This window comes from Marmota flaviventris, chromosome 11 (genome assembly GCF_047511675.1).
Source record: "Marmota flaviventris isolate mMarFla1 chromosome 11, mMarFla1.hap1, whole genome shotgun sequence".
NCBI classification, from domain to species: Eukaryota; Metazoa; Chordata; class Mammalia; order Rodentia; family Sciuridae; genus Marmota; species Marmota flaviventris.
The window spans coordinates 83,164,695-83,308,873 of NC_092508.1; positions in this window are offsets into that span (position 1 = coordinate 83,164,695).

Genomic DNA, 144,179 nt, shown 5'->3' on the forward strand with positions numbered 1-144,179 from the left:
AGAAATTTCCCATGTTAAATGCTAATTCTGAGATATATAACTACAAGAATTTTTTTCCTGATAAGGTCTCCCTTATTTGTTGATTATTTATATTAGTCTCATTAAAAAAGGGCATGAGTTATGAAGATATATACACTAAATGGATCTACATAAATTACTTAAGTTAATCTTAACTTTAGTCTCACAGAATATCATGGTGTTGCACAGTCAACAATTGTTTATATCACATACAAAACTAAGATTACAATTAGTACCTACTAATAATTGGATTCACAATGTTTGAAAATAGATATTTTTTAGAGATGGAATTTATGGACTTTATGGCACATTTAATCCCGGAAGATGGAAGGAGACCCTCATCATTATACAGAATACATGTATGATGTTGTGAGGAGAAAAAAAAAAAGAAGTGTGTAACATTAGATTGGGTAGAGAGAAGTGATGGGAGGGGAGAGGAGGGGAAGGGGGGATAAGAAGGACAGCAGAATAAAATAGACATTATTATTGCTATATGTACATAGGTGACTGTATGACCAATGTGATTCTGCAACCTGTACAATCAGAAAAATGAGAAATTATACACCATTTTATTCAAATGTATGAAATGTCAAGATCATTGTACTGTCATATGTAACTAAGAAAAAAGAAAACAGAAAAAAAGAAAAGAAAAAAAAGTCATACATTGAAAAAAAAAAAATCTGCAAGAGATTACCAGTATGACTCAACTAAAAAACAAATATTTTGTTGGTAAAGCATGAAAGGCTATTAATTCAAATAAAAACCATGCTAAGTATTTTATATATTATATTATTTATAGATATTAGATAAATTATCAATTTGTTGAACAAGGTACAATAAAATATTTTGAAGAACTACTTTCCTCACTTTATTTCTCAATATGGAGAAATGGTTTAAGTTGACCAATTTTATAGTTAAAAATTGGTTCAAATTTGAAGTTTCCCATTTATTAGTCAACTTCTTTAATACCTGAAGCACAATTTTCAGACTTAAGATTGATTTTAATAATTTTATCTTATAAGATTGTTATAAAAATTAAATGGGTACACTGTGGAAAGAATCTGGGACAGGGATTGCCTAATAAATAAGTAATTGTAATGTTAGTTGGCTATGTATATTTTTCTTCTTTGTCAAGATCTGCAGCTACTAAAATATGATTTTTAATGCTAAAGAAAAGAAGAAAATGAAACATTGGGTTTATAAAAAATAAAAATATGAAGTGCAAACTGTTTCATAAATCTGAGTGTTTAAAGGAAGTATTAAATGATAAAATCCTAGTTTCTAGACTAAAAAAAATTTAAATTCTATTTTGAAAATATATAGATATGTTATCAATGCCCTACATAATATTGGATACTTTCTGTATCCATTTGGTCCATAAATTTCCCAGAAAAGGCAGTGATAACTAAAATGCTCTCATGTTCATGATATCCTTGGGTCATTTGACATAACTTAACACAAAACAAATAGAGAGACATAATTGCAAAATTTATAGTGTAACCCATGAGAAACAATCCAGACAAGGTGATTTTTCCTTCTGGCAAAATAAGCCATAGATTTTTCATAGTAATAGAACATGTAAAATATCATAAATTTGGTATTTTTAATGTGATAAAATCATGAAAAAATTATTTAAACCATGATAAAGAAATATAAAAAGAATAGACTTGAGCCAGGTGCAGTAGCACACTCCTGTAATTCCAGCAGCTCAGGAGGCTGAACCAGGAGGATTTCAATTACAAAGAGAGCCTCAGCAACTTAGCAAGACCCTGTCTCAAAATGAAAAAATAAAAAGGGCTGGAGAGGTGGCTCAATGGTTGAGATCCCCTGGGTTCAATTCCTGGTGCCAAAAAAAAAAAAGCAAAACAAAAAAAGAATAAGAGAACAACAACAACAACAATAGAATAGATTTGAAAAATTATCTATAGAGTGTAGAAATGAAAATTAGAGAAACAAGCATACAAATATGAAAATAATTCTAATGCAAAATAAAATATATAGGCAAAAAAATGAAGAAATTAAAATTCATGACAAGAACACTGCAAACATTCAGACTAGTTTTAATAGAATTCCATAAAGAAAGGATAGAAAGAATGAGAGAAAGAACATAATTAAGAAATTGCAAGTGAAAATTATTCATGTTTTTCCCCATACCCTTTTATTCTTTGAGCATATATTGGTATTTAAACCTGAAGTCTAAACTTTGGGGCCTTTTGGATATGTTTTATAACCTGTCTCCTCTAAGTCTAAGAGTTGTCTCTTTCATCCATAAATTTCAGGACATGTCTCATCAGGAAAAATGATCAATTTGGAAATAGGGTAAATGAATTGTCATATGTTTTTTCCATAAATAGGAAAAATCTTAAACCATAGGGGAAATAATCTTAACTTGTTTCATTAGCCAAAACCGTAATTCAATTCCTAAATTATTTTAAACATTAGTGTGTTTTTGTTCTTTTATCTGGCACATAGCTAAACATTTTCAGTGAAAGCTATCAAATCTGTTAAGGAGCTCTGTTTATTTGTCTTAAAAAATAAGCATTTATGTAAGTTAAATATTCCTCCAGCTTTCAGAAATATGAGGAAAAAATCTTTTTTCAAGTTTACATAATCTGAAATAATCTTTGGTAAATAAATCTAGTTTAAGTTTTTTTTTTTTAATTTAAAAAGGCATATCTTCAGAATTGCCAACAATAAATATAATGTAGATATACAACTCTTATTCTATCTAGGTATTTACTAGTCAAATAAATTTATTTACTTAAACTAGATGGTTAAGATTATTAAACTATAAATTCAACCCAAGGAGAAATGTCAAAATGCAGAACTAAGCACAGCAATAAAATGAAATGACCTATGAATTTAACTTTTTTAGGATTTTTGCTTTTTTGATGACTGCTCATCATGCATATTATAAAAATAGTTCAAAGGAAAATAATTTGAGATGCTGACTAGCTTTGTCAAATATCTCATGAAATTTTCATGAGTAATCCAGACATAATTGTTAAGAACAATTGAATAGATAAAAGAAGGGGGAAAGTTTATAAATAGACATTAAAACATAACAATGCTTCCCAAATTTCTTTGGCAATTTATACCCTTGGAGTTTTGCTAAATTAAGTTAACTGATGGATCTTCATTGAATATCTAGGTACTTTTTCAAATAAAAATGATGAGTTATTAATTACTTAGTAATAAGCTTTAGTTTATCTACTTTTGGCTTCTTATTACAAAAGAATTAAGGATATTTGGGTGTCTTAGCAAATATGACCTGTGCCTTACTGAAAAGTTCTGTGAAGATAGAGCTTCTAAAAATTGTTGGGCTGGGATATGGCTCAGTGGCAGAGCATTTACCTTATACTTATGAGGCACAGGGTTTGATTGTCACCACCACATAAAAATAAATAAATAAATAAAATAAAGGTGTTGTGTCCATCTACAACTAAAAAAAAAGAGATTCTAGAAATTATAAAATGTTACACTTATAGATTTTGCCAACTCACAGAATGTGACAGTTCACAATTGTGTATTTTCACATTTTCAAAAGAAGTTGCTGAAATTTAAGATTTCTAATTAATAAAGCTTAATTGAGGCCATGAAAGTAATTGGAGAAACAACTCTTTACACAAAGAGGGTAAGGGTAGGTTTTATGTAAAGAAAACTATAAGTTATGATGAAGTATTTATTTTTTTTGAAGGAAAAAACTCCAATGGTTTTTATCCTAAAGAAGAATGGCTAGTTTTTCCAAAATGAGGAAATTATAGGACAAACCTGAGTGGATACAAGACAGTTGTAGAAGGAAGTTGTTATGGGAGGGAATCTTGGAAAAGGAATTTTATGGGTGGTCAGGCTTGATAGGATTTAAAGGATTTATATTCTAGATTTTTAAAAAGGAACATGATTATAAATAACCTATTGATGCAAAACCAGAATTTAGTCTTCTCTGTTAAAAGTTACAAAGTTTTCTTAGCCTATTAGTTTGTTCTTGAAAGGAAACTGTGGAAATTCTTTCTTTACATTTTAAGTAATCTGCTTATGAAGCTGAGATTCTGTTTCTTATCAAAATATTTTTCTGTAATTCATGTCATCCTTATCAGTATTTAATTACTTAATAAAACTGAGTCTGCTTACAATTGAAAGTGCTAAGATTTTTTTCAATTATGTAAATTTCTTTGTGCTTGAAATTTAAATCCTTTAATTCTTACTTTGATATTGTTTCTCTGTGACCTGTGATCATTTCCAATCAAGTGTTTAAACCATTTGATATTTTTATGAACTTATTAAAATCAAATTCTAAATTAAGTCTTTCTTGACATTGAACTCACTTTGGGACTCATTTTGGACCCCTGAGGTATATCTCAAAAGATTTTGTTTTCTCTCCTTATTAAAAAAAACAGATGCTAATTAGGCTTTTTGATATAAGTTTATATGGGAAGCAGTGTCAAATAAGAAATGTTGTTTCACTTTATTTGGGTCATATTTGTATGGATGTTACTATAATAAACTTTAATAAGTTCTAGAAATTGTTTCAAATTCCTAGAACTCCAGTGTGTCTAGATAAAAAGTTATCAGTCACAATTCAAGTAAACTTAAACTGTTATATCACAGAAATAATGAGATTTCCTTTTTAAGTGTAGTGTAGTAAATGTTCATCAAATCTTCAATGGATCTGATAAAATCAGCTTTGGTCTTGTCATCTAGATGATGTTTTGCAAGCTATAATCCTAAAGTGCTGTGTTTTCAAGAGTATTCATGGTGGAGACTGACAAATACAAGGTTCTGATATTTTATGATCATACCATTGAACTATTCAAGAATTTCCACAACTGCAATAGAAAAAAAAAAACCCTGAATTTATGATATTAGTAACTTAAGATCAAGTAAAACAAAAATTGATTACATTGGTCAGACCCAGTGGTTCATGCCTATAATCACAGCGACTTGGGATACTAAGTCAGGAGAATTGTGACTGTGAATCCAGCATGGGCAACTTGTAAGAACGTGTCTCAAAATAAAAAATATTAAAAAAAAGATGGGAGGGGCAGGGATGGAGCTCCGTGGTAGAGCATCACTGGGTTCAATCCTCAGTACTGCAAAAAATACATAAATAAATAAATTCTGTTGGACTGATGATTATAATTTTTATGACTTTGAAACATTGCTGAATCTTTAATGTTTTGCTTTCCATATTTAGGGGAAAATTTTATATTTTCTATTAAACTAACTATAGTTTACAACTACTTGGTAAAGTATAATGTATTAAGCCAAGATTGAAATAATTATTTTTCACCCTATCTGATAAGTCCAAAATTCAGAAATTATTAATGAGTATTGTTATTTACACAGAAATATAGTTATATATTATAACTATAACTATATGTATTTATTTATAAATTCAATAAGAATCCATTCTCCTTGAGACAGTACACAATTGGAAACTTAGGTTATATAATTAAAGATTTGACTGGAATGCCATATTTGAGAATATTCATGGAATCAGATACAATCAAGCCATTTTAAGGGATTAATATTAAAGTCTGAACAACCTTGTGAATTTTGGAGTGTCCTTGAGAAGCAAGAGTTTTTCCCATATCTATAGGAATTATAGGTGATATATGATAGTAAGTCCTTGGCTTGGTTTCCTAGCTTCAAGAGAATTTTGAAAGTCTAATCTGAAATTCTTTGCTGAAAGTTCCTACAAGGCCAATCACTATTCCTCTTGCAAGAACTTAAGTTATAAAACCAAGTTTAATGGGATTAGAAGTATTTTGTTAACAAATTATTCTTACTATCATTATTTTTGTTAGAAATGGTGTTGACTGAAGAGAGAAAAATATTTTTCATAGAATTCTAGCCATATTCATTAATTTTTTTTTTTTTACCTCAGGGTTAAACTGGATTCTGAATTCTTCCAGTTTCCTATAATTCTAACTATGACTTTACTAACTGGCGTTTTACAATGTTTTCGCACCATTTTGATTAGTATTACTAATAACAAAAGTTCCCCATTTCCTGAGGTCAAAGCCTCACAAGTTTAAGCTGAATGTAGACTTTAGAAGACAACCATCATGCCTGCTGCTGTGAGAGTCCTTCAGGCAGTCACTGAGATGACTAGTGATCACTAGGGACATTTACAAGACAGAAACACTGTCAGATCACAACTGCCATTCTCATTCTACCATTAAATATGTTTCAAGCTTAAATCTAGAAATCTCTTGAGGCTGTCCTTTGAACTCAAGAGACTGCGTTAATAATTTGTTTTAGCCATTAAATTTTGTTTTTTCATTTTCCCCTCTATAGAAATCCTCTAGTTAATCATTAACTTATTTATTTTAGTACTTTGGATTTGTGGAGACCTTGTCTAAGGAGCATACTCTTCTCTTGGTATTATCCTTCTGATAGTTATCCTCGTAATCTTCCTGGTGTGCTATGCTCCCATAAGAGTTTTAATAGCTGTTTGCATCCATCAACAATATGCCAGATGGTCTCACTGCTATTAGGGCGACAAAATAAGAGCCTAATTTTATGACTTATGAGTTCAACACTGAGACAAAGTCAAGCCAGCAATTTGGTGACAGAGAGTGATAGGCTAGAGTTTTGATCAATGGCTCAAAATAGCGGGGCTTACTAGTACCTTATTAGTCCATTTTAAGTTTCTGTAACAAAATATCTGAGATGGTAACTTATGAGAGAAGAGGGTGGTTTGGCCCACAGTTTTAGAGATTCAAGAGCTTGGTACCAGCTTTCTGCTCAACTCTGGTAAGACCCTACTTGCTTGGGCCACAACATGGCAGATAAGTGGAAATGAAAATAACACTATGTAGAGAAGGCCAAGCACATGTCATGAATTTGCCTTGTTAACAGCACATTGTTAACCAATGTTAACCAGTACTAACCAGAATCTCATGAGAACCACATCAATCCCTCCTGAAGGCAATGCCCACATTTCTTACTTACCTTGCATGAGGCCCCATCTCTTCAATATCCCACTTCCTTCCTCCACTGCCACACTGAGAACCAGGGTTCCAGTATATAAATCTTTGGAGAACAAACCATATCACTGACACAAATGGTGGGGGTGAGGGGTTTGTGCAAATGTTTTTTTTTTTTTTTTTTTTTTTTTTTTTTTTAATTATGAGGCCACTAGACTGAGATGGCTTTAGTGCCCTAAGTTCCTGTTGAAGGACACTGACACAGAGCAATTCAGAGTAAGGAGCCATTTCCTAAGAAAATGAAACTTAAGCTTACTCTGTCAGAAATTGCCCACCATCCTCACTATCCTCGAACAGGAACCTTGTGGGTACTAGTCCACTTTCACCAAATGAATATTTTCTTTGCATTACTTAAGTATACCTCACAAAAGCATTTCCCTCATGCCCACTCGGAGCTGTCTGATTCATGACTTGCTATTTTTCAGATAAACTAAAATTGTACTCTGCCTAAATTTTTCTTTTAAAAAGTATATTATGTAGTTTCTGAAATCATTAATATATTAGGGTACATGCACAACAACAAAAGGTTTATATGTGAAGGAGGTGAACATGTAAACTGGACTTTATAGACAATTGCGCTTACCAAGGGAAGGGGAAATCACCACTCTACACTTTTAGTTTGATTTTAAGAAAAGCCTCAGTATTCTACAGTGTGGAGTATTATTTATAACTCAGTTAGTGACAATAGAGCTATAGTATGCTATAGTATGGAGAGTCTAGGTGTGGATAATACATTAAGACATCAATGTCACAGAGGTCACAGAGGTCATGAATTTTCCTATTCATTTCCATCTCCAGTATCTGCAAAGAATGATTTTTGATTGTCAAATGCATTTTCAGTGACTTCTAGTTAAGTTAGCTTTTCCCTCTTATTCTACTTAAGGAGAAAAATTTCTTTGACTTAACTCTTGCTTTAAATAATCCCTTCTATTTGTCTAGGTAGTGAGGATCAAATCTGAAAAGAAAAACTCAGCAATTCATTCCTTGGAGGTGAGGCAAAGTGATTATTGTTTACTCAAGTACTGTGTTAATAAAATCCACATAAAACCCCAAAGGTAAATGTCACACCATAGGTGCTGCGCTCTTCTACATATTGTACACAATTGTTGTTTTTATTTGTTGGTATTTTTTCTTAATAACCTGTTTATATCTATTACGTGGTATAGGAAAAAAAAAAAAAAACATTCTTTACAGAATGGAATTTGGAAGGAGACAGCTGTTTTTCCTAGATGCTTTAGATTTTACTTTTCTCTAATATATTCAAATTGCATGATAAACTTTAGGTTGCAGACATAAATACAAAATAAAGTTGTTTATTCGTACGGTCTAAAGCTACTTGTTTTGGCAATGTATCACATGTCGATAGATTGCAATGCATGAAGATTATAAACTGATGGTTAATGTTAATAATGGTAACACAAAACATTAAGGCAAGTGACATTTACATAAGTATCTTGATCTTAATACATGTAATTTACATATGAAAATTTAATCACCATAGAGATAAACAGCTGCAATGTTTAATTAAACTCTCCACACAAAATCAGCTTGCAAGAAGTAGTTTGTCATTGCTAATTCATCACAATTCTCTTAAGTATTCTTTAAAATAAAAATGCAAAATAAATGACTCTTATTGATAATTTAACTTCTGGTTACTTTGTATTTTAATTGTATCATCAAAGCCTGTTGAGAATACGATAAAGATTCTAGGTTCATTTTCACTCCATTTACAAGGCAAAACATAAATATATAGAAAACAAATGTATTTGTTTACAAACTAGTAAGGGTCACCAGGAAAACAGCACAAAGGATAATTTAAGGAATTTTAATGTCAAAATAAGTGTGGGTAATGAAGGGATGTAAGAGTCTTTCTCAATGGAGCTTTTACAGAAGGAATGCATTATACACAGAAATTAGCACCAACATTAGCAAGAAAAACAGGAAAAAAAAAAAAACCCTGCTAGCTTGGAATAGCTAAAATTTAAAAAAATCTTTTAAGGTTATAAAAACACTAACAGAAAATGGCGAATTCATAAAAGATGTAGGAAGTTATCTTTGGGCAATAGGACATGAACAAATGGCAGACTTCTGTGTATCTTATTTGGATGCATTTATTAATATATTCATTAGAAAATATAAGTACTTACTAAATGCAGGTCTTAATGGTATGTACTAGACTGAAGGATGACCTAGTTAAACAAGTTAGCTTTTACTATTGTATTGGTTTCAATCTTTTCTTTATAGACATGGCTTCAAAAGGTAGACACTAGAGACAATTACTTACATTCATGACAAAACAAAGGTTTTCTGGTATTTAGAACTATGCTTAAGTTTCTGATTTTTTTCATGTAAGTTCAGATGGTTAGGCAATAATGTAAATAAAATGCACATCACCCAATCAAGTGAAGATAAATCCAAATTGGAGCTTGGAAAGTGACATTGTGCATGAGTTGGTTGCTAGGATATGATTTTAGTGTTGAAGCATCCAAGTTCTTTCTCAAAATGTTTTTCCAAATTAGTAAGTCTAAAACAGTTGTCTAGACAAAATAAAAGCCATCATTTCCAAGTATATCAATAATGTACTATTAATTATATTATGAATTTCAGTGATTTTATTTTCTATTAAATGATCCTTTTTATAAGTTAAAAGCTCTCCAGATATTACTGTCTCATATATATTTAGAAATTGAGACAAGGGGGGAAAACTGTAAAAATATACTCTAACACAGAGTGAACCAGAAACTTAAACAACTAAACAACCCATTATAAGATAAAATCATTATGTGCTCTTGTATTTATTTCTGTTTTACGTAGCACAGTTCATCTTGGTGCTGGGTGCTGCTCACTTTCTCCTTTGCGAAATGAATGGCATGACTTAAGACAATCTAAAACTTTGTACACTGAGTCTCTAGAATTCTATGGTTTTATTTTGCATATATAAATATTTACAGCCAATTTGGAAAAAATAATAGACTGAAAGAAACACATGCTCTGCTGTCCTTCTAAATTATCTTGGCAAATAAATATATTTTATCATGAAGGCTTAAAAAGTAATGCTAGATTTAGCACTTTATATTTTCATGTGTGTGCATGTGTGTGCATATGTAGAGGGGGCCTATCTAATTATCTAACATCTATTTATTCATATACCTATATAAAATCCCTCTTATTCAAAGATATTAGAAGATGAAAGTCTTTGGGTTGCTGGAATATCAAAAAGCATAAAAAATAGACACTTAATACCTCAGACATTTCACATTGATTCAAACTATGCACTTGTATTCAGCAATGTTTTAAGGTCTTAGATTGGAAAATAAATCAGTAGTAGAGTGCTTGCCTAGGAAGTGTGAGGCCCTCGGACTGATCCCCAGCACTGCAAACACAAACAAACAAACAAAAAACATTATGCAAATAAACAAACCAAAACCTTAAATCTTTGCTGGAAGCATGAATTTGCTGATTTAGATTTGAAATGGACTTACACAAACAAATGCTAGGGTAAATATTCTCTGCTTTCAACTTTGCAATTTGGGGGGATACAAATTTAAATACCCTTTATTGTGAATGAAAAACTACCTTGATATTTTCCTACATATTTGTACTTGAGTGTCCCATGCTTAATCAGATATTTTCACATCCAAGTTCTATTTATTTCATACCTAATTAAATTTCCTCTGGTAGGACAGTCTTATCTGATAGAAGCCTATTGTGTAAGAACACAATGGATGGTTAGCACAAGGTTAAAATTATGGGAGTAGAAATGTAACTGTTCTAGGGCCTCATCAGAGATAGATCACTGGAAATTGCTATAACTTCTTTTATTTTATTTATTCTTCAAAACAATCTCAGTGAAATTAAATGATTCACATGAGAATATGAAATTGTTTTCAGACAAATATCAAGGTTAAGTTATTCTTAGGATGCCACAAAAATAGGCAAAGTCTGGACTCAACCTTGAAGAACATCATATCTACTTAATGAGGCTATATTTCCATGATAAAGTTAATAATGAGTTGAAGTAAAAATGAAAATTGAATGTTTTTTCACTGTTCTGCAACTATTCAGAAGGAATCCCTACCTAACAACAGGTGTTGCAAAAGGTGGAATCTAATTTTAAAGAAAACACATCAATATTTCTGTGATACTTCAGCAGCTCACCCTTTCCCAGATCATCGTAAAGAAATCTACACAATTATTCCTCCCATGCTCCTCCTCCCTATCTCACTATGAATCAGCCTCCTTATATTAGAAAAAACATTGAGCATTTGGTTTTTGGGGACTGAATAACTTCACTTAGAATTATTTTCTCTAACTTCATCCATTTAACTGCAAATGCCATGATTTTATTCTCTTTTATTGCTGAGTAATATTTCATTGTGTATATATGCCACATTTTTTTATCCATTCATCTATTGAAGGGCATCTAGGTTGGTTCAACAATTTAGCTATTGTGAATTGTGCTGCTATAAACATTGATGTGGCTGTGTCCCTGTAGTATGCTGTTTTTAAGTCCTTTGGATATAGACTCAGGAGAGGGATTGCTGGGTCAAATGGTGGTTCCATTCCCAGTTTTCTAGAAATCTCCATACTGCTTTCTTTATTGGCTGCACCAATTTATAGTCTCACCAGCAGTATATGAGTGTACCTTTTCCCCCACATCCTCGCCAACACTTATTGTTGTTTGTATGCATAATAGCTGCCATTCTGACTGGAGTGAGATGAAATTTTAGAGTGGTTTTGATTTGCATTTCTTTAATTGCTAGTGATGATGAACATGTTTTCATGTGTTTGTTGATTGATTGTATATCATCTTCTGAGAAGTGTCTCTTGGCCAATTTATTGATTGGGTTATTTGTTTAGATAGGGCAGAGAAGTGGGAGGGGAAAGGAGGAGGCATGGGTGATTAATGATGGTTGAATGTGGTGATCATTATTATCCAAAGTACATGTATGAGGACACAAATTGGTGTGAGTATACTATGTATACAAACAGATACATGAAAACTTGAGCTCTATATATGTAATAAGAGTTGTAATGCATTCTGCTGTTATATATAAATAAAAATAAATAAACCTATGTTATCATTCAAAAAAATAAAATATATCAAAAAGAAATTGACAAAATTAAAGATATTGAACATTCTGTTAATTTTAGTGTATTATGACAATGAGAGTCTCACACCTGAGGATGTAGCCTTAGGTGTACATGTTTCCATGTTGCATCTTAAGGGATTTTCCCCTTAATCTTAAATATGAGGTGCTAGTGTTTCCCATGAGAACATTGGTTTATACAACTCTTCTCCTTTATTGACTAGACTGATTGTTTTGTGTATCTTACTCTTCCTTCTCACTCTCACATAGTAATATTTTATTGCATAAAGCATGTGATTTATTTCAGATTCCTACTTCCTAATTCCTGTAATTTAATTCTCCTAAAGTATAAGGTTAAACTTTTAGTAGATTCTGCTATTCTCTTATTATTTGTAAGGAATACATTCCAAGAGCCTGGTTAATGTGTGTGTGTGTGTGTGTGTGTGTATACACAAGAATTTATTAATTTGTTATGCATGTGTACATACATGTAATCTGATTTAGTGTATGTATGTGTATATACATACAGATATATATGATTTACTACTATCCATAGTTTCTATGCATATTTATGTTAAAATTTAATTTATAATATTAAATCATTTTAATTTATAATAAGGTGTTAGCAATAATGAATAATAAAAGAGAACAATTGTAATGAGATCCTATAATTGAGTACTTGAATGTGGTCTCTCTTCCTACAGAGTCAATGCTTTCTGACATAATGTGTTACCATAAAAGAGAACACGTTTTCTGAGGGCTGGGGTGCAGCTCAGTGATATCATGCTTGCCTAGCATGGGCAAGGTCCTTGATTCAATCTTTATCACTGCCTCCCCCATTCTGTTTATATCTTCCCACCCACAAATTTAAAGATTTTTTTTCATCCTAAATAAGCATTATTACACACCTTTGCTATAACTCTGGCCTTTTGAATTGTAATAGCAAAATCCTCATGAATTTCTCTTCCTTACTTCATACTTTCATAGATAGAAGATACATTCTTAATATAGGTTTTAGCAGTCTCAACATATAATTTTTTTTCTTTCCTTACTAGCCACAAACTTTCTTTTCTTCACACAAAAGAACCCCTTTTTAGTTTCTCTTTAGCATATACAAATAGCCAGCATTGCTACACTTGCACTTTGGGGCCATTATGAAGTAAGATGAAGCTCACATTGACACGAATACTTTACCATGACAGTCAGTTTGATAACCAGAACATCTATTAAGTAGCTAATGGTTGGGTAGCCAACCATTACCTTTTTAAAAACATGGAGTGTCATTGCCTATTTACTTATTTATTTACATCATTGGGATTACTGGGGTCATTAATGGTCCATGCAATGTTTTGCCAAAAGAAACATCAGTCTTTATAGCAATGAAATTCACAATGGTCAAGTTATGGAACCAATCCAGGTGCCCATCAACAGACAAATGGATAATGAAAATGTGATATGTATACGTTACAAAATTTTACTCAGTCATGAGAAAAGAATGAAATTATGGCATTTGCTGATAAATGGATGAAATTGGAGAACATCATGCTAAGTGAAACAAGCCAGAAAGTCAAGGGTTGCATTTTTTCTCTCATAAGAGAAAGCTAGACCAAACTAATGGGGTTAAAAGTGGGTGGGGGAAAGCTCATGGAAATAGAAGGGAGATCAGAGGAATAGAGGAAGGGTTTTGAGGGGGAGGGAGGAGAGCTGGGAAAAATGGAAGGAATAAAATTGACCAGAATAATCTATGTACATATATCAATATACTACAGTGAATTTAACCTTTATGTATATCTATAAACACTGATGGAAAAAACTATAAATATGTAAAAGAAAGACTGATCAATTAAAGGAAGGGATACAGGGGAGGGAAGAGGAGAGGGAAAGGGGAAGTATCAGGGACTGAAATGGAAGAAATTATACTCCCTCCATGTATCATTATGAACCCTAATATCATATATAACTGTATTGAATTAGTGAAAACATAAAAAAGTAAAAAGAAATAAAAATCTAAAAAGTTTTCTGTAAGTAATGAAACATAAAATTGACATTGCAGATTTTTGCCTTTCTTCAGTAAGGTTTCAGCTCCCATTTGGATTTGGTTGAATTCATTTTAACATTCTATTATGTGTCTGAGATGACTGCTTCAGAAAAGACAAAATGTTGAACATTTTATTATATTAAAAACAGTAGCAATAATCTAAACAATTATGAATACTTTATTCGGTGTTTTTTCACATTGAGATGAATCTGATTCATGGAGAAAAATCCTCTATAAGAAATATAGCTTAACCTACCTTCTCGTTTCTGAATTTCTGAGCCAAACATTACAGCTGCCCATGTTGTCAAAATGCCATAGGAGAATTTAGTAGAAGAGAAGCCAATAATGTAGTCAGTTTCTGACATTTAAATAAATGTTTTTGCTGTTCTGTCAAAATTAATCATTAACTTTAGCATTAGAAGCATCTATTTCAAATGTAGAGGGAAATTTTCCCACCATCACTTCAGAGCAGAAGTAACCCTGTGGTGTTATAAATATATATCTCAGACTTAGAGAAAAGATGGATCCCACAGGACGTCTCTCTTCTCCATCCATTGATGATGTCAGTGAGTCTCTGATTAGCTGCTGACATTTGAAATTACTGTGGGTCAGCAAGGTTAATGAAAGACTTCTTTATATAGCCATGTCCCCATTGCCTCTGTGTCTTCCTGGGCTTTTGGCTTGTTTGCTGACCTCAAAAAGCAAGGCAAAAATAAGAATATACATTAAGAGAGGTATAGTTTGATCACTCATCTACTGATTATTTTTAATGCTGCTATTTAACAAGAAATAAAAAGGTTAATGAATAACAACTTAAATTATTTGGGAATGGTTGACTACAAAGGGTCCTAGTTAGTAACCTTAGTGAACTTGTTGAAGATAAGTTCTGTTTAGACGAAAAGATTTCAGTGGGATTGTCTGGACTACATTTTTTTCTTTCTTGAAACGACAGAGGTACATAAATTTCTCATTTTGTAATATTGAGTCATCCCTTTTTGAGGCAAAGAAGGTATAAAATTGAACCAGGTTCCCTGACTCATCAATCATAATGTCTTGGTGCTAGAGAGGGCCCTTGAGATCTAGTTCAGTGTTTCAAATTGTGTTCTGGCACCTTCGATTCCCAGAAGCGGCCTTACAAGCCTCTGTTGAAAGGGTAGGGGCCTTCGGGCCCTCATCCCTCCTAATTTCATCAATTCATGGAATAAAGGATTTTCCTGGGGGTTGGGGGAAGTTGGGAAACCACTCCTTTACAACTAACACTTTTATTCCATGGTTGAGTACATCGAAGGTAAAATTTAGTTGCCAAAATCTTCAGTTATTTAACAAACAGAAGTGTGTGTGTTGAGACTTTTAAATATAGTAGAGTTCTTTATATCAAAATATCTTTCCTTTATGTATTCTTTTTCTATCAGAGACAAAGGATTCCATAGCAAAAATAATGTTATGGATTAATCTTTCAAGTAGCCCAAATCCTAAAACAAGGTGGGGTGAGGGTGTCCGCTGAGCCCTCTACAGCCATGTCCTGACTCATTTTTTCTTTTTCTCAGGAAATGGAGAGCTGGTTTGCCGTGTAAGTCTGGGTAAGATGTTTAATTTTCTTTGTAATTTGAGAGGATGAAACTGATTCTAGAATTTCAGAAATCTCTCCTGTCTCCACAAAAGACCATCTGGTGGTAGATGTCTACCCAACAGACATTAGCAGCAGTTCCACCTCCAGTTAAAAGACAAAGAAAGGCACAGGGAGCTCTAACACTGCAGGGAACACAGTATGAAACACAAATGTTAATTATTCAAATATCTATGTTTATATGAATCTAAATGTAAGACAAAATAAGATTTCTTTTTCTTTCTTTTTTTTTCTTTTTCTTTTTTTTTTTTAAATTTTTTAATTTTGGCATCAGGGATTAAACCCAGGGGTGCTTAAGCACTGAGTGACACCCCCAGCCTTTTGTTATATTATTATTATTATTTATTTTGAAACAGTGTCTCACTAAGTTGCTTAGGGTCTTGCTAAGTTGCTGAGGCTGACTTTGAACTTACAATCCTCTTGCCTCAGCTTCCTGAGTCACTGGGATTACAACTTTGCACCATCATGCCCAGCAGAAATGAAGCATTTGTTATGGTCCAATGCAGCCTGTTTTTAGAGCCACAGAGGTGGAAGGAGGAAAAGTCTTGATGGGCTCTTTCCTTCTTGGGTTGTGAATATCTTATTGCCAGCAGTAATAGTCTTCATGTGCTGGGTATTGTGGTTTTGGATTATGTTTTGTGTAAAATCTTTACATTGCTATGTAAAAAGATTGAGAGTAACCTTGGAAATCTTTCCCCTGCACAAACACTCGTCCTTGTTTTGTGACCGAGTATATAAATGTGTTCTCAAAGCTAATGTTGAGCTTTTACATACAAAAAAATAAAGTTTCAAATTTGCTGTAATTTTCTGGAGTGACAAATGGCTCGCAGTTCTATGGTATATAACAAATATTTTATACACTTAAATACATCCACGGTCACTCTCTTAAACTCTAGTGTTCTTTCAATTTAAAATATAAGACTGAGAATGTAATAAATTTTCAAAGAAACTGATTACATGGAGAATTGTTAGAAGGTATTGGAAAAATGGTCTTTCACCTCTAAAATCCCTTACATGTGTGAAAGTTGTCACTACCAAAATGAAGTTACTAATGTCATACTGTAACAAAATGAAGCTGGGAAACCTTCATGCACACAAGTGAATGACAGAAACCATCCAAGGAATTCCTCAGAACTGCAGTATTCCAGATAAGCATTTTATACAGGGATATTTACCTACTAAAAGATGTTTATACCAGTGAGCTAAAGTCAACTCTCCCAAAGAGGCCCCACAACCAACGATTTTGTTGGTTATGTGGACTTCTTCCTATTAATTACTCAATAACCAATGATTTTGTTGGTTATGTGGACTTCTTGCTTTTAAAAACTTGTCCTTGTTGCAATATGTGTGGGTATGCCTATGGTCCACCTTATGGAATGTATCCTAATCCATTGCTGTTTCTCTAAAAATCTTTAGTTTGGAGAGTCAGTTTCTTTGTGGCTTAATTTATGTGGACACGTGGTTTGCTCGTGTATAAATCAAGGTGAGAAATATCACTTATTTTATTGAGTTGCTAAAGGAATAAATGAAGTTACAATACAAAAATTGAAGAGACTGCTTGGCATACAGGAAATTTTCAATTACTATGTGTTACAATGGCTCTAGCACTTATCTAGAAATTATTATTATTGAAAACCTGGACATTTATAACATCTTCAAACCTGCAAAGTGAAAAATTTTAAAGAGTATTAAGTTCTTTTTTTTATAAAATGCTACAAATTCCAATTAATTCATACAAAAATGAGTGTCATAATGGAGAATGGAAATGTACTAGATAAATTTAATAGCCTTTGCATAAATGGTGCGTAAGATTGAAAAATGGGTATAATTATTAAGAAAGTGAAAATATTGATGCATTGTTTTATTTCTAGTTGCATATTCTTGCAAGATATATTTTAAAGCTCTGACTTCCATTAAAACCAATGATTGGGAAAAAAACAAATCAAAATTTCTGTTATTAAAGTGCTAAAACATTCCAAAAATAATATGGTGAATTCAGTTCTATACTGTCACTAAAATAAGGTTAATCATATTTTGGGGGAGGGCCCAAATATATTGTGTATTGTTAACAGAAACTTAGAAATAATTTAAAATATTGTTTTCTCTGTCATCTCATTTTTAAAATGTCTGATATATTTTATATATATATCAGACATTATATACACACACACATACACATATATATATTTATAATGGGCAAATATATATATGTATATATATAATGGGCACATATGTATATATTTATTTATAATGGACAAATAATTGTTAACATCATACTTTATGAATAGCTAATCATTAATTAATAAATATTTACGTGTAGAGAAAGTTTTAAATATTTTAGAGAGCACCAGATGTGAATTAAAGCATGATAAAAATATACTGGAGACTGAGAGAAAAATGAAGCTGCTACTAAGAAATGAAGCAGTTAAGAAACACAGAGCCTTCAGTCTGAATTTTGGAGGACTGGTGAGCAGGCTCAGAGAATGTGGCCCAAGTATTCTCACTGGGCTTTGATGTGCTCTGAAGCCCAGGTGTTTTGGGTAAATCCAAGATTACTGCATAGGGAGGATGGAGTGGAGAAGCCCTCTGATAAGTATGGGACTTCCAGTCATTAAGAAGAACTAAGCAGATACTGATAGGTTTTTCAAATTCCAAACTCCCTGGATTACATAAACTGTCACTATCCCATACTTTTCAAGTATACTCTATTATAAATACTGATTAATATTATTAGAGCCAAATTAAAAGTTCATGGTTTTAACAACAAATAGCTCTGTTAATGTTCTATTGGTTTAGAGTTTTATGATATCTGTAGAAGAAGAACATGCTGTTCTCATGACTATGTTTCTCTCTCTCCATTCTTGGAACATGTAAATTCATATTCTATAAGGTCTCCGTCTGGTGAGTGTATGAGTACATTCGTAGCTGGGATCTCATAGCAGTTTGAAAATGAGTAGAGGATAAATCAATAAACCTAGTAGAAATAATAGATTTAAATATTTCAGAAATGGTGGGAGATAGTAAAAGTTATATTGAAGTAGAAATCTGGAATTAACCATCTACCTAATTGTTTGACATAGTCGAAAGCCTCAAGCTTCCTCATTTCTTAGACTCTTAAGTTTTAAAATGGGAGGCTTGATAAAATACATTGAAAATCTATTTCCATTTTTATAAATATTCAAGCAAGAAAAAATTACATATTTGAGCTTCCTGCCCAATTACTTATAATTGTTAGATTGTTCAGGAAAAAAAAATATTGTCCACCATGGTTTCCTTCTCAATACAAGGTGGTTAATGGGAGGTGGGAGAAAAGGAGATTGCAGATGGAATAAACATCTGAAGCTTTCATTAGTGTCACTGATATTCCTATAAACTCTGCCCCTGACTCTCCGTTTTTCATCAGCATTACTTTCAGCAAGGATGGGGAAATGTGTCCACTTCATGTGGGTAATAAAAACTTCTATGCTTTTAACATAGAGAATGCTCATTGCATTCCTGCAAGAGTTATCAACCTTAATTAAACAACTTCTCAGAACAATGCTCCATTCTACAAAATAAGATTACATAAAACCAACTGAACACCATATGGAAATATGATTCTTGGAAAGATGATAGCAGTCTGATGATATTAGGGCACAGGTTTATTTAAGATGAGGGTCATTCTCAAGGTTTTTTTTTTTCCACCATTCAAAGTATGTAGAATTTTCAACAATACTAATAGAACCATGAGATGTTTTTCTTTTGATTCCTACATGGAATACTTGTGTTTTTTCATGTTTCCAGATTTCTCTGTTTCATAAAACAGTGGGATTGAAAATATTTAAGATTTTTTATTCCACTGGAATCTTTGGAGTAAAAGCAAAGACCTCACTTTACTACAGTCATTGACAAGACACTTTTAAAGTTCATCTCCCGATTTTTTTTCTCCTTCTTTTACTGTACATCTCAAGAAAGCTGGCATAATTGTTCAGTGGCAATTGACAGATTTTTCTCCTATAAAGGAAAAAAAAAACCCAAAGAGAAGAAGACCTAAAAAACAAAAACAAGAAGGTTGGTTAACTGTTTAACATGATAGTAAATTCAAAATAAACCACTTATGTGAATGAGAAGCAGGACTATACTGAGCCCTCTGCCTAGCACAAAATGCTACATAGACAATTATAAAAGAGGATTTTAAAAACAAAAGTCACAGTGGAATAAAAATACATGGATCATTTTTTCTCTATCACTTATATAATAATGCCTTTGTAACTAACAGTTTCATTCATACAGTATTCTTTCTCAAGAAACTTATATATGATATAATTTTATTAAGTAATGATAGGAAAGATATTTCATCTTACAATTCAATCCTACATGTGTTTGCAAGGAAAGTTGTTAAAAAATATTTTAATACCTTGTAACAGGCTGATATGGAAGACCAACACATTTATCAGTGTTTGCCATTCATGTTTCTAAATAAGTGATGACATTCATTTTATACCACTCCATAGAGGACCATTTAATCATTCCCAACATTGGTTTATAACCTTATGTATGCTTGTATGTATGTGTTTTGGCAGAGGCATTTGTGAATTTTTTTTAAACATGGTGAAGTTCATTGAGGATTAGGACATAGAGATTATATATGGAACTTGACATATTTTTGTGACAGATTATTTCTTTACTTATCCCACCAAGATTTTTGTTATTTTATATGAATTGTTATCTCCAGATATAAAATACCTTTTTTGAAATAATGATTCCTAAAGATTTTCTTTAGATTTTAGTCACTTGTCAAGTGATAAATTGGGTGAGAGACCAAGCTGTTCACAAGGAAGTGTGAAAATAAGGTAGGAAAAATGATACAGAAAACTATAGTAAGTCATCCAAATGGAAGAATGTCCTCATGGGTAAAACTGTTTCCCTTGAACATGATTTTGAATTGAATAAGATTTGATAACAACTCATGTAATACTGGGTACCTTGTGAACTTGATATTATATGGTTTTCACTACTGGGAAGGGAGGAAGAAGAGAAAGAATACTATCTCTATCTCATCCATTATGAGTTCTGTGAATTGACTTCAGTTTTGTCATCAGTATACCAGGAATAATCAGAGGCTCTTTTTGAGGATAGAATGAATTAATGAAGTAAGCTATTTAGAATAATCTCATAAACATTTCAAGAATAGAATCTGTTTTAGTATTATTGCATTATGTTGTATTGTATAATTATTGCTTTATTATTACATTATAATGGGCATTCATCCTAATAAAAGAGAATCCAATACCTGAGATCACTGATTCTGGGACAAAGGAAAAGGCCATAAAGTGAATTATAAAGGAAAAAAGATCAGGGGAACTGGAGAAAATCACTGGTGACCATGATACTGCGGGATGATGTTGGTTGAACCTCAGAGAAGGTATCATGAAGTATAGTTATCATTACTTTTATCTGATTGGTTCTCCATGACTTTTGAGGTGTAAAAGAAAGGTATATGTAGACTGGTATATAATTAGAGTAACAAGAGGCTGATGGATTGCATAGGTCTTTCCCACCAAGCTCCTCTAGAATATCAGATCTAACAAAAACCTCTCATGCAATTACATTTGGAATCGGAATAAAATCTGAAATATACCTCACATGTTTATTTTAATTAAGTCCCATCCTATACAAATTTTCTGCAAAAGAGAAGATAATGTCACAACTTCTCAAGATTCACAGTTTCCTGATCATTTTGTGACTCTTCCAGAAACAACTCATGGGGCTTTTGTATGTCCTTAGCTTGCTTGCTCTGGTAGTTATGAGGAGGTGGGCATTTGCTCCCTAATGGTTAAGAATCTGTTCTCACCAGATGTGGTCTTTTGTAAAGGAGTTTTCAACTACTTGGCAGGTCAGTGAAGGGGAAGCGAGCGTTATCACTGCAAGTACCCTGCCTATTTTGTGAATAAATGGATGATTTTACTTTCCAAGGTTGTCAGTATCTTACAAGAACTTATATTTAAATCATAATAATGATGCCACTTAAACTCCAGTTCCTCCTGCCAGTGTTTGATTAGCAAGCTGGCTGAGCACAATGATAGAGAGGATGGCAGATCTTGATTTCATCCAGGGTATCATTATAGCTTAAACTGGCTCTAACATCACCATTATTATTGTTGTTAATTGTTATTTGTGGGGGCTGATAGAATTTCTACCATTATTCCCAATGGGGATGATGACTTTGTCCCTTTCCTGAGGCTTCCTGACCAAAGTTAAGTACACACAGATATTATCCCACCTCAGAAAGGGATGATAAAGCTTCTAATTCTAAAATTTTTATGTAGGAAGTGATAATTTAGAAATATTTGCCTGTGAAAATTAAACTCAAAAGAATTGATAGTGCCTATTTTATATAAATAATCTTGCACGTATATTTAAAAGTACATATATATTCTTGCATACAAGTATATCTAGTCTTCGTATTTGTTTATTTATGCATTTATGAGCAGTGTTTGGGGTTGAACTTAGGATACAAGCTGGCCAAGCACTGAACTATTATACTTTCAAAAATATGAGATCCAAATCAAACTCTCCTGCAATATGCAACCCTAAGTGGAGAGATTATATAAAATTTTGATTATATAAAATACAGAGCTAGAGAGGACATTTCCCGATCTCCCTCAGAAATCCTAGCAAAATACTCCTTCCTTATAATTGGGCCATATGTCCATCTCTGAACCACATTGTGTATTTGATCAATGTAGTGGAGAAAGCAGAAGTTTAGTGACTAAGAAGACATTTTCCCAACACTGTAACCAAATAGAGGGAAACAGATGAACAGATACTAAGGAGTCATAACAGTAACAAATATCTACTATCAACCCTCAGGAAAAAAAAAATTGCCAAATAGAAAATCTGTCTCAGGGCATTTTATAATCTTGGTATAGGGACTACATTCCTAAATATATACCTTCCCTCAATTTTAGTCCTTCATCCTTTCAGTCCAAACCCTGGTTGTGTTATAATTTACATTAATGTTTATACTCACTTTTAAAAATAAATGGTTTGTCTTCCACCCCCCAAAATACATTATTTTGATTATATAAAATAAATAACTTCTCTAAAATCTTATCCCCATCACTTTCTCACATTTTCTTGTCATAGAGGTGATGAGGGTTTGCATTTAATGAGGCTGTGTACGGTAGCTTAAGTTTTGTGTTGAACCATTATAGGTGAACAGATTAAGGGAAAAGCCTATGGCAGACTCAGAAAATCAAGGGTCAAAAAAAAGTTTTCTCCCATATGTGGAAGATGTGGAGAAAAAGGGAATTAACAAAGGGATCTCATGGAAACAGAAGAGAGAACAGTAGAATAGAGGAAGGGGGTCAGGGAAGAGAAGAAGGAATGGAAAGGGGCAGTATTGAGGAATGAATGGGATAAATTATGTTATGTGCTTTTATGACTATATCACACTAAAGCCCGTATTGTGTATAATTATAATGAACTAAAACCTTTACAAAAGAGCAAAGGCTTTGAGGATTCACTGGGTGAAGAAAGTAACTAGATTTCTCCATGTTTCTGAGTATTTATATTGATACTTTATGGGCTTGCTGAATCAAAGCCTAATAATCCTTTTACTAATTCTATAAAAAAGAAATTTCACAGAAATTGGAAATGACCTTGTGTTACATATTTTTCTGACTTTTTTTTAATTAATAAGGTTTTAAAAAATGGTTTGGGTTAAGAAAATATTGCATAGAAAATAGAGTTCTTCTATATTTCTTCACCCACCATACTATCTCCCAGCATCCCATTATTAACATAATGTGTCAATGTGTACATAATAAATCAATATTAATACATAATTAATTACTAGAGTTCATAGTTTGGGCTCACTCTCTGTGTTGCACATTTTATAGGTTTTGACAAATGTATTATGATACATAGCCACTATCACAGTATCACCTAAAATATTTTCACTGTTCTAAAAATCATTCCTCTCTCCCCCAATCCTCTAGAAAGCACTGATTCTTTTCTTCTTTTTTCATAGTTTTGCCTTTTTCAAAATTTCATGAAGTTGGAAATATAGCATATGTACCTTTTTCAGATTGACTTCTTTAATTTACCAATACCCATATACTTCATGTCCTTTGTGACTTGATAGATAATTTCTCTTTATTGCTAATTAATTACATTTTAGGGATGTATCAAAATTTATTTATCCATTCATTTATTGAAGGGCATTTTGAATGCTTCTAAGTTTTGGCAATTATGAATAAGGATGTTATAAACACTCATGTACAGATTTTTGTGTGGACTCAATTTTATCAGTGCCTTTAAGTAAACACAAAGAAGCAAAATTGCTGTATCATATGTTAGGAGTATGTCTAATTTTGTAAAAATCTGTCAAATGTTTTTCTAAAGTAGCTGGACTCTTCTGCATCCTCACTAGTACTTAATGAAAGTTCTCATTGCTCCATATCGTCACCAGTATTTGGTGGTTTAGTGTCCCAGGTTTTGGCCTTTCTAGTAGATGTGTAATATTGTCTTGTTGCTTTAATTTTCAATTTGATAATAAAATATGATGAAAATCTTTTCATATGTTTATTTGCCATTGGTTTGTCTTCTTTGTGAGGATTCTGACCAGATCTTTTGCCTATATTTTTAAATTTTTATTTATTTGTCTAAATAAATAAATCATTTATAATTAGCTGTAAATGACAGTAGAATGCATTTTGACATATCATATATACATGATGTAGAATACACTGGTCATGTAATCATATATGTACATAAGATAATAATGTCTGATTCATTCTATTAACCTCCTTACTCCTGTACCCTCTCCTTTCTTCACTCCCCTCTGACCAATCCAAAGTATCTTTCTTCTTCCCCAACCTACGTCCCCTCCTTATTATGAGCTATCATCCACATATCGGAGAAAACATTCAGCATTTGGTTTTGGGAGATTGACTTATTTCACTTAACATGGTATTCTGCAACTCCATCCATTTATCTGCAAATGCCATAATTTAATTCTTCTTTAAAGCTGAGTAACATTCCATTGTGTATATATGCCACATTTTCTTTATCTATAATCTATTGAAGGGCACCTAGGTTGGTTCTATAATTTAGCTATTGTGAGTTGAGCTGTTATATACATTGATGTGGCTGTGCCACTGTAGTATGCTGATTTTTAAGTTCTACTGCCTACCCTTTAATTGTTTATTTTCTTATTGGTGAGTTTTAAGAGTTCTTTGTATATTTTTGGATACCAGGACTTTATCAAAATGTGTTTTGCAAAGTTTTCTCACAGTGTGTAAAATTCCTTCTAATTCTCAAGACAGTATCTTTCCCAGAAGAATTTTTAATTTAAATGCAGTCCATCTATCATTTTTTTTTCTTTTAGAATATGAGCTTTTGGTGTTGTTATTAAAAAATATAAAACCAAAGTTCACCTAGATTTTTTAATATGTTGTTTTAGGAGAGTTTTATAGTTTTAAACTTAAAATTTAGTTATATGATTAATTATACATGGTTGCATTTTGATGTGCAAAAAATCACACTAATTGTGGCTTCAGTTTCTCATTCACAGGAAAGTATAAATTTGTCACAATAAAAATGTCTATTTTGTTTAAACTATTTGAGAGAATATATGTGAGACTAGAGGGAGTAGATTCTAATTCCAAGTGGGCAAACAAGGATCAATTCACTTTCTTAGCATCAGTTTTATTATATGCAAATAAGGATAATATGGTATATCCAACTTCCTCACATGTACTTTTAAGATCAAGAATTTTACAAAAATTTCATCAATGCTAAAAGTGCTTTACAAATGTTAAAGAAAATTAGAAAATTCAAAAGTGATCATTAATGGAAATCCCAGACTTCCTTTATTCAGTTAAATAGCTAACATTAAACTGATAGCCAGGTAACCAACATAGAAGAAACATGCTAGTGAAGCTCAAGTCACAACTGAAATGTATTGATGATTAATGTCACAAAGGCCTTAAATCTATGATTATCATTGAAAACAAAGATGAATTAGTAGAACATAATTATAATTGCACTATCTTTCTTAGGTTATCATCACATTGGGTTCCTACTGAATGACAAGGTTACATGGAGATAGTAACTAGAATAGAAGTGGATATAATTGGTGAAGCATACACAAATCAAATCACTTTAACAGAATAGTTTATGTATCTGATCACTTTGAGGAAAAGGAAGTTACAGCGTATGAGTTATGACACACTTTGTTGTCCCTCTTATGTAACAGATTTACATATTTCATGTAGATCCTAAGTGATTACATTGCCATTCAGATACATTACCCTCACTGAAAATTCCAGCTATTGGTCAGTAGTGGAAAATGGAAATTTTCAGCCTTATAACTGTTAAAATAAAGTAATTTAAAAACTCAAATGTAGACAAAATCACCAAGACTGAGAAAAGTTATAAAATAAACTACAGATATGATTGTGCACATTAAAAGATAACCCTTAACTTTTAGAGTAGATGAATTTTTAGGCATGACAGAATATATACAAATAATTCCATACTGAGAAAAAGTCAAAATTATGTTATTTTCCTTTCCCCTCCCTTTCTTTTTTCTCCTTTCATCCTGATTTTTCCTGTTCTTGTTTCTCTTCTCTTCTACATCTTTCTTTTTCTTTCCCCTCTTTTTCTTCGCAATAAAATAGTAATTTGTTCTCTGTCCCTCTCTCTCCATCTTCCTTCCTCCCCTCCCCTGTTTTTGCCCCACCTCTCCTTCTGTCCCTTTCTCTCTCTCACACACACCCTAAAATATGAGGCTTGGATTGAATAAGAGTATGAAAATATAATCAGAACTAATAAACTACAAATATTAGAGCACAATACAGCCCAAAGATGCAAAGGTCTATCTTTTACATTCCACCTGTTTATTAATTCTATGGGTTATTTTATTGGCAGAAAGAAAATAATAATGACCCTAACCACTCTTGTTATAGTAGTACTTTGAACATAACAAATCATCTTAGTCTTGCCTTTGAATTCCTTGAAGACCTTTTGGACTGGATTATATTTTTTGGTTTATAAATACCTAAGATGATAAATTTCCAAAATGTTCTAATAATTGTTTAAATATTATGGTTGGATTTGTATTCACCTTGGTAGTGACAAATTGTTTGACTAATTATACCAAGTGTGCGGGATTGCAAACTGCATCCATCACACTGAAAAGAGAGTTCATGACAAAATATCAATTCAGCACCAAGGTTGGTGATGAACCACCCAACTCTTAGCTATGAAGGTAGAATGTCAGTGTCATCATTAAATTAGATAGTGGTTAATCTTTGAAGGTCATGGCTGAGCTATATCTGCATACAAAACGCAGGTTGTTATAAAGTGTTGCTCCTCATCTGCTTTAAGTGGACCTGTGTTCACAGTAACCCTCACCTTCACTAGCAATGGCTCAGGCCTTGCAGCATTCACAAAGGAGAGTCCATACTGGGTAGAGGCTAATGAAAGAGCTGCAATTGTTCATTTGATCTAATATAATTTAAGCAAAGACAAGATGGGATTCTGAAGAAGAGTTGTTTTCCTTCTGTAAAGGTCCTATGCACAATCATATTTTAACAAGATTCCCAATTTGCATTATGAAAAGCTGGCCGACTTTCCTTCATAAGGCCATTTATGGCACTTGCCCTTTTGGTAACATTACTATGTGTTTGTATTGAAGCCCATTATTAAATGAATAAATAGCAGGAAAATACAATATTAGATTAAAGAAACTGTTGGACTTTTAAATGGCAAACAAATGTGTTAAAAAGTCTTGTTATTTAAATGTGACTCTTTGGACCTCTGGCAGACTAAATGATGTCAGAGAAAACCTGTGAATCCTAGATAGAAAATTTCATATGTGGCCACATGGGGACCACATAAAATTTATGGAAATACGATACAAGTTTTTCTGCCAGGTAGAGAATTACTTCCAGCATGTTGGTGTATTTCTATCTACAAGAGAAACTACTTATGGACCACTAAGACATTCTAGAAAACAATTCCAATCCATCTATTGTCCTTGTATCTCCCAATCAATCTAAGTCCCTCAGTCTTCACTCTCTTCCCCAAAAGACACATCTCTTTGGATGATACGTTTTATCCACAAACTGAAGTCTTTCCTATAAAAATAACAGTGGGCTACTCTGAGATTTAGCAAATGAACGAAGGAAGAATGCGAAAGACTTCCCTCTGAGTCTTGTTGGCTATTTGCCATTCTCTGAATGGTGGCTGATACAAAATCAGGGCTCAATTTTATGCCAATTTTGTGCCCCAGTTAGCAGTGCTAATTGGGGCACACAAGTAAATTGCACTCTGCCCTGTGGAAATTTTCAGTTAGTCAACTAAATCAGAAAATCATTGAGAGCATTAATCCATTGCGCAGTCACTACTTAATTAGGTGCAAAATCTATGGTCCCTCCAGGAAGGACAAAGTTCAGACATGGGATCTTAATGATCAGTTGTTTGGAATTCGATCTATTTGGCATTTTTACTTTTGTCATACACTGAGTTTGAAAGTAAGTATGTGTGCTTGTGCGGAGTAGGGTCACCAGGTTGTTTTAGTAGGAATTAACAATCTATGTATTATTAAAGTAGACAGGAGTAAAGGTCATTCAGTTTCTCTCACACTTGAAAGACATAGCTTCTCTGAGAGGAAAGAATAGACTGATTTTACACAAAAGAACATAAATACATTGATAAATTTAATAACAAATGTTCCATATTTCCTAGGATCAAGTTTTAGTTTAATTCAACCTCATCCTCTTGTTTTGCAACCATGGTTAATGAGGGAGTAGAGTTTCCATTTTGTTTTGTTCACAGCTACATCTAAGTACTCAAGAATATTATTGAGTGAATGAATAGGACAGGCACATACTACCTAGGCAAAAATAATTGAAAGTGTTTTTTTATTTAAATCATGTTTTGAGTTACTAAATGATATTTGTGGAGAATCTGCTATAACATTCATAGTATGCAGGGCTGGGGTTGTAGCTCAGTGGCAGAGTGCTTGCCTTGCACATGTGAGGTACTGGGTTTGATCTTCAGCACCACATAAAAATAAGCAAACAAAATAATAAAGAAAAAAAGAAAGAAAACTTTAAAAAACCTCAATAGTACTCAACGTAATTTGTCTTTAGGAAAATGTTTCATTAGATCTGACATAGGTCATGGCTTTTAAGGTATATTTATTTTCCTAGGATATAGAAAAGTGATCTGAAAATGTTACTGTTACCCCAAAACTATTGTTTTAGGTAAAAATTTAAGTTAAACTAAGTTTAAATACAGTTTCAGTTCTAAAATTGGAATTTCAGTTTGGAATCAATGACTTTAAAAACTGTACTTTATCCTTTAATACAGTGTAACGATTTGTTTTTATTGTGATGTGAAAATTTGCTTTTAGCTCTCCAACAGCTAAAATCTTAAGGAAACTAACTTTGGCAAAGATGACTGTGAGAATAAAGCCATATTTTCTTCAATTATTATGGTTTTTAAAAAATTAACTGACCTCTTTATTAGAATTCTTAATGAAGGATGTAACTGACAGTTGTAGAAAGAATTTTCAATTTTGAGCATGAGGATCCAGTTATGACACTGCCAAACGCAACGTCATTTTTCCCTGTCTTGAGTCAGAAGCTCCCCCCGCTGGTATGATTTTGTCTCTTTTCCTACCTTTCTGAATTTCTTATCTATTGCTTTGCTCTCCATTTTCTTCCTCATATTCTTTATCTGGACTTCTATGCTCTTTAACTTAAAGGAGTCACACACTGTAACCCACGATCTCTCTCCTGCATTCTAGTTTGCAAACTGCAAATTCCTATTTCCAAAGAAATGTTCAAACAGTATCTCACAATCAAAAAAAAAAAAAAAAAAAAAAAAAAAAAACATTATTCTAACACCCAGTATTTTCCCTCTAAACTTTGTTTTGACTCCTGAAATTCCTATATTTGTCTCTTTCACTTTCCTTTCTGAAGTTCATTCCTGGTTTAACTGCTTTTGCTGTCCTTCATTCCTCACTTTCTAGAAAATCTTTTAATCTTTAACAAGATTTTCTTCTTCTTTTTCTCCCCATGGATCTCTTATACATTGCTTTTACACCCAAATATTTCTCTTATTCTGAGTTATGAACTGCTTATACCAAGCTTGGACTGTGGATTCTAATGTGCTTCTCCACCACTGATATTTTCCTTCTGTAATGACTTCCTACAAAGTTGTTTTTTCTTGAATTTTGCCAAACTATATCTAAGATCACATCACACTTTGGTTCATTTACTGCCCATTGCCTAGGGGTGAGTTTTGGAAGTCCATCTAGCCCTCAATCCCACGTTCTGGCTACTCCCCATATTTCCTACCATATGACCCACACCTTTTCTATTAACAAGCAAAGGAAACAGCCTCAATATGACCAAAGGGCATTCTCCAAAACAGTGAGATCTGAAACTTGTCATTCTACTTTACCGTCTCTGACTTATCAATGCCTTGTTCTTTCTTTAGTTCATAGAAACATTTCTCTTGGTTCCTTCTTAGTTGGATTTTTTTCAATGATTGAAGGATGTGGTGATTTGAGGAGAGAAACCCTCCTCCTCTTTTGGGCCTGCACTATTAAAGCCCCTCTTCCTAGGAGACAGTACGAAAGCATTTTGGAGTGTCAAGAAATAGACACTGTTCAGAAAGGCTTAAAATTCCTAAATTTCTACTCAAGATGGTCTAAATTATAATCAGTTACTTCTTACACTATGGCATCATTGTTCTGGCAATTGGGTGTTTTTCTCTGAGCATTTTTAAATTCTGAGTCGACCACTGTCTCACAATATCTCCTACCTGTATCACATTTTATATCTGAGATTACTGACAACAACAGCATCTAATTGCACCTTTCCCTTGGTCAGCTGGGACCCAGAGTAGAAGGTTTCTTCTTGTTCCCTAGGTCTCTAGTCATCAGAAAGATTATCAAAGAGCAAAACTCTCCTAATACAGTGCAAGGTGTTAAAACCAGAGAGCACATTGTGTTGTTGTTCTACCTTCCATTTCTGTTAGAAAGATCACTAGAGGTTTCAGTTTTGTTCCCGCAGTGTGATGCACTCTTAATGACAGTGTAACTGGTGTGAATGTTCACAGGTGAAGGACATGTCAACTCCTGGGAAATGGTCAAGAGATCCCATGGATAGACTGCAGTAGAACCATATAAGGGCTTCCTGTACATTACCTCTGTGAAAGCCTCTCTCCTCCCTTACAATTAGCTAATACTCAGAGAGAATTTGTCGTATGCTACCTTATAGGTATTTGGGTGTGTGCCTTTTCCTAAAATTGTATTATAAGTTGGCAGAGAACAGAGACCTGGCCTTATATATCATAGCATTTAGAATAGTGATTGAACATGGAAATCACTCATTGCTTTCTGCAAGAATGAAGCTATCCCCTTATGACATTGAAATGTCCTAATGTCTTCGGTTTGTCCACTCAAATGACAGTTGTGTACAGCCAAATGCAACCAGGACTTCCAACGAGTGTAGCTGGGTTTGAATCTCAACCCTGTTCTTCCTAGCTTTGAGAACTTTGGTCAGCTTAGGAAACACTCAGAACTTGATTTATTCATGCATTTAACATATATTTAATTTTCCTTACCTGTAAAATAAGAATAATTTTACCTGTCTCACAGATGAATCAATAAAGTTCTACAGATGATATTTTTATTAAAGCCTATAACCTTCTACCCAAACTTCTCAGTAAGGCCCCTGTAGCACCAACAAAACCATGATATTTGTTCTGCCTAGCTTCTGTAGATTGCCAAAAATGGAATCCTGATGACCAAGTATCAACTTTGGCAAAGTTTTTGAATATTTCTTTTTTTTAATTTTTTATTGTTGATTGTTCAAAACATTACATAGTTCTTGATATATCATATTTCACACTTTGATTCAAGTGGGTTATGAACTCCCATTTTTACCCCGTATACAAATTGCAGAATCACATCAGTTACACATCCATTGATTTACATATTGCCATACTAGTGTCTGTTGTATTCTGCTGCCTTTCCTATCCTCTACTATCCCCCCTCCCCTCCCCTCCCCTCTTCTCTCTCTACCCCCTCTACTGTCATTCATTTCTCCCCCTTGTATTATTTTCCCCTTTCCCCTCACTTCCTCTTGTATGAAATTTTGTATAACCCTGAGGGTCTCCTTCCATTTCCATGCAATTTCCCTTCTCTCTCCCTTTCCCTCCCACCTCTCATCCCAGTTTAGTTTTTGAATATTTCAATACCAAAACTTTTAACTTTGAAATGAGGAAAATAATAATTAAATGATAGAATTACTTTATGTGTTGATAGTTTTATTTAAAATTTTATAAACAATGCCTAGCAGATGTTGGACAGTTAGTAAACAATAATTATTGTTATTTGTGCACAGATTTGTTTTAATGTACATCTTCTTGCTAGATAGACTCATAAGAGGAGGAAACATCTTTGGGTGTATGTGAGTTTATTTTATTTATGCCCCACCGCTAATTGAATGAATGGAAAGAGTATGGATTGAGCACTGTGTGATGTCCCCAATTTATTAGTGATAACAAGGGCAATGAATCCAATGGTGAAGAAAACCTTGACCCAGCTTTTCAACTTTGGAGTCAGATGTATTTAAGTAGTTGATCTTGTGTACCTGGTAATTGTGTCTATAATAAAGATTGCCACTGAGGTATCATCAGAATTGACAATATATGGTTATTGAATAGCTATTATATGTGTGTAGTATTCTACATATACACTGTGTTAGGAATACACAATCCTACCACCTGACACTTAATTTCTAAGAGATTTTAATGTAAATGGAGAAAAAGTCTAGAGAAAGAAAAAAGAGCCAACAGCATACATTGCTCATATCCATGATGAGCACTCCAGATCTCAAGTTCACTGTGAAGTAAAGCACAACAGTGATGTTGCTAAAGGAATTGGATCTTTAGGAAAAAATAAGACTTGGACTATAAATAGGAGAGAAAGGAGACATTCAATGAATGGGCATAGCGTGATCAAAGGCAGAGACAAGGAAATTAATCGATTGTATGGAAGAAAGTATATACTCTTCCTTGTTCAGGATGAAATAATTTTAAGGAAGCATTTTACCTGATTCTAAAAGAAGAGAAGTACATTTGATTCTAAATGGGAAAGCAGTGTTACAAATCATAGGAAATATAAATAATGTTGAAAAAAGAGATTTTGAGGTTGAATTATAGTTTTATACAAATTGACTTATAAATGATGGCATAGATGGGTCAATATTCGTGAACTGAAAGCAGAGAGAAAAAAGGTTGAATGTTGATGAGCATTCCAGACCAGTAAGTAGCTAGGTATCTGTGTATTGCTTGTATCGGGGTGATCACAGAAGCCTGGAAATTTAACCATCACAATAACCAGTCCTATTTATACTGAAAGATCAGAGGATGAAACTGGAGAAGACCAAAATTAAGAGATTCAGGAAAGCATATTTTTTTTGTAATAGAAAACAGAAAAGAAAGAAATCTTTAAAATTTAGCAATTTTCAAGTCTCAAATTCTTTTTAAAGAGTTATAATAATCAAATTGTAAAAGTGTACTGAATTTAGTATGCAGATGGCTATTGATAGTATAAGAAGAAATGACTTCAATAGAAAGAAGCATAGGTACTTAAGTAAATTATGGTAGAAATTGAAGTATCTTTTAAGATTTATATTAGATTATTGTCTATTCTTTCAGTTTAAAATGAAGATACTATTTATGTTAAGCCATGATTAAATGTAAAGGTGGTTATAACTGTGCCAGGGATTATATGTAATACATACAGACTGTGATTCCTCCAGTTTCCATCTAACCTTCAGCCCAGTTGGCTTTGAAAGAAAGACTGTATTTAAGTTCACTTTTACAATAGTAAACTTAAAAATTACACATTTTTATCACATACTCTTTAGGGTGGGGAGTATAGCTTAATGGTAGAGCCCTTGCCTACATAACAAGGTCACCAGAACTGCAAAATATAAAATGTAATATAAGTATGCTTTAGATTATTGTTTTAATAGCTAAAATCTTTTAATAGCCAAGTCTTCTTCTTTTGAAAGAAGGTAGTTTTATATTTTAAATATTTATTATGATTTTCATAACTGTATCTTTTTCTGTTGTACTGCTATATAGCTTTTGGTCATGATTATTTTTTTAAATGGAGTACTATCAATGTAGACTTTTGAAGATGACATTGGTGTTTTTCCATTTTCAGAACAATATTAATTGAGAAAGGTATTCGTGGGATCACTTCTCAATTTCTTTCTTCTTAAGATGAGATGCCAAATAAATATTTTACCCTTTAATTGGAGCACATAACCTGGTGTGTTTTTCAATTTGGGAACCTTCTTAGTGCGGGCTCTTTGACCCTACCCTCAAAAGAATATCTTGGAAAGTTTCAACACAGTACTCTCTGTCCTGCTAGTTTTAGTTTTCCTTGCTCTTACAAAACAAGACCACTAGATGGAGTTAAGACCACAAGCTTTGGACTTCAATTTTATTTTATTTTTTTAAAAAGTCTTCAAAGAAGAGTTCTCACAAGGTTTCAGAGGTTATAGCTTACCCACTTTTTATTAAATGGAGAGGAAGCAAGAAAAACAAAGCAGAATGGTATTTTCCATGAAACTTAACTGTAGTTACGAATTGCAATACCTTTTGGCCTTGAATTATTTTACAGTGAGCTGCTTACAAAATTAAGCTATTTTGTCAGGATAAATATCAAGGAAAATGATTATGAATCATCGTGGCAAGTTTTAATACAGATCAGAAAATAAATTAATCCAACTCTATCTGACTCATGATGTCTTTTTCTTCAGATACAAATGGAGAGTAAACAATGTTTTGGCAATTTTTAGGTTAATCATGTGGAACTGATTACTCAAGAAGAATGTTATTAACATTTAGTCAATTTATACCCTACAATATGACAAATTAAAATTAATGTTGCTGTTTTTTAAGATATCAAATGGGTCATGATTTTAAGAAAAATGAGAACTGCTACAGAAAAGTGTTAATGTTGTCTCTGGGCCCAGTGAATCTAGTGAGGTCTAAAATACTCACTAAAATCTCCCCAAGAAAACAGCACAAATAATTAAGTAAATACAACTCTGAATGAGGCAGTGCCTGTCTTTAGACTAAGTGGGTTATCTTTTGAAGTGTAAAAAAGAATAATAATCAATTGTCAATGATTCCCTATGGAATAGCTATGGTTAAATCTTGCCAATAGCTTAATAACAAAAGAAATATTTTCTTTTAGATTGAGTATATTCTTCAAATGAAGCTCTACTTGATAATTTTTTCAATGTTTATAATCAGTTGTTCCCTTTAGTATTCATTTAATTAGCTCATTTCAATACATTTCCTTGATGGCATGTGTATGTAACTATATTTTAAATCATTCCCTTTATTTCCGAAGTAATTGATGCAATGAAAATATGTAACTATTAACTTTTAAATCAGGTCTAGAACAATACAAACTGCACATTATGATATAAATTATAGGAGAAATATTTTTTTTTTTAATTTTGCACACTCAACATCTCCACAATTCTCCCCCTGCCTTCTTTTACATGTACATATACCAAGTACTCACAAACTCCTCCTGACCTTCTTACCTTTAAAATTACCTTTAAAATGCTTTTAATAGTAAATAGATGAGTATCATCTAAGGGTCATAGGGCAACAGCTACAGACCTTTGTACACTGTCAATAATGTCACAGATCCTGGCTGAGAGGTCAATTTGAAAAAATCATTTTTTCCCCATACTGTGCTACTCATGACATCTTTTTGAGTATACATATAATGCCATGTTCAGTGGTAAATTAATCCATCCTTGATGGGATTGTTGTTCCTCCATGACTTGATATGCTTAGGCAATTTTAAAGCCCTTTAGCTGTCTATATTTTCACTCTTGAAAGTTGGGAAATTACTTCCTGATTTAATTGGTGGTTAAAGCTACAGCAAAAGCCACAGACCTACCTTCCCTGGCCATTGCATTTCCAAAGGCTACTTCAGTCTGCTCAAGCTCTATTAGTTCTGAATAGGTTAGTGCTATCTAGGTCAAATGCTAGAAATTAGGTCAGTTTGGTTTCTCCTAGAGGGGTGCAAGCCATTTTTTGCTCGGCCTTGATCTTGGAAATGCAACAGTAATAGATTGTCATTGGCCAGATCAGATACATCCCACCCTTACATTTTAAAAAAAATATTTTCTTAAAACTCAAATTTTAAAACATACAATCTACCCTTTTAAAGTACATAACTCAGTGTGTTTTCATAGTGTATTCACAAAGTTGTGCAACCTTACCACTATTAATCTTAGGATATTTTCACCACTTCAAAAAAGAAATCTTGAATTGCACAGTGGTACACGCTTGTAATCCTAGTGACTCAGGAAGCTGAGGTAGGAGGATCACAAGTTCCAGGTCAGCCTGTACAACTTGGTGAGACCTGATCTCAAGTCAAAAAAATATAAAGGACTGGGAACATAGCTCAGTGGTGAGTATCCCTGAGTTGGATTGAATCCCTAATACAAAAGTAAAAAAAAAATGAAAGAAATCTGATACCTACTAGTAGTCATTCCCTCTTTCTCTTTAATGCCAAAGATTCAAGAAATCTCAAATCTACTTTTTCTTTCTATAGATTTGTCTATCTGGAAATTTCATAGAAAGGAGATTATACAATATATGATCCTTTGTGACTGATTTATTTCACTTAGTACAATGTTTTCAGGGCACATTGTATCAGAACTTCTTTCCTTTTTATTGCTGAATAATATTCCATTGTATGGAATAACTATTCACATTGTTCATCATGGTAAACAAATGGGAAGTTTATCATTTTAACTATTATTAATAATACTGCTAGGAACATTTGTGGAGAAGTACTTGTGTGGACATATATTTTCCTGTTTTCATTTTGGAGTATATAGAAAGGAGAGGAAGTGCTGAACTGTGTGGTGACTCCATGTTGAAGACTTTCAAGAGCCGCACACAGTTTCCTTGAAGCTGCAGCATTGTACATTCCCACCAGCAATGCACTGGGGTTCCGATTTCTGTGCGTCCTCACCAACACCTGTATGATCTGTCTTTCTGATGATAGCCACCCTAGTGTGTGTGAAGTGGTATCTCATTGTGGTTTTGATTTGCATTTCCCTAATGGCTAATTATATTCAGAATCTTTTTATGTATTTATAATCCATTTGCATATCTTCCTTGGAGAAACGTCTATTCAAATTACTTGCCCATTTTTTCATTGAGTTTTCTTTTTTTAGCATTGAGATTTAAGTGAGCTTTATATATTCCTAATCTAAGTCTATTATGACATATAGTACTTTCAAATATTTTCTCCCATTCTGTGGGTTGTCTTTTCACTTTTTTATGGTATTCTGTTAAGCACAAAAGTTAATAATTTTGAAGAAGATTAATTAATCTATATTTTTCTGTTGTTCTTTTGGCAACTTAGCTAAGAAAACACTGCCTAACCCTAGCTCACAAGGATTTATTTCTATGTTTTCTTTCAATAGTCGTATTTTTTTAGCTCTTAAATTAAGGTCTATGATCCATTTAAATTTTGTTTCCACTTTCATTTTCTAAATTATATCCTTTGGAAGATAAAGGGTTGCCCTTCCCTAAAAGACCATGTGTTTGCAGTAATTGGTCAGTGGAAAGAAGGATTTAAAGTCAGATAAAATCTGTATTCTTTCCTTCTCTTTTTAGTCAGTGACTTCACATTTGTCTAAAGTTATGAAATTTTTCATTGATGGGTTGATGCATCCAACATAAATCCTTTGTGTGTTGATTAGAGAGATATAATAGAATTTTACTGTATTTCTTTTTTGAGAGGGCACTGGGTATTTGTCATACTGGCTGGATTTAGCTTAAAGGCTTTTTAAGGGCTAAGTCTGGAAGTTATTGTAGGTGATCAGATGCAAGTTTCCACATAAAAACAAAAAAGTGATATAATAGATAGGTGTAAGATACGCAAGTCAACTCCAAATTGAAGGAATGGTTGTACTTGAGGACATGCTTCTCCCACAATTTCCCATAAGTTTCTGCTTGGAATGGGGTATTGTTTATTATAGCAATTGGTGGAAAGGCTAAAATGAAACACAATATTAAAATGTGGTAGAAAACATCAATTTTTCCAAGATACAGCTTTGAATGGAATTTGAAATGCAGCACTGTGAGCTCCCACGATGCTAGCACACATCATTAGTTCAGTATTGAAGACACTAAAGGAACTGGAATGGTCCTTGTTGTAGTCTATTTGGGTTTCTATAACCAAATACTACTGATAGGGTGACTCATAAGCAACAAAATTGATTTCTTACACTTCGGGAAAATGGGAAGTCTAAAATCAAGAGTTCAGCAAATTTGGAGTCTGATGAGGATTCACTTCCTAGTTCAAAGTACTCCTTCTGGCAAGTACTTCTTCACACATTCACATTGGGTGAGGGATGAAGGAGCTCCCAGGCACCTCTTATGCAAGGGCACCAACCCACTGGAGAGGGCCCCACCCTTATGACCTCACTGACTCCCCAAAGCCCCTTCTCCCAATTTCATCACACTGATATTTAGGTTTTCCATACATGAATTTTTGGTTATCTTATTAAATTCTCAATACATGACATAAACGTTCAGTCTATAGCATCCCTGTCATTTCCAGATTCAAGTATGGCAAAAAAGATCCTGGGCATGATTGTACAAAGCCACTCATTCTCATCTGCCGCTGCAACTCAGTTGCTGCTAACTTTGTTACAATGGACTCCTAGGTTCACTATAAAAGTCAAGCATTGTCTTTTCTCCAAAATTCATCTCAAATGTTGCTTTTTTGTTCTATGTGAGACATATTATTTATTTATGTTGTGCTGGGGATTGAATCCAGAACTTTGTGCATGCAAGGCAAGCACTCTCTACCAAATGAAATATGTCTCCAACTGGAGATGTATTATTTCTTGAATACACATTATATATAAGTCATTGTATCTAGATATTTTAAGTCATCTAGTAAAGATGCTGTCTGTTATCAAACATTTGTGTAGCAAAGTGGACAAAAGCAAACTTTACAGTGTCATGTAAAAAGTATAACTAATAAGTAATATGAGATTTTTTTTTTTGGTGGGGTGGGTTGGATATGATTCAAGGTCAGCTAAAAGGCAGTGAGAATTCCCTGTTTCCTCTTAACATGAAAGAAAAATAAACAGAAGCTATGGCATTGCTAGAAATATGGTTGAATAGGTCCTAGTTCAGAGTACTCCTTCTGGCAAGTACTCCTTCACACATTCACATTGGGTGAGGGATGAAGATAACAGGCAACAAAGACGGAGAATTCTAGTTGTATAGGAAATTTTCTCAGGATGCTGGTGGCTAATGGCTAATAGTGATCCTGAACTAGATCCGACTCATGCTTTTAGAGAAAAGAGATTCTTGTTCAAGACAGGTAACCTGAGCTATTGGGGTCTTTTTCTGGAAATTTCCACTTTTATCTCTATGTTTTATATTGTGCTGTGTGTTAGACAGCTTTTCATCACTGTGACAAAAATACCCATAAAAACAACTTAGAAGACAAAAGTGTGTCTGGGGCTCACAGTTCCAGAGGTCTGAGTACATTGTTGGCTGACTCCAATGCTATAAGACTGAAATGAGGCAGAACATCATGGTATGGGAGGGTGTGTATGTGTGTGTGTTGGGGGGACTGCTCAGCCCAGAAAGTGAGAAAGAGAGGAGCCAGGAACAGTGGCTTCTCCAGCCATGCCCACTTGTCTCTTGTTACCATCCAGTAGTCCATGCAAAATATTAATCCATCAAATGGATTAATTCACTGATGAGGTTATAGTCTCTATGATATAAACACTGTCCCAAAGTCCCACCTCTGAACATTGCCGCATTGGGCAACATGCTTTGAAAACATGAGCTTTAACCAGGTATGATGGCAAATGTCTGTCATTTCAGGAACACAAGATGTTGAGGAAGGAGTGTGGCAAGTTTGATGTCCACCTCAACCATTGTGAGACACTGCCTCAAAATAAAAAATAAAAAGGATTTGGGCTGTAGCTCAGTGATAAAATGCCTAGATTCAATCCCCAGTCAAAAACAAAACAAAACAAAAAATAGAGAATGAGAGAGATTTTGGGGGGACAATCCAACATGATAGTTTCATACCATAATATGCATCAATATAAAACTGTTTACCAAAAAACTAATTTATTAGACTTTTCTCACTGTATAAAATATGTAATATCCACATATTGAACAACCATTTTTCTTTCCATCCACCTAAATATAAGAAACTAGAACTCTCTTTATTTTTTCATGTTTCTTATGTAACTGGTCATTTGTTATACTACACATCACAATCACTTATTAGGTTTTATTATCTCTCATTCCCAAGTCTTGTTTAGAAGTTAAATAAATTGTCCAAGATACCTGCGTTGATTAGAGGAGCTGAAGGGTGAATCCAGGTATGTCTGATTCCATAGCTCATACTCATCAAGCAAATTTGGTTTCATCAAATCCCTACTATCAAATGAACACAGTTTTTCTCACATTTTTACCAAACCCATTCAAGATTGGAAGAGTGGCAGGAAGAGCTAGAAAATGAGAAGGAATGAAGATATTTCCTATTCAAAATCATATAGAATAAATTTTGAATTTGAATGAAGGTTAAGTAGGATATTCAGTACAGAAATTGTGAACTGCATCTCATAATTTTTGAAAAAAATCAGGAAACCTCACATGCAGGAATACGGGAGAAGAATTTGATGAGAAAGGGACTTGTAGGTATAGAAAGGAGAGATATTTCTCAGTTACTGTAACTTGACCTCCACATGGTGAAAGATGAGAGGGATTTACAGTCTGGTGGTTTGGGGACTGTTTGTCTAGCCAAGGATTTCTTGGTTCAAGCCAGTGATTACTTAGATAAATAATTAAACGACAAAGAAAACAGAACTGTCCTTATTTCCGTCCCTGTTATATTTTGGAAGTATACTCAGCATCCCAAGTTCTTAAAATTGATGATTTTGTATATACTCACTTAATATAGTTTAAGATTTTCAATTATATTTTTGAACTAAATTTTATGACCCTTGTAGTTGAAGGCTATGTTTTGACTTCTCCATGGCTTTTTTCAGTGTCTAACAGACAGCATTATGTATATAATATTAAACATTCACAATGTTGTCCAAAAGCTATTTGATTGACCATCTGCTAAGGGGAGAAGAGTGTATAATGACCTGCATGGCGTTATTTCTGGGTCTGATTTTAAAACTTCCCTCAGTAGGTAGTTGGCTTATTAAGTCCTGTATCTGCAGTACCTGCTTTGACACCTGAAACCCAGTGCACCTAGAATAAATGAGAATAAATGTGTTTTGGATGAAAGGAATGTTCAGCTTCCAGCTAGCTATAGCTTGGTTGCTTTTGGGGTTGTAACAGATTTTTATGGCATTTGGTGAAGTTTGGCAACATGCATGCAAAGTGCTTGATATTGAGCCTGGTAACAGTAAGCTCTCTCTGGAGCCAGGCTATCAGGATTGAAATTCCGGCATTGCCACCCACTATGTGCCTGTGGGAACATAACTTAAATTCTATGTGCCTCCATTTCTGTAATCTGGGTGCTAGAAAAAAATTCAAACCTATTTGATAACTTCCTTGTGAATATATAATAAGCTAAACAAAAATAAAGCATTTAATACAGTGTGACTTATAATAAACTCTCAATTTTATTTTCATTACATTCATAAAGACAGATTTTATTAATATCTAGAGAGACACTTCTGACAGATAATATGAAAATTAATCTTTTTAAAGTAAAGGTGTTTGAATCTTTTCAGAGAAATAAAGTACAATTAAAATGCAGTATTGCCTGGAAACAGAAAAAGAAGTGTTCAGTCATAGAAATGAAGGTTTACTTGAAATATTTACCAGCAAAAAGGAGCTTAGATAAGGATAGACACTTTTTTGTTTGTTTCTCCTAGATATCCAGGTGGTGCAATGTGCAATACAAGAATATGTGATCTCATTGGCTGGGGCTGATATTCTGTTAAGCAAGAAGAAATTCTGTTGTGGTCATAAGCTTGTCAATCATACCAGCTAGCTTTTATTTAACATTCACCATGCAGAAGGAAGGCCTTACTCAGATGGAGTCTATACACTTCATTTTCTCAACTTCATTATCATCACGACTCTATAAAGTATATATAGTTAATATCTCATTTTAGAATTGAGGAAACTGAGACATGATACATTGTGTGCAATGGCTGCATAGTAGTAAGGATCAGAATCTAGATTGTCTGGCTGTATAGTGTGCTCCCTAAATTAAAAAAAAAAGCCAGTATAAATGTCTTTAGGGCCTTTTATTTTAAAATTTTATGTTCACAGCAAAATAGAAAGGAAGAAACATGTTTCCCATGGACTTTCTGACCCCAAATGGGCACACCCCTCATCATAGTGGCATATTTGTTAGAAATGATGGGAACTGACATATCCTAATCACTCAGTCTGTAGTTTACTTTAGGATTAGCTCTTGGTCCTGTACATTCTATAGATCTGATCTGGATGAATTTGTAATGACATGTGTTCATAATATTATCATATAGAGTATTCTCACTGCCTTAAGAGTCTTCTGTGTTCTATCTGTTCATCCCTTGTCCCTCCCCAACCCCTGGAAACCACTGGTCTTTTACTGTCCTAATACTTTTGACTTTTCTAGGATAGTGTTTGCAGTTATGCACTGCAGTGCAATGTTTTGGTCAATGGTAGATTGCATATAGACAGAGGTCACACAAGATAATATCACCTCATGACATCATAGCCATCTTAATTTGTTTAAGGTCATTTTATGATATGTGTACAGTGACACAATCACCTGAAGACACTTTTCTCAGAATTTATCTTCATCATTAAGCAATACATCTCTGCTGTTAGAACCATACAGTGTGTGTGTGTGTGTGTGTGTGTGTGTGTGTTTTACTAGATATTAAACCCAGAGCTGCTCTATCACTGAGCTATGTCACCAGAACTTCTTAGTTCTGAATAGTTTTCTATGCTCTAGTAGTATCACAATTTATCCATTGACCTAGTGGGTGCCATCTTGGTTGCATCCCTGTTTGGGAAATTATGGGGAATTATTAATAATGCTGCTGTCAATGTTCATGTGCATGTTGCAGGTTTTTGTGTGGACCTAAGTTCTCATCTCCTTTGGGTTAATACCAAGAAACATGATTATTTGATCATAGGATGAGAGTGTCCTCAATTTTGTAAGAAAATTCCTTAGTGTCTCCCATTCTGGCTGCACTATTTTGCATTCTCACTAGGAAGAAATGAGAGTTCCTGTTATTCTACCTCCTCACTAGCATTTGAAACTGTTATTGTCACAGATTTTGGCTATTCTAATGGGTATGAAGTGCTATCCTGATACATTTTAATTATCAGATTCATTGATCCTTCAGAATATATTGTTTTCAACATCTTGAGAAAGAACAAACTTTATCCCATTTGGAAACCCACAATGTTTCTGACTTGGCTAAATATCTCAATGCAGGTATTTTGAGGTTTCCTAATGCCTCAAATATTGCTTCCTGGGTCTCTGAAAGTATACCTCACTTGAATTTTTTTCTTTTGCAATATTACTGGAGATTGAACCAAGGATGGACTACCACTGAGCTACATCCCCCTCCCTTTTATTTTATTTTTTTTTTTTTTGTTTTGAGACAGGGTCTCACTAAGTTTCCCATGCTATGCCTTGAAGTGAGATTCCTGCCTCAGGTTCCTGAGTCTCTGAGATTATAGTCATATACCATCATGCCAAGTTCTCATCTTGACTTTTAAAGAATGTATTTCCTGTTCCTACTTATATATCTGGAACATTTGACAAGTGAAGTATTTTTTTTTATTCTTGGATTATCCTTGAACATCTTACTTGTAGACTATCTGAATTTTCAGTGATTATCAATATTATATGTGACTATCATCTATCCATAAATCTGCCATCCATCCATCCATCCTTTCATATGTTGTAGAATAACCGCCACCTCACCCCTTTTGGGACTCTGCATTACCTGGTCATTTACAGGCCATTAGAACACACTGAGATGTTATGACATCTGCTATGTCATCATGGATTAGATATGTATATTTAAGACTGATTTCTTTTAGAGAATGCACATGGCACATGGAAGACTAAAACTCTTAAGTATTTACATTTCTGATAAGGTGAAATTATAATATATGTGCAAAAATACATGTTAAGACATTTTTTTGATGATTAAAATAGTATTTCATGTTGAATGGATTTTTCAGTTTAGAATTTCATAAACTTCTCAAATTTATTTCTGGCAACACCTTCTGCTAATAGTGTGATTATTGTCACCAGTAACTAGGAATCAGGGTGAGGTTTCTCTGAAAAATGTGAAATGAGGAAAATATTTTTTATACAAGTAATGAATTTTAAAATCAGCATTTATTAGATAAGAGATGAATACTCACCTACAGATTCAACTCAAAGTTGATAGATTATAGCATTATATTTAAGGAAATAGTGACAAAATGGGGATTGATCAGCCATGAATGTAGAGATAATTAAATCATAGAGGATAATGTTGAAACAAACAAAGTTGTTTTTTTTTTATTGTTGTTTGTTTTACAATGCCTTATTTATTTATTTATTTTTAATGTGGTGCTGTGGATGGAACCTAGGGCCTCGCACATGAGAGACGAATGTTCTACTGCTGAGCCACAACCCCAGCCCCTGATAATGTTAAAAATAGTATATCAAGCACTGTTAAGAAAAGAGAGATCTCAAAAACAAACTTGTACTATTTCAACCCCATTGGCAAGATTAAGTCTTGCCATTATGACATTGAAGCATAAGTCTACAGTATATCTGATACTATTAACCCTTTAATTTAGCTAACTCATTTTGTGCTGCTTTTGTATTCACCAAACAGGGTAATTATAATTCGACTTTCCTATTCTACTACAGAGGGATTTCCAATTTTTCCATCACCATTTGTTGAAGAGGCTCTTTTCACAATACTATTGTGTCACCTTTGTCTTTTATTTGGATTTATGTGGATTTGTCTCTGTGTCTTCTATTTTGTTCCATTGGTCTACATGTCTGTTTTTGTGCTAATACCATGCCATTTTTCTTACTATAGCTCTTTAGTATAATTTAAAGTCTGGTATTGTGATGCCTTCTGCTTCACTTTTCTCGCTAAGGAATTTTTTTGGTGGGGGTTGGAGGTGGCTATTATGGACCTCTTAGTTTCCAAATGAATTTCATGGCTGTTTTTTTCTATTTCAATGAAGAATGCCATTGGAATTTTAATAGGACTTGCATTAAATCTGTATAATAATTTTGGGAGTATGGCCATTTTGACAGTGTTAATTCTGCCTATTCTAATATTTGGGAAATCTTTTCATCTTCTAACATCTTCTTCAATTTCTTTCTTTATTTTTCTGTAGTTTTTATTTTAGAGTTCTTTCACCTCTTTTGTTAGAGTGGTTCCCAAATATTTCACTTTTCTTTTTTGAGGCTATTGTGAGTGGGTTAGTTTTCCTGATTTTTCTTTCAGCTGATTCATCATTAGTGTCTAGGAACAAAACTGAGTTATGGGTATTAATTTTATATCCCTTCACTTTGCTGAATTTGTTTATGAGTTTGAGAAGCTTTCTGGTGGAGTGTGTTGAGTCTTCTAAATATAGAATTGTGTCATCAGCAAATAGATACTCTCCTTTTCCTATTCATATCACTTTATTTCTTTCTTCTAATTCCTCTGACTAGGGTTTCAAAGATATGTTAAAATGAAGTGGTGAAAGAGGGCAGCCCTATCTTATTCCAGATTTTAGAGGGAATTCTTTCAATTTTTCTCCTTTCAGAATGATGTTGACCTTGGGTTTAGCATGTACAGCTTTTACAATATTGAGGTATGTTTTTACTATCCCTAGTTTTTCTAATGTCTTGAGCATAATAGGATGCCAAATTTTATCAAATGTCTTTTTTTGTATATATTGTGATAATCATGTGATTCTCATCTATAAGTCTAATGATGTGATGAATTATGTTTATCAATTTCAATATGTTGAACCAAGCTTGCATCCCTGTAATTAACCCCACTTGACCATGGTGCACAATATTTTTAATGTTTTTGTATGTGATTTGCCAGAATTGTATTAAGAATTTTTGCATGTATGTTCATCGGAGATTATTGGTCTGAAGTTTTCTTTCCTTGATGTGTCTTTGTCTGGTTTTGGCATCAGGGTGATGCTAGCTTCATAGAATGTTACATTCATTTTTTTCAGCACTGTTTTTCATAGTTTTCATCATATAAATCTTTTCATTTTCTTATTTAAGTTTTACATTTTTGATGGTATTTTAAGAAAATTATTTTTTAAGTTTGTTGATTAGTTTATAGAGATAAAACACATTTTTGCCTGTTGATTATGTGTCTTTCTGGAATTATTAGTTTCAAATCTTTTTATGGATTTCTAAATTTCTATATTTATGGTCTCCCAAGAACTTCTAGTACAAATTTCAGAAGCAGTGGACCAGGGAACATATTTTTTTTTTGTTGTTGTTCTTACTCTTATGAGGAAAACTTTCCCATTATATATATATATTGTCAGTAGTAGTGGTTTTTCATAAATGTCTTCTATAATGTTGAAGAAATTTCCTTCTACTTCTAGTTTTCTGAGGGTTTTGGTCTTAAAAGAGTATTGGTCTTTTTCAAATGCTTTTTCTACATTGTGATAATGATGTGGTTTTCTTTTGCTTCCTTTGTTCAATTTTTGTATTGTATTGTTTTGATTGATTTCCATATGATCAAACACTCTTCCATTCATCAGATAAATCCCACATGGTCATGGTGTATATGTCTTTCAATATATAATTGGATGTGTTTTGTTGAGAATCTTTTTCATCTATATTCATACATTGGTCTGTAATTTTCTTATGATTTTTTCATCTGACTTTGGTATCAAAGTAATGGTGATCTAATAGAATGAATTGAGAAGTCTTCCTTTTTGGGAGAATTTGAGAATAATTATCTGACTATTAAAGTCATTAGGACTTGAGCATTTCTTTGTAAGCAAGTATTTTTTTTTTTTGTTAATTACTGATACAATTTCTCCCTTGGTTATAGGCCTATATAGCTTTTCTGTTTCTTCTTGAGTCCATTTTGACATTCTTAGTATTTTTAGATATTTGTTTATATCTTCATTTACTTGTGGTATTCACAGTATTCTCTTATATCCATTTTTTGTTGTTGTTTTGTAAAATTAGTAGTAATGAGACTACTTTCATTACTGAATTTAATTTGTATCTTCTCATTTTTTTTACTCAATTTTATTATTTTTCAATTCTGGGCTGCACAGTGTTACTTAAGAAGAAACATTATTTTCACTAATTATTATTTTTCTAGTCTTTATTTTTCTAATCTTTATTATATGATTCCTCTGTTCATTTTAAATTTAGATTGCTCTACTTTTTCTAGTTTCTACAGGCTTAAAATTACAATATCAATTTCAGCATTTCTTTTTTGCAAACTAAATGTTTGGGTATGTTTTTCATTTTTTTTTTTTACTTTTTAGTTAATTTTGAATCAATACATCATAATTATATACAATGTTGAGATTCATTGTGATATGTTTGTATATGCATATAACATTATTTAGGCTCCACTGGAATTTCTTCTTTGACCCATTGTTTGTTTACATATATGTTGTTTAGGCTGTTCTAATGGCACTGCTTATAATCTCAGCAATTTGGGAGGCTTAGGCAGGAAGGTCAAAGTTTAAGGTCAGCCTCAGCAACTTAGTGAGGTCCTGTCTCAAAAAAAATAAAAAGGATTGGCTGGGAATGTAGCTCAGTGTAAAGCACCCCTGGTTTCAACCAAAATAATAATAAAAATGAATGTGTTGTTTAATTTCTACATATATGTGGATATTTCCATTTTCTTTCTCTTATTGATTTCTATTTTCATTTTACTGTGGTTGGAGGAGATACTTTTATGATTTCAATCTTTTTATATTAAGACTCATTTTGTGGCCTAACATCTGGTCTTTCCTGGAGAATGTTCCTTGTGCACTTGAGAAAAATATGTTGTCTACTGCTATTAGATACAGTGTTGTAATTCTGACTGTTCTATTGTTTTACATTTCTGCCAAGATGCTCTATCTCTCATTGAAAATGGGTTTCTGAAATGTTCAACAATTATTGGACAATTGTCAAGTGCCTACTTCTTTTAATTCTGTAAGTTTTTTAATTTTGTTGTATCAATTGTTGAGAGAGGTGTTTAAATTCCCAACTATAATTGTGTGTTTGTCTAATTCCCATTTTAGTTTTATCTATTTTTATATCCTGATTTTTGAAACTGTACTGATGGATGTTTTCATATTTAGTGTACTATTTCTTCTCAAATAATTGATTTATTTTTTATTATATTATGTCCCTCTTTCCTAGGGAATGTTCTTTTCCTGAATTCTACTTTGCCCAGTATTAATATAACTCTTTTCATCTGTGCAATAATTTGCTTGAAGAAGGTATCCAGTTGTGTATCAGATTTTAGCCAATATAATCTCTATATTTTAACTGATATGTCTAGACTATTTATATTTAATATAATTATTAATACAACTAGATTAAATCTACTATCTTAATTGTTTTCCTTTATTACCTCTGTACTTTGTTTCTTTTTTTCTGCCTTAATTTTATTAATTTTGTATTTTTATGAGTTATTTTTTTATCTACTCCTGCCTTAATATTCATTTTAATATTGAAAAGTTTGTATTAGAAGATTATATCTTTAAATACTAGTATTGTGCTTCATGTTTTGTGTAGAGAACTTAGAATACAATTTTATTTTCTTCACTTTATCATTTACATTGCTTTAGTCATACAATTTATAAATTTATTTATTTATAATACTAATTATAATACTATTGCTACTGTTTATGTTTCATATAGTTAGCTTTTCTAGAGCAACTGGGAACAAGAAAAATATTTATTTTTAATGTCATTTATTCCTTTTCTTGAAAATTCCACTGTTTTATGCAAATACAGATTTTTTTTTTTTTTGGTTGGTATACTTCTTTCTGAAGAGCTGCTTTTAACATTTCTTATAGTATGTGTCTGCTGACAATGGATTTTTTTCTATTTTCTTTTCACCTAACAAATTATTTTTGTATTTAATTTTTAGATATTTTTGCTGGGTATAGATATTTGAGTTTATTTATTCCATCACTTTGAAGAAAAATTGCGGCAGTCTGGCTGGGCACAAATCATGAGCCACTGAAGCAGGAACAAACCTTATTTCTGAACTCCACCAGCACACTCCACACACACTCCCAGGGAATTCTGCCGAATGCCACAGGGCTGTCCAGAAACCAGCAGCCGGAAATATCCCTCCTCAGGCACTTCCCCAACCAATGGGAACTCTCCGGGAATCCCTGCGAGAGCTCAACTGGAACTCTGTGAGAACTCCCTGGCGTCACCTCTCAACCACTACTTCTGGCAAAAATGCCATGCATCATCCCAATTTGGCTGTGGCCCTCAACAAAAAATGTCCTTTCTTGTCTTTGGCCTACATGGTTCATGCAATGAAAACTAAAGCAGTTTATATCTATTAATATTAACAAATTATGATAAAGATAAGCCATTATATACTCCTAACTCTATTTTAAGCACAATTGTAATAGCTTCAAAGGTTAATTATTTTTACATCTAAATTTTTGTATATGTCTTAATGGAATGTATATACACATACATGCATATGTACATATTTATACATAACAATGTTGGTTAAAGAAAGAGAGATAAATGAATAGTATTAAAAGTAATGAAAGATCTACTTTGTAAAGATTGAGCATTGTTGAAAGACCACTTAGTGAGGAAATACCAGAAGTTCATTTATTTTTGGAAAATAAGAAATCATTTATATTATTAATAAAATATTACTTGTAAAATATTTTGGGGATTAACATCAGATTATAGTTGGATGCAATTTGAAGGAAAATGAAGTGATAGAAAGTCTACTTTTTGAAAAAATATTTATGGGGATATAAAAAAGTATATAGAATTATAATGAAGATAATCATGAAATTTACAGTGATAAAGTTATTCACACAGATTTTCAATTTCAAACATTTGTTACTTGCTTTTCCTGCAGAGGATTTCACATACATTATATCAGTTGATTTTTTTCACATTTTATAGCAATATTATGAAATTATATTATCTCAATTTTACATAGGAACACTGCCATAAATATTTTCCCTATTTTGAGAACTTTCTTTTTTTTTACAAAAAAATGGAGTTTGTCTTTTGAGATCCAGCAAAACTGTAACAAATTGAGTACAAGTTTTAGTTATTTGTGTACATTTAAATAGATGGACAAGACATCTTTCATTTGTTTATTATTTAAGATTTAGAAGTAAAAATATGACTCAAATCTTATAACTGCCATTTGAACCCTATATTGTGAAGCAAAAGAGAAAATAATTTGGCAATATATAGTGAAATAATGAAAGAAATAAAAGTTGCTAATAACATTTTAATAAGTAGGATTGTCCAAAAGTGGGTGCCTCAATGTGTTGATGACATTCTTCCATCAAGAAGTATACACAATGGTACTGAGTAGAAGACACAGAGACAAACCCATGCAGTTGCAGTCATCTGATCCTTGACAGAGGTGTCAAAAACATTGAGGAAAAAATGGCATTTTAAACAAATGCTTCTGGAAAACTAGACCTAACTCTTGCTCTATACAAAAAATCAACTCAAAAATGGATCAAAGTTGTAGGAATTCTACTAGAAACTAACCAACTTTTATTGAAATATAGGGTCCACACTCCAGCATAGAGGCATAGGAAACAACTTTCTCAATAGAATCCCTAAAGCTCAGGAAATAATGCTGAGAGTTAATAAATGGGATGACATCAAGTTAAAAAGCTTATGCATAGTAAAAGAAACAATTAAGATCATGAATAGACAATCTACAGAATGGGATAACATTTTGCTAACTTCTCATCTGATGTGATTAATATCTAGAATATATAAAGAACTCAAAAAAGCATGTGCACACACACACACACACTCACAAATAACCCAATTAATAAATGGACAAATGAATTAAACAGATGCTTCTCAAAGGAAGAAATACAAATGGGCAACAATATATAAAATTTTCAATATTATTATCAATTAGGGAAATGCAACTCAAAACTACACTGAGATTTTATCTCACTCCAATGAGAATTGCAGTCCTCAAGAATATAAACACTAATAAATGCTGGAGAAGATGTGGGGAAAAAGGAACACTTTTACACAGTTGGTGGGATTATAAATTAGTACAAGTACTATGGAAATCTGTATTGCAATTCCTCAAAAGACTAGGAATGGAACCACCCGATGACAGCTATACCACTTCACTGTATTTATCCTAAAGAATTAAAGTCATCATACTATAGTGATAAATGAATACCCATGTTTATAGCAACACAATTTACAATAGCCAAACAATGGTACCAGCCTAAGTGTCCATCAACAGATGAATGGATAAAGAAAACATCAAACAGACACACACACACACACACACACACACACACACACACGAGTTTTATTCAGCCGTAAAGAAGAATGAAGTTAAGTCATTTGCAGGAAAGTTGATGGCACTTGAGAACATTGTTAAGTGAAATAAGCCAAACTCAGAAGGTGCAGGTCCTGGGCTTTCTTCCACTTGAAAGCTAGAGAGGAAAAAGCAAAAGAAAGGTAGATGGCATTTCATGAAAACTGAAGGGAGATCAGTAGACTAGACGAAAGAAATCAGAGGAAAGGAGGAGAGAAGAGAAAGGATAAATGCTTGGGAATGATATTGGCCAACTTACATTGTTATATTGTTTGTATGTACAAATCTACCAAAAAAATCACACAAGGACTGGGGATGTAGATCAGTGGTAGAGTTCTTGCCTGGCACATATGAGGCAGTGGATTTGATCCTCAGCTCCACATATAAATAAAATAAAGGTATAAAAAATCACAACATTATGTACAACTAAAGTACACCAATTCTAAAATGTAGGAGAAAAGGAAGTATGGGATGATCTGTTGTCTTTTTTCTTTCTCTTTCTGGAGATGGACCACATTCCCCCTTGAATGTGTATTCCTTACTTAACCAGAAAAGCTTCTCACTCTTAAGATGTCCAGCATTCTCCCTTAAATGTTCATCTGTTTTCCTAAATGAATCTCTGTGTCTCTGGGAAAGAGAAGGAGAAAAAAGAAGAAGGGAGAGGAGGGGGAGGAAGAGGAAGAGGGAGGAGGAGGAACAGGAGGAGGGACAGGAGGAGGAGGAGGAGGAAGAGGAGGAAAAGGAGGAGGAGGAAGACAAGGAGGAGGAGGCAGCTGCAGCAGTGGCAGTGGCTTTAGCTGGCAAGAGTGGCCCATATTGTAATCCTAGCTTCTCTAGAGATTGAGGCAGGAGGATTCCAAGTTTGAGGACAGCATTGTCAATGTAGCAAGACCTTGTCTCAAAAAAATGTTTAAAATAGGACTGGTGAAATAGATCATTGTTAAATTGCTCCTGGGTTCAATACCTAGTACCACAAAACAAAACAAAACTAAACTAAACTAAAAAAAAAAAAAAAAAAAAAAAAAAAGTATGGTTTATTTTTCCTTCCTTTGGTATTAGATTTTTGTGAATGCCTCAACCAAGACAATACTGGGGGAGATAAGTGGATGACTTTCAAGACTAGGTCCATGGCTTCCTTCTGACTTCTTTTCTCTCTTTAGGTGCTTTCTCTGGAAATTCAGCTTCCATATTGTGAAGAAGTATAGACCTCATTGAAGGACCATGGGTGAGCTTTCCATGGACAGCCCCAGCTAGTTACACAGAGGACCATTCACTCAACCATCAAATATGCTCGAGCTCCCATTGTTGTAACTCATACTTTGGACATAATTGGGCATAGACAAGACATCTGCATTGTTTCCTATCTGAATTCAAATCCAGAGAAAACATGAGAAATAATAGTTAATTATTGTATGTAGCCATAAGGTTTTGAAATAATTCATTACCAAAGATAAACACATACCTTGGTTCCAGAAATTCTGTTTGACAGGTACTCAAGAAAAAAAAATATATATATACAATAAAGTACATGTGAAATTATTGTTTGAAAAGGCAGGGAGTTTGAAATATCTAAAAGTCCATAAATTGAACATGACTAAAAAATTGATACTCATACAATGAAATACGATGCTGCAGTTAAAAAAATACAAAATATTTTCTACATGGAAAAGTTCTCTTTATTTATATGAATGAATAAAAATGGCAAGGTACATATATGAAGAAACTGAACTTTCTTTTTTTAAATTTTTTAAATTTGTTTTAATTAGTTGTACATGACAGTAGAATGTATTTATGCACTTTGATATACATAGATGAGATATAATTTCTCCTTTTTCTGAGTGAACATGTTGTAGAATCATATTGGTCATGCAGTCACGTATATACACTAAGTAATAATGTCTGTTTCGTCCTACTGTTTTTCCTATCCCTACATCCTCTTCTCTCCCTTCCCTTCACTTCCCTCTTCCTAATCTAAGGTAACTCTATTATTCTCTAGTGCCCCCCGCCTTATTGTGAATTAGCATCTATATATTAGAGAAAATATTCGGCCTTTGGTTTTTTGGGATTGGCTTATTTCACTTAGCATGATATTCTCCAACTCCATGCATTTACTGGCAAATGCCATACTTTCATTCTTCTTTAAAGCTGAGTAATATTATACTGAAAAAAACCATATATATATCTCACATTTTCTTTATCCATTCATCTATTGAAGGAGACTTAGGTTCGTTCCATAATTTATCTACTGTGAATTGAACTGCTATAAACTGGTCTAATGAAAGATGATATATAAACTCAGCCTGTCTCAACGAGATGATCATCCTTGGGTTCTAGGAAAAGTGGCTTTCCCATATATAGCATTTATAGTTTGGCTTACATTAGCTCCATTTACTAGAAGTCAATTTTTTCTAGAAGAACTAAGATCTATACTGGGTCTATGTTAGTAGAGCAAAGATCCAGGGAAGCCAGTTTGCTTTAAGTATAAGTTAGTAGAACAAAATTCCAGTGACTTGCTAGAGTATGAAGTGGTTCAAGCAACTGTGAGAAGTCAAACTGGTTATGAGTGTATTTTCACATGTGAATATTATGTGTGTTGCAAAAATAAAAAAATGTAAAGTGAAGGAATACAAATATTGAACAAGGGGATGCAAATATGAAGGGGAATGAGGAAGGAACTGGCAGCAAATGGGGAGGTGTTTTCTCAGGACAGCTTCCAGGTGATGCAGGCCTAAGGCATTACCTTTGTTATATTCAGATTCTTTGTAATGTGTTGGTTCTCCTTAATTCTCAAGTACACTTTCCTTAAACGGATATGATTTAAATTGCCATGAACACTCAGGTACTCCAGTTTATCACCTCTGCCAATGCTATCCATCTTGTGTGTGTCACACTATGCTTTGCCACTCGGCCATTATGCTCCCCATTAGTTTCCTTGAACATATTCTTTCTATAATAATAAGTCAGTGTCAAGACATCCTATGGTAACGTCTTGATACATTTTTAACTGGAGGACTCTGTTAAGAAAAAAAAATGAGTCAATGATGAGGGATTATCTTTTACTGAAGAAAAAATGTAGAAGTGTAATGAATCTGGACGATGACGTGCCATGTATCTTTTACAGGGACACCCAAGAATTGTTGGAGAGTGTTGGAGATAGGCCAGGAATCACTGTGGCAGGATGGTGGCCAGGTTGATGATGATGCATTGTCATTTGACTTTTGGAAAATCCTGTGAGGCTCACTATAGAGTCTGGCAATAGCAATTACAATTACTGTACTTCATTTTATTCACTTGGGCAAAATAATGTCATTCCACTTAAAACATACAAAATTACAAACTAATAATAAAGCTCTCTTAATGGCCCTTAGAGTGAGGAGTTAACCTTGATGATAAAGTGATATAAAGCTTAATAAAGCTTGTTTCTGGCCAAGTCCCAGGGAGAATGAATTCCATGTGACTCAGCTGTATGGAATCAATAATAATGGACTGCTGTTTAGTGTTGAATGTGAGGGAAGAATGCAGTATTGGCTCAGGTGTTGGGGGTTACCCAGGCTCACAATGTCCCCTTTTTGTTTTTCTCAACTTTTTGAGTGTGTGCTTGACTATTCTCTCCTAAAAAAGATCACCTCTTCTTATCACTGGGGAAGCTAGTTTGTCAGAAGATTATTTAAATAAGTCTAAAGTCAGCATAGGAATAAGTACTTACATGGCCCAAATGTATGAATGTAAATTAGGCACAGTAAAATGGTTTAGGTAGTTTTATGCTGAATAGCAATATATCTTGGCTACTTTATGTAAAAAGCCAATAGCAAGCTTTGCAGTAAACTGTCCACTGCAGTTGTATTCAAGATATTTTATGAAAGAATAATTGTTGAATGGCTTCACCTAGAGTTGTTACTTAAAAATACTTCCAAAGACTGAACATTGGTAGAACACTAGATAAATGGAAGATTCATATTATAGAATTTTAAAGAAAGAACACTGGAAAAAAATCCATTAAAAATTGCTTGCCTGAGCAATTTTACCATTTTTTTCCATCTTGTGGAAGTAAAAAAAAAATGTTCTTGTGAATGTCTGCACATAAACTAAAACTGAGGTGGCCCTGATGGCACTTGGCCTGTAATCCTAATGACAGGAGGCTGAGGCAAGTAGATCACAAGTTTGAGGCCAGACTAAGGAACTGAATGTCACACTAAGCAACTTAGTGAGACCTTGTCTCAAAATAAAAATAAAAAAAAATTAAAAGGGCTAGGGATGTTGCTCAGTGGTTAAGTGCCCCTGGGTTAAATTACCAGTATTAAATAAATAAATAAATAATATAAGCTGAAACTGAGGGTGTGGGCTTATGTAAATAAAACTCTTGTGGGGGGCATAAGATACCAAATTATGCTGATGTATTCATATTCAATAAAACATCTAGGGATCTATCAATATATTCTACTTATCATTAGGGAAGCAAGTTTGTCAGAAGGTTATTTTAGTAAGTCTAAAGTCAGCATAGGGATAAATTCTCACATGATCCAAATGTATAATGGGCTCATTCTATCTTTGAGGTTGATAAGATTGTTAGTTTGGTTTGATAGGTGTGCACTATCATGGACAGGGCTGGACAACATCTTCCTTTTGGGATCTTACCCACTGGCACCTGCATTGCCTATTGATTCTTTGGTTTGACCAATTTGATGCATTATTTCACTACATATGTTGGTGCTGTTTTACATAATTTATAACATATGTACATTTATTGCATAAATAATGATGATGGTTGGAATGAATGGAATCTAAGAACCAGCTTAATTTTTTAGAATTTATGAATATTTCTAGGCCTGGTGGGCATAGAGTGAAGATCTCTGGAGAGGGCCTCAGTGCTTAGTAGGATAGGCTGAACTCTAGGAATATGCTAAAAATCAGTACTTTTAAAGACTGTGATAATGGAAGAACTATGTAATCTACTTCCTATATGGAACATCAGAAGGCTGCAGGCAAGGCATTTTTTCTAATATTCATCAACTGGAGAAAACCACATTTGTAGAATTTGAGAAAGTTCATGAATGTGGTGGTCAGATTCCCAAAATGTATCATATTGGATCATGTAATTGGGGGACAGTGGCTATCTTCTAAATGTTTGTATCTCTCCTGAAATTCTGGTGTTAAAATCCTATCATCCCAGGTGATGGCCCTAAGAGGCAGGCCCTTCAGGAGGTGATAGGTTAATGAGGTAAGGATCTACATGAAGGGATTGGTTTCCTTATAAAGAGACCCAAGATAGGTCCTTGTCCCCTTTCACTATGTGAGGGGTGAGGGTATAGAGAAGGCGCCACCTCCCAAACAGGAAGCAGGATCATCATTCAGATGCCAAGGCTCTGGTGTTGGGCTTGTCAGCCTCCCAAATGGTAAAAAACAAGTACCTGTTGTTCATCAGCTACTCAGTCGATGGTATTTTGTAAGAACAATCAAATGGGACTAAGCCATTGGTGGAGATGAGGGTCAGGACAACAGTTGCTTGTGTGAGGAGTGAGGATGACAGCAGGAGGCAGATATGAGCTATCACTAAGTCAACCTCTGACAATTTACCTTAGAGGAGATGGTCAACTTGAGCCTGGACACCTAAGTTGTCCAACTCACAGAATAGAAAGAGAAAAATGAAACATTTTAATTGACTGGGTTTAAAGATGGAGTGGCAGAAAAATGCAAGAGTGATCCAGCTTAGCTGATGTTGATGTTAACTGCTTGTTCTGACCTTAATTAAAAGTCTCAAAGTAAAGGCAAGTTATTATTTAAAAAATCAAGTTAAGGGTACACTCAGACATTGTTGTGGGAACTGAAAATTTGTGCAACTACTCTAGAGAGCACTATGAAGGATTAAAAAAAAAAAAAAAAAAAAAAAAACTAGGAAAGGAACCGCTATATGATCCAGCTATCTCACATCTTGATATATATGCAAAAGATTTAAAATCAGCATACCACAGGAATGTAGTCTCATCAATATTCATAGCAGCACAATTCACAATAGCCAAGCTATGGAACCAACCTCGTGCCAATCAACAGATGAATGTATAAAGAAAATGTAGAATATATATGCAATGGGGAATTATTCTGGCATGATGAAGAAAAAAATTATGGATTTTTGTTTTTTGCCAATAAAAGGATGAATAAAAGAATGAACTGGAGACTATTGTGCTAAGTGAAACCAAAAAGTCAAAAGTTTTCTCTGGTATGTGGGGGAATAAAAGAAAAGAAAAGAAAAGAAAAACAGAGAAAGAGAAATGAAAAGGAGAAGGAATTTCATTAAAATAGAGGAAAGATCAGTTGAGTAGTTGAAGGGGATTGAGGAGGAGGAGGGAGAACAAGAAAATGGAAAAACAGTGGAATGAAATCTGACCAAAATTTTGTATGTACATACATGAATACAGCATTGTGAATCCCAGCATCAAGTGTATCCACAAGACACTAATTTTAAAAATCCATAAATAAATTACAGAAAGATTAATGAAGTAGAGGAAGGAGACTGGGGAAGAAAATGGGAGGGGGAGGAAAATGCTAGGAACTTAATTGGAACAAATTGTATTCCATGCTTTTGTGATTATGTCAAAATGTATCCTAATGTTATATATAACTAAAAAGAATAAAAAAATAGAGTTATATTTTTGCTGATCAGAATTTGGGACTTGTAAATCTACATCTGCTGTGGAGTTTAAACTGGGATTAAGGCATTTAGAACATTGTGAAAAGATGAGTTGTTGATGTTTGGGGGGAAATAAAGAAACTTAGGCAACTATAATTCAAATTTATAAAACAACTATCCCCAAATATTTCAATATCATTGGCTTAATGACAACTGACATGCATTTGATATAATTTTATATTGAGATTTATAATTGAGAATTAATTTCATCAACATTGTGATTAGCTTTCTTTAAAAAGTATGTTTATTAATTGTAGAATGTTTTAATGATACAACATGGAAAAGAGGAACTGGGACATTTCTGCCCAAATTTTGAGCTATAGTGGCCTCAAGATAGCTTTAACTTCTTTATTTTTCTTATATTGCAATCGATACTAATTACAGCAATTCATTTTAGCTAACACATGTGGAAACAAATAAAAATGTGGAACCATACATAATGAAATATAAACTGATCATAAAATCTTAAAATAAATTTTAACATGAGAGGTTCCATGCAGCTGAGTATTCAGAATTTCCTTTTTGTATCTTAGTGCTTCCAGGATTTGAGCAGTTTTTGTTCTTCTATGATGAATGTGACTGCCACAGCCCAAATAATTCTAAGCAATAAATAAGATAGGAAACATTCATTATTATACGAACTTTTTAGAAACAATATTGAGCTTCAAATAATTGGAAACAGTAATATACCAATTGGTGGTTATCAGACTTTACTAATACATGACGTATTAGTAAAAGGATGAATAAAATGATGAACTGCCTCAGTCTTCTCCTCAGAACTTGAGCACTTAGATGCTGCTGGCAACATAGATTTGATTAGAGGTTTTAGGCCCACTGCTTAATGAGCTCAGTTATGAATATTAGTTAACTATCTTTTAGATCTAAAAAAGGAATCAGATGACTACAAATGTTTTGTATGTATATTTGTTCCTTTTTTTAAAAAAATCTTGTTTGATTTTAAGAATCAGAAGTCACAGGATATTGGAAATAGAAATCCTAGCAGAACCAAACAATTTGGCTTAATCTAATAACTGAATGAAATATACTCGTACACAGTCCTTACCATTTGTCAGGTACAATTCTGGGCTATGAGAAAATGTGATTATCTATTTGTTCTCTCAATGAATTAATAGTCTATTTAGAAGACAAATATGAAAAAAACAAATAGAATGCAAGCTATAATTTAGTACAGTAGATGCCGTAAAGAAGGTGAAGTACAGTGAGCTGCGAGGCAGAGATCTAACTGAACACTGATACGGAGCTGTTGGTGAAATGACTTCCCACTGAAGGGCTGTATTTCTCTTTCTGCAAAGGGGAAGGTAGAGCCTCTGGAGAGAGGGAGTTTGCCTCATGAAATCATCACTAATCAGAAATATGTTCATGTTGACATATCAGTCCACTGAAGTTTCAGAATAATTTATTATAGCAGCAAATGTTCCTGTTACTCCCAGTTCTATCAGAAGGGAAAGTGAATGTTGATAACTGACTCAATCATATATATGAGCTTTTCTTTCAAGTGGAGCAGATCAGTGGTGTGGTGGATGCATCAAATGTGTGTGGTAGAATAGAGAGATTAAAAATGTTCATATACAGTGTTTCCTGTCTCTCATTATGTTCCTCATTCCAGATGTGGGGAGGAGAGATGACTTGGTCTCGAGAAGTAAATATTTAGGACCCATACTATGGAAATCCTTATCTTCCCAAGTATAAACTTCAAATTTCATCATTATGTTGATCATTTCTAATGTACATCTCACACAGCCATTGGATTATCATAACTATTATGACTGACATTTTCACAGGGAAGAAAAATAGGAAATTTGTGTTGATTATGGGTTTTGAAAGGAAGTCCCATGAAAAAAAATGGGAAAATATTTGACCAATGACCAGCACAAGTATTTAACTAAGATGGTGCATATAGAATTTTGGTATGGTGCTCATCTGTGGTTTTATTCATCTTGGTAAGCAGTCATGACATGGAAATAGAAGATCTGGAAAAAATCAGAGGTGGTAATCACAGGTGGCATGACATAGAATGAACAAATACAGCATAAGAAGAAGTAAAGAACAAAGCAATCCTGTGCTAAAATGTTGCCCTCAAATGTAAGCGTGTTGAAAGACACACATGCCTAATGCAGGTTGGAAGGTGTTATGGGTTAAGTTGTATCCCCCTAACATGCATATTGATGTCTTAATACCTGGTAACTCAAATTGTAAACTTATTAGAAATAGGTCCTTGTAGATACAGTCAAGATGAGATGATTGGGGTTGGCTCTAATCCAATACAAGTGGTGTCCTTATAAAAAAACTTGAAGAGTACCCACCTGCTCATTCTGTTCCTTTACTTTCCTCATCCATACATGAATTGATGTATATGATAAATAATAACTTGCTAGTAGTTAGTCCTCTTCCTTTTCCTTTTTGATCACTAAGGAAAAGAAACTTTAGAAATAAATTTGAATATGTATATAGAACACATAGGCAAACAATGATTTTGTCTGGGTAAAAAGCATTTTGATTTTTTTTTATATTTAAGTCTTCTTATAATGAACAAACATTTTCAGGATAAAGAAAATAGAGATTTTTTTATTCCATCGTTCTATGAATTACAAAGTGAAATTTTAGAAAGTTATGTTTCCAAATAACTTTGTACTTAAAGCAAAATCATTGCTTAATTATATATGATATTAAAAAGAAGAGGTCTGAAGGCTTTGTCTACTTACCTGGAAACATATTTTGCATTTCTATATATCTAATTTTTTTGTCTTGTACATGAAGCACTCTCCTGACCAGCACTTGGTCTCTTTTGACTCATTCTCAATAATCCTTGTCATACTAAAATTTACACATAACAATCTGAGTGGTGTAACTTATGCCCATGAAGCCAAATAAATAAGATGTTAATAAGTATGGGAATAACATGACAAAATAGATTCTACTTGCAAAGTGTTATAATCTGCAAAGAAATCAAAGAACAGGGGAAAAATATAGAAAATTCTAAGAGTATTGAGAAAATGTATTAAAAGTTAGTTAGAATTGCATGATGATTTCACAATAAAAATACAGTCACAATCGTGACTTGTTAGTATTATCGATAAAATATGTTTTTTTTTTTTAAATTGTGAAGGGAGTTAATTCTAGTCCCTATACTTTCTCTGAAAGTGAATAGGATGCAAATTTTTGCCACTTTAGAAAGTATGAATATCACAGAAAATAGTAAAGGAAAGGAAATGATTAAGGAGAAGACCCATTAAAGAATAAAGCAAATGAATATTTGATATTTCAGAGTGACTAATTAATACAACTTCAGAAAATCATTGACTCTACACCATACTATATATTTATCATGAGTGGGTAAAAGAAGAATAGGGGCAGGTATGACAAACTATGGCATGAATCACATGTGGACTGTTCATTTATCACATCTTGGCTATAGGAAGTCCCCTATTTGTGAGTCTCCAGTTGTCTTCTTCCATTGTAGGAAACAGCTTATACCTTGGCCCAAGTCCCACATCTCAGTGTGGACCGTTTAGAGCTCTCACCTTTCTATAAAAATATTTTATCTTGCTCACTCTTTAAAACTGGAATCGATTTTCCCTAACAGATCTTTATTTGAGGCTGACCAGATATAAATCAGACAGTTAAAACAGATAAGTGAGGACCAGGTTCACTCTGGAAAACTGTGCTTTGTAGGTGGCAGGATGAACCAACATGTAGTGATCTAAAGGCTGAAAAATCACTTGCCTTTGTTTTGTTTTGTTTGTTTTTGAAGACCAGGGATTTGACAAACATAATTTGAGAACTGCAACTTTTTGTTTTTCATTATTTTCACAATCATTTAGCAAGAATAAAACATTATTTTCAATCCAGCCTTCTTAAATTGAAAAATTTCTTTTTTTAATATTAACAATAATCATTACAGAACAACTGTCCACTTCCTTACAGGTCATTCTCCTGTCCCAGGCATTTTAAATTCTTCTAAAATATTCTCTAAATATTAATGAAAGAGCAATATTAGCTAGAATTTATTGAGTACTCGGCACTTACCTAAAGTAAACATTTTACATCTACTAAATGATCTCAGCAACCTTATGGGAATAGGTACTATTCTTCTTTCCATTTTACCAGTGTGACAACTCAGGGAGAAGAAAGGCATATAGGTTGCATATAGAATGCACTATATGCCAAGATGTCGATTCAGTCATGCTCTTCACGACCTTCTTTTGACTCACAGTGGGAACATCCCCTGACAAATTCATCCTGAACCCCTCATAATAATAATAAAATAAAGAGAGAAAACCTAATATAATCAGTACTCACCCAGAGACTTGTTAAAACACTTTCTTTAGCCGCCCCCCAATCAGACTCAGAGGGTTGGGCCTACAGATTTGCATTCAAAAAACCTCCAGGGTGTTGCTAGTCTACAGACTTCACTTCAAGTGTCACTGCACTAGATTATATGTAATTAAGTCATGATCTATCCCCGAATTACAATATACCCCAGCCTTAAGAATTTAAGAAAGTGACTGTTTTCTAACCAGAATCTAAGTGAATAATGCATAAAAGTAGAGCTCTTTATGAGAATCAAAAGTTTGACACTTAGACCCAGCAATGTCATTTCTAATCTTTTTATTAGTTATAGGAAAAATTATTCCTATTTCATATGGTCAAAAGAGAGACTTAGGTCAGAGATTAGCACAAATTTTCAAGAATATTTTCTCATGACATGGATACAAGTTATGAGAAAGATTAAGGCTAATACAGTTTTGGTCCCAAGATGTTCAACCTTCTACTTAGGTTGTTTGTACATTTTGTTGGATTAAGAGGACACTTTATCTTGAGTCAATTTTTGGTTCAATGTCAACTCTATTTTGTTTCAGATCTCTGTGGTTCACCTTAGTTTACCTGTCACCTGGGCTAGTAATGAAAGCATACACAAGAAGATAGGCAAAACTGATGAAGGAAGATAGGCAAAAGTAATACTACAGTAGAGTAGTACTTTCAGGGGAATTATTATTGCTTACTTTAACATTGTCATATTTGCCCATAACATTTTGGCCAATAACATTGGCTTTAGTAAAATATTCCCCTAAGGTATCAAGTTAGCAATGAACCAGTTAAAAGGAAAAAAAAAATTCTCTGTCTCTCTCCACTCAGGCCTAAATAATTTTCCCCCCTTTGGAAAGAGACATTTTAATATGTCACGTTTCAGTTCCAGCTCAATAAACAACCATTTATTTACAATTTTAAAGCAATCTTCAGCCTAGTCAGGTAAGAATTATTTCAGAAGAATAAAAACATTTTCATTTCCCATCACTGCCAAAAAAGAAAAGAACATGAGTTATGAGTCTTGCTATGTTGTCTTAAGTTGATTACTATGGAATGATTAAAAAACTAGCTGTGCTGTCAGTAGAGAGGAGTACATTATAAGTGTAATAACAGCTTAGGGATACAATCCATCAATGCCGCACTTGGAAGGAGAAAAAAAGTTGATCTATTTCTTTGGTCATCATTTTCAGCATATTAGATGACAAATAATTGTACATTCATCAATAACAATAGATTAAAGTTGAAATGATTTATTGCTATTACACTGCTGTTATGATGGAGCACCGGGTCAGTCAAGCATCAGCGGGGTCTGTATTTAATTTTCACGGGTCTCTTAGCAGAAATAATAGACAGAGAGTAAACCACCTGAAACAAGGTAGATCAAAGTTGTTGACAAGTGATTTGTAGGTTGGTTCTTCATGAATGGTGGAAGAGAGGCAATGGGACCTTTTTTGGCGGGCTTGTTGAACCACTAAATCAATCGGACCTTGCTGGAGATCGGGCTGACATCCAGCCAGGCAGCACATGAAAATATGAAAGCTATGCAAGTATAAAGTTTAATATTACCCGAAGGTAATAGAACATTGTACACATTCCTGGGACCAAATCAAGCAATTTAAATTGTCTGCATATCTCCTGTAGGCTAATGAGAATCTGCTTCTCAGCAAGTAGTTTAATTGTTCTTATATCTGCTGATATCTATAGATTGGTAAAATCCAGGGGCAAAAATATGCAGTATGTTCATCTTAATATATTTTGTTATGGCTTACTTATCAAGCAAGGTGAGAATTATTTATATTCAGATTGAACATGTCAATGTGAGTTCAACATGAATTTAAGTACCAAATTGACCAGCTTCTCTCAAAGTATGATCTGTGGACTCTGCAAAATTACTTGGGGTTCTTAAAGAATCCCATAGAATTCATGCTATAGGGACCCATCCAACTCAGTGAGAATTTCTGGGATTAAGGGTAGAAATTTGCATTTCTAAAAAGCTTGCTGGGTGATTCTGATGGAATCCAAATACCAAAAGCCAATATATTAAGCCCAGATGGAGTAGAAAACAAGAATACTATATCAGGGGGCTGTAGGAAAAGTCTGCACTTCTTGGGATTCAGGATCCCTGCGAATTTAACTACATGAAGAGCTTTATTATGCTTTATGTTGAGCTTATTTGGCATTTCCCTACATTTTAAAGAGCATATTTGGATTTCCCACATAAAACATGATGGTACAATTCCCTAAACATTTTTATAGTAGGTATGTATATTATTATAATCTTCTCTTACAGTATTCTGATTTGCCAGTCTATTAAAACAGTCTCTGCACTATGTCATTCAAAATGAATTGTGTTATTGATTTATTTTACATTTACTTCTCTCTTTGGGTTTTTGAATGTATTATTTGTGTTTTACTTTATTGTAATATCAAATATACAATTTATAATTGCTATGAAGATACTTTGCAAAAGCAGGCAAATAGCATAATTTATTAAGGGAAAATATTTGATGCTGTTAGATTTTGATCTAACTTTCCACATTTAAACAGAATTTTCTGTTATTAAAAATAGATGTCATTGTTAGAATTTAAGAAAAATATTTTTTCCCCATTAAAAGTACTGAAGGACCTGGGGTCGTGGCTCAGCGGCAGAGCGCTTGTCTTAGCAGGTGCAAAACACTGGGTTCGATCCTCAGCACCACATAAAATAAATAAATTTACAACTACAACTAAAAAGAAAAAAAAAGTAATGGAAAAATGAATCATTCTGAGAACTTACCCTCTGTGAAGTATTTTCAGTTGAGACTTACCCATAAAAAAGCATGTGAAGTACTTGTTTATAAGGTATCTTTGATCAGTACATAAGTATAATAACTTGAAGTAGGCCAAACCATAGTTAAAGTTTCAGAATGATTTGATCTACTTTTTAATTCTAGTAAAATTGCTGTAGACAGAGTGGAAGAAAATAAAATAGCAAAATAAAATCTAGTTTACTGCTATTGAAGTAGAATTCAGATTATAGTGTTGCTAGTACCCTCTGCTGGATTGGCAGATGGTACTGCTATGATTTGTAGTATCTGTCCAGAGTGCTGTTTGAGAAGGTGCCCAAAAGGAGACCCAGGAACAAGTGGGGTTTTCTGTTTTTTATTTATTTATTTTTTATTATTTTTTTTTCAGATGAAGTAAGAAAGGGAAAAGAAGAAAGATAGCAAAGGGGAAGCTCATGTTAGTTTAATGGTCTGGGCAATGGGGCTCAGTCCTGCTGGAGACCACTTAAAACATTGTGTAGAATATGTCTCAACCATGCTGCCATGAAGGTGAGGAATCTGAGTAGTAACACTAACCCTCATCACTTAGTGTGTGGGGGTTGTTCCTCTGACTTGTTCCTGAGATTTTTAATACCTTGGAGTTTTTCTACTACTCTATGCACTGGTCAATTCTTAACAACAGACACTTGAAGTGGAAACCACTAGTAAACACAATACTTTCCCCAGAATTGCAAACCGACCTCAGAGTTGAATCAGGTTATCTGGGAAGGGCAACATCTGCTCCCAAAATTCTTAGATCAATTCAGAACATAATGAATGAGAATGTGTTAACAGAGGTCCTACATGTGTTTGTAGGCATATGTCAGCCCTTAGTTTATTACAAATTTCATGATTGCAATTCGTGGAAACTAAACATCACTGGATTTTTCTGTTACATGTTCCCTCTGCATCGTTGACCAACACAGAAAGAAACATAGGAGAGACAGATATATGTCCATCATGTCTTTAATTAGCAGTATCATTGAAGGCATAGGCAAATGGTTGGAATCGTGGAGAATAAAGACCAAAGTGTTCCAATGATATAATGATGTCATTTAGAATAGTGAGGACTGAGTTCTCAGATTTATTAAACATAATATGGTCTGACATGGTTGTCACAGTATTATAAATATTTGAAATCCTGTCAGTGCATTTCCTAATGTATGGCTTTAAAAGAAGAGGCATTTACTAGTCTTAGCTATGAAGGCAACAATGTCTAACAAGGAATCTGACTAGTGATGTTTGTAATTTGTAACAGTATCCCTGTAAAGAACTGTGTTCTAGCAATTCCTGATAGTATTAATTACTCCTTCAGTTTAAGAGGGAAATTCAAAGTGCTTAATAATCAATCTCAAGTTTATTAGGGGCTAAATTCCATTGGAGGTGAGAGGCAGTTTCACAGTGAGAATGCTAAAGGAACACATGCAGTGGCCCAGAGCACCTCTGAAATTAAAATCATTAGAAAACAATTAACGTACGTGGATTTAGCAAACTAGATGACTAACTGGTTGAATTCAGCTTTTTAAAAAAAAATCTCATACCTGTCAATAGTTATCACCAACAAAGTAGTACATATAGTGAATAGAAAAGGCTTTAATTTTCTGTCCAGTCAAATCTAAGTGTATCACATTCAATTTTCCTTCCTTAGTAATCTAAATAATTTCCCACCTTGCTCATGATGAATGTCTTGCCAGTTCCTTCTCAGTTCCTCCACTTTACACGACCTAATTAAAGAAAACATTCCATGATTGCCTATTTTTTCTCATGCATGACAACCTATTATTTTTTCTACCACCTGATTAGGGCTTTATTATCCTTGGATTTAGATTGATTTGCTGAGCACTTTAATAAAACACTACTTAGTTTGATTTAAAGGGCTACAGGTTTCCTTCATTCATACAATTATTCTTATAATCATCTCACATTCTAACTACATCACAGTCCCTCCAGAAAGCAGTTTTAGATTGTCACTGAACAAGGTTATACGATAAGAATCACAGGTGACATTCCTGTTGAATATGGCAACTTGGGTTCCATTGTGGGCAGTCATGAGGATATTTTGCAATACCATTTGTCAAAAGTGATAAATCTATTTCATCTTATCTGTCAGGAATGGCTCCTGTATATTAAAATTACTATAAAGTTTTCTTAAGATAAACCAAAAGTTTCATATGATTAAATAATAATGTTTATGATGACAAATTACATTTACTATGTTATCTACAACTTGAGCCAAAATTACACAGAGTTCAAATAGAAGGATGATGCATCTTTATTTCATATCTAGTGATTTTTTAATTAAATAAATGAGATAGGCAGTATTTATATATTTTTTATTAAATAAATGAGATAGGCTGTATTTATATAACTGTCTTTTAGAAAGTTGTATTGTACTTGTAAAAAAATAAAGGGGAATTCAGATACACATTGAATTACTTATTAATTGAATAATTGCCAGTAAAAGTAGAGAAAGTTATTTAAATATTGACTGGAGAACAAACTGCTTTGTGGAGGCTGAGCAATCACAGATGGGAAGAAAATCCAGTCCTAAAAAAAAAAAAAGAAAGAAAGGAAAAGAAAAACATAAATCTCACTCTAAAGTGGTGGAAGCAAGTTTTGTTCAGTGGTAGACTAGAAAAGATAGCCCAGTGAGCCTCTCCAGAGTCTGGGGATTAAAGAAATATTGACAGAAGTTTCAGTTACACATAATCTAATAAAAGATTCAATCCATTGTTTATTTATTTATTAAGTGCATGCTATGTGCAAGGTTCAGAACAAATGTTTTCCAGGATTTTAAAGAACCTCAGGGGCTTGCAATCTCATTGGGGTAACTGAGTTTACCCGTCAAAGGGAATTTAAAGAGGCCAGGCTTGGAATATGCCCTATTGGTATTAAGGCACCTTATAAGTCCCAAAACTTCCATTTTAGAGTGAAGTTAAAGAATTCAGATATAAGTGACATTTGATCAAATGGGATTTTTATGAATTTTAACATGTCACACACAAACAGAAAACACATTTTAACTGGTACTAATCTTTGTTAAAGTCAGAATTGAGAGTTCCAACTTGGTGGCATTGTAAATCACATGAAGACATTTAAAAATTTACTTATTTTGATTAAAAAAAATTGTATATACAACTTGATGTTATGAAATATGTATAGATTGTGGAACGTCTATATTGAACCAATTAACTTATATGCCTTACCTCATATAGTTATTTTTCTGTAATGAGAATACTTGAAATTTACTTTCTTAGTGACTTTCCATAATAAAATAGGTTATTCTTAAATATGTCAATATGTCACCATGTTGTGAAATATATGAATATGATACTATGCTGAACAGTAGATACTTTGATTCCTACTTATTCCTCCTGTCTTCTTGAAATTTTATATCCTTTGACAAACATCTCCCCAGGCCATCACCTCCACTATCTGGCAAACACCATTCTACATTCTGCTTCTCTGAGCTCAACTTTTTCAAACCATATGTAAGTGTAAGTGCAGCTGTGGAATATAAGTCTTTCTGTGCTTGGTGTATTTAACTTGATTTGATGATTAATAGTTATAAATAGTTATAAATAACAATATTTCCTTTATTTAAGTTTTTAAGACTGAATAGTATTCCATTGTGTATGTAAGGCATATTTTTAAAAACTCATTCAAACACTGATGGACATTTAGATTGATTACACAACTTGGCTATTACAAATGATGTTACAATGAACATGAGAGTGAAGATTCTCTTTGACATAAAAAAATTCATTTCCTTTGAATCAGCAGTGGATCCTTTCAATCCAGCAATCAGTAGTGGATCCATAGTTTTCCACAATGATTGCATTAGTTGATATACCTACCAACAGTGTATAAGTGTTGCCCTCTCTCCACATCCTCCCCAACACTTTTTTCTCTTTTACAATAATTATTCTAGCAGGATTGAGAGTAAAATTTCACATTAGTAACAGTCATGTTGTGATAGCCATCAGGATGGCTCCAGGAAAGCAAATGTTGGGTGATCCTACATATGTACCCCCATGTTTTCATTAAGTTTGTCTCTTGATTCCTCCTCAAAGACAAAATGTAGAATAAAAGCAAAAACTTAATTCTCACTGATACTCATTACCTCTGTGATAGATGTTCTTTGTAGCCGCCATTTTTTTCCCTGTTAATTTCTTTCACTGAAACTTAGCTTTCGTGTTGATTCTTTCTTTTTACCCCTACTCTGCCATCCTTTTAAATAGCATGCTTATGGATTTCCCACTCAACTGCCTGGTCTCTCAGCTCTTGAATTTCCTTGTCTGTGAAGGTCTTTTCCTGTCTTTTCAACTATACCACTTCAGCCGTCCACTACCTTGTGTCTGCATCCCAGACTTTGTCAACACCAACAACTGTATTAGCACCAAAATCTTGGTTTCAAGAATTTCATGTCTGACCAGTGATCTTGCTTTTCTATTCCCTTAGTAATTCCACTTTAGTAAGTTTCTAGAAGTTCAAGCCCTTTGCTCACAGCAGTTTTTCACTGCCTATCTACAAATTTTAGAGTCCATGATCTATTATTATGACCATTTTACTTGAAGACATCCTCACAAACTTGTGCGACTTTCTCCACTCCTACTTCAACACAAATGAAATCATCTACCTTTTCCAAATCGACATGAGAGCAACTAAAATTTTCAGGGAGAAAATCAATCACTGCACAGAACAGTTGTTTACTGTTTCTCTCTCTGTCTCTCTCTCTCCCTCTCTCTCTCTTCCACCAGTAAAACATACACACCCCCAATCGTAGTGTGGTGTGGGCACCATAATTACCACTTATGTGTAACACTTAAATGAGTACCCTATCTTTAATCTCACTATATTCCTGATATATTTCTGAGGTAAGATCACTCCCCTCCTCCTTGGGAAAACTATCCTCATTATTGTATTATTTCCATCCGTTTGGCTCTACCCTGTTTCCCTCTATTTGTCATTATCAACCTCTTGATTTAAGATTTCTAAAGAGCTTTGTTCTTGTCTCTCTTCTTGGCATCAACACTTCCACTTCTACCATTAGTGAAACAATATATTTCTTTGGTTATAAATGCCAATCATGCGCAGTTTAAACATATATTTAACCACCTCAAAATTCTACTCTGAGCTCCAGAGTTTGATTCATGACTTCCTCTTTATTTGACATTGATTCCATTATGAATCCAGAACAAAAGATTTGATCTTAACCCTTCCACTAAATTCTGTTAGTCTTCTAGTCTTAATCCCTTTACATAGTTAAAATGAAAATCCAATCTGTGATTCAAGCAGAAAAGTTTATATTTATCCTTTATTCCTCCTATATCTTATTTCTCAGTTTGCATAATACAGGAAACTTGAAAATGAGATTTTAAATAACTTCCATTACTTTATATATTTTTTTACCACCACTTTAACCCAAACCATTAAGGAATATGTAATGTAGATCCATAACAACCCAGCTCTTCTGTCATTTATGTTTGCTTGTACTCTAAAATTTGTTGATGGGAAATTAGAAATGTTGAATTATTGGAAATATATACTATAAAGATAATCAAAAAATCAGGCACCTTACTTCTTCTCTGAGAATGGAACTGGAAAAATATCTAGACAAGTAAAATAGCTTTGCGGGGAAAAAAAATCTAAATTTAACAAGGAGTGTGGAAAAGTCATGAGCAATATAGCTCTGCATGCTACTACATTTCTTTTTAGGACTGTAATTTGTCATACCTCATAACACTGGACCATCTGTTCCAGACATATTCCTTCCTAGACATTGTGAAGTAGCCACTAGATTCCAATGGTAAGCAGGATTAATTAATTAATTACTCTGGCCAGTAAATAAACAGCTCCTTGGTTTGCTTGTCAACTGACATGAAGAGACTAAAATTCATTTATTGCTGCTTTCTGTTCAGATGAAAACTTTTCATATCCCTCAAGATAAATTTTTCAATTAGTTCTTTCCAACCTTTTGGAAACTAGAACTTCTAACTCAGTAGAGCTTAAGGTTGTAGTAAGAGTATAAATTCTACAAATCAGTCCCTGGAAATGATGATAATAAGAACTATTTCTATTTCCAGGCCTTTGTTCTGTGACCTATGGATTCTAGCTATTGATTCTTGGCCATTGGTTAACTGCATACTTATCATAGTGGACTGCCATTCAATCCTTCAAGTTGCTGTTTGTGAGCATCTTAGCTGAACTTTCAACATGCAATTGGTATGCATTGTATACACAGGAATCAGGGAAATATACAAAATGGAATATTATTTAGCTCTAAAAAATAAAGGAAATCTATCATTTACAATGACATGGATGAACCAGGGGACATTTTGTTTAATGCAATAAGCTAAGCACAGTTTAGAAATTACAAATGTTGAATTCTTGGAAATAGAAAATAGGATGATAGTTTCCAGAGGCCCAGACAAGGGGAAGTAGAGGGATAAGTGGGGAAATGTTGGTTGTAGGATTCAAAGTTTCACTAAAAAGGTACAAATTTTGGAAACCTATTGTACAACATAGTCATTATAAATATAAATATTGTATATTTGAAAATTGCTTAAAGACTAGATCCTAAATGTTCTCACCACAAGAAAATACTAGTATGTGAGAAAATGGATATATTAATTAGCTTGATTTAATAATTTTTATATGAAAACATCATTTTGTACCCTTATAATATGTGTAGTTTTTTTTTCCTTGTACAATTTATCTTAAAGGTCTAGAAATATAAAAGGACAGTTTTAACTAGCATACATTAAATATATACATAAATATATGGAATAAACTTTAATTTTGTATACATTTGAAGTTTTATTACTATCAAATTGGAACATTTTCTAAAACACAAAAAACGTAAGAACCCATTGACTTCAATTTATATGAAACAATACTTTTATGGTAGATAATATGGCATATAATCAAAAGGAATGTGTACACTCAGATTTTGTAAAAGAATCAAATAATATTCCGTGACATTAGGTCTTTTGTATGCTGGCCTGAGATAACAACAAATACATGTATTCCTTTTAAAAATAGTTACAGATTATATGTTCTTTTTGTTGAATTACTAATATATTTTTCTTAATAAAAATTTATCTTAAAAAGTATGCACAAGAATTGGGATGGGGAAGAGATTATAATTTAATAAAAATTATGAGGTGAGAATTCAAAAATCTTATTGTAGTTAAATGACTCTTACTGATTCATTTGAGAAGCAGAGGTTTATTACAGAAGTAAGTTAGGTTCTTATTCAAGAGAGCTTATTTATCAAGGAGACATATCAAAGAAATAGAAACTTTAAGTAAATATTAGTAAAATGCTTTCTCTTTGTTATAGAAGAGTAAGAGGACAATGACCTTAGAAAGAAACACCGGCTAAGATTTGGGGTTATTCATCATCTTACCCAATATCCAAACAGTTTTCATCTTTCCCTTTTCTTTTTCCAATTATTCATAGTTTTTTTTTTTTCAATTTTCTTTTCACTTTTAAGAAGTATATTAACTGTAAAGGAGAACCAATCCTAAATTTCTCATTTTGCTTGGAAATGATCAAATTACTGATTTTCAATAAACATTTTATATAAAACAATCATGGAGACATACTTTATCAAGAATTATCACATGGGCATATATTTAAGTTAGCTTCACAATGGAAAATCTGGGAACTCACAGTATGTTTTAAGCTGGATCATGGTGTCTTTCTAATTATATACTTCTACATGTTGACTAGAAATAGTTGTGTGCTTTCTTAAATTCCAGAAATCATAAGCAATTAGACAAATAAGCTAATTGTACAAAAGCCCCATGTGATAGTTTTGAACAATATAAGCAGTTACAGTATTCATAGCAACAACGTGGTAAACTTTGTTAGTATGGAACAGAGTCTTTAAAACAACAACAACAAAAAAAAAAAAAAAACAAAAAAAACTAATACTTTACTTGCAAATGCTGGCAACCACCAAAATAGAAATTTCAAATGAATAAGTTTAGAGAAATATCCTTGAAAAATTCAGTATCATATTAATTCATTTTAGGGGGAAGTTGGGTTGTGTAGATCTACCTCATTGCACTCAGCAGAATATTTTAAATTTTGTTATTTTAAGAAAGATACATTATTTTTACACTCAACGTTCTTACACTATAGAGAAGCAAAAATTCATGTATTCATTTCACTCCCAATTTATAATGTGAGATATCACAAGAGATGAGTGGAAGGGAGATCACTAGTCAGTTGGCATCATAAGATCCCAGTGGGCAGGACACAGACTATGTGGAATGGGCTCTGTTGAGGAGTGCTATACCTTTGATTTGCTTAATTTTAGTACTGATGTCCTTGTTTGTAAGCTTAACTTCCACATCCCAGAACTGTGATCATGGTGTTTGAGAATAGAAGATGCTTATTATTAAGTTCCAGAACCCAAAGCAGAAAGTGACCTCAGAGTTGAGGGAAAGAGGTACAAAGACTGGGAAAAAATGTTTTCCCCTCTGCTGCTCTTAACTTAAAAACTGAAGATAGAGGGACCAAATCTTAGAGCTCCAAGACCATAAGATCTAATGGATGAAGATTGTTAGGGTCTGTAAACAAGTCAGGATGGCGCCTGGCATTTTGGCAGAGGGAGTGGTTTGTGAAGTAACGCCAGCGAGTCATTAAGTGTGGAGATTACTTATTGGTTGACTGCTGCATCTAGTTTATGTTAATTAAGATAAGCTGTGTGTAATGTATATATACCCCTCCTGTCCTACAATAAATGGCTCCCACTTAATGGCTGGCTGGCATTACTTCACAAACCACTCCCTCTGGCAAAATGCCAGGTGCCATCCTGACTTGTTTACAGACCCTAACAGAAGATCACTGATTCACAAATATAAATCCTAAGATCAAGACAAAGGAAGCATTCAAAGAAGGAATAGATTCAGTAGCAAACAAAACAATCAGAATTTCTCCCATTTTTGATAACTCTGTTTTCTCATGGGCTGTTCTCTGCACTTGACACTACCATGCAGATAATCTAAACTTCAGAAGGAAATAGACATTTTCAAACATATGCCCCAATGTTCAAACACACCATATAAATAAGTGGATATTGTTACTCATTGCATCATTATTTCAAAAGTAAGGGTCCTTATTTCATTAAATAAATCAATCCATGAACAATAAACAAAAGTTGGATATTTTAGTGACCTATAACATGCAAAAATCTTACTAATTGATTTTTAATTTCCAAACAAATGTGCTTCAATTTCCTCTTTTGGATAAATGGCAAAAAATAAGGTTATTTCCTAGTGCATTTCAATCTCCAAGGTGATATTACAAGTTGTGTGTTATAGATGGCAAAAGGAACTTTCGAAGAAGAGCTGTTGGCTGTTTACATTGTAGTTTTTCATGATTCTGTTGATTTATGACTTAAGGGATGTTTGCTTACTCACTACCCCAGTTTTTAATATATTCACCAAGGGGAATGAAGAAACTGACATGTGGAAATATACCATTTCAGTTCCCAACACCCTGACATATAAGCTTAATAGAGGAGGTTATTCAAATGCAAAGCAACTACATTCAAGTCAGTACATTAAAACATGTTACGATTTTTCTTTTAACAAAATATGAAGCAAGGGCACCCAACTTCAACACAATCAGTATTTTTGGTAGATAAACATCAAAGATAATTTTCTGCACTCGCCGACATTAGAATAAGGTGCTATATCAGTGTAATAGTTGAGAATGATATGCTCTAGTAGTGTTTTGATGAATTACATGATTATAGTTAAAACGAACAATTTCATCATGCTTGAATTAATAATGGTACTATGATTTGGAAAGTACTCTTGCAACATTCTCTAACTCATCATTTTAGGAGACAGACTTATACAGCACATTCATTTTTTTTTTTAGAAAATACAGGCTGCAATATAGTTTAAAAAACAGAAGGGCCAGAAGAAACATGTCAGTTATAGAAAGTAATGCATGCACAGGTTCTCAGAACATCATTACTTAATTATGTTACCTTCAAAGCTCACTTTAATCACTTGTATAACTAACAGAAAGTCAGAAAGTAAAGAGAAAATTTTGTGAATGTTTTGTTATTTATGAAATTTAATTGAAAATACTACACACATTAAAATACTCCAGGGATACAGTAATCATATGTGTATGTGGGTTATTTTATTTTTAGATTTAAGAGAATTAGGAAGGATAATATATAATCAATGCAGCATTCATTTGGGTATCAAGCAAATAAAACACACACAGAGAGCTGAACATTACATAATTTCAGTTATAAAAAGTACAAATTATGAATTGATTCAATATATTCATAACTAAGTACTCTCTTTAATGTAGTGCACAATTCAAAATTATTCCATTCATTTTCTTCAAAATCTAACATGCCTGCATAAATTTTCCTAAACGATATATATTAAGGCACACTTTTAAGAATTAATACTTACATTCTACATTATGGATCAGAAACAATCAAAATTAACAGTTTTAATCTTTTTACAGAGATATTTAAACATAAAGCTAAACCACAAATAGATTATTCTTCCTTTCTGAAACAACTTGTAAAAATCTTAATAAAGATTATTATAACGAAGTACTCATTATGTGTTTCTTGTGTATTTAATGCTGATGTCTTATGATACATAAGTTATATTTCATTTTAGGAGTAGAACTAGCAGAAAACATTCTTTCAATGCCTCTTTCTTCTTTATTTTTAGCAATCTCAAAATGCATGCTCATTCTGAAATATTTTATCTATAACTGTTTGGATAGGACAAAATATTTTATATATTACAGAGTGAATTATTTCAAAACTGGGGTATATTATAAAATTATTATTTTTAAACTTCAAAAGGTCTTTAATATATGTGTGTGTTGAATGTGAAGTGTAAAATAAAACTAATAATACTTGGTTTTATTTTGGTCACAGACCTGCACTTATGAAAGCTCTGAGAAGACAGGCAATGGTTCTGGTCTCTGTCATTAGAAAAGTATCCAGACATGGCGAAAAGAGAAGGAAGATCTGATAATTCTTTGTTTAAGTTGATTACCATATGCAAATATGATACATTAAAACTCAGAATTCCATAGAATTCCATAGGCACAGGTGACAAACTGTTTGAGCCTTATATCCCATGTTTGGTTTGTTAATTTGTTAGTTTTTATATGTTGTCACTAAACTCCAAATGACTTTCACCAATTAATTCAAATTCCTGCCCATAGTCACATTTCCTGCCTCTTTGAGAATATATAGTCACACACTGCTTACTGACAGAGATATGTTCTGAGAAATGGCCTGTTAGGCGATTCTCATCCTCCTGTGAACATCAGGGAGCGCAGTTATGCTGACCCAGATGGCATAACCTGCTACACCCTGAAGCTATATGGTATATTCCATTTAACATGCAGTTTGCTTTTGAAATAGCATTATGTGACACAACACTGTATATAGCCCTAAAATTCTGGGTGGTGATATCATTTTCTCAAATTAGCAAATTAGATAACAACTGAGAAAACTTTTCACTAAGAAACTAGGAATGAAGAGGTGGGATCAGTTACTAGAAACTTCTGCTTCACAGCATCAGGCATCTAAAAGTTATGAGTCATTTCCAAACCTAGATCCAGTAGGAGGTGGAAATACTCAGAGACAGGTTGCTTTTTCCCTCAGGAACTTTACAAAATCCCAGAGGGATGGCTGAGAGTTTTAATATTTCAGACATCCTTTCATGACTTTTAACCACAATTTGGGTAGGTTCACAAAGACAGTGACCCCCGATGGTCTACAATATGCCCTATCCTTGAATTAGGACACATCCATCTCCACCCAGAATTAAAGGTGAACCCAAAGCAAATCAGGCCTCTCATAGATATTAACTTGGCTTCTAGTTATTTAAGAGGCTGAGGGAATATTTGTTGCTCAAATTTAATTCAGGTTTTATCCATTGCAATTTTCCACAGATAGAAAACAACTTTGTAGATCTGAATTTTATCTACAAATAAGTAATCAAATACAGTTTTAAGCACCCAACCAAAGAAAACAAGAGACAAAAGAGAACAAATGATCTCCTGATATTGGAACTACCAAATGCAGAATTTTAAAAAGCAATGCTTACTATATTTCAGGTCAAAACTAACAAACTTGATAAATAATTGGAAGTCATAAAATATTAGAAAATTTAAACAAATAGGAATTCTGGAATTATAAATTGTAAGAATCAGGATAAAGAAAGAGGATAAATATTTTAACAACAGATTACATATCAATAAAAAAAGAATTAGAGAAGTATTATATATAGTTGTTGACAAATGTTATTTCTTCTTCTGTGAAGTGCCTATTCAGTTCCTTAGCCAATTTATTGATTGGATTATTCATTTATTCATTTATTTTTTGGTGTTAGGTTTTTGAGTTTTTATATAACTTGGAGATTAATGCTCTGAGGTGCAGATTGCAAAGATTTTCTCCAGTTTTGTAGATTTTCTGTTCACATTTTTGATTATTTTCTTTTCTGTGAAGAACTTTTTTATGTTCATAAAATCCCATTTATTGATTCTTGATTTTACTTCTTACACTTTGAGAATATTGTTGAGGAAGTCAGTTCCTAAGCTGACATGGTGAAGAGGAGATTTGGGCCTACATTTTATTCTATTAGACACAGGTCTCTGTTCTAATACCTAATTCTTTGATCCACTTTCAATTCAGTTTTGTGCAAGGTGAGAGAGAGGGACTTAATTTCATTTTGCTGCAAATAGATTTCCAGTTTTCCTAGCACCTTTTGTTGAAGAGACTATCTTTTCTCCAATGTATGTTTTTGGTGCCCTTTGTCTAGTATGGGATACCTGTATTTAGTGGATTTGTTTGTGTCTTTTATTCTGTACCATTGGTCTTTGTGTCTGTTTGGTGCAAATACCATGTCATTTTTTTGTTAGTAAGACTTTGTAGTATAATTTAACGTCTGGTATTGTGATACCTCTTGCTTCACTTTTCTTGCTGAGGATTGCTTTGGCTATTCTGGATGTCTGATATATCCAAGTGAACTTCATGACAGCTAGAAGTAGGGTTCTATGAAGAATGTCATTTGGATTCTAATAGAAATTGAATTAAATTTGTATACATATATTTTGGTAGTATGGCTATTTTGACAAATTAATTCTGCCTATCCCAAAGCATGGGAGATCTTTTCATCTTCTGAGGTCTTCTTCAATTTCTTTCCTATTGTTCTGTAGTTTTAATTTTAGAGATATTTCACTTCTTTTGTTAGATTGATTACCAAATTTTTCAAGGCTATTATGAATGAGGTTGTTTTTCTGATTCTTATTTCAGTAGCTAAATCCCTGACATATAGGAATGCATTTGATTTATGGGTGTTAATTGTAATATCTTACTACTTTACTGAATTTGTTTATGAGTTCAACAATTTTTTTGGTGGAATTTTTTGGAGCTACTAAATAAAGAATCTTGTCATTGACAAATAGTGATAGCTTGAGTTCTTCTTTTACTCTTCATATCCCTTTAATTTCTTTATTCTGTCTAATTGCTCTGATTAGAGTTTCAAGGACAATATTGAATCAAAGAGGTGAAAGCAGCATCCTTTTTTTATTGCCATCCTTAATTGGAATGCTTTCAATTTTGTCCGTTAAAATGATGTTGGCCTTGGGTTTAGGATATTTAACTTTTACAATGTTGAGGTATGCTCTCAATCTCCCTAGTTTTTCTAGTGTTTTTTGAATATGAAGGAATACTGTATTTTGTGAAATGCTTTTTCTGCATCTATTGAGATAAGTATGTGATTCTTTTATTTAAGTCTATTGATGTGATAATTATGTTTATTTTTTTCCATATGTTGAAACAAATTTGCATCCTGAGATGAACCCCACGTGATCATGGTGTACTATATCTTTAATATATTTTTGTAAGAAATATGCCAGAATTTTATTGAGAATGTTTGACTCTATGTTCATCAGGGATATTTGTCTGAAGTTTTCTTTCCTTGATGTGTATTTTCTGGTTTTGGTATCAGGGTGTTTCTAGATTCATAAAATGTGTTAGGAAGAGTTCCCTCCTTTTCTATTTCATGGAATAATCTGAAGAGTATTCATATTAATTGTTTTTTAAAGTTCTTGTAGAACTCAATTGAGAATCCTTCTGGTCCTGGGTTTTTCTTAGTTGGTACGTTTTTGATGGCATCTTTTATTTCATTGCTTGAAGTTGATGTGTTTAAATTGTGTATATTCTCCTGCTTCTGTTTGAATAGGTCATATAGCTCTAGAAATTTGTTGATGTCTTAAAAATTTTCTATTATATTGGAGTGTAAATTTTCAAAATAGTTTTTTATTATCATCTGTATTTCGGTAATGTACGTCCTGATATCTTTTCCTTTTTCATCACAAATTTTAGTAATTTGAGCTTTCTCTCTTCATTAGCTTGGATAAAGTTTTATCAATTTATTTTTTTAAGAACAAACTTTTTGTTTTGTCAATTTTTGAATTGTTTATTGTGTACCAATTTCATTGATTTCAGATCTGATTTTATTTCCTGTCTTCTACCATTTTTAGTGTTGACTTATTCTTCTTTTTCTAGGGCTTTGAGATATAATGTTAGGTTATTTGTTTGGCTATTTTCTATTCTTTTATAAATAAGTTCAATGCAATGAACTTTCTTCTTATATTTGCCCAGAGATTTTGGTATACTATGTTGTTATTCTTATTTACTTCTAAGTTTTTTAAAAAATTTTTATCCCTCATTTCTTCTGCTATCCATTGGTCATTCAGTGGATTATTATTTAGTCTCCAGGTGTTAGAGTAGCTTCCATTTTTTAAAAAAAAAATATTGTTGATTTCTAATTTCACTCCATTATGATCTGACAGAATGCAAAGCATCTGTATTATTTTTGTATTTTCTAAGAGTTGCTTTGTGTCATAAGATATGATCTATTCTAGAGAAGGATTCATGTGCTGCTAAGAAAAAAGTGTATTCAAGTGAAATGCTTTTTCTGCATCTATTTTCTGCATCTATCGAAAAAATTGTTGATGGATGAAATACTCTTTATATGTCTGTTAAGTCTAATTCATTAATTGTATTTTTCAGTTCGGTAGTTTGTTTTTAAATTTTTGTTTGGAGGATCTATCCAGTGGTGATAAGTAGGTTAAAGTCACCCAGTGTTATTGTGTTGTGGTCTTTTTGATTCTTGAAATTGAGATGGATTTATTTGACATACATAAACACTCCATTGTTTGGAGCATAGTATTTATGATTTTTATGTCTTGTTGATGTGCAATTTCTTTAAGCAGTAAGAAATGTCCTTCTTTATTCCTTTTAATTAACTTTGGCTGGAAGTCCACTTTATCTGATATGAGAATAGAAAGCCTCCCCACCTTTTTTTTCTTAACCTATTCATGTGAGTGATATGCTTTTTTTTTCCCCATTCTTTCACCTTCAATCTGTGGATGTCTTTGCCTATGAGGTGAGTCTCTTGAAGATAGCATATTGTCAGGCCTTGTTTATTAATCCAATCTGCCAGTCTACAGCTTTTGATTAATGAGTTTATACATTTAAGTTCAAGGCTATTATTGAGATATGATTTGTATTCCTGGTAACTTTGGTTTATTTCTGCTTTTTAATTGTATTCCTGGTCATTTTGGTTTATTTCTGCTGTTCGATTTAATTGACTATTCCTTTAGTGTAGTTCCTCCCTTGGCTGGTTTTCACTTTTCCCTTTTTCATTTTATCTTCATGGAATATTTTGCTGAGAATGTTCTCTAGTGCAGTCTTTCTAATTATGAACTCTTTTAATTTTCGTTTGTCATTGAAGATTGTTAATTCATCTTCAAATCTAAAGCTTAATTTTGCTGGATATAGGATTCTGGTTGGCATCTATTTTCTTTCAGAGCTTGGTATGTTATTCCAGGACCTCCTATATTTGAGGGTCTGCGTTGAGAAATCATCTGAGATCTGAACTGGTTTTTCCCTAAACATAATCTAACATTTTTCTCTGGCAGTGTTTAAAATTTTACCTTTATTCTATATGTTAGGTGTTTTTATAATAATGTGCCTTCACATAGATCTGTTATAATTTTGTATATTCTGGGTCCTGTTAGCCTCCTATATTTGAGTTTTCATTTCATTCTTTATGTTTGGGAAATTTTCCAATATTATTTTATTGAAAATCGTATTTATTCCTTTGGTTTGTATCTCCATGACTTCATCTATCCTGATAAATCTTAAATTTGGTCTTCTCATGTTATCTGATATTTCTTGGATATTCTGTTTATGTTTTCTTAACATCTTCTCTCCATGCTCAACTTTATTTTCAGGATTATATACTTTGTCTTCATTGCCTGAAGTTTCGTCTTCCAAGTGGTCTAGTCTGTTGGTTATACTTTCCATTGAAGTTTTAATTTGGTTTACAGATTCCTCCATTCTGAATATTTCTGCTTGGTTTCTTTTCAGAGCTCTCTTTATTGAAGTGATCTTTCACTTCCTGACTTTTATCTAAGATTTCACTCCTTACACCATTCTTTACATCACAGATTATTTTACCTGTGTACATTCTGGACTCCTTCTCTGACATTTCTTCCACTGTGGTGTCAATGGTTTATATCATTGGTGTATCTTGGTTTGCATGGGGCACTTTTTTCCCTTGATTTTTCATGCTATTTGTGTCTATACATCTGGGAGTATGGTCTGAGGCAATACAATTTCTACCCTGTTATAGTGTGCTTGAAGGTTTCTAGTACTTTGCCTTTAAGGGTGAAATAGTAAAAACAACCAATGAATACAATATATAGCCTTAAACCAAATAGCTCCTACTACGATGACTACAGTCTTGGTTACTATAAGCAAAATGATGTGTTCTGTTATTGCCTACAATAAAAACAGTAAGTTTGTAATGGAGTTTATAATTTCAAATGGTGGACAAAGAGAGAACAGAAGTGGTATAGTATGTGATGTTTATGAGGAAAGAGAAGCGAAGAAAGAATAAAAATTATAGGAAGAATAAAAGAGAGAATAATAGAGTGACTGTTAGGAGAAAAGAGAGAAAGAGAATAAAAGGGAAACAGATGAGAGAAAAAATATAAAATAAACATTAAAAATGAAAACAAAAATGTGTAAATAAAAGAATATAAAACAAAAACTGATATATACTATTCAGACATTTCTGTCCTCAGTAAACTGATGTATGAAACATAATTGGTTTCAAAAATACTAGAGATGTGAGAGAAAAAAGAAAAATAAAAGAAAAATACAAAATATTTCAATGAAAAATTGAACAATTGTTTCCATTGGAGTTCAAAGACTTTCAGCTTCCCTTCTCAGCAGTTAGGTGGGGTTGTCTGGAGTTTGAAACTTGCTGGACCCTCAGGGTGGGTGAGTTTGCTATGAAAATAGGGTTAACCCTGAAGGTGGGGTGTAGGCTTAGTTATGCTCCAGTCATTTTGCTGAATCCCAGTTAGTCTGGAGATTTTAAATCAGTGCACCTCCTGGTCCTAGCAATTGCTGGTCCACATTGGAAGACTGCACCCCAGGAATTTCCTTTGTGTTCTACTCCTGCGGTGTAGGAGCCTGTTCTTAGCTCACTGTGTTACCTGCAGAACCCATGATTCCTGGTCTCTTACTCAGTTTCCAAACTCAATCTCTCATGCCTCTTCATTTTCAAATTCCCAGGCTTCTCTCCCAGCCTGAACTGAATGCTGAGCCCTGGGATCTGCCGGCCAGTCCTGAAGATGTGTGCTGGACCAAGCGACTCTGGCAGGAAGTGGAGTGTGGGGCAATTTGGGGCACAACCATGTCGTGGGCTCAGATGTTCTGCATCAGGTGGGTCAAGGACGAGCACCAGGACCCACCTGCTGACTATGAAGCTATGAGCCATAGCAGGGTTGGGGCCAGAGAAGGTTGGGAGATTGGGGACTGGAGAGCTGGAGGGCTGTGTTGGGTGCCAGACTGACTCTCCTTGGTGGGCCCCAGGAACCCAATGGGTGCCAGACCAGCTGGCTGGGTGAGCTGAGAGCAAAATGCTCTTCTACCTTCTTGCAACATTCCAACTCCTACCACTGCAACCAGCCCCATCAGTTCCCAGGAGCCTCGGGATTCATGAAGCTGGGGAGAGTCCAGCTCTCTCCAGCCTCTCTAACCTGTGTTCCCCAGGCTAAATGATTCCAGTTTCTGACACTCCACAGGTTTGCTAGATGCAGACCACCTAGCTACAAACTCATGGATTTGGGTTTCCAGTTTCCATAAGTCTTTGTCAAGCTGCAGTCTCAAGATGGCTCCTGGATCTATTGTTGGTGGATGACTGATGCCCTCTGATGGAGAGGTTTATATTATATCCAATTAATGATTTAAACAGTATCTGGTTTGTATAGAGAAGACTGTCCCTCCAGTCTCAGGATTTTTCACTGTAAGCCTTTGGGAGATGTGGTATTCCTGCTGTTTGAGTTCTGAACAACTTAGGTAAGAGAAATGCTGCCTCATGCTAAGCCACCATCTCGAGCCCCCAACTTGGTTTCACATAAAATATATGTCCTGTGTTTCCAACCATGGGTCAACTGAGGGAACCATCTGTGTATACCATTTGTTAGAGTATCTAAATTAAAAGATCAAGTTATAAGAACTTGATCAATTTCTTAAAAGTAATGTTTGTAATTTTTAGGATTTAATCAAATTAGAAAACACCTATTCTTGCTAATGGTAGAAGCATGATCAAAAGCCAAATCTTTTTTACTCATTCTTTTTATAAATGAATCAAAACAATCTGAAAATTACATTAACTGCTGCTATATAAGAGTACTTAGTCTTATAATCTTCATGTATGTTTCTTAAGTTTATAAGTTAATTTGTCCACTAGCTGAGCCAAATGATTGTGATTAGATCATACATTGTTTTAATTCTAGATGCTTAATCAGTTTTTTTTCAGTATGCTAATATATGTTCACAGTGGGGAGGAATAGAAAATATTCAAAAGGAATTTTTTTTCTATACATATACGTGAGAGTACATTTACAAAGATGAGATTATAATGTAATGGAGGTAATACCTCACAGGGTTGCCAATAGGATTAAATGAAGGCATGCAGTAGAAAGCCTGGTACCCCGCAAGTGCTCAATAGCATAGCAATTGTAAGAGAGCATTTACCTTTTTGAAGCTGACTTTTATCATAAAACTGTACATAATTAACATCTGCTTTGACTAGATATTTATTTACAACGTTTTTTTTTAATTACTGGGAACTATTCAGTTGTATGGATGAATCCAGTTTATTTTTCTCTGATGCTAGAAACGAATTGTCTCTATTTGTTTTTGCAATAATAGGAGACAATTAATTGAATTTCCCTGCTGTTGAACTTTTTAAAGACATCTCTGTAGTGATACTTTAACTTAATTATTAGCATTACAAACATATGTTGAGATGTTGAATCTAATAAAGTTTACCATTTCCCAAACAAAACAAGTACCTTACATAATTTTGTAAACCTCCTCCCACCTTTTCTAATATTATAGTAATATATTTTTTCAGTAATATATTTTGTATATTCCATGATATATTATCATGTTATGTGCCAGTGACAATGGTTTTGCTTTTCAGTTTAAAATCTACATTGTACCACTCTGCTCTGTGGCACTAGATCTGGACTCTGTAAACTTTTCTTCTTTTGCAATCAGCTCAATATCAGTCTTTGCTGTAGAGGGGGCTGCTGGGATGCTGCAGGAAAGCAAAGGGAGGAGCTTATCTTCCTGGATCTGCTCTGCTTTTCTTTTTGCTACCTATAGCAATGCTTCCTGTAGCATGTGGCAGAAGTAATATCCACTGGCTTTCAAACTTGGGATTTTCACCATAAATCAAGGAACTTCCTGCTCTACCATCCAGGTCTATTGGCTGTGGAATAGTCTTTGCTAAGGCACTCGGTAACTTTGCCCTTCAATAGGCCAGAGTTAGCATCTTCAGCAAGGTATGAATATCAACCTGGTGGTTAGTGTGGAAAGTAACAGGTCTTCTCAAGCTTATTTTATCTTTGGATACTTAAAAATAGGAGAGTACCCTACTTGCTACTCATTTTAGAATTCTCTTAACCTCTTTGATTTGTTAACCACTTTTTACTAATTAATAATTCCTTATAATTCCCCTATTAAATTTATTGGTGTGTTTTCTGTTTTTTAACTAAAACCTGATGTATATTATAACTTTAAACAGTTAATATCAATTTCTATTTATCTATAGATTTGTCATATCTAATTACTATATTTCTTATTTTAATTTTTTATTTGTTTTAATTAGTTATACATGACAGTAGAATGCACTTATATTCTTTGAATCTAATTACTATATTTCACCCTAAAGCTTTCAGTTTCCATCTGAGGTCATGGTTCTTTATTGTTATGAAATCTCAATGTCCAAGAATGAGAGATGGAATTATCAGTAGTTTTTCTTGTTCTTTGAAGTATTGGTGTATCACTACAAATGTTGAGATTTTTAACTGGATTTTATCAGGGGAAATTGACACTTTAACAATATCAAAAGTCTTTTGAGTCATGAGCTTCATATTTTTAAGATTTACCTTAGGTCTTTATCTAGAAAGAATTCCTAGATCCCTGTACCTCAATCCTGATTGGTTTAGATGATCTACATTTGTGCTCTCATATGTGAATATTATAAGCTTATACAACTCATCAACTTGATGCAAATAAGTTTTACTTCATCACAGACCACATGCTATTTTATGCATTTACTTCTTATCATAAGAAAACTAGTCCAAAGAAGGTATTACTGATGTAATTGTTGAGATCACAGTGTTTTGTTAAGAGGAGATTGCTTTAGGCACAAATAACACAAACTTAGTTTTAAAAATGTTAGCATGAACAAAATGAGTTTACTTCTTACTAATGATGATAATTTCTAATGCTGCTTTGGAAAAAGATAAATTAATTATACATCTGGTTTAAATACTAAAGGGCAGGTATTACACTTTGGGCTGAAACATAAAGATAAGTACATGAACCCTAGCCTCACAAACATGTGATTGTTAACATTACTGATAATTTAAGCAATATTTTTTCACATCTCTAAATATAGTAAGTTGGCAAAATGTCACTGTATCAAGTTTTTCCATTTATTGTACTTTTTCATAAATCTTATAATTCAGTTACTGCTATTATTATACATATATTCACATACACAAATTTTTCATTCTTTTCAATCTTGACTAAATGGACCGCACATAACATGATTGAAAATGTTACATACTTACTTATCAATTTTCTTTGAAAATTCATAATGAAATTGAATTCAGCAGTTGTTCCTCAAAACATAATTTTGATAATATACATGATAATGATAAATGTCAGTGATAACAAGGAATTTCAAATTTTGGCTTTTTTCTCATATAGAAAATATTGATGGAGAGAAAATCTATTTTTTGATTTTAAATGATTTTTAATGTTTGTTGATCATCAGTATTTTCTGTCCATTTTTTTTCATTCAGTATCTGCTATTTTTCTAGTTGATTTGCAAAAGTATTTGAATTACAAATGTTAATTCTTTTTTTATTTTTTATCCCTGAATATTGATTGTATCCATGGTGTCCATTTTCTGACACAGAAGATGTAGGCATGCCATTCAACTTTTGCACTCTTTGTAATTTTGTTTTCTTAGTCAGAAGTCTTCCTGCACCTAACTTGGATATATAATCTGAGTTCACCACAGTGCACACCATTGTGTACTGTGTAAGTGCCATATGTCCTAAATGTTGAGAAAATCATTTATTACTTGGAGATAATTAGGACATATTCTCTCCAAGTAATAAACCATTTTCTCAACATTTTCTATTTATTTATCTGTACTTCCACTGGCTTATTGGAAGTACATATGTATTACACACAAAGCACTCATGCCTACATGTATCTGTTGCTTACCTTCCCCCTTCTTTTCCAATTTTCACGTGTTATTCCTGAACAAATTTTACATTATTTATAATTCCATATATTTGTAGCATGTGTTCATTTATGAAAGTATGAGTCTCATGCTGAACTATTGGTATTTTAAAATAGATTTAGCCAGTTATAGCACTGTTATAAAGATAAGAACAATGCATAGCATGTGTTACATGCCAGGTGTCCTTCACATGAAGTTCATAGGAACAGATGATTCCTTGGATTATAATGTACTATTTCATGTGAATAGTGCCTACTGAAGTGGCTCTAGAATTTTTTGATTGTTATGAATATGTTTGTATGTGTTCATTATATGTGTATGAATGTGTGTATGTATACGTGTGTACATGTATCTGTTTACTTCTTTGTAACATTTATTTTTTAATATTTATTTTTTAGTTATATGTGGATACAATATCTTTATTTTTATGTGGTGCTGAGGATTGAAACCAGTGCCTCACACACCCTAAGCAAATGCCCTATCTCTGAGCTACAACCACATCCCTGTTTGTAATGTTCATGAATAGAAGCTCAGTCAATACAATAGAAGCATTTGTATTATTTATGTGTAGAATACTAATTTCCCCAATTTTATAATCCATAATAAGGACATAATGCTAAGGCCAACTTTAGAAGGATTATGTGTTAGATATTATTATCTATTATTATTATTTGAATCACTCTCTTCTTCTGATATAGCCCACCTAAAAATACTTCTATTTTTATACCCTATGATGAAATAAAGTCTTTATCTAATGAAAGTTTATAAAGACTTATGTGCTCACTTGAGATTATCTTTATTGGGATTTGAACTTTTAAATGACAGTTTAATCAAGTGTATGTTTTTTGTTTTGTTTTGTTTAAGATGCCAAAAACATTATGCCTCCACTATTTTTACATTGTCTGTAGGTGTTGAGAAGTATAATGGCTATTTCTCAGTTCATAGTAGGAATCTGGTTTTTTTTTTTTCCTTCTTGATAGACATTAAAGTTTTCTTTTTCTTTTTTTTTTTAGTGGCTTGTAAATTTCATTGCATTTTGTGGTTTCTAAATTTGAATACTATACATGTGTCTTTTTAATTATCTGTCCTTTTTTGGCTTATTGTAAATCATTTTTACCTGAGTTCTCAAAATGGTATCTAATTCTGAGAAACTCTGCATCATTAATTCATTAAATTCTTTCAGTTATTTCTCTCTCTCTTTCACACTTTTGGGATTTTAGGATATGAAATTCAGTTCTTAAACACATCTATCTCTGCTCATTTATTCCTACTTCTTGTCAAATCTTTATGAATGGGCTCTTTATCATATTTTCCATTCCCCTGACCAATCTTCAGCTGTATCTATATGAACCATAAACAGAGTTCTGAGTGTGATGTTTTCACACCAAGAATCCCTAGTCACCACGATTGTACTATTTTATTTGGGACCCCTCACCCTTTTTTACGTATACAGCACTTCCCTTGTCCTTTTGAAAACATTTAACATATTCATTTTAATCGATGTGTAGGTTTGTCTAATATTTGTTGGCCTTCCAAAGTATCCTTTTACTTCTCCTCCTGAGTTCATATTGCCTTTGGAATTAGTCACCATTACAGAGTTGTGTACTTGAAGCGAGGACAATAACTTATGTCCTGGCCTTTGTCCTTTTTGGTAACTTCAGGGGTTTGGGACATGGTAGAGTACAAACAGTCTTCATGAAATAATTTGTATATTAACCCAGACGCTTATTTTTAAAGAGCTATCCTCCACCTTTTCTATTCTGCACTATTTCTGCAAGGGACAAAAGAGTGGGGGAAATGAACACACTTTCACCAAAACATAGAGCTCTTTTAACTAAGTCCATTCTACCTACATGATTCTCCTGCCTTTCATTTCTTCCACCTCTACCTGCTCCTACCTGTACTCCCTTACCCCCATGCTGGCCTAACCAATTTTTTTTGCTCTTAAAATTCACCAGTGTCTCTATGACTTTTGTTGGATGACAAATCCATCAACCTCTCTTTCTGCAGCATCTTCAGGGTTGAGTTAGCAAAAGAAGCCAGAAAAACATTATTTCACCATCTTCTCAGGAAATAGAACTTGGAATAGTTCCTTAAAGGATAAATATAGAGGCATATAAAATTATTCACACCTTAAATTATTCCCATCACTGCAAAATCTCAGAAGTTAAATAGCATCCCAAATTTAGGTGACTAACTCTTTCCAAGGGATCTTTGAGGACAGATAATGGCATGTATCCTTTTCTTTATATTTTCCTGTATCAGGTCTTTGTATAAAGCATAGGGTCTATGCATTTTGCTAAGTCACCTGTGAATTAATTCCCATATAATATTGTTATATTTTAAAGATCTTATCATCAAATTGTTTAGAGCAATTTTTTTTTTAGGAAAAGTAAGAAAAAAAAACAAGGATATATTTTCTTAGGAGTTAATGCCAGAATAAATAATAATTGAAAATTTTTAATATGCAGTCACTCTGTGATTATCTTGACTGTACATCCTTCATTGATACAGCAATGTAAAGCCTCAACTTGAATATATACCACAACATATTTTAGTGTTCTTTTTAAATATTGATTTTTGTATATATTAACCTGATATGATTCTTTAAGTTCTTAAAAGTTAATGTTAAATCACTAAGTAAGGAGGTAGGGAGATAGAATTTTCCTAATCTTGATCAACAGTTTCCAAAAGAAATATAATCTGATAGTGATTTTATTTGATACACTCTGGGTTCCATATGGTTTTTAAGAAGATGAGAAGGGATGGCATTCACCCATCCATTTAAAATCAGTGCTGTATTTCTCAGGGCTAAAACAGTTACAGTTGCTCTCCTCATTACTTTGGAAGTGTCACATTTTCTAGTATGACAAGATGTATTATGGATAGGGGGTTTTACAGATGTGGAGAAGTCTCTCCAAGTTGTTTATTTGATTTTCTCCCCTCTGCCTTTTTGTACTTTAGCGGCCAACCTTGGGATAATAGGATTACTTTATGCCTTCCACATCAGGCTCTGGATGAGTGCACAGAGGCCAGTGGCAAAAGAAATAAGATGGCTGTAAAAATGCAAACATTGGAAGCTAAAAAAGGTGCACCCAATAACTTGCCCTTAAATTTAAAAGGAACTAAATGAGGAACTTCTGGACAATTTATCTTGCTGTTTACTGATAACAAGTCACTTTGTTTTTATGTGCTCAGTCTAGTATTCCATAATTTATTTGAAAGAAGATGAGAAATAATGTAGATAAATGATGAAGTGTCAGGGTCTGACGCTCTTAAATGAAGCTATTATGGTCAAAGAGAAAACGTAAAACCTGCGGCTCATTATGAGAGTGTTCTACTTGTCAGTTAAGTGAAAAGGCCTGGAATGATTTCCAGTTTATTTGTCATTGCAGTTATTAAAGCTGTCTTTTTGGTGCCATGAAAATGAATTGAAGACTTTATTCGAAGTAAATTTGTACTAAAGCTTTCAGATGTATCTTATGTGAGCTCAGTGAGGCAGGGAAGCAGCTTAGGAGCTGAAATATTACAAGGAGACATCTACCAAAGTCTTTGCAACACACTAGAATGTATAAGTGCCAATGAAAGAAGTGTTTTCTGGATTAGGGAACAAATTTTTGATTTACCTAATAAAGTATGATTAGTAATAGAAATCACACTTGCTAATTGTTGGAAGATATTTTATTTCTATAAGGAACTAATTGCTTACCTATTTGAATAACAGTTCTATCAGACTATTTTTCCTAAGATTGATATCTCAGAAAAGTTAAAGGATATGTCATTTCAATAACACTCAGGGAAATTTATTAAAAGTTAACATAATAGACACATCATACAAAAAGGCTTCTTCTTTTTTTTTTTTTTGAGTACCAATAAACTGGCTAGAAAAGTAACCTTTTGTCAAACTTCGAAGGAAGTAAGTTCAGAAAACCTTAGTTGTATAATCTATTTGTTTTTTTAAATTCAGTTAGTGTGCTACAAAAGGCTCAATCCACTACAAGGAATAGATTTATTATTGACATATTTTTTCTCCAGGGATGTTCTTAAAATACCTTATATCATTGCTGAGGTGTAAGTATAACCTACATTTTAGCTTATGTTAGAAGGAAATCAAATCAGATGGACTATTGATTGGATTGACATATGTATTTTAAGTCTTAAAAATTATCAAATATATTTCTTTATTTCCTGACTCATAGAAATAAAGGAAATAAATAGCCTTCCTGAGTTTATGCTTTCTGACAATTTAGAAGTGGAAATTAAAAGGCATAGCTGAAGGAAAACAGAACTTTTTCTACATCAGTTTTCCACTACATCTCATGAAATAACTAGAATCACTACTCTGAATTTTTTATTTCAAAGCCCAAGCTTTGACTCTTTATTGTGGGTATTACAAATGTTTTGACACATCTTCAGGGTCAGTTTAAAAACAAAATGGATTCTGTATACCCCTCAGAGATCATCTTTCACTGTTTTCATCAGATTTTATAGCCATTTTCAGTGATATTGTCAGAGTAAATGTTAACCAGGCTCTTTAATATATGCCTTATTTGGGGGCATTTAAATGTACAACAAAACTTTCCTTTGAAATAAAATTTAATGCTATCTTTGGAATATTTGAAATATTGTATAACCTTTATATGCAAATAGCTACAAAGCTATTTGCGCTTTTCAAAATCCTAACTGTGATTTAACAGTGGAGACAGCTCCATCACAGCAATCACCAGCTAAAGGTTTAGAGAGTTTCAATTACATTCAGACCTGGTTCATATTCAAAGTATACTTTGACACACACACACACACACACAAACAAATACTGAATTATGTTGGCTAAGGAATTTGTTATTGTTTGGAAGTGAGATGTCCCCCAAAAGCTCACATGCAAGACTATGCAAGGTTTGGAGGAGAAATGATTGTGCTATAGCCTTTACCTAATTAGTGAATTAATCCCTGGTGGGATTAACTGAATGGTAACTGGAAGCAGGTGGGGTGTGACTGGAGGAAGCGGTTCACTGGGGGGTGTGGCTTTGGGGTATATATTTTGTATTTGGAGAATGGAGTCTCTCGTTTTGCTATCTGATTATCATGAGCTCCTTGCTCTGCCACACTCTCCCACCATCATGTCCCCTCTCACCTCAAGCCTAGAGGACTGGAGCCTGCTGTATATGAACTGAAATCGTGAACCCCTAAATAAACATTTCCTCCTCTACAATAATTCTGGTTGGGTCTTTTAGTCACAGTGGTGAAATAGCTGACTAAAACACAATTGTTTTGGGGAAACAAATGGAACACATTTTTATGATCTATATTTGTACATATACCTCCACCTTTTATTTGTACATATATTACACAAGGTACTGTTTTTTTAGTGTGTTCAAATTTTGGGGTCAAATTCTCTTAGGCTTAATAATCAAATATATTATATCTCAATTTATTTATTTATTATATAAACATCAAACCCCAAACTAGTTGATTTGTAAACATAAGAGTTTATTTTTTTATTTATCTCATGGAATAAAAAAAGAAAGCAGAATAATAAAGTAAGAAATACGTAAAGTTAAAGGATGGCGTGCAGATTTAGAGACATCTAATTGAGACTATACTCATTGGCAAAAAGGGTTCTTAGTGGAAATGATTCCTGACCTTGAATGCTAACATCAGAGAAAAAATCTATCAAAACTGGGTCAAAAGTGTCCTACATTTAGGGTTCCATAACCTTCAATAATCTAGATAGTCAATTCCTCACCTGCCATGACTCTAGGACTCACATTTTGGGGGGAGGATGGGGGTGGATAAAGAAAACATTGAACGTTTTCTTCTCTGAAAAATACCTAGATTTAATGTGAGATTCTAGGGAAATTAACAATATGGAATTCAAAATCTGTTAGGTTATTCATTGTAAACAAGATCTGATTTGCTTTACTATCAATAGCCATAGATTAAAAGTATACTATTTTTTTTTCTGTTTTTGCTCCATGAGTAGAAATTTATGATGCCTATATAGAGAATTAATTAAAATGTGCTTATTTAATATTAACAATGGGAAACATTGAAGAAGTTTATGAATGAACACAATCTTTTCCTTCATAAGTTTATAATAAAAATATTTTTTAAAAGCTTCTAAAATTTCTAGTTTTTCTTTTTCTCTAAAAGCATGACAAAGTAATTTCAAAATTAATGTAGAAAATATATGATATTATTGTTTCTACTTAGGATTTAATTTTAAATTTAGATTATTATGGGAAAAGAAAACATTAATGAATGAATAAATGTATATTGTGCATGCTTTAGTATTATTTTCAGGAAAGGAAAAATTATGTCTTTAAGGTCAATATTAAATGGACAAATATTAAATATAGTTTGACCCATTAATTAATGAATGATCCAGTAAAAATTAAACCAGGTCAAACAACATTTGATAAGGTAGGTATAGAGGTAATTTTAAGAATAAATATTAAGATAAAGTCCTTAGGTTATGTAAAAAGCAGTTAATGACTTACAGTGTGATAAATTAAAATTTGGGATTTTCTTTTCTATTTGAGGGAAATGCTTTGCAACTTTACCTGAGAAAAATCTATACATTAACTGATGTTCCTAAGAATTGCAAAATTGCAAGTAAATAGTGAAGCAAGCAATACTAGTAATCGATTGCCTGTTTCCAAACTTCAGATTTTTTTCTGATATGTATTTGTAGACATTATAGCCTTTTCCTCCAAAAATATTATATTGACATGTAATGTGGTGAGTCATTTCTATAGTGCACCAAATTAGGAGTCTTGGCTTCCATGTTGAATCAGCTCCTTAAAATTATTAGGTTGATTAATATCTTACTTGGCATTTGAAAATTTTTAATTACTTTCTCTAAAAATGACCTGATAAATGTAGTTACATAAATCCCATTGAAATGTAAGTCTTAATGATGCTTATTTTAAAGAGATGGATTAATAAAGGAAAAGGAATCCCTTTACAATTAGGATACATAAAAAGTTCCTTTTAGGGCTGGGGTCCTGGCTCAGTTGTAGAGCACTTTCTTAGCTGATAATGTGGAGCACTGGGTTCAATGCTCAGCAGCACATAAAAATAAATAAAGGTCCACCAACAACTAATAAAATAGTTAAGTAAAAAAATAGTTCCTATGTTAATCAAATTGCTTTTTATGGACTGAATAGTGTCTTCCCCAAATCCAAGTGTTGAAGCCTATGTTAGTCAGCTTTCTATACTACAACAAACACCTGAGATGATCAACTCAGGACAGGTTTACTTTGGCTCACATTTTGGACTTTTGGTCCTTGATTGATTGATCCCATTACTATTGTGCCTGTGGAAAGTCAGCACATCATGGCAGAAATGGATGGTGGAACAAAACCTCACTTTATAGTAAAAGAGAAAGAGAGACCAGGGTTCCACAATTCCCTTTGAGGGCATGCCCTCAGTAACTTAACAGTCCTCCCATAAGACCACCACCCCCCCACACACACACACCACTTTTAAATTTTTCACACTTCCCAAGGGCACCAAGCTGGGGACTAAGCCTCTAACACACTCAAGATCTGATAGATAAGTACTAGCCCCCAACACAACTGTATTCTGAGATAGGACTTTCAAGAGGTAATTAAGGATAAGTTAGGTCAGAAGGGTAGATCTAATATGTGTTGTGTGTATTAGAAGAGCGAGAGATATGAGCAATGTGGGCACAGAGGAGAGGGCCATGGGAGAACATAGTAAGAAGGTGGCATTCAGCAAGCCAAAGAGAGATGCCTCAAGAGAAATCAACCCTGCTGGCATCTTGATCTTGTAATTCTGGCCTCTAGAACTGTATGAAAATACATTTCTGTTTTGTAAGTTACCCAGTCTGTGGTATTTTGTTATGGAAGCCCTAGTAGGCTAACACAATGCTGGATTTGCCATAATATTTATGTGGTAGTAATCATTTTTTTTGTGTGTGTGTGTGAGAATTTAAAGCTGACACTTTATAATATATGTAAGTGTGGATTCAGTTTAATCACTTCATTGCTGAATTGTATACACATTAGATGAAAGTCAAAAACAAATAAAAAAGAAAACTATGTAATGAAACTCCACCAAAATATTTCCTATAAAATGTCTTAATTTCTCAGCTCATTTCTTTTCTTTTATCAGAATATCACATTGTGTGTGTGTGTGTGTGTGTGTGTGTGTTTAACCAAGTCATCCTCTTTTCTTACTTCTCAAAATGAATTTTCTCTGTTCTCTGAACTCAGGCAAGGATAAACTCTGTTTATTTCTTTTACCTCTCAGAGAAAATATCACTAGTTTGAGCAAGTTTGACTCCACTAAACAGCTGGTCATGTTTCTTAATCCCAGTTTGCATTGCTCCTGGCTACCAGAAGGTGTTGAATAATAAGGACTATTTGAATCATAGTCTTACCTTTTAAGGCTTTGTCCAGCAATATCGGTTTGTATTTCTACATCAAGCTTAGAAGTTGACTCAATATGACAAGCAGGTGACCCTCGCTAGGCTCACATATTCTTGAGAAAGCCATATTTTGGTTTTTGTTTTTCCTTAAAGGGTTGTAGGGCAATGCAAAGCTTTTCCTGGACTGAAGTTTTAAAAAAATACTATGGTCTAGATGTCTCCTACTCATTGAGAGTTTGGTGTTTTGAATCTCTCCTGGCAGCTTTACCACGTGATAAAAACCTAAAGCTTGTTTGCATTGTCTCTTACACAGTCTAAACTCCTGAGGCTCAGAGGGAGGGAGGCACCCACCAGCACAGTGACTGCCTGTTACACAAATGTAACAGGCGCATGTTCTTATTAACTTGGTTTATTTCTTGAAGCCCCATCTTCACTTCTAAATCATTAAAAACAAAACACATGTAAAATAACCTATTACAAGAGATAGTAGTGGCAGTTTCTTTGGTATGTTTGTCTTTTTTTTTCTAAAGAGATCAATTAACCTTCTATCTTAATGGGAAATCCTTTTTGAACTGAATTTCTGAAGTAGTTGGTTGTCATGTACGGTTTCCATGGCCCCATATATTGGATGTATAAACTGAGCTTAGGGGAATTTAAATGACTTCTTCAAGATCACCCAGGAGCCAGTGGAGGAACCTTGCTCCCCGAACAGTGATTTTTCTATTTTGCCACAAGGCTGTAGGAAACAGCCATACCTGATCTCAGATATTTCTCTAAATAAAAGGTAATAAGTGGCCAGACATGTAGTGAATATATTAGACTGCTGCTGTTACCCTAGTGTGCTATTATTTGGGGCTTATGAATAGGAAATGTAAAGTAATCTCAGAAGGAATTTTATTCTAATGTTCTTTCAAAGAATAAAAGCTTTTCTTTGTAAGGAATCAGGATGACAAAAACCTAAGATTATTGGAAACTTGGTAGCCAATCTTTCCTTGGTAAGATTAGGATGAGTTATTACCAGTAAGTGGTAAACAGTGTTCATTCTTTTTCCTTTTGTAAGTTGAACTTCAGAGGAACAGTTGCCAAAGGCATTTGGCAGTTTCTTCAGTCACAATGTGCTGTATTGAGAAATATGGCACCTTTTAGCCTTTCCATCTAGTATCCCACTGGTCCCTCTACCCAGATCAAACATTAAGTGTTTTGATTATTAAAATTCCAACAGAGCCACATGTTGATGGAGAAGCTTAAAGCTTTTTGTTTTTCAAAATTGCAAAAGGTAAGGGATTGTTTCCCAAGAAACTACTGGGCATTAAAATACCACTTTAGTATGTATCATCAAGATTCTAAATTTATTATGATTAACAAATATATCATAATATATATACATATATATTATTATATTAAATATTGTCATCATTTGAATGATAAACTTAGTGACTAAATATGAATATTGTGCTTTTATTTCTAAATACCAATTTCAGTTACTTGATTTAAGAAACAAAAACAACCAAGAGCCCAAGAAATAGACTTACAAGTAAATGACTTTGTTCTGTACAAACAGATGATTTTTTTGGCCAAAAAGATTCTATGTCTCCAGAAAGGAATAGTCTTTGTCCTGACAGATGCTCTCTCTCAAAGTATCTTTGTCCCCCAAGTCCCCAGAGTATCATTTGACTTCTTTATGGTCCCTTTATGTTTTTCCCACTCACTAATGGAGTCTTCACTTTCTAGGAACTCATTTATGGAGGTGTATATAATGTCTTAAGGGACACTGACTTCACAATCACAAAACATTTCATAATATATCATAGAAAAATCAATGAAGAATTTAGGAATAATGTAATCACTTCTTAAAGATAGCTTGATTTTGATGTTGGTATGAAAATCTTAGCTAAGAAAGACAATTTGCAAACCTATTCCAAAGTATATAAAGTCAGGCACATTTGTGAATTGAATTCTTTGAATATATTTTGTCCAGAATTAATTTGGTAAGATGCATGTACTGAAACAATGCAATTCACATTCAAAGCTGTTTTACATTTTTTATTGATATTAGTTTGCTCTTTTATATAGTGAGGTGGTTATTTTTATTTATTCAAATATCTCCGTAGGAAATTATTATTTTTTCTTCTTAAAACTTGCTGAAAAGACCACCTTCCTTATTTTAAAGACACAATTCTAATTTGGAGGTTATATTTTCTTTATGATTCTGAATCTATTGAACATAGTGTTGTATGTATTATGTTTCTTAGAATTATAAGTAACTGAAAATACAATTTAAAGAAAGGAAAAATAACCCCCTTCCCTTCCCTTCATATTCTATTCTATTCTATTCTATTCTATTCTATTCTATTCTATTCTATTCTATTCTATTCATTCTTCAGTGCTGGGGATCAAACCCAGAGCCTTATGCATGTTAGGCAAATTCTACCACTAAACTATGTTAAACTACGTCTCTAACCTAGCTGCTTTTTGAAAAGGAATTATTATTACATTATGTTGAGTCATGTTGAAGAATCTTAAGAAGTAGGTGAACAACCAAGAATAAAGAGCCAAGGTTCTCAGCTCTGAGGTTTCACAGACTTTCTATTTGATTAAATACAGTTGAACTGGCTCAATTCTAATGATTCTCAGAAGCTGACCCTTCAGTTACAAGTGTGCAATTTCCAAGCAAAAAAAAAAAAAAAAGAAAAGAAAATTCTCCTTTTCTTGTAAGGGTACATTAACTTCTTAAACATGAAACAGGACTGCAATTTTGTGTGCTAGTAGAGGTCGTGGGGAGTTGGTTTTAACAAGTAAAGTTTCCAAAGAATGAAAGTTTAGAGGACCTTCTAAATGCTGGATAAATGGAAACCAGAAAAATCACATTGAGGATTATTGCATATGCAGAGAATCATGAGATCTTATGAGTATGAGAAATTTACAGTCGAGTTAGCAGTACAATAATATTAAGACTGATGGAAAAAATACATAACAACAAATTATTTAAATAGTACTTTAAGTAAATAATAGATATCCTCAAGAACATAATGCTTCATCGCTTTATAAGTTGGGCGGAAGTACCAGGCCAGAAAGCAAACTTAAATAGGATGGCTAGGAGGCTTTGTAGCCTTCATAGGTTTTTTGTTTGTTTGTTTGTTTGTTTAAAGTTTACTTCTTCAAAAGGTGGATATTTATTCAGAAAGCATTTTAGGTGGGAAAGATGCACTGGTGAATGTGAAATATAATTTTTTTCCTTGATAAAAACAATAAAATTTTGACTGAAAGCTATGAGGCCTGAAGGGTTTGTATTCATACTCATTCTGAAATGGCCTCACAGATTTTATTACATATGATCTTCCAAGTGGCTTAACACTGAGTTTGTGTTGTGTTTGATTTATGAAACTCTAATATGAAAACAATGGATCCAGAAAAAATTGTACTGTTGTTTTAGATTTTTGTGAGATTTTTATATATATGAGTTTTTTTTTGTTTTTTGTTTTGTGTGTGTGTGTGTGTGTGCCTGGGATTAAACCCAGGGCCTTGTGCATGCAAAGCAAGCACTCTACCAACTAAGCTATATCCCCAGCCTCATATGAGCTGCTTTTTTAATGGGCAAAACTAAATGGAGATTGGCATTTGATGATAGGACTTGGATCGTTTTTTTTTTAATATTGGTTTTGCTTTTGTTTACATTATGTTTATTTTGCTAAATAGATTTTTTTCTCAACCCTTTTTCAAAGGAAATAAAGAATCTCTATCTTGTTTCTTTTTATATTTGTATATATTCTCTGTGATAAGGTGTCTGTTCTGCGGGAGTTGTTATTACATGCTGATGTGTGTTGTAACCTTAAATATTTACTTAAACATCAGATGATATGATAAATAGCCAATATTTTGCAGGGTAATGTCATCATGTTCAAACAAGGGCCAATAATTCAGTCTGGAAAAACAACATCTTGCTCTGTGCCTAGCAATTTGCTAGGCTGGAACCCACTAAGCAATAGAGCCTGTGTGAATTCTAAAACCCCACATATGTTCAGAAAATCATCCCAGTGGAAGAAAACATTGTGTACCCTCTGATAAAATGTTTAGCTCCTCTCAATCAACTCGAATCAATCATGAGTATTAAATTTATAGATACATCTTAAGTTCATAAAAGAATACAATAATAAAGCATTTTAGAGATATGTATTTGATTCTGGAATTTAGAAAACACCGTGTATTTTATTCCTTTTAACAAATGTTAAAGGGCTTATAAAAACTATTTTATTATTAACAATCTTAACTGAATTTCCAAAGAGGAATTTAATACCAGTTTCATACCGTGAAACTTTTGGTATGAGACGGGAATATCCAGGGGTTTCAAACTTTGTGGAATGGGCATATCTCTGAAGTCTAGATGAGTGTGCCTGGTAAACAGTGAAATAACCTGTTTAGTACAGATGTGCACTACATGGTACCATTCTAGAGCTTTGGATAGATTTAATCAATCAAGTAGACAAACACCTTCACGTATCACCTTCTCTGTCCAACAAAATGTCTTTTATTTTGCATATCTAGTGGCCATTCCAATGCTTAAATGAGAAATTATCTAGTGATAAGTATCTAAATATTTAAAAGAAAAATCATCTAATACATATGAATATATAATTTTTTTAAAGAGAGAGTGAGAGAGGGAGAGAGAGAGAGATTTTTTTAATATTTATTTTTTAGTTATCGGCGGACACAACATCTTTATTTGTATGTGGTGCTGAGGATCGAACCCGGGCCGCACGCATGCCAGGCGAGCACGATAGTGCTTGAGCCACATCCCCAGCCCTGAGTATATTGTTTTTAATAGCTATAAATGCCTCTCTTTGGGGAAAAAAATAGATAATTCTTTATTGTAAGAGTAAGTAAATGACTGAGCTCTGATTCATCCCCTAACATCTTCTAATTCCATAATCAAGGTGCACACTGTGTTTAATCAACTGTCACTAAGATACTCTATAAAGTCAAATCTACAATTACCTCATGATGGTGAGTGATCAAATACTATTGAGCTTCTGCATGTACTCCTCCCAACTCAGAACTTATAGCCATTCATAAATTACTTATATTCTTTTTCATTCTTCTGAACTCTATGCACAACTCCAAGCCAGGTAAGGTTTACCCTGACACTCTGAACCTTTGGAATCTGCAGGTGTAAAACTGTAAGTATACTTTAGTGTACTTACACTGGAACTCTTCTTTCTGTCTGAGCTCACCTCAGTGTGGTCCTGGCAGTTCTCTGTGGAAAGTGTCCTCAAGGAAGGATAGATATCCCTTTCTGAGACAAGAAGCATTGTTAACTGCTTAAGTGTTGCCTTCCTGGCAGTGCCTATGTTCTCACTGTAACAGAAATCAAAGCTAGAATTTAAACTTTGTTTCTTAACACTCTGAAAAGCAAATATTATAATCTAATCAGGTTTTTCTTTGGAGGGAACAAAATACATGTAATTTTCATCAAAGTGTTAGGGAAAGACAATATCTGGAAAAGCTAAGCCAGAAAAATGTTAAATGTCACACAGCAAAATGAACTCAATGTTAGAATATAATTTTGGATATTAAAGAGATTTCTTTTTTAAGTCTAGTGATCTCTTTTCACCCATATGTATAAGACAAGGCTGGTTTAAGACACATTATTTCCCGAATATTTAATACTTTAAAAAATATTAAAAAGTCTTCTTTTCCTAATATTCTCATTAAATGTTGGATTGAAAGATGGTTACAACACTCCCAGAAGGTGCTGATTCAAATTATAATGCTGAAAAGCAATTAATTCTCAGCTTTTAGATGTCGTGTTCTAAGTACTAATTCAATAAATTCTGTTGCATATATTCTGCAAACTTTTATTCAAACTTTATTTACCATCTTTTTTAAGCAATAAAAGTAAATTTCCATATATATATATATGTGCGTGTGTGTATATATATATAAAATTGTGTGTCACACATCTTGATTGCCAGTTATTAAGCAATAATAATTTTAAAACAATACATAAAAGTGAAAGTTCTAGTATTTGGCCATGCATTGAATTTTCATTTCTCAGTCACTTTGTATCAAGAGTGATTTCAGCATATTTACTAGTATGTCAACAGTAATATTTCCCTAAGATGTTTCTATGTATAATTAATAATGTAATCAGTAAACACTATTCCAGAGGGAAACTCATAGTCCTAAAGTTACACATAAATTAAAGATAAGATCTGAGACATTTTACTACTGTTTTTTTTTTTTTCCAGTCTAATCTATTTAAAATTTAGATTGTCTAACTAGTCTTAAATATAGGTACTATAGTTAGGGTAATTGTAAAGTACTTAACTGACAAATACAGAGTGTTGGCTATTATTTCTGTTTGGAAGTCAAAGATTTAAGCTATTCATTTTGTAGGCTGACAATCATCACTACAATTCCTTGAATTCCCAAAGCTTTTCATATGGCTTCCTCAAGGACGGCTATCATGTTTTAGCTACTGCAATGACAGATGGGATATAACATGTCATGAGATGGATAACTCTGGAGCCATAGTACTTAATCCTTCTAATACTAATAGCTGCATTATCATAGAGATTTATGAGAACGTCAGTTTCAAGTTCCCAGTTCCATTCATGGGTTTTAAAACTTCAGCTGCAAAAAACATGCATCCATCCCATTAATTCTAATTATCATGGTTCATCTTCTCAGCAGTTTTGCACTCCGGAACCTTTCAGTGCAAATTAACGTACCAAAAAAGTGTATTAATTAATATTTGTAGCTTTTAATTTCTGCAAGAGTGTTGTCTGGAAGCAGCTGGCAGTACAGGGCCGCTGCTATTGAATCTTTGCCAAACAAGTGCAGATGTAATTTTGTTATCTCTTGCTTAGTCATTTACGCAAATTAATTTGAACAATTAGCCTTTTACTGGTCCTTCATGAATCATGCAAAAGGGATCTGCCAAAAATTGCTAGTTGACAGAAAAGAATTGGTTAATGCTGTGCATTTTGTGGGAAGGTAATGCAGAGGGAGATTCAACATTATTTTAGACTGTAGACAATTGCCTAAATATTCTATTGTTAAGACTTACTTAGCACTTATAAGCAAACTTTTGAGAATCCCCCTACTGAAAATTTGCCCTGCATACTAGTAAAGATTCAGTTCATAGCATTCAAAATTTTTATGAAATATCTAACTTCAGTATATCTTAATACAGTACATATGCCAACTAAGAAAAAAGTTTTTATTAAGAAATCAAAATTAATAAACTAATGTTTACTGATTTTCCTGTCACAATCCTTTGTTTTACTCAACATTTGTTCATGTGTTGGTGTACTTAAGTATTTTTTACTTAAGGTAGATATAATACACATTTGTAACTTCATTTGACAACTTTAATGACTTTCTAATTTAAGAAATGAGAGATCAAGTTTACTTTAAAACAGTTAAATATACAGTTATATGTTTTGAAAACTTGGGTAAAAAGGCCTTAAGTGAAACATACAAATTAAATTACCTCAAAAAGTGTAGAAGTTACTGGTTTCATAAAGGAATAAAAAATTATAAAATAATTTCTGTAAATGTTTTAATTCCTCTGCTTGAAATCAGTCTAAACTACTATTTTGGTTTTATGTTTTCACTTTAAATTTAATGTATTTTTTTCTTGTCATTTAAAAATCACTGCTGCTAAGGATACTTTTTCAACTAATTTTATACACAGGTCATTATACTGACTGATATTCAATTAAAGTTTACAGAAAAGCCTGTCTTTATATAGAAATTTTTAAAAAGATTTTAAGTCATTTTTCATGGTAAAAACTAAAGTGTACTTAGTTTTACACTTGTATATTTTAAATACATATATGTTCATATATGTGTGTGTGTGTGTGTGTGTATTTACAACTGAATAAAATGTGTGACTTTATCATCTTAGTGTTTTACACAGTTTTTATAAAAGAGAAATGACTTATTTATTAAGGTGCTCATCTTATAAATAGATATTAATAGAGAATTTAATTGAGGTTAGGATAATAAATAATCTGCCACATAATTTTTTAAAAATGCAAGTTACTAATAATTATAGAGAGAAATCATCTTAGTTGTGTTAATTGAAATATTAAGAATGCCTGAAAAATTATTCTTTTTCAATTGATGTTTGGCTCCAAAATGGAACAAATTTTCCAGGTATGATTTATGATTTCCACAAACCTAGCATAAATGGAAAAAATTGTCATGTTTGAAACGTTTAAAATTGCAATTTGTAGAAAAACTTGCTTTTTTTCTTTTTGATCTCAATCATTTGGAAATAAATTGTTTTAGAAGACTCCGGGTGAATAAAATTAATCTTGACCTAAAATAAATCCAGAGAATATTTGAGTGACATAAAATGTTTCAAAACTCACTTGCTTTGTTGTTTTTTTTTTCTGTTGAAAGAATTAAGATTGTTTACCAATGAACATCTTAAAAAAAGAGAGAAGAAATGCATGTTAAAAAATCACCCCAACACACTTTTGCAAAATAAATAGTTTTTTATTCACTTCATTTATATATTTGAAAGAACATCACCATAAGTAGTAAGACATTTCTGAATATGAGAAATTATCTTTCTATTAAAAAATTGTATTGCTCCAGGTATGGTGGTACATTCCTATAATCCCAGGGACTTGGAAGGCTGAGGCAGGAGGATCACAAGGTCAAGTCCAGCCTCATCAACTTACTGAGACCCTGTCTCGAAATGAAACACAAAAAGGACTATAGAAGTGGCTCAGTGGTTAGGCATCCTTGTTTTCAATTCCTGGTACCTAATAATATTAATGATAATAATAATGATAATAACAACTTATTAATATCATTTAGTAAAATATATAATTATAATTTAATTGTCCATTTTCAGACTGGTACATATTAAGTGTACCTGATTTTTTAGTTATAAACAATAAAGCAATGGATATCTTTACTCATAAATTCTTCCTGATTTCTGTTAAGTATTTTGATTCTGAGAATTCTTGAGTATTTGCTTAAATAATGTGAGCATTTTGAGATTTGTTATATATTGATTTATTTCTTTACAAATTGGTTGTCTTTCCCTTAGAAATAAGAGTAAATTTAGTTTACCATATTTCTAATAGCTTCAAATATTATCATCATATTAATAACAAAAAGAATCCTTAACATTACATGTTAAAAATTAAAGGCAAGATGTTCTCTTTTGTTTACCTCTATTTCAGTAAAGTTGAAGGTTTTCTGTTACACAATTTTATTATCCACACAATAGTCATTAAAATATGATGAAATTTAATGTTTATTTTTTGATATTTAGTTGCAATAATTAATTTTTAAAGTATTTTTTTAAATGCTATATAAATATGAGCTATTAACAGTCACATAAAAATTGATAACTTTTACATATTAAAAATATGATTTCATATATATAAATATATTACTGTTATTTAAAATTAGCATTGAAACTGTAATAAGCCCATATGCCTCCAGTTTAGAGACTGATCATTTCATTGACTAAAATGTGTTCCAGAAAAAATAATTTTTCTATCTTATTATGGAGATCTTTAGTAATATTTAATTTACATTATAATTTTAGGTAAGGTTATGGATAGTTATTAGTTTTTAAATTTGAGCTATATGGATTCAATTTAAAAATTTTATCTTATTTACACTAGCAAATACCACTATGTAGTTGATTATTATTTAGAGTTCTATATTTTACAAAATTGTGCAGTAAAATTCCTTGGCTTTAATTATATTTTTAAAAAACCCCAAAACTCTTCCATATAGAACATCACAAATTGATTGAAAAAAATTGTTTTTACTAAGTTGACTAAGGTAATTTAGTGATTATCATTCACCAACTTATATGCACAAAAGCTCTACATTATTGTCCAAAACATCCATTATACAATAGCTCTATAGATACTGTATTTTAAAGAATTATGTGACTTGGTATAATAGTCATTATAGTACTAAATAAATACTGAGGGAGAAAATGAGAAGACAAAATACTTCAGTTTTCCTGTGGCTTTGTAGGTGCATTTTATGTGTGAAATGAGATGAACATATGTCATTTATCTGCTTCCAAAGCAATATGTTTTCAGTGTTAAAAGTACAAATACAATAAAAAAACAGAATTAAGAAAATGAACATGACCCCCTAATTATCAAAAGATAAGCACTGTTTACATGTGGATAATTATACTTACAGTTATACTTAGCATTTGCATATATTTTAAGAAAATAAAGCAACTAATTTGCCACTTAATATAACTACTTCTAATATTAGTAAAATATATTATAAACATACCGTTATATTATTCAGTTATTTGGAGTAATTATACATCATTAATGTAATCAGTTTCTTATTTTGAATATGTTGCTCCAAACAGTTGGTGTTATGAACAGAACCGAAGCAAACATACTTACAGACCAATCTTTGCACATATCCATCATCCTTTTCTTGTAATAAATTTCTTAATTTTTATACTGTAAAGTCTATTTTATCATATATCTTAGTGAATGGAGGTTTTATAATATTAATAACTCATTCTTAGCAAGGAATATCAAGGAATTCGGGTTTGTAGTTGTTCTTACAAAGGATGGTTTAAAATAGTTTAAAATGTTTTGGTTTGTTGTTTCAAATCCACAACTAGCATCCTTAGTAATGTGTATCTAAACCAAGCTTGGAGTTTACTTCCTTGCTGAGTAACTGACTAATCAGAAAAAAAAAAAAATTCCCTCATACATACATACTGAGAGAGATGAAGCTAGTCTCTCTGTAATCGAAAGTATCAGTGGTAAACTTGGCTGGAGCTTGATTAATAGTATATTAAAATCAGAGTCTTCTTGGTAAGTGCTAGATAAGGAGTTTTGTGCAATTTACTTGGTTACTGGGAAGCCTTTAAATTTTAATCATGGAAGTACTTCAGTGTCATTATGAACTGAAAGGACAATGGGGTCTGCTGGCAAGTTTTCTGAATTGTTGTGCTTTTCAGACTCTCCTTCTGCCGAGCTATTGAGAGGCAAGCATGGGCTGCAATCGAAAATCCTTTGCTCCCCATGACTTTGATTGCTATTATTGTAATTTAATATTACACAGTATCTTAGGATAAAATAGTCCATGAAAATTAGAAGAGATAATGCAGAGGGTGGGGGTGAGGATAAGGATAACTGAAACAGAACTCAACATTATCCCTGAAAATAGTTTTATAGTTGTACATCTTTCCCCAACCCACTGCACTTACACGAGAAAAGAAGGGTCCTAAGGTGGTTTAATGTAAAATAAGTCATAGACACACAAAAAAGAAAAACTTTGGTCCATTTTTTTAAGCCATAAAATTACATTAGTTTACTAATGTCAAGGTGAGAAATGTTAAGATAAAGCAGAGAATTTATGAGTTTCTGCATGTTATGACATTTCCCGTGTACTATTTATATGAAATGATATATATATATACACAAGACTAATTCTATACAAGTGACGATCTCAAATGCAATTGATCATTTTTAAAATTTTATATTAAAGTCATGCTATGACACTATTTGATTCTCAAAGGCAAATGAATATTTTTTTCTTATGTATATGAATTCTCGGCAATGTAAGCCCTTGGTACTTCAAGAGTTTTGAACAGGATAGAACCATCAACATTAATGTAGGAAAAAAATCTTAGAAATCATCTAATCCAATAACCACTATTTTACTGATTAGCCAAAAGAGAGCAGACACATTACCTGATGAATATCAGAGGACTGAAACAAGCTTCACTTTAGAAAATTTTCAGCACACTCAGCAAGCTGGGTGATTTTTTTTTTTTATGTTTGACTTCTTTTTAAGAAACAATTTTCAATGATTTATGCAGCTCTTCTCCAGAAAATGGCACAGAGGGCTTGTAAGACTTGGAAAAGAATTCTCTGAATAATTCAAAGAAACGGAGTTCTTACCCTGTTCATTGGTGGAATGCGTTTTGTGCTGTGTTCTGCATTGTGAATTGCTTCAAGTTTCTCTAGCTGTTTTAAAATATATCTAAAATTTTGTTTTTATTAAAAAAGAATAGGAAAACAAAGTAGATGCTTTATAATCCAGTTATAAACAAGTCATATTCTATTTAAGCTCAGATCGTTGAAGCTCTTTAAAACATCGGGGCCATATATATTATGCAATAGATTACAGGGAAAAAAAATCCCTTAAATTTTTTCAATGCAGTATGTTAGCAGATTTGCAGAAATTGAAGGATTTAGGAAACTGATTTGCTACATGATTATTTCTTGATTATCTTCATTTGTTTATTATTTACTTATTTTGGTGTAGGAACAATCACAGACTTTAGAAATCTTGCAGGTATAGTATAAATGCATTTTTGTTCCCTGTATATAATTCTCATGTACTTTCCTCTCTGCATGTTTTTGTTTATTTCCTGCATGACTAAGACACAACCATCAACACTTGGAAATGAACACAGATGCATTACTTCCATTTAATTATCAAAGATCTAGGTTGAAGTCAAGTAGGTGTTTAGTTAGTCTCTTTAGTGTCCTTCAGCCTCCAATGGTTCCTCAACTTGTGACTTCATGACTTGATAACTTTTGAAGACTACAGTTCAGTTGTTTTGCAGAATTTTGATTTTTTAAATATTTGGACTGATGCTCCTGGTTGGATTCATATTATGCATCATGGAAATGAGCATCAAAGAATTAATTTATGTTTTTTAAATTATATCCTATTGAGTGACTCATGATTTTTTTATCTATCCCTTTATTTATCATGATTTTTATCTATCCCTTTATTTATTTATTTATTTATTTATTTGATTGTGTATGTGTTGGGGAGGTTACTAGCATTAAACCAGTAATATACCAGGGGCACACTGCCACTGAACTACATTCCCAGTCCTACATGTTTTGTGATTTGGAGAAAAGATCTTACTAAGTTGCCCAGACTGTACTTGATCTTGCAATTCTCCTGCCTCAGTTTCTGAAGTCCTGCTATATGTGTGGCATCACTTATAAACATGACTTGTTATAACTGGATTATAAAACACCTACTTTTATTGTTTGATCTGAATGGTATTTGCAAAGATCCTTGAACCAGGTACACACATCATACAGTCGACCGTTACTGTGCAAAATTTTTCATAGGTATGTTTGCAAATTTTTCAATTTTCCTGCACCATTTTTAACATTTTGAATTAATGAGTGTTCTGTGTAAGAGGTTCCTCATCATAATTATAATTTTATTTACATATTTATTTATATTTTGTTAGTTCCCTATTTCATTAAATGGTTTCTAATCCATTCTATACTCATTTTGATACCTATGTTATCTTATTTGTCTAATGGGAGTCTTTCAAGTTTGTTTCTGTATCTTTTAAACTTATCCCCATCAGTCCTTGACTGCTTACATTCCCTGCGCTCCTTGGCAAATTAAAACTTCTTGGATCATCTTGTACTTTTCCTGTACTGACTCTGAAAACAGCTCTCTCTCCAAGTGGGGGTTCTGTTTTTTTAAGTAGTGATTGGTGTTCAGTAGCTAAGATCTGATTTCTGTATATCTTACTGCTGGGAGCCATTAGCCAAGTAGGTATGACAATTTCCTTGCCAGCGTACCCCATGTTGCTGACATGTTGCAGCGACATTGAATGTAGGTGACCTTGCTCAAGGACCAAGGCAGATTAGGGTGTTCCCGGTTTTAAGATAATCGTGTTTAGGGCGTTCCCAGTTTAGGTTCCAGGTTTAAGGTTTAAGATTATTCCTGCTGGGAATAGGGCGTATCCTGCTGCCTGAGTTCCCCTTGAGTTCTCACGGGATTCAGACAGTATATTTTGGAGATAGAAGCCCAGTGGAGGGGGATTTGGGAGAGAACGTGGATTTGGGCAGAAAACGTGGATTTCCCCAGAACGTGTTTGTAGACGGCTGGTGTGAGTTCGGGAATAAAGAGTTGCTGTTTGAATCTACAAGCTGTGTGGTGGCTCGTGATTGTGTGCCCAGCCAGACTGCGGCATTTGTGCCCAGCCAGACTGCGGCATTTGGCGGCTCGTACGGGGAACTTCTGAAGCTTGGAGGTAAGTGAAATTGCTCGCCCCTGAGGAAGAGCGAAAGAATGGGTGACCAATTCAAAAAACAATGTGTTATTGTTTTGATTTATCTTGTTTTTGTTTCAAGCTGCCTATCCCTAGAAATTTCTCAGGCAAACTGGAAAAAATGGTTGACTAAAGGTTTGAAGTTTGTTGGCCCTGAGGAAGAGAAAATTGATACAATGATTTTTTATTCCGTTTTTGTTTCATTCAGTTTCGGCTTTGTTTTGTGCTATCTTATTGGGTTGCATTATCTTTATAGTAGATTAGAAATAAGTAAAAAACAAACCGAAAAGATGTTAAGTAAATTGTTAGAGGTTCAGACCATGGAGAAAGACATTTTAGATCAAGCAAAAGAGAAGGTCTCTCGAGCTAGTCAGACAGAGGAAGAAAATTTAAAGGAAAAGGGGTTGTTAGGAAAAAGGCCACAACAGGAGGCTGTTAGTAACTCCGTTTTATCACAAGAGGGCGTAATTCAACCAACAGCCCCACCGATGGAGACAGCTAAGTGGCCCTCAAACCCCGTAGTTGATAAATGGGATCCTGAGACAGGACCTCAAAGATTAGCATGCCCTGTACTTGAACAGGCAGGAGGGCAGCGAATTCACTGTGCATTAGATTTTAAAACAGTGAAGCAGTTAAAGGAGGCTGTAACAACCTATGGTCCCCAAGCTCCCTTCACGGTAAGCATGGTTGAGTCCATTACTAACTTGGACATGACGCCAGCAGATTGGGCTAGCATGTGTAAATCTGTACTAAATGGAGGACAATATTTGTTATGGAAGGTTGCGAATGAGGAATTTTGCACGGAGACAGCTAGGCGAAATGCAGCAGCCGGTTACCCTCAAAGAAATCTAGATATGTTGTTAGGAAAAGGACCTTATGAGGGTCAACGGCAACAAATTGAATATGATCCTGCTATATATGCACAAATTGCTGCAGACGCAGTTAGGGCATGGAAGACTTTACAAGGACATGGAGATTTACAAGGTCAGCTATCTAAGGTAATACAGAGAGCTAATGAACCTTACGCTGACTTTGTAGATAGGCTAATTAATTCAAACGGCTGCCAAAATTTTTGGGGATACAGAACAAGCAATGCCATTAATAAAACAACTGGCTTATGACCAAGCAAATCGTTGCTGCAGAGAGGTTATTAGACCATGGAGACATGAAGATTTAAACACATATATTAAATTATGTAGAGATATTAATGAACAAGGGCAAGTCTTGGCAGCTGCAGTACAACAGGCTTTAGATGCCAGGCCAAAAACATGCTATGATTGTGAACAAACAGGACATTTTAAAAGGAATTGCCCCATAGGAGGAGGGTTTAACAAAAGTAGGTATGAAAGGAATAGAATACCGGGTATTTGCCCACGATGCCGTAGAGGGAGACATTGGGCTAATGAATGCCGTTCTCAAACCACCATAGAAGGTACTCCCTTATCAAAAAACGAACAAAGACCAGGTATTTATCCAAGATATCGTGGAGAAAGGCAACAGGCTCCATTGCCAAAAAACGGACAGGGGGGCCCAATGCTCCGGGGCCCACAACCACAAATATACGGGGCAGTGGAGGAACCCAGCAACACCATCAGGCTAGTGCCCAGGACACATTGTCCATTAAATCCCTCATCAGACAAACCCGAGGGAGCGCAGGGTTGGACATCTGCGCCTCTGCCAGAGCAGTATTAACTCCAGAGATGGGAGTTCAAATCATTCCCACAGGAGTAAAAGGACCTCTTCCCCAAGGAACAGTAGGCTTATTACTGGGACGTAGTTCATCTACATTAAAAGGACTTATGATAAGTCCTGGGGTAATTGATCCCGATTATGTAGGTGAAATAAAAATTATAGCTAGTTCTCCAAGAGGTATATCAGTAATTTCACCTGGAGATAGAATAGCACAGTTGTTAATAATACCCAGCCTACATAATAAATTTCCTAGTCATAGTGTAGAAAGAGGTTCCAGGGGATTAGGCTCCACAGGTGTAGATTGGGCTATGTTGTCTTTAAATTTAGATTCTCGCCCAATGCTAAAACTAAATATTCAAGGTCATGAGTTTAATGGGCTACTGGACACAGGAGCTGACCTTAGCATCATATCTCGTCAAGAATGGCCAAAACATTGGCCATTACAACAAGCCACTCAAACGCTTCGAGGCCTAGGAGTGGCGACTAATCCCCATAGAAGTTCTATGATATTAGATTGGAAGGATCCTGAAGGATGTGAAGGAACTATACAGCCATATGTATTGGATCATCTTCCTATAAATTTATGGGGACGAGATGTCCTAGATCAATTAGGATTGACGTTAACAAATAACATCAATCCTAATGCGCCCACTACTAGGGCTAGACAAGGCTTTAGGAAAGAAAAAAGATTAGGAAAACAAGGGCAAGGTATAGCAGCACCAGTACAAATAGATCAAGGAACAGACAGACATGGGTTGGATTTTCAGAAAGGGCCACTGAGACAATCAAAATTACTTGGAAATCAGAAAGACCAGTGTGGGTTCCTCAGTGGCCCCTGACTAAAGAAAAGACACAAGTAGCCCATGACCTGGTCAAACAACAATTAGCGGAAGGACATATACAACCTTCCATATCCCCCCATAATACTCCCATTTTTGTCATCAAAAAGAAATCTGGTAAATGGAGATTATTGCAAGATTTAAGAGCCATTAATAATGAGATGGTTATTATGGGACCTGCTCAATCAGGGATTCCTCAATTGTCTGCTTTGCCAAAAACCTGGCATGTTTTAGCTATAGATATTAAAGATTGTTTTTTTTCAATTCCAATTCATCCCGAGGATAGTCCACGTTTTGCATTTACTATCCCTGCATTAAATCATGAAGGTCCTGATCAGAGATATGAATGGAAAGTACTCCCTCAAGGGATGGCTAACAGTCCAACTATGTGCCAAATATATGTTAACAAAGCAATCCAGCCACTTAGAAATCAAAATCCTGAACTACAAATATTTCACTATATGGATGATGTATTATTGGCACATAAAGATAAAAACATATTGCTGGAATGTTATGCCACACTTACAAACTTATTAAAAAATTATAATCTAGAGATAGCAATAGATAAAGTACATTTAAATTTTCCAATTAATTATTTAGGAGTTCTATTATCCTCAACCATGGTCCGTCCACCAAAAATTCAAATACGAGTAGATCAACTCAAATCACTTAACGACTTTCAAAAGTTATTGGGAGACATAAATTGGATAAGGCCTTATCTAGGTATACCAACAGGAGAGTTGGGACCTTTATTTGATATTCTAAAAGGTCCATCAGATCCAAATTCACCCCGCATGTTAACTCCTAAAGCAAGAAAGGCATTAAAAATTATTGAAACATATATGGAAAATATGCATTTGGATAGAATTGATATAAGTTTGCCTTTATTATTTATTGTACTACCAACAAAAAATATTCCTACAGGAGTATTTTGGCAAGAAGGTCCATTATTATGGATACATTTATCTTATTCTCCTAACACTATTCTTACTAGGTATCCTGAGGCTGTAGGACAATTAATACTCAAAGGAATAAAAGCAGCGAAGGGAGTGTTTGGAATTTCTCCCAATAAAATTATTACTCCATATACTATGGATCAAATTGATGAGTTAGCTAATGAGTTAAATACTTGGGCAATAATCATGTGTAAATCTAATGTTTCATTTGATAATCATTTACCATCTAATCCTTTGTTGTGTTTTTGGTCTAAGCATCCTGTAGTTTTTCCTAAAATGACAAGAAAAACACCTATCATGAATGCTCCAAATATATTCACTGATGGGTCTAATAATGGTACAGCAGCAGTAGTTACCCCAGATCGAACTTTTACATTTTTAGTACCGAAACAATCAGCTCAAAAGGTAGAGCTTAATGCAGTTTTACAAGCTTTTTTGATGTTTAAAGATTCTGTATTTAATTTATTTTCTGATAGTCAGTATGTAGTTAATGCTATAATATCTCTTGAAGATGCTGGTAGGATTTCCCCTTCTTCTACTGTTTTCTCTTTGTTTTCCACTATACAAAGTCTAATCTGGGACAGAAAAGATCCATTCTTCATAGGACATATTAGGGCACATACAGGATTGCCTGGAGCCCTTAGTTTAGGCAATGATTTAGCAGATAAAACTACACATGACATACATATTTTCTCTACATTTGAAGAAGCTACAAATTTTCATAAAAGGTTTCATGTTAATGCTAATACTTTACAAAAGCGTTTTAAAATAACTAAGGAACAAGCCAGACATATAATAAAACAATGTCAAAATTGTGTGACATTTTTACCACAAGTTAATCTTGGAGTCAATCCTAGAGGACTGATACCTAACCGTATTTGGCAGATGGACGTCACACACTTGCCAGAATTTGGAAAATTAAAATATTTACATGTTACAGTTGATACTTCTTCTGGATTTTTGATGGGCTCCCTTCATGCCGGAGAAAAAACTAAAGATGTTATAGCTCATTGCTTACAAAATTTTGCCACTGTGGGCGTTCCTAAACAGTTAAAAACTGATAATGGTCCTGGCTATACCTCTACCTCTTTTAAACAATTTTGCTCATCATTTGGTATTACTCATATAACAGGAATCCCATACAATCCACAGGGACAAGGCATAGTTGAAAGAGCTCATCAAACTATTAAAACATACTTATTAAAGCAAAAAGAGGGAATTGGAAAGGGGTATATATCCCCCAAAGATAAACTTAAAATAACGCTTTTTACTCTAAACTTTTTAAATTTGGATTCATCAGGACTTAGTGCTGCGGAAAGGCATATGTATCCAAAAAATGTACATAAGCCTAAAGTACTTTGGAAAGATATTCTAACAGGACAATGGAAAGGTCCTGACCCAGTGATTGTCTGGAGTCGGGGGTCTGTTTGTGTTTTTCCACAGGGAGAACAGCAGCCCATTTGGATTCCAGAAAGATTAACTAAAACAGTCTCTACAGATTGAAAAGAAGATGATTTGACTCAAATCCATAACAGCTGATATCCAGAACTCCAGCTTGGCCATTCTTACATCTGCGACAGTGATTAACCAGGATGCTTTTTTCAATACCTATTTTATTATTGCATTTTTCCACATCATAAGGTTCTATTTTTATTTTTTGAGCTCATACAAACCTAGGTTAATGTTTTTCTGATCAGTTTTATTTTTTGACGGTGGAGTTTTTAAACATTGCAATGGAGATTTCACCTAGGTAAAGCTACAAGGCCTTTACTATTTTCTTATGTGTTGTACGTTTGTGTACACTCTTGTGTTTTGTGTTGTATGTCTGTATGTGCGTATGTCCATATTTCTTATATGAGGAGCGCTCATGAAAAAATGGATCCGAATTATTATTATTATTTTTATTCACGTGATTTAAATGGTTTAATTTAAATTAGGTAAACAGCTGTTAAGGATTGTTTTTAAAGGTGGTTAACAGATCTGTTTGTTTACTAGTTTAAATTAGGTAAAAGGCTGTTAAGGATTGTTTTTAAAGTAGGTTAACAGATCTGTTTGTTTACTTTCACCTTTCCTTTTCATTATATTTAATAATTCTTTTCAGGATAATGTCTCTTTAGCATCATTGCCAGAATTCCTATCTCCATCCCAGTGCCAGTGAAGAACTCAACAAGTAATGCTCAATCAAAGAGTCAACTTACTTTGGGAGGAAACGGATTTTGGGAGGAAATGGACATATTGATAGATTCCTCTGCTTTGAACTGCTTGCAGAACTTGCCTGGACTATGTAACTATCGTTTGGTGCAGCGAATTGTGGTAATGCTGGCATATCTTTGCTGATGGTGTCACTAGTGATGCAATTTTTATTTCCTTGCCAGCACACCCCATGTTAATTGTGGTAGTGCTGACATATCTTTGCTGATGGTGTCACCAGTGATGCAATTTTTTCCCAAGGAGCCGTCAATTGGCTTGGTGTCGTGGCATTTCTGTATCCTCCTCCCTTCTGCTAGTGATGGTCTAAAATTTGGGGGCCAATGGCTTATGCTGGGCCGGTAGTCAGTGACGGGTATGATCCAATTGCAGTGGTATCAACCTAAGACAGGAGGCTGACGCCTAAAGGTCAGTTTTCCGATGACGGGTAAGAACCATATGTTGAATTGGACAACCTACCAGGCACGGTCCATAAGCCACATTAACCTCACTCCCCCACTGGCACCAAGGCCAAATTTGGGGGCCAACAGAGGTGAGGCAAAGAACCTCACCCCCCCACTGGTGCATAGACCTATCCACAAGTATGGCTGTATGCTGGACCGGTAGTCAGTGACGGGTATGATTCAATTGCAGTGGTATCAACCTAAGACAGGAGGCTGACGCCTAAAGGTCAGTTTTCCGATGACGGGTAAGAACCATATGTTGAATTGGACAACCTACCAGGCACGGTCCTTAAGCCACATTACTTGTTGTTTAATTAATCAGAAGGGGGGAGATGCTGGGAGCCATTAGCCAAGTAGGTATGACAATTTCCTTGCCAGCGTACCCCATGTTGCTGACATGTTGCAGCGACATTGAATGTAGGTGACCTTGCTCAAGGACCAAGGCAGATTAGGGTGTTCCCGGTTTTAAGATAATCGTGTTTAGGGCGTTCCCAGTTTAGGTTCCAGGTTTAAGGTTTAAGATTATTCCTGCTGGGAATAGGGCGTATCCTGCTGCCTGAGTTCCCCTTGAGTTCTCACGGGATTCAGACAGTATATTTTGGAGATAGAAGCCCAGTGGAGGTAGATTTGGGCAGAGAACGTGGATTTGGGCAGAGAACATGGATTTCCCCAGAACGTGATTGTAGACGGCTGGTGTGAGTTCGGGAATAAAGAGTTGCTGTTTGAATCTACAAGCTGTGTGGTGGCTCGTGATTGTGTGCCCAGCCAGACTGCGGCATTTGTGCCCAGCCAGACTGCGGCATCTTACCATTGCTATTAGAGTGCCTTTGCTCTCAGGCACTCAGAGCTCAGAGCTAGGTTTTGTGTGTGTGTGTGTGAGTGTGTGTGTGTGTGTGTGTGTGTGTACAGATATATCAAGGTTAGTATCTAATCAACTTACACATATCCTTCCCTATACATGACTATGTATATGGCATGTGTATGTGTATGTGTCCACATGTGTATATACACGTGGGTAATGCCAACAACTCCAAATCCAACCCATTATCAGAGGGTTTTGTTCCAGCTTCTCACTTTTCTATTCATGTAAACAATATCTTCTTCAGTAAAAAGCCTTCCTTACATATTTTCAATTTACCTAACTGATTAAATATGTATATAAAAAAACAGTCTTCATTGCCACTCCTGTCCTGGCATGAATGACCTGCTGACGCAGCTGGGCTCCAATATCTAAAAAGGGGCTTTCGATGTGCAACAGCCTCCCTTTCCTGCTGGATCCTTGACACCTGCCACTGCACCACTCTTCTGTGTGATGCCTTCTTCACCCTGCTTAGGCCTCCAGAACCTACCTTTTCCGGACCACTGACATTCTACCTCATAATCCCATCTTCTCACCCATGTGCTTTCTTTACCCAGACAGGGGAAGGACTCTGAAAGAAAAGGAAAAGAGAGCAGATGGAGAGAAGGCAGGAAATGCTCTACATGTCTGCAGTTCACCTACTCACATTAGCACACTGTTCATTACTCCTTGTTCCCAGTAACAGCTGTTAAGAGGAGTTGACCAACTGACTGTGAGAGCATGTTAACTGTGTCACATGCTTTTACAGAGATGTGGAACAAAGTATTTAAAAAAATTAAATCAAATAGATTAAGAAAAATCATTTAGAAAGAAAGTGAACAGGAAAAGTCAAAAGGACATTAATGATTGTCAGCTTAGCAAACCGCATGTGCAAATGTCCAGAGCTGAGAAAGAACATTGAATGAAGAATAGAAATCATATGATCTTTATTTTTCAGAGGAGCAAAGGAAGAAGATCATCTAATAGTTGCCAATGACTCTATCTTCCTTCCAGTTATACTTGTCCAGAAAAATCCTCCAGCTGTCCCATATGATAATCTCTTCATCTCCACATATTCCAAGTATCCATTAGATGAATTTGTTGGGATGTTTTGGGGAGAATTTATTAACCTTAGAGATAAGATAGTCATTTGGTTTGGCAGCCAAGAGCTAGCTATCAAAAATGTCCTGTGTTAATATACTGCTATGTGCAAAATACAGAACTAAGTAAACTTTAGAACATAATAAGTTACTCTGCACTTAGAAAGATGCCCTAACAAGTTCTTGCTCTCATAAACCGAAAAGTCCTGTTGCATGGATGTTCAGATTTTAGGTTGACTGTGTTGATTAAGCCTATTTAAGATTGCAATAGCCATCTTTCTCCTTAATTTTAAATATTCCTTGTAAGGAAGGAAGCAGATTTTTATCACTAAATGATAACATGGGCAGCTAGATTCAAGATATGAATGCAATTTTTATCAGTCTCAATGCATAAGCTGACATAGAACATTATTAGTGTGTGAAATTATACAACCATATTGAGTGGGATTTGATTTAGAAAGGTATCCATGGAGAAATGGTTCATAAAGAAGCAATGATCTAAATCCAAATATCTTATGAGTGAGAACTTTGTCTGAATTAGTGATATTGCATTCTAGTTTACTACAATTATAAGTTTAATTAACATAAAAAGCTCTTTGTAGGTTTGTAAGTTTAAGAATATGAAATCTGTCAACTATGATTTGTGCTGCTTTAGATCCTGATATTCCTGATGCTGGAGTCATCAGACAATCATATCACAAGATTTAATATCTTTACCTTTTTCTTTCTTTTGGAATAGATATGTTGGTATACAAGCACTTGCAAAATTGAAATTATATGTTTATGCTTCTTTGAGAAAGTTTGAGAATTCGTCTTACATTTAGCCTCTGATATTCTACTTATTTTAGTGCAGTGTTTCAAATGTTCACATTGTTTTTGTTATTTATTATAAACTACACTGGTCATGACTGAGCAGGGCCATTTAAAAAAAAAAAGGGTCAAAGTATGCTAAATTGAGGCTTATCACTGAATAGGTGTATGCAGGCTATTTGGGTATGATTGCCAAAGAGAAAACACTCATTTTAATAAGACATGATTTTTGACCTTGAGAAATTTATGAGAAAAAGATATAAGAAGAAGTCAAATAAATTTAAGATAAAAATGAGAGAGTTCAGCATATTATCAGGTGAACACAGGACATCTTTGTGAATATGTCCAACATGCTGGTTGTAGGCCTGAAACTTGAGATAAAATCAGAAAAAAATCATTTTAACTTCATACATAGTGGTGTGTAGCACTTAGAGGTTTTGATTTGGGGAAAAAAGAAATCGGCATTTTATGCTGTACCTGTATGCTTCTAGATAAATTTACAGTTAGTCTTCTGGAAATGTGAACTTTGTTTCTGTGTTTCACTGGGTAATGTCAAGTGCCTGTCAGTTTTTTTTTTTTTTTTTGAAGTTGGTAAAGTTGTAGTTGGAAGTTTTAAAGTTTTCAGATTTAATTGACCATAGATAGTTCCGTATTCCAATCATTTCAGTTAAAGAATGAAATATAGACCATATTCAAAACAAAATCAGGAAACAGTTCTAATTAGGATGAAAGATCTATCACAAATTAAGAAGGGAAAGTGTAATGCTGCTACTTCCTGTTAGAGCAGGCCATTTAAAAAATCATGAAGTGACATAAAAAGCCTAGAAAAGTTTGGAGTAGGCTGGGGTAAATTATTTGGAAGCCTCTGTGCTAATCTGCCATAAGTGTAGGAATCAATTTGGCTGATTGGCAATGAGTGACTTGCGTTTGATATCTGAATTTTTCAATCAGCATTTTCTGAACATGGTTTCTCATTATGATAATGACTAAAGGATTAATTATCACCATGCGAACAGCAATAAGGGCACTTTGAACTGTACTTGTCACTATACGACACGGACTATTACTTGTTTTTTTTTTTTTAATTTTAGGAAAGATATGTGCATTTGAAGCATTTGATTCACTTGGTGAAAGTGATACTATTAAGTTATTGGAGTTAAATGATGGGGATACAACATTTTAAAAACACTACTTTCACACTGGCCCTCCTTTTACAGTTTTAATTGACCAGTTAAAGCAGAGACTAATTAACAGTATCAGTGCAAATGCTTATGTCAAATGGATAGTTCAATTAGAATATTTGCTGGTTTCTTCTAAAAATCTCTACTCTAGCTGATAGAATGTTGTAAAGAATAATATTGCTAATTACCTTTCCAAAACAATATCCTTCACTAGCTCAAGTGCAACAGATTAGATGTTAGGCATTTAATGAGAATGGCACAGCATACTGGATTTTAATTTTAGATTATTGGATACATGCATGGTAGGCAGTGATATAATTGAGAAATGACTATGTTACTAATTGATACTAATGGAGGCAAAGTATAGATTTTTTTGGTATCATTTCTTTTATAGACACTAGAAACAATGTTTATTAAAATAATCAGATTAATTATGTCAATGATTATATTTTCTCTGTTTTTCTTCCAGAGTGCTCCATATTTGCCATAATAAGGAAGCCTGCTGAATTAAAACGATTAAAAAGTTCTGAAGTACCGGGTACATTTGTGGTAGTTAGCTGCCATTCTTTGAGTTATACAGTGTACCTTATGGCAGCATGATTAAAATAACCACTAGACAGTTAAAGTGAATACTGTTCCCAAATCTGCCACTTCTTATTTGGGAGAACTGATCAAACTCTCTGCCAGTGTTGCTTCTTTTTCTGTTTGTATAGATTGTTTTAGAACAGACTCTCCTGACCTGGGCTCATTGTAATACATATATTTTACTTACAGACCAACATTATACACACACACACACACACACACACACACATATATATATATATATATATATATATATATATATATATATATAGTTTCATAAAATATTTTTCTTACTACACAACACTACAGACTGATATTTCCTATTTGTTCCTTTATTTCCTTTTACTAAATGCTAGTTATAATCACTAACTGATGGTTCATGGCCTGGAATGAGAAATAACTTGGTCTATTTGCCCTTCACCTTGACCAGCATGGCAGAGGGTATCAGAAAGACAAGCTGAATCAGGAGCTGTAACTAAGAAATTCCAGACAGTGCACCACATCTTATGTCCACAGGAATAAGTTAATGGGTTTTTGGGAACAATATCTTTGTGAAATACAAGTGTATTTAATTCTTAATTAAAATGTAGAAATTTCAGGTATTACTGAAAAAAAACTTTTAAAGTAAACAATGCACTGTGGGGAAATTGTTATTTGTAATTCTAATACAAAAAGATAATGTTTGACTTACGAATTTTGGGTATTTGTCCATGTGTGTATATATATATATATATATATATATATATATATATATATATATATTCAGTTTTATATCAAAATATAATATTATTTATGTTGCTCAAAGGCTACTTTGTCTCAAATAATGTTTTGCAATGTGATTTTTAGAAGCTGTGTATCATACAATATAATTATTGGTGAAAATTTAAATTTCAATACTTGCTTTGATTATCTTAATTAAATGTGAGAAAAAACTGGGATAAAGGGTGTCACTAACATAATAAATTTGATTGCCTGTCTGCCTACCAGTAGCTGGCTTCTTCTGGCTACATTAGGAAATCTGTGGTTTCGTTATCAAAATCATAAACAAGTTAATCCTTCAGAGCTAGTATATGTCAAACGTAGTAGATGCAAATTCTGAGACTTACCTGAAACACTTGGTTTAAAATAAAGTAAAAGGATTCAACATTAAATAAAATTAATAAAAGACTGGAGAAAGAGGGAAGGTTCAAAAACATAAAGTTGAGCCTTTGACTTATTTGGGGAAAAGGAAGATTAAATGATCTCAGGTCAGGACTCCTTTTCTTCATTGGAACATTCCATAAACAGTTGTCAGGCAAATGGCCTTGGCCTCAGGATGCATTAATAATGCCTGCTGTAAGGCCACGATGAATCCATTAATGTGTGTCCTCAATATAATTATTTTAAGTGACATATAATTAACTCATATCTTGTATATACCTAATAGTACTGTTCAATTAACATGCAATGCGTATTATTAGTAAATCAAAGTTAAATGCTTACTGGAGACACCAAGTTTAGCATGTTACTCTTGGAACCTTATGAGATTTATACATTTTTATCTCACTGGTGCTTCATGTGTTTGCCCTTGGATTTTGACAAACTTTGCCAGTGGAAACCAACTCAGGGGGTTAGCAAGGTAAAGCGGAGAACATTGAGCCAGTCTGGTGGACTTGCATTTCCACCCAGGAGCATCTCTTCCAAGTGCATCTCAGCTGGGTCTGTTGCTTGTGCAGGGGAGCTTCCAGACCACAGCCTCCCTCCATTTGATTTATGAGGACACTGTTGTCTTCTTGAATTAGACATTTAAATATTTCTTTCCAAAGTCAACTTTTCCTCCTGGAAATAGTTTGCAAATTCAACAGGAATCTGTGGACTATCTATACTACACATCATTTTCTAATTCAGTTGTGTTTATAATACTCTAAAGTTCTCCTCTTCCTGTCTCCAGTAAGAACAAATTTATGTGTAGGTGCAGATTCAGGATTCCACCTTGAATCTCAACTTAAATGCAGGGACCACTGCTTTATTTTATTTCATTTTTTTGAGTGGTAACAACATATAATAGTCAAAGGTATAGATTTTGGGAAAAACTTTCTGGATTTAAACCCCAACACTGGACTTGGGTCAAGGCAATTCATTATTTTGTGCCTCATTTCCTGATCTGCCAAAAATAGAAGCCGAAATAGTACCTGCCTCATAGGGTATTTGTGAAAACTAGATGAGCTAATTCACATAACACATATTCATAGAAACATTTAGTAAATGATACCCAACTCTCTGTGTGAGTCCTTAGCATACAATAGCATATAAAAGATAATCATAACTAAATAAATGTTATTAGATGGGTGCATATTATAGCTGAAATACCTCCCAGATAGATATCTTGGGAGGTATAATTTGCCTAAATACTTTATTTGCTGGCCCATATAAAGTATTTAGGCAAACTTATTTTATATTCCTTAAAATACCTGGTATTTTATATCACAAATGATAGCTAATAATTACAATACATTTCGACCATTAAAGTAATTTTTCAGAAAGTGATCTAAAATGTATATTGAATTGTATGTATAATACACACATGCATATGAAGACATATACATTTGTTTACTTATATGAAACTATTGAATTTTACATTTATATTTGTGAAAAGTAAATCAGACATGTGAGACTCCTAAAAACTTCAGAACACTTTGTCCAACTGCAACACTATTTAAATATCTCTGAGACGTTGTTCCCAGAATAAACTCATTTTGGCAATGGATTGGAATCCAGAATTAAGACCTTTATATTCAAAGTAATTAGTAGTCCTTAGTGGTATTAGCAGCTTGACCCCGAATTTTGGGGTCTCTTCTCCAGACTATGTATAGATGTTTGTGTCAAGCAGTGTATAACCAGTGTACAATAGATATTAAATTATAGGGAACACATAATAGAGGCCGTGGAGCAGCTTTGGCAGTGAAATGTGCATTTGAAAGTTGATGAGGGTGGGTGAAGCTAAGGGGATACTGAACTTGACTCACAAACTTATTGTAATGTGGGCAGTTATAAATTTTCTTATAATTTTCTATGAATCAAATAACATATACCCTATTTGATTATTTAAACGTGCATAGTAGAAGGACATGCCCAGAGTGGTCCAAAAATTGTGAGAAATTGATATCCACATTATGGATTTGAACTTGGGTCATTGTTCTCTAACTGGGATCCATTTCAACTTGAGAGGAAAAGAATTTCACTTAAGTCTCAGAGCTCAGAAACAATTATTTTCAGGAAAAGATGGAATCCATAATTAAAACTTGCGATAACAATCTTTCTTTAAATAAAACATTTTCAAAAATGTAACTGGAAGAGACAGCCAGATCCCAAGATATAAATGTTATAAAATGATAGGTTCAATACAAGATAGTATAGGCAGAAAGAATCTGAGAAGGCAGAAGTGTGTAGACATGACATTATCTTGTATATCCTTATTGCAATCATTGGTTGTAAGTAAAGAACCAAAAGACATTTTGAAATGATATATGCAAATCCGAATTGCATTATTTTTGAACACTATAAACATGTTGCTTGCTTACATGCTGCCTTCAGAAGTAACATTAATTTCCAAATGTGTAGAACTTCACTATAACCCTTTTCTACCTCACCCCATTAGTTAAATTACTGTGAATTTGACTAATTTGGATCTGGAAGACAATGGGAGACTGTTCACTGAAATATACTTAATTGAACTTCGGAATCCACAGCTATATTTCATTTTCCCCACACTTTTCTCTCTTCATTTTCCTATCTTCCTTGTGGCTATATTTTATCACTGTCCTTCTAGCCATAATTTATTCATCTCATTACTCCTTCTTCCTATTCCTTCCTTTTTCCCTTGTTGCTTTTCCATTCCTCTCGTCTTCTCTCTCCTCAACAAATCTGAATTTTCATGGCCTCTGAATATCATCGGTTTGCATAGGGATACAAATTAAGTCTTAGGAAAAGAGGGGAACGAAAGTCAGATAACCATATGCTTTGCTGCTCTGCATGTAGACCATTAACGAAACTTGGACTCTTAGCTGGTTGACTGGACCCCAATTCATGCAGATTTGCCTGGAGTTGCAGAAAAGCTAAGGAAGACCCAGGAGAGTTGTTTTCAGAGCAGAGAGACTCTACCCTTCTGAGACCTCTCTATCAGGAGAAGGATGCTGGTTATCCTTTTGGATTTGCATTCTCACTGATCTGCATCTAAAACCTGTATCTAAAACCTATATCTGCATCTAAAACCTATATCTAAAACCTCTCTCTCTCTCTCTCTCTCTCTCTCTCTCTCTCTATATATATATATATATATATATATATATAGATATAGATATAGATATAGATAGATAGATATAGATATATAGATATATAGATATATAGATATATAGATATAGATATCTATCTATATCTATCTATATATCTATCTCTCTCTCTCTCTCTCTCTCTCTATATATATATATATATATATATAGATATATATATATATATATATATATAGAGAGAGAGAGAGAGAGAGAGAGAGAGAGAGTTTACTGATAGAGTTTTCTAAATCAAGAGGGAAATCTGTATTTAAAAGCTACTTTCCCTCAGTCTGACTTGGCAATTTTGCACAGGTTAGTCAAGGAAGTGTAAGCACAGATGCGTACTGTCTGAAGTTTCTGCTTTCATTTGTCACACTTACAAAGTTGAAGTTGGCTGAAAAATAGCCATTGAGTCATTATTATTTTCTTTATTCTTTCTTGGATAAATCCTCTTCCCGTTTTGTACTGTATTGTCAATCTTCAGTTTTTTCCAACTCCAGGGCCTTTGCACATGCTGTTCATTGTAGCTGGAATAACTCCTGCCTGAGTTTTATTGTGCTACTTATTGTTCATCCTGTAAATGTTAGTTAAGTGTGAACTTCTTTGGAATGTCTCTTCTAGCTACCCAGAGTTTGATAGATTTTCCAAATAAGCCTTCCCATAAAAGAATGCATTTCTTTCCAGCATTTGCCACAATTCCAATGAATAAAAATCTGTAAATTTTTCTCTCATGTCTGAATTTGCTGCTAGCCTAACAGGTCCATCATGGTAAGTGCTATTTCATGTGGCAGTTGTTATGTTTCTGATGCTTGATGGTGGGCCCAGAAGATGAGTTTGCACAGGAATTGTTTATTTGTTGAGAGAAAGAAGGATTAATTTATGAATGAACTGATAATTTTTTATTTCTTTGTTCTACTTCTCAGAACACGGGTATGTAGAAATTATTTTGAAAGTATTCAAAGCTATTTTTTTTTTTTGTAAAGTCATTATTAGGATCTCTGAAGGAGATGGCAGGCAACACAATTATGGAAAAAGACAGCATCATCGATGTCACATTGGCATGGACAATGAAAAAAGTAGGTTTCTTGGAACCAAGGTTTCAGACAGGAAGTGTGATCAACACACATATTTGAAGTATAATTTTGGTTTGTGTCAACCTCTAGCTTTCTGCTCATTCAATAAGTAATGAGTGTATACTACATGCATCACACTGCAGAAAATCCTGCAGAGATGGGGGACTGAAGAAAAAGTACTTCTACCGCCTGCAGTCTGAAGAGCAAAAGCAGAATAAAAGGGGAAAAAAATGGGAGAAGAATCTAAATGCAAAGCTGAAGGGATGGCAGAGGGAATGTGAATGAGGAGCAGAAATAAACTGGTGGAGGTAGCACTCTGCTTTGGAAGTCACAGGCAGTGTCAAGAAGGGCAGCTGAGGCACATGGAGCCATACCCAGTGTTATACTAAGCAATCTTGAGGGCAGAGGATATATAATTCATGTTGTCTTTTTGTTTGTGTGGCTTTCTACAAGTAGTCTTGAAGACAATGTCTCGTATGACTGAACTAGAGCAGGGAATGAGACAATCATGAGTCACGAGCCAATTCAAATAATTAATATGAACCATCCCTTGTGCTGTTAGGTACTGGCTCAAACACACAGAATATAAATGGACATTGAAATGGACACTTTCAAAGACTTGTTTGTAGAATGATAAGGAAAGTTTATAATCAGCAGCGCTTAAGAGATTTCTAAAAATTAAAACTATTAAACACCAATATCAGCCTTCAAATTTCATTATGTTTCTAATATAACATGAAAATATCTTCCATTATTTAATAAGTGAAACTGATTTGGCAAAATAATTGTAGAAGCATGAGCATTTTTTTTCTTGTTTTCTTCCTTAGGACAGTAAAGACTGTGCTCTGCACAGATCGTTCCGTAAGAGGATCTCACACCATTCCATCCATGCTTAATGTCAACTTCACAAAACAAGGTGCTCACCAGGTGAAAAAGCCCTGAGTCACAAGGATGATGGAGGCTTTCTCTCTGATGTCTCACAATTTTCATTTTAAAATATCAATTAGCAATCGCTTGGCATGAATTCTCCTTTAAAATACCAGTTAATAACTATTTGGCTTGGTTTTATTAATATTTTCTATTGCATGTTTTGAAAAGCCACAGAGATGATGGGTGACTTTTAGTAATAGAGTTCTAAAGAGAGAACACTACGTATATTATAAACCCCTTTATTAATGGTAGATTAGGAAAATATTGCTTGGACAGTGTATAGAAGGCACTTTTGTATATGTTTATGTTATTCAGCCACCATTTTCTCCTTTAGTCTTTTTGAAGGAGGACAAAACATTTTAAAAGTTACTAACATTAAAAATTACTAGAAAGACTGGGAAATTCAGAAATATAGCTAGTGACATATCACTTGTAAGTTTTCCCTACTTAAATTTCCTCTTGTAATTTATATTTACATCTTAGCATATTTACTTTCAGTCATACATATATGAATATTTAATATGCTTGCAATCATACTCTATATTTCTCTATTTTTTTCATTTTCATATTTTGAGAACATTCCAAAAGTATAAAAATTTATTTGAGTATCTCATTTAATATATAAATAATGTTCCAAATTATGGGTGTATGACAAAGTATCATTTTTGTAGCAAGGCACTGCAGTGTTTCCAATTTTTTTTAAATATAAAATTGTTCTTTGATGTTCACCATTATCTATAAGAAGTTTCTCAAACATTTTACTATTTCTTTAAAAACTGAGTTTCTACATCAAATTAAATATACTCAAAAATATTGTTACATATTGCTCAAGAACGTTCTAGAAAATCTGTATCAACATATAGTCTAACCAAAAGCTTACTTAATTAAAATGTGTATTTTTTTCTTTTTATATTTATTTGAGAATTGTTGTATTAATATTTGTTGTGCTTATTCTCTGTAATTTTCTCTATGAATCATTATCAAAATATTAGTCTCCTATTATTTCAATATACTAGTACATTTACTGATTGATAGATTAAAGTTCATTTTTACATGATATTTTGTATATTTTAAATCTTAGAAAGATAATTGAAAGTAGATTTTGTTCTCTAAATCTTTGTCAGAGTGATGAAACAATTTGTTTCCTTTGTGATGTGTATTCTGTATTTAACTTTTAAGGAACCTTTCAAAATCAGTTTCTGTATCTCTGGTGTTGAATCTAGAGTAAATTCAAATACTAATTAAAGTTTGAATATTTGAATATTTTTCTACATTAAATTCCTAGAAATCATGAGACGCTACTGATTAATTATAAAGATTTTCATATTTGATAAATGATCTTTTGATAAATAGTGTTCACATTGTTCAACTTTATTTTGCATCTTATGTCATAATTTACATACACTTTTACCTATACTACAAGTTGAGTACTGTGATCTGGAATCTAATTACAATATATGTAAAAGGATTTCCATTATCTACAAATCCTGGCTGGGAAGAATACTTAGAAACACAGTAAGAAATGTGGGTTCAGAGAAGCAGATGTCTCCATATTTGTCTTTGACTCTCCGAGGAAAACAACCTGTGCATTGGAAACATTCATGGGATTAACTGAAATGAGTTCAAGCAATGATGTCTTCTCCCAGTAACATCAGAGAAACTCTCCATGCAGTAGGTTATTCTTTTTTTTTTTTGGTTCAACTACCTCACTCTACACATCTCAGATCTCATCATTTCTAACTGAATAACCAAATGACACTACAATAATTTATTGCAGAGTAGGACCCAGGTCTTTTAGAAGAGGTATGTGTGGCCTATTATTTTGTACCAGATATTTTCTATCTGCTCCACCATTTACTTTTCATTTTTCTCTATAGGGTGGGGAATATTCATCTGTGGGGTGGGGAGTACTCATCTATGGGAATGACATCAACTGGGCTCCTGTTTTTCTGGGATCCATTTAATTTCAAGCAATGCTTAAGTGAGAAGGAATAAAAAATGTTGAGGAAATTTATTCCCCTAAATGAACTGCATGAAAGGAAGCCTCCCTTAAATGAAGGTTACCCCTCCTCAGAGGGTTGTATATGATTTTTGTTTCCCATTGTTTTCAGTAAGTTTTTCATCCCACCATCTCTTTCGTCCTCTGTGTGCTAATCCTGTTTTCACTTTCTGCTTGTGGACCTTGGGTCCTTACTTATTCCTTAACAATTAATAATTTTTCATCATTATTGCTTTCCACCTATTTCCACCCCCTCCCCCATTTTGTAGGTAAACTTTACTAATTATCTATTACTGTGTAACAAATTACCTCAAAATGTTTCAGTTTAAAATAGTAATAAATATTATATCTCAGACTTTCTGGGTGAATGATTTAGGAGTGGCTTAGGGAGGATTGAGAGAACATTTGCCATGGGTGATTCATGATTGTGCCATCTACTGAAAACAAAGACAGAGTGCCTTTATTCTGTATTGTTTCAGGGTGACTTGTATTGGGACCTTACTTGTAAAAGAATTATTTTGTCTCTCACCTAAACCAAGGATCAGCATCCTTACTGTCCAGTAGAAAGTACTAATATTTCTGCTCAAGCAGGATTTCTGTTACATAATGCAATCATGTATGTCAAGGTTATCACCTAATCTTCTTTGAATTGTCTTTTGGGAAGTAAGTTTTAAAGAAGTTAAAAAAAAAAGGCAAATACTCAAGTTGTTTTTTATTGCTGTGAATAACAAACTTCTTTGTCTCTGATCCAGGAATCTTGTGTCTTTTGCCTGAATCCACAATAATGAGGCAATTTAATGTGTTATCTGGCAATTTGGGTAAAATCTTAAACCCTCCATAGTTCCTGAATCAAGGCCGCTCTTGAGATTGTGGTCATGATGTTGGCAGACATAGTAGTCAGCTGAGGACTTGATTAGAGCTGGGCAGTCTGCTTCCAAGATGGTGTACTCATATGGCGGTCAAGTTAATACTGAACATTGTCAAGAAGTGTTAGTACTTTGCCATGTAGAACTCTCCATAACCCAATCTGAGCATTGTACATGCAAGTTAGTTTTCTCAGAGTGAGTAACCTAAGAGAGTGCATGGTAGAAGATGCAACATAATTTATGACCTAGCCTCAGAAGTCAGACTGTCATTTCCACAATATCTTACAGTTTCTCTTGACATTTCTGCTCAGTGTGGGAGGTGATATACAAGCACACCAAGCCGAAATCATCAGCGGCCACTTTGAAGGCTGGCCACCACATAAACCTTTCTCAGAATCTCTCAATTTGTATCTAACATCTCTTTCTCAAATGACACCCTGAATCAAACTTCTTTACACATGCTGTGACTGCTTGACCCCTGTGGGCATGTTTATATTTCAATTTGTTCCTTTTACTCTCTTACTTACTCCATAAATTAAAACATTCCTGTGGTCATTGTTCCCAATTGCACAGGAAACAAGAAGTTAAAAGTTTAAGTAATTCGGCCAAAGTCACACAACCTGTATGGAACTAGAGACACTCAAATTCTTTTGAAAGTACAAAATACTTATTTGAGGAAGAAATGCAATGATGAACTGACAATAGCAATCTTAAAATCTTTTGTAAACTGGACTAACATGAAGACAATGTAGACAACTATTTACATGGCATAACTGCATACTGAATGTACAATCTGAAACACTTTCCCACTCTTCTACCAGAATGTCTCTAAAATATCTATTATAAAAGTTACTGTTGAAGAGCAGTCCAAGAAATTCTACATTTGTTAAGGCGTTTTATCTAAAGTCACTATTACCTAGATCTTATGATGATAGACTTAAAAATATTTAATTTTAATTGACTCAACTAAGTATAGTATTTAAGCACACATTGTCATCCAGCTGACAGTACACCACACACACACACACACACACACACACACACACACACAAAGGCACACACAATGCACTCACAAATACACATTTAATTTTGTGGGAGACAGAAACTGGGAAAAGCCCAGAGAGCTCTATGGGTTTTGGCAGTAGGTTTTCAAATGATTTAGTAATATATTTAGAGGTGCCAGAAACAAAGACAGTAACCATAAGAAATTGTGTCCCCTTCACAAATTTGACTTGAGTTGACCCTACTAGCAAAAATGTACTGGTAATTCATTTTTTAATGAAAGAGAGATGAACAGTTTTGCCACTACTGTGAAACAAGCTCAGAAAACTTTGAGTTATTTCTTTTCGCTTAGTGAAGGTAAAGTATTGGACAACTTTAACAGCGTTATATTGTGGTTAGGAGTATTCTGAGGTTAGAAATCTTATTAAAAATCCTTCTCCCCACTACAATTTCTCCATGAAAGTATATTTAGTCTTTGTCAGAATCCTGAACTGAAAAGTTAGTTTACATTTATCTTAACTGTACTTTACACTTTCTTCAATCTTTCCTTTTAACTCATTCCTACAACAATTCTCTTTTCTGTAGCTTCCCTGACAGAAAAAGCTATGGCGTTTTTCACATTCAATAAGCGAGACTGGATAGGAGACATCCCTCAACCAAACCTCCACCAAGGGACCTCAGTTTTTTAGTGTATGGGATGTCTTTAGCCTCATCAATCTGCTAAAGAAGCTGGCAACTTAGAGTGCTTTTAAAATATGTGTTGTCCTTGAAGGGTGCTGGGTTTTCAGTGTAAAACAACTCTACATTCTAGAAATTCCTCTGCCCTTTATGGAGAGGGTCAGAGTATAAGTATACTCTTTCAAGGTATTCAAGGAGGGAGAGGGAAGTGAACACAACTGCATACTGCATACTTACATCTCCTGGGTGTGATATTAGAACTCATTTTTTTAAATCATGTCCACATACTCCTAAAAGCCCTTGGTTGACAGAGAAACCAAGCAAGTGTGTTAATCCAGACTCTGCTGCCACAGTTCTGACTCAGGTTCATTGTTTAGCTTCCTGAAATTCTGTTTTTGACAGGTGAGTACAGATTACTCTGTCAGTTCACCAGATGTGGGACCATAGGCAAACTTTGGTGGAGATAGAGTCATGGATGCTTTTGCTAAATGCCCCTTTCCTTTCCTTTAGCCCACTGATTCTTGACCTTGTCTTGACAATTGTTAACTTCTCTGAGACAAATAGGATTTACTTTCCTTGTTTTGAGACAGGTGCTCTGCTCTTCTCTCTCCTTCCAGAAGTGAGCAAGAGAAGCCACACTTAACATTTGTCAGTCATTTTAAGTCTACTGGGAGTAATGGCCATAGATAGGATAATGGAAGAGAGAATTAAGACCCTTAATGACACCCTCAAGCATTCTTCTTGCCCCACTGGATCTTGCTCTGACTCTGAGATTGGAAGAATCACTTTGCTTATTCCTGAAGTCACTCCAAATAGGATATCTTTTAGTTACAGGTGAAAGCATTTACTTGTACATAGAGAATACATGCAAAAGAGAGAGGTAAATGAATTCCTGAATGAGAGACCTTGCAGGTTGTCCCCCTGAGATGGGGATGGAGGTTGGAAACATGCAAGGCACTGAAAGGTATTATATATTCAAAATTGTGTTTTAGAAACATCACTTGGTTGGTAGTAAGTCAAATAGAAAAATAAGTTGAGAAAAAAACCTCGGGGAAAATAATTTTACCTTCTCCATGTGTTGGTGAATCAGTAGTGCTAGATTTACCATTATAATCTTGGAAGGTAAACTTAGTCCCCTGGTCAAAGCATGTGTTTCTTCTCTGATTTATAATATCATGTCTGAGATTTTTCTTCAAAAAGAGATTTACCATCATATATATTCTTGAAAACTAAGTTTAGCAATAAGTATTCATTCACGACTGTTCTGTGTGAGCATAAAGAGTGCCAGAGAAACCATTTTCTTATGACTTATTTATGTCTATACTTGACTCCTGCCAAGGCAATTGTTGCTTCTCATCCTTATTAAACCTTCCATCACCACCCCTTTCATATGAGATGAGAAAAGAAGTGTCACCCTTCTTCCACCTCCATGTCCTTCATTCTTCTTTGCAATGCCACCAAATAAGGAGCATACAAGGAGCATTCAGTACAGATCTTTAACCTATAGGTGTAGTCAGGCTACAATTTAAGCTTATTGTTTTGTTTTTTGGGATAAATTTGGATTTATGGTTTCAGTTTGCATTATGCCATTTGAAAAAAAAAAAATCGCCTTTTGTATTTTTATAATTACCAGCTGTGTTTTTTTTTTCTTTTTTTAAAATCTAAAAGTTCATTTAATTCTTCATTAATTTGCTTGTTTGCTTACATCTTTTTATGAGAGTAGGGGCATAGCTGCTGTTCTCTGGATCTCACAAAAATATACTAATTTTCCTATTTCAATTAGCAAACTTTTTGCCTCAATATCAAACAGTAAATGTAGCAGAACCTACCAAGGGCAAGTTTCAGAAAAAGTACAACAAATATCTGCTATTATCCCAGGATTTGTAATCTGTAACTCATTTGCTTTGGTAAAATATCTACTGGCACAGCTGAACCTAAATAGCATTTGAGATGCATCCTAACAGCTTGCCTGAAGACTGAAGCACACTCTGCTTATATACTTTCTGAAATCTATCTATATTTTGTTTTGTCTTGGAAGAAGATTAAAGAATAGAATTATATTAGAACTGGTGGAGGCATGATCCATGCCCCCTTGATTATATTGAAGCATTAAAATGTCATCAGCATGTTAATTCTGTCATCTCTCTGGCACGAGATTTATTCGGCACTTCTATCTATTACATTACTCTGGAAACACAATTTATTCTGATTGTGCAAATGTCATAGGCAGCGTCTAAAAACATCTGGAATTCTTAGTTTAAAAAGAAAGCCTGTTTTCAATAATGCTATTTTAAAATTAATTTTATCTATGAAGAAGGCAGGACTCAAAGATTTTCAAATTATTCAAATTGAAATATTCATTTGGCCTTACCAATTTTAATACTCAGTCAAAAATCAGAAAAATAAAACAAAATTAGTACATAAAGTATTTTTTTCATACGTGGGAAAGTAAATTGTCTCCAATGAAGGTTTAATTTCAGGAAAATATAGTGACAGGGTTTTTGTTTGTTTTTCTTTTTCATTATAATAAGAAAAGCTTGACTAAACCTGAGACATATCTAGGAAGTAGGAACCACAGAGGGACATGGTCATTAATTCCAAGAAGACAAAAGACTCAGAATTGTCAAAGTGGGACAAAGAAATATTTAGCTTTTACATTTCACTATTTCCTTTATAAAAATTGTAAATATGGTACATTTATTTGATATTTTTCTGAGGTAAAACAACTTCCCAGTTGACCACTTGTATAATCATAGCAACAGAAACGTAAAAAAAAAAAGCACATATTACCTGATGATAATTTAGAAATATTTTCAGGATGAATATCCACAATGAGTTATCTAAGATTTTTAAATACTGATAACTCTTTAAGACTGAAATTATTGCCCATTAGATGGCAAAACTGGCCCCAACCTAAAGTGAAGCTATTTTTTTAATCTTATTACCTAAATATTCATAATTCCTAAAGAATTATCAATACAATTTTTAGAAGATGCTATCCCAGATTTCACATAGGATGTTTTGTAGTACTTTTCAAAAATATGAAATATTCCAAGTTCCAAAACATACCTGTTTTTAAAGGTTTCTGAGAGGGAATTGTGGATCTGTCCTAAATTCTAGAAAGCCTCTAAAGCAAGATATCTACATCATACCTGGGATTGATGGAAAGTTTTCACTGGTTATGTGGCAGTATTTTAAACACCTGTGTCTTACCTAAAATTCAGCTTCAGGTTTCACACTCAGCACAAAAATAATTTTGGCAAACTGCATGGGAAATAAATATATTATTATGCTTATTAGGCATATGTAGCTATGAATTTTATGCTTTTTATTTTTACCAAACTTTTAATTTTGGACTATTTTTAGGTTTAGAGAAACGTTGCAAATATAGTACAGAGACTTCCCATGTACTGTCACCTACTTCCCCTACTGCTGTCTTGCTAATTTAGAGAAACTGGTGTCACGTATGGTATGGTCGGGTGCTCAAGTATCTATCTGCTGGTTGGCTGAAAAAACAATTCTGAGATATCCGGAATGTAATTACCAGCAGGAAGATAGAAGGGGAGGAAATAAGAGGAGGTAATCACAGTTATAGGCCCCAACAACAAAAGACCACTTCGCATACCTAAACTCAGGTCCATCCTGTCCCTTGAGTACCACTGCATTCCACATACAACTACAGCCAATCCAGGAGTCACAATTTCTTCTCCTTAACAGACTTTCCTCCCATTCCAAAGCTTTCTCTGCTTCACACAGCCCACTCCCTCCTCCCCCATCTACAGCCAGTGCAAACTCAGTGGGAACAGCTTATGTTTCCTTCTTCCAAATTTTGTAATAAAAATGCCCTTAGCTTTAAATCCAGCGACATTTTTCCAACTGCTATCTAACCTTGCTGCTGGAATTTGTGGCAGCTTGTCGCAGGACTTGGTCCTTTTTCTGGCTAGCAGATGCAAGTGCTCAACAAATTGCTTTACTTTACAGAACCCTCTGCCTCAAGAGGTTTGATTTAAGGAGTGATCAAGTTGCTCTCATGTAATGTTTCCTTCATTAAGCTCTAAGCATTTCTTATATTTATCATCTTCAATTCTTACAAGTCTATGAAGCTGATAAGAATTTTTTCCCCCCACAGATGAGATAGGAAAAGTGGAGATACAAGGAAGGGAAATGGCTTCGCCAAAGCAAGCAGCTTTTAAACAATAGAACTAGGTGTTCAACTCAGGTCTCATTATTTTCAACACACCCACTGTCTTCAACTCTCCCTTTGTTGAATGGCTCCACATGCCCACATTTCCCTTCCTCTCTCAAAACTCCCAAATGGTCTTCCTTTCCCATCACTGATTCTCCATGCCTCCCTACACTGCTCCTGTCCTCTTCAGGGCGGGGCCCTCAGAAGAATGAGAGAGATCCAGAGGACAGTGCTGTAGAATTTGGCAAATTAAAAAACCACAAAGGTACAAACTTATTTTTGTCACTCAAAGGCATACTGGAAGCCAGGAGAAACTGCTCAAAAGGAGCTAGGGGTCTAACTGTGGTTAAAAAGCCTATCCTGAGACCATCTAACATTTCTGAATTTCTCTCTTCCACACTCAAAACTTATGTACCACTCTGTTAGGAGGGATATGTGGAAGGCAATTTTGAAGATATGTTCAGGTACTATTAATAAAAATAAATAAATGAATACACATATATTATATGTGTGTGTGTGTGTATTTTGACAGCATAAATAAGTGTAATAGCAAATCCATCATTATACTTAGTCAAATAGCTTGTGCATACATACCACTGCCATTACTCTCCTTTGAACCCCAAAAGATCTCACAGGAAGTCATCCATATAGCAATTCCCAGATTGGGTGTATGCAGCCATGGCATTATGAGGATACACATGAAATTAGTTTATTTAGGATTTCTTTGGTAGAAATTAATGAGTATACTTATAATGTTTGTAATAAGTAATCTTTTGGAAATATAAAATATGTTGTATTTCTTCCTATATTATGAAACCAACTTTGGTGAAAGCAAGTTTGCCTAGTTTGATAGAGGCTCTGAACTTGCTTTCATGTTGTGGCTTCGCATCTTTAATAAGGTTCCCAAGGGCTTCTAAGTTCACCATGAAAGGGAAGAGAAGTAAGCACAGTATTCTGAGAGGTGTTTAGGTTTTTTTTTTTTTTTCCTCCGTCAGTACTAGTAATTAAAACCAGAAATACTCAACCACTGATTTATATCCCAGGTTCTTTCATTTTATTTTGAGAGAGTGTCTCACTAAGTGTCTCATGCTTCCCTTGAACTTGAAATCCTTCTACCTCAGCCTTTTGAGTCACTGAGATATAGGTGTCCACCACCATGCCAGGCTACATTAGAAAAAAAAAATATATAGTCCCTTCATCAATGTGGTTTATATCTATTCTTTCTATGCTCTATTGGCCAGATGGGAATTGTTGGGGCACAGAACATGATACTCCAAAGCATAATACCTTGTATTTTGAGATAAAGGAAATTGGGAGGGCTTCAGAAGCAAAAAGTTTTTCACAGACCTCCCACCTTCCTTTCTCTGATCCTACTTCTTCCTCAAAGCAAGTCATAGAATCTAAAATTCCCTTCTCATGGAATCCCTTATAACTTAGGGAGGTAATTGCTGACTTACTTCCTGGTGCCCTAAAGAAACCCTTATGACAGATATTCTTATGGTTTAGATGTGGTGTCCCCCAAAAGCTCATGTGTGAGAATGCAAACTTTGGAGGATAAATGATTGGGCTTTAGTCTTAACCTAATCACTTAATTGATCCCTGATGGGATTAACAAAGTGGTGACTGGAGGCGGGTGGGGTAAGGCTAGAGGAAGTGGTTCTTAGGGGGTGTGGCTATGGGGTATAGATATTGTATATGGTGAGTGGAGTCTTTCTCTGCTTACTGATCATCATGGGAGCTGCTTCCCTCTGCCACACTCTTCTGCCATTATGTTATGGCTCACCTGAAGCCTCCGGGAATGAGGAGTGGAGCCTGCTGTCTATGGATTGAGACCTCTAAAACCATAAGCCTCTAGTAAACTTCACTTCTTGTTCTGGTCAGATCTTTTAGCTGCAGCAGTGAAAAAAAGTTGACTAAAACAGGCATTCTGCCCATACCTGGGGGAAGGAATATCATCCAGAGACACAGGAAGGATTCTGCAAAAATTGCTGTGTTTCCACCCCTGCCAGTTTATCACCATAAGATCATAACACTTTGCCCAATTATGATTCTCAATAATCACTATTTTTTTTTCATCAAACTAGGCATAAAATAGTTTTCCCTGGGTTTTTGGGTCTCATTTGGGTCACACAAAACTTTGGTTGAATAGGGTATTATGCTTTCCTCTTAATGCCTTTGGTTATAGGGGTATTAGAGCCTGGTGATGGTGAGGAAACAAAATCTTCTTGTTTAGTTTCCTTCAGACTGGTGATTTATCTGGTTATCCCAAGGGAGAAGGAAACCAAAGAGATGAAGAGTTCACCAGTCTCTACCACACTTTGGAAGTAACAGACATTCTCAAATTATCAAATTGTTTTCCCCAGTCCTTAATTCCATTAAATAAAATATCTCATTTTTCCTGCTTCCTCAAACCTAATTTCTTCCTTTATCCTCTCTTCTGGCTTCTTTATAATCCCACTAAGTTTACTAAGCTCATTGCTTTCCTCTTGCTTTAGTTTTTTTTTTTTTTTTTTCTCTACTATACCCAGTTCATTCGGTGAGCCAGGCAGCCTCTCTGCTGCCCGCAGTACCCTCACCTGTGCAATCTGCCACAGCTGGCCTGCCAGTCTTCTACAGCAGGCTACTCCAGTCATCTGTTCCTTTTGTTCTTGTCCCACATGGAAAGCACCATTCCCATCCCCACCACTATCTTCAGATCATTGATTAGTTATTTAAAAGCCAGTTCAACCTTCAGCCTAACTCTAATAGTGCAGTGTGCTTGATTGATTGATTTGTACTTAGTTCACTTTTTTATTCCCTGAGGCAAATATTTCAAACCTTTACAATTTACTTTAAGCCACCTATTTATCTGTACCTACTGGGACATCAGAAGATTGGTTTGTATAAGAAAAATGAAACAAAAATTACATGTTGATTTTCCCATATTATTATTCAGACCAAGTATATATTTTGTTTCCCAGGGCTCTTCTCCTCAGGTGGCTTCTTGCCCTGACTTCATTCTGTATTTCTCCTCCATTTTCTGTCTGTCCCTACTTCCCACTCAATTACTCCTATTTCCACATGTTGTTCCCTTTTTGTAAGAAAGCTTTAATTCATCTTTGAAAATGTAACCGAAATATCATTGTATTTAGTCTGTGCAGATTGTTATAACACAATAACATACTATGTGACTTAAACAGGAGAAATTTATGTTTTCACAATTCTGGAAGCTGAGAAGTCTTGGTTCAAGGTTCCAGGATGAGTTTCATTCTGAAGTCTCTTCTCATGCTTGTAGGAGGCCACTATCTTGAGGGGGACTCACATTTCCCTTTCTGTGTATATGGAGAGGGTGGTGGGAGAAAGAGGAAAAAAACAGAGAAACAGGAAGGAGTGGGGAGGGAGAACTAGAGCAATTTATCTGATGTGTCTCCTCATAGGGATATGAATCCTAAGGGGATAGGATCTCATCTTTAAAACCTGATTTTACTTGAACTACTTCCTTTAAGTTACTATACATAAATATGGCCATACTGGGTATTGAGGCTTCAACACAAGGATTTAGAAGAACACAAACATTTAGTTCATAACAATCATCTTCATCATCACTTTCATATTGAAGCCATTTTTTAAAGGACCCAGTCAGAGTCTGTGTCCATATGAATCGTGTTTTCCACTGTTATGATTTTTAAAAAGTGGGTTTCTTATAAATCTTCCCTAGACTTCAAGAGAGAAATATTTTATTCCCATCACCTAGTCAATTGTTTTTTTGTATCTCATCTAATATTTAACACAGAGGATAAGAAAGAATAGGTACTGAATAGCTCTTTTTGATTTACCCACAGGATCCTTTAAGGTCAATTCACCAGATATTAAATTTTGGTGTATATATAGTTTAATAGCAAGAAGGATGTGTTGATCTTAATTATTTTAAAGTTGATTCTCTATATATGGTTTATGTCCATATTTTGAAAAGAATATTTTTTAAAGAATGTTTAATTCAACCCAGTTCTAAGATCATTTGAGCACAACATCATTTGCATATGTCAGCTTGCATACATGTATACATTCCTCAATAATTGGAATGGAAAGTTTAAAATATGTTCATTCCATTGAGTTTGTATATCTCAAAAGGCTACTAGTATAAAACTTGCTAAAATTGGAAATTTATCATGAATTAAACATAGTATCTATTTACAAGCATTTCTTTCAAGGAATCTGGGTAGTTCACACATACTTTTTAAGACCATATAGCTCTGTTCTTTCTTTGTCACCATTTTGGCCTTGGCCTGATTCAAGCACATATATATTTTACCAATTACATCTTGGAATTGTAGATTAGACTATTTTTTAGCCTGCTGTTTGTGATTATTCTTACTAGTTCATCAACTCCATAGTTGTCAGAAAAGCATTTTTGCATGAAATTTAATTTCTGCAATAAAGGTTGAAAAATCATCTTGTCTCATCAATGAGGAAAACCCTACCACATTTCCCCCCTTGTTTTCTGTCAGAGCAGAATAATCTCTTGAATTATCTGTATAAAATATTTTGCATTGTTCTGGCAATGATCTGGCTCCATCCCTTGATAGGAAATTGGGCACGTGTGGCTAGGCATCCAGAGGAATATGTTTACCAATGAATTATCTTCCAAGGTTTTGACACCACCATCAGTTATGCCAGATGCAAATCATTTACTCTCTGTCAGTTCAAATACACAGTCTTGTTTGGATGGCTTAAATCTATGCTGGCACCAAAATACAGCAAGCAATATTGCTCAACTTTTGAGTTGAAAGCATAGACAAATGTATACGGCGCCAAAAACATGGAAATAACACAATGTAGACTGAATTTTGCTAAGTGTTACTTAATGTTACTGCAGCATGAGACTGTCAAAGGAATTCTGACATTTCCTACTAAGAAAAAGGGATATTCTTCCACAGTGGTAGACTTAATTCTTTGACATGGAGCTTTAAGATGAATGTCATGTTCTCTATGGCCTTACAAGCCTGTTAGATCATCTAATGTCAATAGTGAAGCTTCTGGCAAATACCTCAGGGAAAAAAGTAAGTTAAATTCTGGAATGTGGGGATTTAAGAACAATTTCAGTGATACAGTATTTTGCAGAGGTTAGCATCATGTCTATATGCCATGAACTGGTAGATTAATGTCCTCAAGAGTAAAAGGAGGTTTGATTGAGTTGATCTTGTTTCCATTTATGAATCAAAGAAGAAATGGTGTGAAAATTTGTATCATAAAGTCATTTAGTTCTTGGTTTTCAGCATGATGATAGCCGAAGTAAACAGAACTGACCAGTATTTTCATCTACTGAATAAATACACTTAATTTTGTACAAAATAATGCTAGGAATTAACAAAATCTCCTAGGTGAGGACCATGGGTAAAGACAGATCATTGATCTAGAAAGCATACATTTGAACATGAATTCTACTACTGAATAGCCTCAGTTCTCTGATCTTAAAATAGTTATGATTCCTCTTAACTTACAAAAATGATACATCTGGGCTGGGGATATAGCTCAGTTGGTAGAGTGGTTGCCACACATGCACAAGTTCCTGGGTTCAATCCCCAGCACCACACACACAAAGATACATTTATACAAAATGTGTGAAAAATAAGTACACAATATGTTCATTTATTACAATTGGAGATTATTGTGATAAACACATGAATTCATGCAGACCTTAACAAACTGAGCTAAGTAACCATGATAATCAATTGACTATAAAACAAAAACAAAAAAAGAAACCACATATCATGTCTTTTCATGGGTATAACAAATTTTACTTTATGAAATGTTTTTCTGGATTCCTTAACTCTCTGACCTTCTATCCCCAGTTAGATTTAAATTGGATTAGGCAATAGTTCCTTGTTAAATTTTTTTTGAGATAGAAGATAGATAAAGATTACTTGTTAAAATTTTTTTGAGATAGGACATAGATGTAGCAACAGAAACATGCGTGTGTGCACATGTATATATACTCATGCCAGAAAATTGTGTTACTTAAATCTTTTTACGTGCTTTGATAAAAGCGGTTAAACAAAATCAATGACCATGCAAAATTTTCAAAATCCATATATTTATGATTTTAGAGCATTCTACTTTTTCATAGTTATAGTATTTTCATTAGTTGCTTATGTGTTAAGTCACTGATTGTTAAGAGGTAATTGTGCCCTCCTGGGGCAGGTGGCAATATGGAGGCATTTTTTTTTTTTTTTTTTAATCTTCATGACTGGCGATGGGGTGAAATGCAACTAGTATCTATTGAGTCCAAAGATGCTGATATACATCTTACAACACACAGGATAGCCCTCGCAACAAAGAATTGTGTGATCCAAAATGTTAGTCTTTCTCCTGAGAAATCAAGCTACTAGGTTCTATTATGTTTATATCAGATAGAGATGAATTTTCTCATTTTAGATCTAGTAGAAGACTAATTTACAGATGCTGGAAAAAAATCAACACGTTTTCAGCATCCTGTACAGGTGACATATTTCAGAAGGAAATTACACACATTATCACTTCCTACAAACAGTGAGCACAAAGCATGAGAAATTAGAGCATTTTAATTTGAACTCATGGGAGGATAATATTTAGTAACTTAATTATCCCTGGTAGAAGAAGTAACATGTATACCATTGGTGGATTTTGTACAACCAAATAAAGCAATTTTCTTTGGTTATGTAAAAATAAGTTTAATTTTCTAAATTGATCTACTAGGGCAAATATTTCCTAAATTAGAGACTTGGCTCATGTCATTAAAGTAAGATAAAACTTGAGAGTATGAAGGACTTAATCTACCTCTTCATTTTACAATTGAAATCAATGGGACACAAAGAAGCTGAGTGAGTTTCCCAAAATGATAGTTTGTGAGCACAGTCAGGGCTACATTTCTAATGTTCCACCTCCCCAAAGAACTGTTTCTCCATATACATCTTGAACTTCAGTTACATTTTATATTTTTTTCCTCCTAATTTCTTTCAGGTCAGTGGAGCCAACAGTATGAAACCTTTAATTTGATACTTTGCCCAAAAACCTTTCTATGAGCTTTTAGGCCAAATCAGACTCCCAGAGATTTAGGAGGTGTGGAAAAGCTAGATTAAGCTGTCTCATGCTGGCTGATCTTCTATTTGGTCAGAGTGTGAAGTGGTCTGTTCTGCAGAGTTCCTCCATCACTAGAGGAAAAGCTCTTCTCAATTATGCTGGTTTAGCTTACAGGAATTTTAGTGATCCACAAAACAAGTGAAATTTAAGATACACATCTTAAACTCAGTTTGTAAAGCCTGTGCTTTCGATAACAAAACTCACAGTGACAGTGATGTATGGCTCTTTTTATGAGACCTGAAAACTGATGGATATGTGATCTTATAAATGCTTAGACAAACTAATGCACATAATTATATTTTCCATTTGAAGTCTATTGCTAGGCATTCTAATACAATATCATTAGTTGAAATGGCCACGATGATACAGCTTGGGCAGTTTGTCACGGTAATTACAGGGTGATTATTTTTGACTGGAATAAAGATTTCAGTTTTAGTATGGTGGAAGGCATCACCACAAATTACAAACAGTCTTGTAAAATAATAATAAAAACTTTCAGATTTTAATGCATTTTGCAACATTATTCTAAAATAATTTCTCATTAAGGGAAAGGTCCCTAAGTTGGCTAAATAAATTATTTTTAAAAGTCATTAAAATATAGCTTTGCCAAAAGGATCCCACTTATCTCATTAATGGTTCCTATGTATAAAAATGTCAACATTAGATAAAATTTGCGTGTGGTAAATAAGGCTTATGTCATAATTAACAACCTTTAAAGAAAGGATTTTTTTTAAAGCAGGCACAAAAGTATGGCATTTATCTTCACTATTTTCAGAATGGTTGATTAAAGTAGACAGTGTCCTAACATCTGTATTGAAAACTGTATTAATCAATTGATTAATCATGCAACATTAATCAAAAGCCTCCCTAAGTGTTTTAGTATTTGAGCAGCTCTTAGTATTTTCTATCAGATCCCTTTTAAGGTGTCCATTAAAAAGATTAAATTTGGGTGGTAAATATTGAGGGGTTGTGGAACTTGTGGCTTCTCACTGGAAGGTCACAGCCACCACTCATTAGTGCTACTTTTAATGGGATAAGAAGCAAAAGTTTTGAATATGTGACTAAATCAATTAATCAGTCCTGCACTTGATTCATTCCAGTAAGCAGTTTAGCATTTGCCGAATCGGCACTAGGGCCATCTGGCTGATTTGTCCTCAGTGATTTGGCTTAAACCAAAGAATACTTTTTACTTAAGAGTTTAAATTCAATGGCTGATAAACTGATGCAGCAATTGCTGTTCAATATGTTGGTTTGTAGAAAGTAGTTAAAAGTCAGCCTTTATTAATAAGAATGTATTTAAATGATCTAAGTTGCTCTATACAATGAGTGTAAAACTTCCTATTACTGGAGTGAATGGTCCAAAATCAAATGAATTATTTCACTATTTAGGGAGATTCGATTGGACTTCACAGTATACTTTCAAGCTTACTAATCAACTGTAAATTGCAAGACTGGTGGCTTAAAATTGTTCAATTCTAAGATTTCCAAACTCTCTTTTTTTACGGACAATTGGTCTTGCAAATTCCTGCAGTAAATGTGGAAACTGTCAGTATCAAAAACAAACAGAAAACTGCTCAATGTAATTCAAAGAAGGACATTATAAGAAACAATTATTGGACAATGAACAGAATTTGTCCTTGACAGAGGTATTGCTCTGTTTTCCTTTGTCCTCTACATTTCTGATTTTAAACACTTTTCATTATATTCATTTATTTTGATCATTTTTATGATGTGAAAAAGTAATATGCTCTGCTGATTCGATCATATTTTTTTATTT